Source organism: Mya arenaria, chromosome 13 (genome assembly GCF_026914265.1).
Source record: "Mya arenaria isolate MELC-2E11 chromosome 13, ASM2691426v1".
NCBI classification, from domain to species: Eukaryota; Metazoa; Mollusca; class Bivalvia; order Myida; family Myidae; genus Mya; species Mya arenaria.
This window is the reverse complement of record NC_069134.1, coordinates 58147943-58269838: the sequence shown is the minus strand read 5'-3', so window position 1 is coordinate 58269838 and position 121896 is coordinate 58147943. Positions and strand designations below refer to the sequence as shown.

Here is a 121896-nt window from a genome sequence, read left to right as displayed (position 1 = left end):
ATTTCGTATTTTTTCCATTAAAAAAGATGACTGGGTATGTCTACCAGGTAGTATTAATTCCTTATGCGTGATTGGCTAGTCGGTGTTATCACGTGCTATTACCGAGGTAGGTGTATAACTTCATTTTGTCACCCATTTAGAGTAAGCCGTTGTGGCTAAGTGGATACGACGCTGGACTGCACGGGTTCGAACCCGGTCTCTGACACAACTTATTTTTTTTACATTTTTGTATTTTTTTTTAACAATTATGATATCAAAGCATAACACATTCTATTATATAATTGTCCTGAGATTCAATACAGAAAAAAACATTTTTGGTGCCAATCTGGTGTACAGTCCCTTAAAGGTTTCACCTAGTGGAATTGTGTATGACCTTAGGTAGTCCATGCTCATATTTTTCAAGACAACATTAAGGCAAGTGTTTTAATAGAAAACTATTGAATATAAAGCCGGGATCTATTTGTTTCTCATATTTGACTTGGTGTCGTCATTTTTGACCTGAGGTGACCCCATTTTACTGATTTGTTGAAAACAACATAGAGTCAAGTATTTTGGCCATACCACTTAAGATGTATCCCAATTAAAGAATGTAAAACATGGACTAAGAAAGCATTGTTACTGGCATTAGCCAGGCTGCCTGCCAAGTCAGTAATTGTCTGCAGAAGTCATAAATCTACACTTTTTAATTGTAAAAGGGTCATAACTCTGAAATTGCTGAGGCGATTCACCAAACTTTCAAACTTGACCATGCACACAACACTGTCACACAGTTTTCGGCATGACTGGATAATAAAGCTATGTTGTTGTTTTCATCTGTGCATGCATGTTTTGGTAAAGGTGCATAATTCTGGAGTTTACTGTTATGCCAAGATATGCCAAGATTGCAACACCCATTTCCAAAAAATGCCATTATCCTTGTATAATGAATACTTATAATTAGATAATCAGTACTTAAGTTTTGGCCTAAACAAAAATAACCCCTCTATTTATAATTTAAAAAAGGGCCAGAACTCTGGAATTAATGCTCCGATTCACAATACATTTGAAACTAACCAAGGCGGATAAAAATGGGTATTTCTTGTGCTGCTGTCACGGACACCAAAGGTAATATTCATGTCTTCATAAAAATGATGACTCGTTGAGAAGCATAAAACAAACCTGCAAATTTGATTCTTTTTATTTCAATGATCAAACAAACAAATAAATAATATAACATAAGGCAATTTACAAAACAATCATGACATACATAATATACACATAATCTACTTATTTAACATGATTTGCGTAAAAAATATATACGCAATATTATATGAGAACAGGTTATTGCAATACTAAACACTTAATAAAGAAAATGTATGCATAGTTATTCATACTATATAACAAATGTATCTGAACTTGAGTTATCATGATATCTTTCATCAGATATTTCTTAAAATCTTAAAAGTTCCGCATGGGGAATTTCACTATCAGTGCCATGAAGTTGTTTAATTCTTTGTGATTTAAGGTACAAAACGCCCGTTCAGGGTTAGGCTTCGGTATTGGCAATTGATCATCATCCTTGTTAAAATAGATTATCGATTCAAAGTACCGGATCTCGATTAAAAAGAAATAAATCTTGGTTTGGTTTGGTTGTCTCCGTTATGACAACTTCAATGTGTCAATAAGTTCCGATACTCCTACTTTTTGACATTTCCGATAATTGATCTACTAAATTACCGTTTAATGATTTAAGGATATACTTACCATATAAGGATATACTTACCATATAAGGATATCCTTACCATATAAGGATATCCTTACCATATAAGGATATACTTACCATATAAGATCATTTATTTAGGGATTACCTACAATTACTGCCTAGTTACAAGCAATATATTTCATCATTGTGCTTTATTGTGAATATTTTGCGATTGCTAATTAAACTTAGCCATAATCTATAATTGACCTTCCACACAGCATAGTGCACATATATTTGTCATAAAAATATATCTTGAGTAACTTATTGACCCAGAGATACCAGAGATTGGACGTTTTCCACCTTCCCAGCCAATTAGCTTGGAAGTTCAAGAGTGTGAATACGAAGTAAATAAGATATTTCCATATGTACAAGGAAATCACATGGGCGTTTAGTGGACAAGCCTGTCAAGATATATGTGTTGCGGCCATATCATAACAAATTTTGACCTCCGATATGAATATATAAAGCGAGTGTTTAACATATAGTTAGCGAGGTTTTGGGGATGAGCTTTGAATGTTTGTAACATAATGATGTTATTTACGGTAAAATTAGCTTTGAATTAGATGGATATTTGTCTTCATAATAAATGTTTAGTAATTATTGTAGGGCATATTTGATCTGATTTGTCAATAAATGAGGAAGTGGTTGAAAGCCGACCTGATACAAATGTACAGTTTTTCATAAATAGTCATGTTAATTACTAAAACGTGTATGCTTTGGGTTGTTAAGCTGTCATAGTCATACTATTTAAAGTGAATCATTTTGGACGTAAAGACAGAGAGGGCTAGGAAGAGCCCTGTGGTCCTTAATGGACGGGAGTTAGGTTGTGGGGAGAGCTTAAATGTAAAGTGTGTATTTAGAACTGATTATTATACTTAGAAAGAACGTTGAACAATAAAGAAGGAACTAACATTCGAACAATTGTTGTTTAATAACCAAAAGACTTCCAACAAATTAAGTGAAAAGCGGTATTACGTGACATGCTACACTGTATTTCGAACTATATAATTATACCTAGAAAGATCGTTTTAAAATAAAGAATGAACATTTGAACAATTGTTGTTTAATAACCTAAATAGTTCTAACAAGTATAAGTGAACACTTCTAGAAAGTTTTCGGTTGTATCACGCTACACATGGTACATTATTTGTCAGTTCTTTTGATGGATACCTTGGAGGCTGGGTGTCCGGAGCGGTGCAACTGGTGTTTCGGTAATCTAATTAAGTTGGACATTTAGAAAGTTATCATAGTGTTACGCTAAAAATGTATTTCATATGCTCACAATTCAGTGTTTACAATTTCTAAGAAATACACTTTACCTTGACTTGAAATATCAACTGTTTGGCTCTCTTCAAACCAGGTACCCTCCAAACCAAGGCACAAGTGGTCTTAACGACAATAATATAATAATCAACCAGGACTTTGACATATAACTATTGACATCAAATATTTAGTTAATCAACAACAAATAAAGTATGAACGGCTGAAAACTGGTGAAGAATCCAAAATCATAAAATTGACCACTTGTCGCACATGCTGAGGGTGCCACATACTAGATCACAAGGACAAGTTGAAGACCCAAGCCGTCCGTTGGTACCTGACGAACAAATTCAAGCTCTCCCACCCAAGAAAGAAACTACAATGGCGGAAAGGGGACAAGAAGTAGCCAGGCAAGAAGAGGCAGACCCTGGACTGCAAGCCGGACCCTAAGGACCTGCCAGAACACAAGGTAGGCCTCCTTTTAAAGTGGAGTTAGTTGGGAAATATGATCCCACTATTGATGCTAAAACTTGGGTGGAAAGGTTCAAGTATTTTGGCCGTGTTTCTCAAACCGATCTGGCATCTCTCGCTAAATTTTTCGGCATGTATCTTGCAATAGGTACTCCTTTGATTGGTTTACGACATTTTCCGATGACATAAAAAATGATTTCAATCTATTAAAAACAAAATTTATACAACGTTTTGGTAAAAAAATAGACAAAGTTCAAACATTAGCTGATTTATTCCACATGAGACAAAGGTCAAAACAAACAGTTAGGGATTTTATTTATGAGGTGCATACAAAAGCACACACTGCCGACATTTCTCAAGAAAACATTTTAAGTGCAGTGAGTGGTGGATTACTACCATATATTAGGGCCGATTTAAAGCGTAATCCTCCACGAACACTTGAGGGATTAATTGAAACAGCAGAATTGTCTGAAAACGCATATGCAATTAATCCACCACAAATAAATTTCTCTGAACAAAGTCTTGCAGAAGTAGTCAAAAACGCATAAGGTAATGTCAATATGGCAGAACAGAAAGAACAAGTTGATATTTTGGCGGCAAATCAAGCAGAAATATGCTCAATAAACAAAGATTTCAAATAACTAGGCACCATACATCTTCATTTCATCCTCAGAGTAACTCAGATGTAAAAAGGGTTAATGGATTCTTAGGACAAGATCTTAGAACTCTGTGTATGGATAACCAAAACAATTGGGCAGAACTATACCAGCAATTATGCTAAATTTCAGGAACGCTGTTTCATCATCAACTGGGTTTACACCTTATCAAGTTTTGTTTGGTAGGCATACGAATTTGCCTATTGATATAGCTCTTATTCCTAAGGAAGACTTGCCTGTAAACGTCAAGGAATTTGTAGACAACTTGAATGAACAGCTGAAACTTATGAACTCTATCATAAATGCAAACAGATCTTGCCAGCAAATAAAACAAAAAGAATACCATGATAGGAAAGCAAAAGAACCATCTTATGTCAAAGGTCAACAGATCATGTTAAACAAGGAAAATGTCAAAGTAGGGCAATGTAGGAAATTGGCACCAAAATATGTAGGTCCATATGAAATTATTGAGTTAGGACCCAATTACACATACAAACTGAAACTAGTACACACGGGAAAAATTGTGAAATCATTGGTCAATGCTTCTCGTCTGAAGAAATACCACATCCCATTTGATCGGTATGCAGATGAAAACATTCAAAATGTTAGGGAAAATATTATAGGTCAGACTGGAGACCCTGAAATTGATGTCAGTGGTGATAGTCCAGATGATAATGTTTCTACAAACAAAGTAGAAAGAATACGAAGATATTCTCATCAAAATGGAAAGAAATGGTATAGGTTTAAGTTTGAAAACCTTGATAATTCGCACAACAAATGGCTTCTTGCGGATTTAGTCCCAGAAGAGATGCGCAATAACTTTCATTTTACATATACGTCTAAAAATAAAAGACGTAAAACGGAAGTATTTAAATAAAGAAAATGAACTGTTTTATTTTAAACAGTTATTTTATTTTTCAAACCATTTGCCTTTGGTTTGTTTATATCATATAATTTTTTACACATAATTATGATGTAAGTTCACTACATTAAGCATGGTATTAATTATTTAGTAATCAACTCCCAGAATAACTGAATAGGCAGACATAAAAATGTCATATTGTGTAGTTAATATCAGGTTTAAAAAATTTATTGACCAAACTTTTCATTGTTTATATTTTAAGTGTTGAGCAGGCTCATGAAATATAGTGCTATATGACGTCAAATAATGATATGTAAGCTCATAATTATTTTGAATATGGGTATTTTCTACTTGCAGGCTATATCCTGTTTTTCCTGACCTTATGTCTGCTGTGGCCAAATTCACATGGGCTGATGATTGAGACCAGACTAAATTATGGGACTATTTTTAAACCCATGCCTGATTTGTTTAGTTCTTCAGAACATTGGCAACACACTTTTGTCATTGATTTAAAAATACCAAACTTTCAACATGATGATCAACCAAAATGTAAATGTCCTGAAATTGCTGCTGTATCAAAGCATTTAAGTTCAGTTCATAATGATACAATGTTATACATTGATACGGTTACCAACAATATTTTGGATATGGTTCATGTTAGTGATAAACTACCCTCTCTCGTAGACGCAGTTTATTACCTTTTGTAGGAAAAATTGCATCAGGTCTTTTTGGTCGGTCAACATCATCAGATGTTCAGAAAATTGCAAACAATTTAAACGCTTTGCATAAAAATAACGATAAATTAGATGCATCTTTTAAACATCAAATTGATATAATGAGTTCATTTATGGCTACATCTAATGAAAGCTTCAATAATGCTATTACTGGTTTGAAAAATAATCATGACATGATTGTTCAAATGGAAAACTCTTTTGAGTCATTTTCAGATAATTTTGAAGAAAGACAGTCTTGGCTTTTTGCAAAAGTCATTGACCAATCTTACAACTATAACTTTATCAGGAATAACTATCAAGATTTAGGTTTTATTACAGACCCTTATTCACTGTATTTATGGGTAACACACAATCAGTTTTGTATCCCAATAGAAATAGGAGCGAGTCAGGTCCCATCTGCTCCGATGGAGTCAAATGAGGCAAAACCATTGCTATACCCAAAAATCAGCGATTAAAAAGAACCAAGCCCTATCCATCTACCATCTGTATAATTTTGTGCATTCATTTTAACATCAGACAATTTTCTAACCGATTACATTTTCTTTTATTAATCAGTGTCATTTTATTTTTCATATTATTATTTTTATTTTTTTTTCATCACAGCCAGTTTTAGCATCAAGCCATTTATAATGTTCTCCACACGAACAAGGAGGCCTAGGCTACACAACATTTTACTTTTATTATTCATGTCTTTGAAAGACATTGCATTTCATTTAACATTGTTATAGGAAATGTGCTTAGTGCTAACGGTATAAGGACATAGTTTCTTAGTCATATTTTTGTGACATTGTATTAATTACTATTCAACATGTTTATTGTTGATATTTTCAGATGGAAATATGTTTATTTCTTGATATGTGTAAACATACAAGGTTTCTGCATGAATTTGCTGAATCCACATTTTGCTATATTTGCTGATACAAAGTTTCCTTAATAAAATATTTACTTCTTTGGCTATAAATGTCTGATTGAGACAGAAAGAATTCACGAAATAGTAATGCCGGGCATATTTATTGTGCCTAGTGTCACGATTGACCATAAGGAAATTGTGCTCATTTGGCTGAGCCTTAGTATAAAAGACCTGGCCACTTTTGATCAGGGCGCCAGACCGGGAGAACCGCTCAATTCGCGTCACGGGCGTTCTTGATACCAGAAATACGGAAACTATATTCGTATTTATATGTGATTTTTTATCACATGTAATCGAAGTAAAACTTTACTTAAATAACTGAGGAGAATATATATCAACATAGAATAAATAAGTGTTAAACGAACACGGACTTGTCGAGTTATTGTATTCATAATAGAATAACTGGAAAGACTGACATAAATAATTGCGATCACGATTCTAAGAACTTGGGGATATTCTTTTAATGTGGTCATAGAACGAGAGAGGGCCACATATGTAAATATGTACACAATTCTTATATTGTTATTCTTTTGCATTAACTCCCCTGCCTTGTAATTCATGTTACTATTACACATGCATTGTGAACTGTGTTCAATGCAGGAGCATTGTTTTACTCGGCTGGAGGATGTTTTCACAAGGTTATTTTTCATTTTTATTGTGTTAATGATTATCATCATTATTTCATTATATTCATATTCAATCTCATCATTTCATCATTCTATATTGTTTCATGTTTTCTCATTTTTTTAGGATTTTTATGTTGTTCACATTTTTAGATTTATATTTAACAGTATTTTATGTCCTATCTTATAGTTGTCACGTAACGTAGTTACGTATAAACACTTTAAAGTGTCACATAACATAAAAGTTACGTATGAAACACTTAAAGTAATAACAAAAATCAATAGTTTTCAAATTCAAATTCAAAGTTTATTTGTAACAAAAAGGAAATACTTCATCATGGTGATCAAATGTAGATTTACTTAGATGCTGACAGTTCGTGATAGCCGCTGGCTATTTGACCAATTAGCTTGACAGTTCATGACTGTAGAATACATCTTTTTGTATATAACAAGAAATTAAATATGCACACCTGTCACAAACTAGACGAAATCAGCAGTATATATGAAAGCATGTTACACAGTTAGTTTAGGTTAGGTTTTGGGCATGAACTAGACTTATAGCCCGTATGATACTTAAGAAGGTACATAACAAAATAAAGACTTAGAACATTTGAACAGTTGTTGGTTGTTTACTGAACGAACTATCACGAAAGTTAACTAGAACTTATAGCCCGTATGATACTTAAGAAGGTACATAACAAAATAAAGACTTAGAACATTTGAACAGTTGTTGGTTGTTTACTGAACGAACTATCACGAAAGTTAAGTGAGCGTTGGCATTACGCGACACGTAAAAGTTTGGTGCCGTGACCAGGATATTGTTATCAATTATATTAATCATCTATTTTCAGAAACAAGGATGAATTACCTTGTACTCTGGTACGCGATTGGCATGAGTGAAACTTTTGAGATATACGATAATGTCATATTTCAAAAACTTAAAGATATTTCAATTACTAAGTCACACTGGCAATTAGCACTGGTAATTGACACTAAGGTGTTTGCAAACTTTCTTGATCAAGTTGATCAGAGATTAATAAATTCTACCGAAATGGCTAATCAGGTTATTATGCATTTTAAGGAAAATGATAAGTATACTGATAAAGACGCATTTATTGAAACAATTAGGCACATTCAATTAGATTTGGGAAATGTACAGGACACTTACGCGGAAGTATTAAATAGCTATGCAGATTTACAAACTTTAGGACAACGATCTGAACGGTCTTTATTACCTTTGGGAGGCATATTCAAATTTCTATTCGGGGTAGGAGACGATTCCGACGTTCAAATCTGGGATCCTCTCCATAAAATTCTTACTAATGTCTCAAAAATTGACATGCCTGATGAATTGAAACAGATACACGAACTTCCCTTTAGAGCTTTAATGAATAAATTAATTTACTTACCTAATTCTGTCCTTGACGTATCCTCTGGGTGGCCACTATGGAAATTAATTACAATCATAGCAGCTGGTGTTCTGCTTGTCAGTGTGACCGTTCTCATTCTTTGTAAATATCATTCTGCCTTTCTCAAATGTATTCCTGACCGATCGCGTCCCAAACCACACCCACAATACAGTCAGGTGGTCTACAAGGCCAGTGAGGAATCTACTCTCGCCCAATCAGAGGCGAGGCCTGAAAAACCGGGTATCTGCAACCAATCAACGTCGGCTGCGAACCCGATGTCCGATCCATCAAAAGACTTTATCCCTGCTTGGATCGGATGGATTTAAACCCTGAGGGCCACAATTAAAATTGTTGACAGCCACCGGGACTTTTCTGTTTTTGAACTGTCAATAACGAGATCGACAACCCCGATACTGCAATCGTGATTGACATCATTGATGTTAATGATGGACTTGTACATAAGAATTGTGAACCTATTATCATCAATAACTGACAAACACAAGAACACGGTGCCCAATATAAACACACGCAGACGATGATTCTGCCCACACTCTCTTGCTGTACTTTACGCTTCCACAAACCTTCAACATCATGAACTCTGCACTTCCTCGATTTACCCTTCACTTCGTCGTACGTGAGCTTCTTGTCAGATGGCTGACGGCCTTCGTGGGCGCGGCTCTCCGGGCCACCCACTTGGATACAAAAGGCCACCTCCTGCCTGGATGCACACCACTGAACCTTAAGTTTGCCGACATTTATCGGACAGCCGTCCGACACTTACTCGGCTCCCATCATGCACAGATGGACTTCTTCACCGCAGTACATGAAGAAATTCACCGGGTAGCGACACAACGCCAGGTCCATGTCTGCGTTTGCTGCTGTGATGCCACAGTTTCTCGAAGATCGGTGAGAGCCCTCACCAGGAAACGGGCCGTGTTCCAAAGCGTTTGGACACGCGCCACTGCAAATCTCGACCTACCGCCTCAAGGACAAGCAGCTTCGCCCATCCTTCCAGTATTGCCGCTAACATGGACGTGTACCGGATGCTCAAGTGACCGACCCCGGTCACCTTCCACGAACAATATAGACTTCAACAGTGTCGATTAGAAACTAATTCGGTGTTTTTTATAAAGTGTGGACTTCATTCATTATTATTATTCCTGTTTCAGTGTATTGTGTTTGTTTATATTGATTACTTTTCATATTTGGTTTCGGGTGTTACTTATTTTGCATGTATTATTGTTTCTTCATAGTTCATATAAAAACCAAAACAAGACGATGATTCTGCCCACACTCTCTTGCTGTACTTTACGCTTCCACAAACCTTCAACATCATGAACTCTGCACTTCCTCGATTTACCCTTCACTTCGTCGTACGTGAGCTTCTTGTCAGATGGCTGACGGCCTTCGTGGGCGCGGCTCTCCGGGCCACCCACTTGGATACAGAAGGCCACCTCCTGCCTGGATGCACACCACTGAACCTTAAGTTTGCCGACATTTATCGGACAGCCGTCCGACACTTACTCGGCTCCCATCATGCACGGATGGACTTCTTCACCGCAGTACATGAAGAAATTCACCGGGTAGCGACACAACGCCAGGTCCATGTCTGCGTTTGCTGCTGTGATGCCACAGTTTCTCGAAGATCGGTGAGAGCCCTCACCAGGAAACGGGCCGTGTTCTAAAGCGTTTGGACACGCGCCACTGCAAATCTCGACCTACCGCCTCAAGGACCAGCAGCTTCGCCCATCCTTCCAGTATTGCCGCTAACATGGACGTGTACCGGATGCTCAAGTGACCGACCCCAGTCACCTTCCACGAACAATATAGACGTCAACAGTGTCGATTAGAAACTAATTCGGTGTTTTTTATAAAGTGTGGACTTCATTCATTATTATTATTCCTGTTTCAGTGTATTGTGTTTGTTTATATTGATTACTTTTCATATTTGGTTTCGGGTGTTACTTATTTTGCATGTATTATTGTTTCTTCATAGTTCATCTAAAAACCAAAACAAAACCGTACCTTCATATTCACTAAAAAAAAACTATTTATTTTTGTTCCGATCATCTACTTTATTATTAATCAAGTATAGTTGACGGGTTTTTATCAAGTTAAAAATACCAAAGAGTATTTCTCTCTCATCAAATGTCTCCATTAACAACATTTCTGTTGACACCTCATCATTAGCAAGTGTCATCATACTCACGAGCAATTCACTTTGACACCAATTAACCCTGCGGGTTTAAGTAATGATAGTTTCTCCGATCTTTACCGAAATAATTATCACCTATTTATGACAATTCCTAAAAATAAGATTAGGGCGAACAGTTGTTGGTTGTTTACTGAACGAACTATCACGAAAGTTAAGTGAGCGTTGGCATTACGCGACATAGATAAGTACTGTCAAGAAAATTGATTTTACAACTGAAAGGTCTTGACTGACCATCTGGTCTTGATAATATTACATTTGTACAAATATTTCATTACTGGTTCAGACAACTATTGTATAAAACTATTTAACATTTAGTGACAAGTTAATCCTTATTATGCAACAACGTCTGACTTTTCGAGTATATATCACTAGCGGATCCAGGGGGGCGCACCCGGCGCACGCCCCCCTAAAATTCCCGGAGCTTACATGTTCTTTGGTATGGAAACAATAAAATATACTATATTTTCCTATTTTTTCTTCGCTCGCTTCGCTCGCGTATCTTTATACAACATTGCCTTTTGAGATGTACTCGTACACAACACAGAGTGCACGCAATTTAAACGTTCCCGCCTTCCCTTACTGTAATAATTCGGCACAGTAATTTTGCCACAGCCAGACATGTTCGCACAAGAGGTCCAGCTCTGGAAACAGACCTGGAGGAACACGGAAAACAAGCCGTCGACTATTGTCGAAACATTGACAGAAACATGCCAACATATGTATCCCAACATATCGAAAGTGCTTACACTGTTGCTTTTAACTTCTGTGACATCAGCAGGAGTGGAACGGTCCAACTCGTCATTGAAATTCATCAAGAACCCGCACAGGAGTACCATGGGCCAGAGCCGGTTCAACGCTCTCATGCTACTCTTCATTCATAGGGACATAAAATTGGATATTGAGGAAATTGTGAACATCTACGCCAGGAAATATCCTAGGCGCATGTTACTGATAGATCCATTGTGCGAATAGATACACATAGATAGCTATGCACTTAGAATATGTTGAATAGTAAAAGTATCTGAACATGGGTTCACAATTATACATGTATCTTCCCTCGTTTTTCCCGCTTAACGAAAATATACAAATTATATAAGCCACTTAGTCGTCCTAATAGAAACCTCGTTATGATATTAGAACTATAGGTATGCCCCTGGATCTGCTAGTGCAACCTTTAGAGTGATTAAAAGTTACGCCCCCCCCAACCCAAAATCCTAGATCCGCCCCTGTATATTCTTGGTTTAAATACAGGCCATCAGACTTGAAATATCAACTGTTTGGCTCTCTTCAAACCAGGTACCCTCCAAACCAAGGCACAAGTGGTCTTAACGACAATAATATAATAATCAGCCAGGACTATGACATACAGTCAATTACAACAACAAATAAAGTCTGAACGGCTAAAAACTGGTGGAAATCCAAAAATCATCAAATTGACCACTTGTCGCACATGCTGAGGGTGCCACATACTAGATCACAAGGACAAGTTGAAGACCCAAGCCGTCCGTTGGTACCTGACAAACAAATTCAAGCTCTCCCACCCAAGAAAGAAACTACAATGGCGGAAAGGGGACAAGAAGTAGCCAGGCAAGAAGAGGCAGACCCTGGACTGCAAGACGGACCCGAAGGACCTGCCAGAACACAAGGTAGGCCTCCTTTAAAAGTGGAGTTAGTTGGGAAATATGATCCCACTATTGATGCTAAAACTTGGGTGGAAAGGTTCGAGTACTTTGGCCGTGTTACTCAAACCGATCTAGCATCTCTCGCCAAATTTTTCGGCATGTATCTTGCTATAGGTACTGCCTTTGATTGGTTTACGACATTGTCCGATGACATAAAAAATGATTTCAATATATTAAAAACAAAATTTATACAACGTTTTGGTAAAAAAATAGACAAAGTTCAAACATTAGCTGATTTATTCCACATGAGACAAAGGTCAAAACAAACAGTTAGGGATTTTATTTATGAGGTGCATACAAAAGCACACACTGCCGACATTTCTCAAGAAAACATTTTAAGTGCAGCGAGTGGTGGATTACTACCACATATTAGGGCCGATTTAAAGCGTAATCCTCCACGAACACTTGAGGGATTAATTGAAACAGCAGAATTGTCTGAAAACGCATATGCAATTAATCCACCTCAAATAAATTTCTCTGAACAAAGTCTTGCAGAAGTAGTCAAAAACGCAATAGGTAATGTCAATATGGCAGAACTGAAAGAACAAGTTGATATTTTGGCGGCAAATCAAGCAGAAATATGCTCAATAAACAAATACAATCAAAACAGTAATCATTTCTACAATAGAAACCAATTCAGATACCAAAACGCCACCTCACAACATAACATTTCAACTCATTTTAATCAGGACTCAAGGCACAAAAACTACAACAACTTCTCACCTGCAAACAACCAATCAGAATGTAGAGCATGTGGAAAGGCAAAACCTCATACTTTTTCACAGTGCTTTGCAAAAATCAAAGTTTGCCATTTTTGCGGCATTAAAGGCCACATTAATCCTGCCAGCTTGAAATTGAAGCAGCAAAATAGGAAATAGGGGTACTCGCCTGCCAGTGGTAAATGGGGGAACCACATGGATAGGCTAAAAATAAATAAACTACAGAACTTCTCTACAAAAGCAAACAAGATTAATCTTAAGCCTCAAAAGCAACAACACATTCAGAAAAAGGGGAAAATTGATTCAAACAATTCCATCTATAGCAAATGTGTCAAGCAAAACTTCTTTAAACAGTAATTCTATTGTTGTACAAATAAAAGATGAAGAGATTAAAACTCAAGTAGATTCAGGGAGTAGTTTATGTTGCATTATGATATCCCTCTTACAGAAGCTGTGTCCAGATCTGATATCATTCAATAAAAGCAAATATTCACATGTTAAAGGCATAAGTGGAAGAATGATAAAAGTTGATGGTACTGTAAAATTGACAATCACGATAGGAGATAAGGACTTTGAACATGATTTTCACATTTTTGATGATATTCATCACTCTTTAACCATTGGAATTGACTTTCTCCAAAAACATAAATGTACTCCGAACTTTTCAAAGTCACAATTTGAAACCATCACTGTTGATCGAATAATAGGTTTTCTCTCAACCTTTAAAATTGGTCTAGTAAGACTAACACAGTCTGTCAATATTGCTCCAATGTCTAGTGCCAGTTAGATAGCCAAAAATTGCTAATGGTGAGGTAGCACTTGTAGAACCAGTCAACTCTTTAACAGACAAGGAGATAGGATTAGCAAAATCTTTGATTAAATCAAAGCATGGTAGAACCATGTATAGAATTTTAAATCCTTTTCCATGTCAGAAATATGTTGAATCAGGTACTGTCATTGGCATATTGGTTCCAATTGATGAAACTTCAATTAGTGCTCCTTTTCAAGAGGATGACAGTAATGACAATCATGTCAGGTGCAATGACAATGTTGACAATATCACGTAACGTAGTTACATATAAACACTTTAAAGTGTCACGTAACATAAAAGTTACATATGAAACACTTTAAAGTAATAACAAAAATCAATAGTAGAATTCAAAGTTTATTTGTAACAAAAAGCAAATATTTCATCATAATTATCAAATGTAGATTTACTTAGCTTTTGACAGGTCGTGATAGCCGCTGGCTATTAGTCCAATTAGCTTGACAGTTCATGACTGTATTCGGTTATATTGGATAACATAGAGAAATGGCAGAACCAGATATTAGTAGAATTTTTCAAAATTTAGGGGAACAATTACAAATGTATCGGCTGTAGTAGGCACTCAGAGTATATCACAAGTAGTACCATATTTGGACGGGGATACCAAACAATTTAAATATTGGATAAAAAATACTGAAAAATACGGCGTTCTCATGGGTCTCGATCAGAGGCGAGGCCTGAAAAACTGGGTATCTGCAACCAATCAACGTCGGCTGCAACCCCACTGTTCGAAGCCATCAAAAGACTTTATCCCTGCTTGGATCGGATGGATTTAAACCCTGAGGGCCACAATTAAAATTGTTGACAGCCACCGGGACTTTTTGAAATGTCATTAAAAAGATCGTCATCTGACGATACCCAATAGTGATTGACATCATTGATGTTAATGATGGACTGAATAACTGACAAACACAAGAACACGGTTCCCAATATAAACACACGCAGACGACGATTCTGCCCACACTCTCTTACTGTACCTTATGCTACCAAAAACCTTCGAAACATCATGAATTCTTCACTACCAAGATTTAACCTGCACTTAACCTGCGCGGCTCTCAGGACCACCCACTTGGATACAGAAGGCCACCTCCTGCCGGGATGCACACAAATGGAACGGATGTTTGCCGACATTTATCGGACAGACGTCCGACACTTACTCGGCTCACATCATGCCCGGATGGACTTTTTCACGGAAATACATGAGGAAATTCCAACGCCAGGTCCATGTCTGCGTCTGCTGCTGCGAGGCCACAGTTTCTCGCAGGTCGGTGAGAGCCCTCACCAGGAAAACGGCCCTGTTCCAAAGCGTTTGGACACGTGCCACAGCGAATCTAGAACTGCCGTCCCAAGGACCCGCAGCTTCGCCCGTCCTTCTGGTCTTGCCGCTCACATGGACGTGCACCGGATGCTCGAGTGACCGCCCCCGGTCACCATCCACAAACAGTACCGTAGACGTCAACAGTGTCGACTAGGGACTAATTCAGTGACCTATTACAAAGTGTTGGCTTCATTTATGATTTTTATTTCTGTTTGAGTGTATTGTGTTTGTTTCTATTGATTATTTTTCATATTTGGTTTCGGGTATAACTTATTTGCATGTATTCTTGTTTTCTTCATTGTTCATATAAAAAACAAAACAAAAACCGTACCTTCATATTCACTAAAAAAAAAATGTACACCGGATGCTCGAGTGACCGCCCCAGGTCACCATCAACGGACATTAACTTCGACGTCAACAGTGTCGACTAGTGACTAATACAGTGTACTATTATAAAGTGTTGATTTCGCTTATTATTATTTATGTTTTGGTGTTTTTTTTTGTTTTTTTTCTCTTATTGTGTTTGTTTATATCGATTATTCTTCATATTTGGTTTCGGGTATTACTTATTCGCATATATTATTGCTTTTCTTCATTGTTCACACAAAAAACAAAAACCCGTACCTTCATATTCACTATTTTTTTGTTTCCGATCATCCGCTTTATCATTAATCAATTATAGTTGACGGGTTTTTATGGCAAGTTACAATACCAAAGAGTATTTCTCTCTGATCAGGAGTCTCCATTAACTCCATTCCTGTTGACACCTAATCATTAGCAAGAGTCATCATCCTCAAGAGTAATTAACTTTGACACCAATTAACCCTGCGGGTTTAAGTAATGATAGTTTCTCCGATCTTCACCAACAAGTAATTCTCACCTATTTATGACACTTTTTCGAATAAGATAAGGGTGGGAACGAACGCTTGTTAAATTAAATGGTGATTAAAAATTAAATTGTGATTAAAAGTATAACACAAGGGTTATTGGTGGCAAAAAAAAATACAAATATTTCCTCGGGTTTCAGATCTCAAAGTGAACTTGAATTAAAAGTATATTAAGTACCATCAAATAATTCCCATGATGAAATATTTCTTTTAAGAAAAATCGGACGAATGTCACGTAACGTAGTTACGTATAAAACACTTTAAGAAAGAACATAATAAAATAAAGACTTAAACACTGGAACAATTGATGGTTGTTAACTACCTGGGGTAACTACCACAAAAGTTAAGTGAACAGTAGCATTACGCTACAAGGAGAGGATCTTGAGCTGTACAGAACCGGTTTGGTGAGATGGTAAAAATCTGCATTATACTACAAGTATGCCTATTTCTCAACACCAGATTTATAGAAAAGACCTGCATGGTTTGTGCTTCAAAACAATTTTGTGTGCACACTAAGTATAGGTCAATCCATCCAGAAAAAATATGTCATATGCTCACTATTCAGTGTTTACAATTTCTAACAAATGCACTTATGTAGAGTCATACTAAACTCGGTAAGTACTTGTAAACATACAAGCGTTTTTGCATGAATTGGCTGAAGCGATAAAATCACAAAATTAGTCAAGCCAGACAAATTCATGTTCCTTGCAAGATAAAAAAGTGTCACGACTGACCATAAGAAAATTGTGCTCGTTTGGCTGAGCTGTAGTATATAATGTTTGGATAACCCGCTAGATACAAAGAACCATTTAACTGAACGGCATGGGGTTCGGGATACTGAAATACGGAATTGTATTCGTGGTATCATTATTATGAATTCTCTAAGAACTAATTTATACTTTTGTAATTGATGCAAATGTTTTCAACAATGAATAAATATAGTGTCAAAATACAAAGATCTATTCGTTGAGTTTATATATATATATATAGAATAACTGGATAAACTTTCTATAACAATACAATCATGAGCGTAAAGACTTGGTAAATTATGTGGTCGGAGAAATGAGAGGGCCTCATCATTCTACTATAAAAACAAGACACATTAATTAAATTCTGAGCATGTCTTGATGCTTATGATTATTCCATAATTGTATAGATATTTTTTTTTTATTTTTTTTTATTTATCTATTTTTTTCCTTTTAAGTTATGTTGGTTTTGAACACCAATTGACATAAATACCAACAATTTATGTTTATGATATCAAACCTAAGTTGTCAGGCTTATCAATAGTGTCAGACAGTCAATGCCAAGAGTTAATGACCTTCCTAAAATATGCCTTTTGCCTATGACAACTGGTGCCCATTTTAGTCATGGTAGTGTATTTCAGCTATGCCCAAGGTTCAACTTTTCAAGAGCAAAAGACACCGATGCTGACAACAAGGATATAAAGCCCATCATAATAGCTCAAATTCGACTCTACCACACGCCCAAAAAAGACAAAGGAGCTGATAATTCGTAAAACAATAAAACCCTTACAATATCAGTGTCCAAGTTTAAAAATATTACGGAACTGATATATAAACTATTTATTTCAGGTACCAGTTTGTATTCTTACATTTTCTTTTTGAGTAGTAAGAACTTAAAGAAAAACACAAGCTCGAACCTCGAACAAGCTAAAAAAAATCTGGGTTTCATAAAAAAAATTAAGGTTATACAAAGCTGTAGGGTAACATAAGGTTAATTGGTGTCCGTGACAAAGGATTGTGTTTTTTATGGAAACAAGATTTGTGAAAAGACAACAACAAAAACCAACATTAAGTATTGATCGTAAAAGCTGAGACACAAATGAGAGAGCCTGGATCTACAACGAACCTTTTTTCACAAGTTTGTAGAAAATCAACAACAAAAAGGAACGCAGGAGCTAGTGCGAACAACAACACAGAAACGAAAGAAGACTACGAGGAACCAAGGAAACATAGACTGTATTTGTATTTTTTCTTGGTATAAATTTAAAATTATATTTGATCAAATTATGTTCTTATTTATGCAGTGGCTGTTGTGACGCAGAACTGCAGAAAGACAAGGTGTTACACTTTTTCCCCCATTTTTTTGTAATTTCAAACTAAAAAATAGTTATAACAGAAGTTATAACATTAGTTTATATATACGAAGATATTACATTAACATCAAATATACACTTCATCTGAAATTTATACACATTTTTACTGTTCACGCTTATGGGTGTTAGAATGGACTGTTAAATTGTCACTTAGCATATCCGGAAGACGGACAGTCCATAACATTGTCGACAACTTTTGGCCTTTGATATTTAGTAGAAGGAAATAGGCTTAGGATAGCTCAGAATAAAAACAACCTAATTTTACATATTGAAACAGAGGATTTTGGCCTAAACTCTGACAAAAATTCCTTAAATTTTAGACGAAGTGAAACTCTGCCAGATAACTCAATATAGTTGTATTAAATTTTGTTATTTCTTCCTTCACATTTGATATGATTCTACAAGAAAAAAACAACTAACATTTAAATTGGATTGTTCATGCCACCATTGCCAAGGCGAGGAGTCCGCATTAGTCTAAGTAAAGGAGAGGACAATGATCGCGCACCTTTAGCTTATAGCAACGTACATGTATGCGGTGAGTGTTTTTAGCATACAGTTTGAGAATGAGATAAAAACATTACATTGCACTTAGAACTATACTATTATATTTAGAACGAAAATTTTAAATAAAGAATGAACATTGAAACAATTATTGGTTAATAACCGCAGGGTGGATTCTAACTTAAATATCCTATGTAAAGACAGTTAGAACACATTTGTTAGAACACATAAGAACAAAATATGTTCTGCTTGATTAAGAATGTACCATATTTTGAATAAGTATTGCAATAACCTGTCTCATTTCAAATAAAATATTGGCTTATGATCCTGTCATGTCTCAAAGATAAAGTTTTCAATGATATATAAATAGGAAGAGCAAAAGTAAAAGCTATTAAACTATCATAATTCAAATAATTTGAAAAATACACCAATTACTTTCAAATTGTTAAAACCCTTTCCAACAATAAATTAATCATTACATTATTTAACTTTTAGCTGCTTATAAATGTATACCTTAATACATAATATCAGTCAACACATTGTATATAAATAATTTGCAAGAAAATAAAGTGTCTTCCCTTAAATAGCCAGACTGAAATCACTGTAATCATTTTGTTTAATACCAGTAAACCATTCAAAAAAGGATAACCGCAGTGCTTTTACATAACAAAGCCTATTTGCTTTTGCAAAGGAGCACAAAATCTCTAATTTGCTTCATTTTAAAAAGAAAATTATTCCAGTTACGGACCATGCTGAACATTTCAGTTATGATCAAGGTAAATGTTTATGCACAATGAGGACGATGACGACACAGCCCAAAACAACGCCAACCCTATCACAATACCCAGTCTTTCTTTCTTTGAAAAACAGACGGGCTTAAACTAAATCACCTGATGGAAACTACAGTAATTTTTTAAAATGACCTGAAATCTGGCATGATTTTTAAAATATGGTAAGGGAAGACACTTATAATATACATCCTACTTAACTATGGGCCTGTCTTGCCAAGGAATGCACCATCATTTTTATAATCAATATTTTGTTAAGACTGACCACTACTGAAATTAAAGATGTTTGATTTGGAGTAAAAAAAATAGGTCTTTAGTTATTTTGGAAAAAAAAATCAACTAATAAAAAGATTTTTTTTAAAACGACGTGCTGCACAATCATTGGCAAAATGGCCCCTACACCAAAAAGCTTCCAATTATCACAGTTCAGGGGGGAAATGATTTTCTATTATATCTTACATTGCAATTCTGCCTTTACTAACACATGTTAGATATTTAACATATACAATAATATATCATGGTTTCTTGAGGACCTTCTATTAAGGTTTTGGCAACTTAAGCTCTATTCACAAATACCTTACTTGACGCTGGTGTGCTTGGTATTAAGTAAGTGATACCGTGGTTCTAGGGGAGTTGTGGTTCTAGGGAAGTCGAAAGTTTTAAGTTTTGCTGAATAGGATCTGGTAGACTGGTCTCAGAATAGGAATGGTTGAGAAGGTCGCAGAATAAGTTTTTGATGAGCCGGTCGCAGAATAGGGTCAGGTAAACTACATCTAGTTACCAGGATCACAAGCCAAGCTGAGCCATCGTCCAGAAAAGGAAGGCAATGGCCATCATCAAGCCAATGATGAGAATAAATGCACTGTATGAAGCTGAAATTGAATTAATCTTTTGTTATTTTTCAGTGATCTAAATTTGCCCAATGATAAAACATCAGTCTTCACCAAAATTGTCATTCATATTTGTGAAGTCATGAATTTTTGAGCAGAAAATAAATGATGTTCATTTTTGAATATTGTGTATTTTGCAATATTGTGTTTTATTAACAAAGGCACCAAAGTGTAATACAACACAAGTCTCGATACACATGAGCACATTGTCACATGTCACATGTCTGAGCCATTACCAAGGTTGTGGATTGTTCTACAACGATGGTTACTTATGACGTCAATGACACAAGGGCTATAACTATACCTTATTCTTTCTTTATTTATAATACACAGCCAAAATAAAAAGAATTCTATGAACCTTTTCGAGTATGTAGTTTTTACCCAAACCCTAACACTCACAACCATACAGTAATATTGATTTAATAATTTTGTTGTACAAATATATTTGTATACAATAAAGGCTCAATTAAGAGTCACTAACCTCTGGTGGGTTCTTGGTGCAACCTGATGGTGTTGTCAGCAGAAATACTAAGCAAATGGAAATCTTGGGTTCCTGTTACTTCTCTGGCATTTTCCGATGTTGGCATGAAGTCTAGCCCTGTCACAAATATACTGTGGGCCTCCTTTACATAATACAGCTTCTGCAATCAAAATTTGATGTCTTTTATAGTATTATTAACTCACATCTATAGAATAAAACAATGACAAGCATACATTAATAACTGACATAAGAAATGCTCTATAGATAAGCTTTGAACAGATCAGAACCCTTTAAATTCACATAATCTAAATTATGTTTTTTAAGATCAATTTTTTATGAGAAATCCACATTGGTTGTTCTGAAATAATCCATATGAATAATCCCATTTATTTCTATTATTTGATTATATATCCCTTTAAGAATTAAAATTCTGTTATTGTAAAGAAAAGATTATTTAAAGCTCTGTGCCACATCATTCCCCTCTTTTAATCTGCAAAATGATTTTTTTAAATCCTTTTTGCGAGTCAAAACAGGAACATTTTGTAATAGTAATATTCTCCAAAAAATGTTTAAGGTAAATCACATTATAAGTATAAGGTAAAACATTATGTATCAATTAAACACCTTCCTACATTGTTAAATCTTATTTTCACAAATATTAAAAAAAAAAAAGATTTTGAAATAAAATCAGTTTCGTAAAAAATAAATAAATGCTAGGCGATGTTCCCTTGGTCTTACCTGAAGACTGAATGCTATGTACACAGCGACACTGCCAGTTATCATACCAACACCAACATAGATACCATCTCGACTGGAAACAAGAAATAAAATAATTAGATGTCAGATCGCAAAACAACATACTTGAAATGTTGATTCAATGTTCATAAATTCTTTGATTCATAAGTTATCTCTTCTTTTGATAAATTGTAACTTTTATGCCATTTTCAGAATATATTTCTTAATGTAGGTTTCAAATAGTGACTCAACTCATCACAGAATTCTAATAAAAAAATATAATTCTCTCTTCAACCTGCATGACGCAATTTGCCACAGTACACCAGAAATAGAGCACTTTATATCCAAGAGGTCTAAAACAAATAAAGGTAGTGAATTGTAACACAAGCAGAGAGCACCAAAAACATCAGGCACATCTTACCATGTTTAAGTCCTGATATGAAGTGGCTTTTTATGTCTTGACAAGAATTTATATCATAAGAATTGTATGCATTAAGTTTGGTATTGTAGTAATTCACACCCTTAGGGGGTTTCAGTGTGAAACTTGACTTCACTTGAGACTTTTATCTTTTGTTAAACAATATGGGTTATGTCTTATCTTGATTAAATGATCAGATCATGCTATCAGGTAATTTACACACTAAAGGTGTTTTAGTGTGAATGCTGACTTCCTTTTAGAGATAATATCTTTTGTTAAACAATGTTATGCATGTCTTATCTTGATTAAGAGATCAAATTGTGCTTTAAGGTACTAGTAATTCACACCCTAAGGGTGTAACAGTGTGAATACTGACTTCCCTTGAGAAATCTTTTTTGTTAAACAAGATGGTGTCTGTCTTATCTTGATTAAGAGGTCATATTGAAGTTTAAGGTAAATCACACTCTAATAATGCTTTAGTGTGTATGCTGACTTCCCTTTAGACTTTTGTTACACTAACCATAACATAAAAATATGGTGATATACACACATGTATATCTATCTTCATTAAAAATAACTGAATGTGCTGTAATATATCAATTTAATTGATACAGGTGAGCTAAGAATTTGCACATATTTATCAAAACATTAACCTGAGACCTACAAGGGCCTGAGCTCTATTGGTGATCACATTTTAAGGGAAAGAATCAGTATAACTTATGTTTCACAAAAAGAAAGAACTAAACTTCAATGATACACAGCTCTCAGTATAAAGTTGTCTCCCTTATAAAGTACTTATACTATGTAGTATTTCAAGCAAAGAGAAATAACTATAACACAAACACAAAGTTAGCTCCCTTAAAAAATATAGCATTTCAAGCAGAGAAATAACTACACATACTCCAAATAATAAATCACTCTCAATACAAAGTTGTCTTCTATAAAACTATATTGGGCTTTTGAAGGGCCACAATCCAGTCATGCACAGGCATATTTGGCTGGTTAAAGAAAGGAACCGAGCTCTTATGATCCAACCAAAAACTTAATACTATATCGCATTCACAAGCAATTGTTTACAGACGAATGGTCCACAAGAATGATTTTTTTTTCTATTTTGGGATATATTGACAACCAGTTGAAAGGCTTTTGAAAAAGTAAAACAAAAACATTGTGTGACAAAATAAATGCTTTTTATATGTCGTTTTAACTGGTCCTTCTTGTTTTTCTTTTACTATTAGCTATATAACCAACTTAAATGAAACGAAATTCTATTTTATCTTACTAAGAATACCAAAATCTGTTTAATTTGGGAAACTTTCATGCAGCTCCTTGGGAAATTTAATCCTTTTATGGAATTGACAAGACCCTTTATTTTGACCACTTTTATAAAATTGAAAAATACTAAGATTCAATGAGCATTTGGGGGGGGGGGGGGGGGGGGGGGTAATATTATCTATTAATCAAGGTTGTTTGTAATCTTGTAATGAGAACTCAATCGTTTTATTCCTACCTGACAGCCATGGAAGACAGCACCTCTGTTCCAGCGTTCACAACCAATCGTGGCTTATAAGTCTCGCCATCCCACTGAGCAATGAAACAGGGATCAGGCTTTGATGAACGTTTTACTGGAATGTTGATTGTGTAGAGAGTATGGCCTTTTTCTGTGCTGCCCGCTTTAACTCCAAACCTGGAAACAATATAACAGATCTATATTTCGTCCAGCAATATCCTTTTAACTGAATTCATAGGGAGTCGGCAAATTGCCTCCCCCAATATACTAGTAAAGAATGTATGGAAAATCCATCTTCATTCTTTTTTACGAATAACATAAATGCTAAAAATACTAATATTTGATACCAAATCACTGTACCTGCATGCCCGGAACCTGTGTTCGCCCGTCTTGCCAGGCCACTCCATGTCAAGGTGGCGCTTGCCATCTTTCACGTTCCACACAGAGAAACTGCTGCCTCGAGATATGGTCACAACCTGATAGAAACAAATTTCAGCATATAAAAAAGGTTCCAGATGGAAAAATTGCAAGATGTGATGTATACCTTTTTTGAAATCTGATAGATACAAGTAACCATTTATTTGAGTTTCCAGATGGAAAAAAATGCCACCAGTGATTTTTCACCCCCTCAGGCTGGTACAAGATTTAGCTTATCCATTCTATCTCGGTTTCATTATTAAAATATTTATATATATATATATATATATAACACGCTATATAGAATTTTTTCTCAACATGGTTGGTACAAGTTTCAGCATTTAATTTATATTCATTTATAATACCCAGTATATCAATTTCATCCTTCTAATATCAATTTAAATTAATAAAATTAGGCATTAAAAGACAAAATAAATGTGGAATTTTGGTTTAAGATTAAATCTATTTAAATTATGATCATTGAAAATTATATTATATATTTTGCAAAACTCACTCAAAATATAAATAAATATAATTTTTATATATATCTTATATTTTTACATTTCAATAGCGCTAAAAATAAATGTTATAATTTTGTCTAAATTTACTTATAAAGAGCCTCCATTTCACCACGACCGTCCTTTTTCTTACATCCTATCACACCATATGTTTTGAGAAGTATGAATGTTACCCAGGGTTATCAATGTTATCCAATTCAGACACAAATGACAATGACAGGTGTGGGTGACACATCATCAATCCATTAATGCTGCACTTCAAAATTCTATTGCCCTAAGCTATGTTACACAACATTATACAGGTCATAATTCACAAATAATATACAAGCTGTTTCAATGAACAGATTTTTAAGTCTTTGTAGACACAGATTACAAGATAGATAATATATTGAAAATGAAATACAAGTGATATCCTTGGGGCCAACTTTATAGACCATTTCTCAAAGTCCCCTGGGTGGTCTGAATAGAGAGGTTTTACTGTATTATGTTTTGCTTTATTGACTTAATGATCACAACAAAAACATATGACATGTGTACAGTTAAAAAAATATTGGCTTTTAAAAAATTGACATTATTTCCCCAGATGAATAAGCACAAAATATTGCTTATATTTTTTATGTGTACACAAATCATTCACCTTTTAGTTTTGATCATTCGAGTCAAAGCTCAATGTTATAATGCATTACAATATTCTCTCTTCCTACTGGACAATTTTTAACTCTGAGAACCAAGCAACAACAAAATCTCTCGCATTAAAATTCTCATGTCATGACCTTAAAGTTGTCGCCTGAAATAACCTCCAAAAACTCAACTTACAACTCGCCCTTTTATTACCTTAAAACTCTTGCCTTGTAACCTTAAAATCTTATCTCATTAACCTTAATACTCTCACCTTATATTAACCTTAAATATCCTGCCTAACAACCTTAAAATTCTTGCCTTATAACCTTAAAACGCTGCCCTTATTACCTTGAAATTCTCGCCTTATTGCCTTTAAGCTCTCTTCTTATTACTTTAAAACTCTTACCTTATAACCTTAAAACTCTTACCTTATAACCTTAAAACTCACGCCATATTACCTTAAAACTCTAGCTTTCTACATTTCCTGCACAATTACCTAAATGCTCTTGAAGACCTTTACACATTCGCTTCATTACTTTCAAACGCTCGGCTACTTTAAAACTCTCATCATATTACCTTATCTCCCCTTGGTGAGAAGTCAAGGTCATCTATTTCAGATTTGTGAGCTGCTATATCATGTAGTTTACTGAGGTCCTCAGTCTGAAATAAAACACAAATTTCATTCATAAAACTGCATTCTCACAGATTTACCAATTTTACAACTTTTTTATTTTTTGTCTTAAAAAGAGCAAATTTTTGCACAAATATATGCAAGCCATTAATTTAAGATTGCTGACAAATAATCAGATCAAAGAATTTCATATTTCCATTTGAAAATTAATGTTTAATGGCCTGAACCATTTGTAACAGTTTAAGAAAAATGCATAAAAGATCAATTTTTGAACTGAAATATAAAATTCTGCGATATTATTTTTTGTCAGCAGTCATTTTTTACTGCTTTCCATGCATATTCGCAAAAATTGGCTAGTTCCAAGACAAATAATAAAAAAGTTGTCAAAACGTTCAATCTGTGAGAGTGCAGCTTTAAAAAATACTACGAAAAACTAGGAACGGTGGGAGAGCCTGCTTACCCTATCAAGGCAGATGAACTTAAATGTTCTTTGAATATAATGTAAAACTGAAGTTAATAATACCTTCCATATTCTAAGATGACCATCACCTCCACCAGTTGCTATTATGCTTCGGTCTGGACTAAACTGAACACACTTTTGAAATCCTCCATCACTTAAGAAGTCTGTTTTCACAGTTCGTAAACAACCTACATCGAATGTTACACGTTTTGTTTGATTAGAGTCAATGTTGGCACCACCGTTTGTTTCTTCCTTTGTGGATTTTCTTTTAACAGCTTCTGTGGAACTTCCAATATTTTGCACTGAAAGATAGAGAACATTTTTGGATAAAAATATGTGTACATATATCATTTCTCATTGAAAAAAAAAATCCAACAAAAAATATGTGGATGGTGTGAGTTCTACAACAACACTTCTCGGGGTTCACAGTGGTCGAAATTAGCACAAGCCCGCAAGCCCTGCACTGGTAAAATGTCTTTCGGGCTTGCTCAAATTTTGTATTTTATATAGCAGGGCTTGTTCAAAAATTTGATGCCAAGCAATAGTATAAGAATTCGGGCTTGTTCATCCACAAGTCTAATTTCGATGACTGGGTTCAGGAATTTATATTGTGGTGAATAAAACCTATGAACTTAACATATATCATAGGAAGTTATAAACATAACATATATTTAAATACAACAAAAGACAAATGTTAAAAAGACATAATACAGGGTACAATACAATAACCACGCCCGTGTAATGGAACATATAGAAATACAAATGTGTTTAATTATTTAAATATTATTTTAATACAAACTACTTATCTTTAACTTCTGTATGTAATGACTTAAAACAACAGTTTTGTGATAAGCCGTGTTATAATATTTAGCAAACTGAAAATTCTGTCAAACTTGGCAGTTTGATGTTCAAGTCTTGAATGATTGGAGGAAAATATAGCAGGTTTGTCTGGTGCAGTGAAGATATAAATATCGACCAATGAAATTAGTCTGGTGCAGTGAAGATATAAATACTGACCAATGAAATTGTAAATTAAATATATAAATTCTGTTTAAGACATCACCCCATACAGAACATTGTACATACATGAAGATTACATGGACTGAACAAATGACAATTACATGGACAGCACAAGTGACAAAACAAAATGGACTGCTGGGGTGGAGTTGACCTGTCTACAAATAATAGATCATGGTCATCAAAAATAGACTAAGGAATTTACAAACAAGAATCCTTGGGCTATTTATTTGTTTTAAAAGGGATCTGTTCATGGTTTGAAAAATGCACTTTTTATGGATTTTTTTTTGTATAATGTAATCATGAGTGGCAAATAATTAGGTGTGTTAAAACTAAGATACTGACAGCTTGAACCCTTCAGCAAATGTTAACATTTATATGCTCAATATTATCTTTGAAATCCACAATTTTATATATGCATTACTATCGCTAATTAACAAAAGACTGAATCATGATTGGTTGATTGACATTATCTTGTGATGCTTGCATTGTTTTTACTGAAGGTTTAAATTTCTGTCAGTTTAGTATGTGTCCCTGTGGAACAGTTGTTAAATATCAGTTTTCAGTTTTTTTCTTGACTGTAGCCTAGTTTGCTCCCCACTAAAACAAGGTGTTTTTTTTTAATATGCTTAAATTGTACTTTTTGTATAATTTCGCTAACCAAAGAATGAAAATAATTATATTGTAAGTGTTTTCAGATGCAAAACCGGGAAAATGTATTAGTGCAAAAACATGATGCAGTCCCTTTAAAAAACAAATCTGAGTTGTGGAGCAAGTGCCAATACTCACCTATTATTACATAGAATTAGTGAATTAGTGAATTAGAATGTTTTTATCTGATTATTATATTGACACTCGTATTCAAAATCAAAACAATACACATGTATAACAAACATAATTTTTTTGTATCAATAAACCTTAATCTCTTACCTAATAACGTCTTTATTGAAACTATTAATTTTTGATAATAAGATTGTATCTGTGTATTTAATAGCTGAAAACGCTCAAATATTTAATGATTGGTGAGTGCTTAAAGATTTACAGAGATAAACTAACATCTCATATAAAGATAGAAATACTGTTTTTTTCACCTTCCTTTCAAATTAAACAGTTTAAACAACCATTTTTTTAATGTTTCTTCATCTGTTTTGGTAAATTAAAACATTTGTATTAATTGTGGTATATCTTATTTGAGAGTAAGTGCATCTTGAAAGAGTGCCAAAATTTTACCCCACTTCCAAAGTCAAAATATTCTTTTTCCAAAATGTTACAAGAAAATTGCACCTTCAAAACAAGTTGAAAAATATCTAAGCCATAAATTGAACCCCAAAAATGTTTGTACAGAAAATGGATGTTTTCTAAGAAACCAATCTTTATTATATTATAATTCTCTGTTAATGTCATGGTCGAAATAAGCACAAGCCGGCAACACTAGTAAAATACATTCCTGGTTTGCTTAAATTCTTGTTTATATATAGCAGGGCTTGTTAAAAAACATAATGCCAAGCTGTGTAGAAAAGGGATTCCGAAATGTTCATCCAAAAAGAATAATTTTGATGACTGTTCTTAATACAGTTTTCAGCTGCTTAGACTGTATTTGGTCGTGATGATTTACTGTATATTTGATGTCAATATATACGTCTCAAGGCATGGCTGATTATTGAAGCAGGGTTCATACAGATCCTAGGTACCAGAATTCCATGATTTTTCCAAGACTTTTCAAAGATATTGCTTAGTTTTCCATGATACCATCTAAACACACGAAACTCAAAATTAGGACAATGAAATACAAAGTTTACTGGTATACTGACATTTAATTAGCAAAAGTTATTTATTGTAAAATAAGTGCTGTTTTTTATGTTTGGGACAAGTGGGTGAGGGAATACACATATCCGACTGGACAGTTTCCTCCCTTTTCATTACAACAGGTTTGAAATAAGATTTAAGAGGGGCACATGTTTTTGTGACAGTGTTTTATTATGGAGTGAAATACTTCCAACATGTTCTCCACCCTTCATGTGCGATTTAATAGCACCTTCACCCATATTTGACAGATCAATAAGTTTGTCACACACGTTACACAATGTTTTTCGATTATCGGGCTTAAATGGCTTCAACCAGTCCTTGTTATGTTCATTTGTGTCCCACTGAGAGCTGTATTGACAAAGTCCTTTTCTAGGACGCTTTTTTTACGCTATAAAAACTCGCAAAAGCACACCAAAAGAAAACGGAACCGGTGCAGTGGTAAAGTTTTAATGTTCGAATTGTACCCAAGCAGATTCGCACTCGATATAGAATTGAATAGTTCCTAGTGATGTAATGTTACAATTTGTCATTTAAGTTTGGATTATTAAGATTAAATTTTAACAGATTAATTGTTTTACGCACTTACAGACTTGTTCCAGAATACTTTTCAACTTTCCATGACGATTTTTTAATATTCCATGATTTCTCCCGGATAATATCCAAATAATCAAGATTCCATGATTTTTCCAGACAATCTTCGTTTTCAATGACTTTTCCAGATCTGTGCAAAACTTGTGAAGTATCTTGTTTAAGACCACTTGTGCTTTGTTTTTGAGGGTAGCTGGTTCAAAGAGAGCCAATCAGTTGATATTTCAAGTCTGATGGCTTGTATTAAAACCAAGTATATTTAAAGCCAGACGTTGTTGCATAATAAGGTTGTAACTTGTCACTAAATGTTAAACAGTTTAATACAATAATAATTCTGGACCGGTAATGAAATATTTGTACATAAGTAATTTTATCAAGGCCAGATGGTCAGTCAGACCTTTCAGTTGTAAAATCAATTTGCTTTGAGATTAAGAGTATTGAAATATTGGTTAAACCCAGACAGTACTTATCTAACTATAAGATTGGACATGAAAATACTGTTAAACAAAAATCTAAAAATGTGAAACAACACAAAATCCTAAAAACATGAGGCTGCTGAATATAAAATGATGAAATGATGAGATTGAATATGAATATAATGAAATAATGATGATAATCATTAACACAATAAAAATAAAAATAACTTTGTGAAACATTTAATGTTTGGTTTAATAAAATTCTATGACAAATTGGAATTTGGCCTAGTTTAAGAAATGTTAAATCAAGATATACAACCGATTTTGATTGAAAAAATATGACAAAGAATGATTGACATTTATAAACAGTCGTGCAATACAGATATTAATGAATCAAACAGATTAGAAACATATCGCGGGTATAACAAGAACTTGCCTTTAAACTTTAAGGGGCACAATATACATTGATGAAAAAAGGTATTGATGTTCATTTTTTAAATTTTTTATCACTAAAGTCAAAGGAGCAGGGTTTCCGCCAGCCCTTTATGGCTTGACGGGCCCGACATGCCTTCCACTGGCAAGGCTAATTACCGACATGCGTTAATTATGCCAACATGCAACGGTTGACTGACAGCCAGAAGGCGTGTCAGGACTATTACGGCATTTGTATCAGCCATTCAGGATCGACGACAGCATGAAGGCGTGTCGGTGAGGTTCAACAGTGCAATTAATCAAACTCCTCCTATTCTTAATCAAAATGGGAATGTGTGAAAAACACCACTGTCGTAATTGCGACCTTCATCCCTATAATCATCTATGAACGCAAAGTAAACAATAAGTGTTAATTGATTTCGGTAATATAAATCATGTGTCGTTTTATTTTGTTTCTTAATCCAGAGTCTGTTTGTTAACCAATTATTAAATTATAATTGAGAACCGTGTTAAGATATCTGTGTTATTATAAACAAGGATTATGCTATGTCGTCGTATGTAATTGAGTCGCGTTCCCGTCTTTAGTTTAAAAGTGTAAAGTTATGTTTTGTGTTGCTTATTATTAAACTTTTATTATTTTATCGTTCTTTTAATTTATTTAGAAAAAAGATAAATAAATCTGAAAATACACATTACATTCCCATTAAGTTATTATTTAGCCGACCCGGCTTTGAAAATATTAGCTGTTGCAGCTTTAAATACGAATACACCCACGAGCAGTCGCTTTGCTCCGGGCTCTTTTGTGTTCCAGCATGCAGCGTGCTTTACACGTTTTGCTGTGACGTCAATGGTGTCAATATTAATAATACCCGCACTAAACGAAACACGAGTCGATCGATATCGTCTATATTGTATTGTCGGAAAACTTGAGAAATACCAATAATTAATGAAGAGAAACCATTAAACCTTTTCACAAATATTTTGAATGTTAATCGGACTTGAGTTGGTAATTCTAAATCATAGGAACATAACTGTAAACTTGTTTAAAATGCAGGAAATTGCACCATTTTGGATACGAAAAAAAAATCGACGTAGGGAGAAGACACCCCTCCCAAACCCTCTCCAACCCTCCCCTTCCGACATGCCTTATGCAATTCCTGGCGGAAACCCTGAAGGAGTTAAACATTATAATGCATTAAAAAATACAAAAATAAGCATCAACCTATAAATTATAATATTTTATTGTTTTTTATTTGTTTTGATCATTCAAGTCAAATAAGATAAACATATAACGCATTAATTTTTTTTTTTAATAATGCATCAACCTATAATGTGCACCTTGAAGTAGAAATATTTCCCAATTAGAAATGCCCTGACCACTATTCCAACCTGGTAGGAAAAATAACCTGGTGAATTACCTGTTTTAGCAGGGGAGACAACCTTATATTTCATGGAGAAGAGATGACACTCGTCGTCCATGCCAGCAGCGAACAAGTGGTTTCTGCCATCATAGACTGTAGCCCCATTCATTGGAGCCTGGGAGCCCACATCATGTGCACACACACTGCTCGCCTGGTAACCAGTCTCAGTCCCACGTAACTCATAGATCTCCTAAACAGATCACAGGAATTTTCATAACTATTCATTTCAAAATTAAAATCATACAGGGCAGAATGGAAAAAGATTATATTTATCAGAAGTTTGCAAGGCATGATACAATAAGGCCAAAATAAATTAAAATGGTTTGGTTAGGGTTACATTCGTTTCAAAAACAGGTAGGGTAGGAAGTCCTTTTTTATTTTTGTTTTTTTTTTATTAGGCTTTATATCCTTTCCGCTACCATAGCCGCCTAATGCAGACCCTAAATTCGGGTGTCCCCATTACCTCTATCATTCACCGGCGAACTACCACAGCAGTGTAAACCGTACTCAAATATTTGGCTTCTGATTACCGCTATCGTACAGCGTGGGAATACCGCTTATTTTTATAATCTTGTACATGTTTTGCTAAAAGCAGAGACTTAAATCTCCCGATTAAAATGCGTTAGCAATTAGGTAAAATGTTTATCAATTTTGAAACAGTACAAATTTATAACACAATTAAAGAAATTAATTACAAACATTATATAGTATATAAAATTATATAACATAACACCCTTATAAATCAAGTTTGCATTTCACGAATTAGTGACGTATACATTATCCCTAATAAGGTAATGTTCTAGTGAAAATGTACATTTTTCCTTTTACTTAAACCCTTTAATAGACACATTAATACAATAAAATGCATTTTATTTGTTTTATTATGTAACGGCAATTAAAATATTCACTTATTAATAAATATGACATATCGGCATAACTACGCTCTGGTTGACTTCGGAAAAATACAAAACTCTCATTAATACTCTACGGATATGATGAATTTTGAACAAATGTAGGAATAACCGTAGACGTGTGTTGTAGTAATTTGATTGAAGACAATCATCAGTAGGTAAACGCACATGCAAAACAGCGCAATGGTAATCCTGTGATATGTAGGTTGTGGTAATTTTCATCTTCGGTATTGGCTACTTTTTATTGTTTATAAAACTACTATAGGCGAGTTTTGTAGATAGGAATTACTTCTTTGAACAATGTGTTAAGTACATAAAGGATAATATTATGCATTAATACAATCTGGTAGTTCTAGCACAAACATTTCAGGTATATGTATTTCAAAATTGCCGGAGACGTTTAATGTTATGATCAATCTTAGAATTATACCACGTGTGCATGCATAGATACACTATGGCAGTTTTAACTTTTGTAGTAACTCGATATTTATGTCTGTTGTTTTCCTCATAAATACGCTACGGCTTGTATTTGATATTTCTAAAACAGCAATTTTGTACTACAGTACTTAGTAGAAAAAGGTTTTCCAAAATATTTCAAAAGTACAATGCTTAAAAAGATGTTTTTAAGGCAACGTTGCGAAATGTTTTTATTATTTCAATCATATCATGCACGTGTGTGCTTGAATCGGAGTAAATTGAAAAAATCCACATAAATACTCTCTGGAATGCCAAGTGTGACTAAACTATGTATGTATAAATACGCTATTTTAGCCGTGCTTAATTTTAATGCAGACATCACATTATCACAGTTTTCCAGGCACGTGTCATTCTATGTAAACTTCAGTAATAAAACAGAAAGTGAAACTTATGATTTAAGAAGTGGTGTAACAATGTTTGTGTCTCTAGTTCATTGTTGTTTGTGTCCTTGACGTGTACCCCTTAACAGGGAGTATTTTTTACTGTTCGACTAATGGGCTTGTCCCTGTAGTTTTCATTATATTATACATATTTTTGTTTATTTTAGTATTTACACATGCATAGAGCGATTAAAAAGCAATATGTTTTTTTTTATCAAATAAATCAGAAAGGAATTAAAATAACAATTCTCTATCATGATATTTTACACACATGTTCATTCATTTCCTACATAAATGTATACTTATAGGACTAAAATCCAAATACGGATTCATAATTCATTCATATATCAAGGTTATAAAATGTATCGATCATTTATTTACATCATATGAACTTGAGGAAAACATAGGGATAAAATCAAACATGACGAAAATCAATAATGATAATAAATTTTCTCCTATCAACAAAGAACACATGTACATAATTATATAATAGAAAAACATAGACCAAAACATAAATCAAAATATTTGACTGTAACTATTATATTGCTAGAAATATCGCATGATTTGTCACGGGAAACAACACCAGTATAATCACAGCATGTGATTAACGAAACGGCAACAGAGTCTAGTGGAGTTTCTGGTGTAATGCAATAGCATCGGTCTGTAAAAAGAAATCACATATTGATGAATATTTGTTATAAAGACACATTGTTAGCGACAATTGCATTGTATATGTGTAATTTCGAAAAATTTGTCCTCATTTTAAGCATGAAATGTTTAATTCTGTAAAAAAACATTAAAACAAACATTATTCGTCCCTTCAGGAACAAAAGGTTAACACCTGAACAACATTTTGTTATGATTATTTCATCAATACTATATTGAATATTTATTTTAATACATGATTGATCTAAACGGCGCTTACTTGTACTAGACTCTGAAATTTAAGATGTGCCATTAAACAGTAGAAATAATTTAATGTATGCATTTTCATGAACTTCAGAGGCCGTTCATTGTTTCGATTTAAGGGTTATTTCAAAATGCAATTATATAAAAAAACATATATTATTGAAAATGTTTTACATACATGAGTTGTTGTTTTCCGTTCCTCTGTGTTTCTGGAGCCATAGTCTTGTTGGACTTGACCTCCATTTGGCCTTTCCTAGAGGTAATGTCACGATACGAAATAAAACATTCCCTTAAATAAAATAATATTTCATTTGAGTTTTATTTTATAAACATTAGAATTATACTTGTGCAAGCTGACTCTGCACTGCACATCGCCAAAGAGGTCAGGTTAAAAAATGTCACTTGATTGTTTGGATTTCCTTATACGTGTGCTTTTCCCGCCGATAAGTTGTTCTGCAACCTAAAAACAGAAACATAAAACATTAAACAGCTGATTGATTTTAAAAGATGTTGTTCATGTTTCATTTGGGTGGTACATGCAAGGATCAATATGTTACTTAACCTGATTATGATTACTATTTAACATTCTACAGCATGTTTGTAATATACTGTAAAAAAGTATTACCATTCTCTCAAACAGCTTATAGGTAGCCGGAGGGTTGACGCTTTATACATGATGAATCACAAGCTAGATGTCCACGGCAAACCACACACATTAGGTCCACAAATAAGCACTTTGCGTTGGTACACTGTAAATGCTGACTGTCTACAACACCTATGCCCTTTTTGAATTAAAAAATAACTTTGATGCATGTTTTTTTCCCACTTTCCTTTTGTATTTACTTCTTCGATCGGCTATTTATTATAGTATAGGATTGAAACATGTCATCGGGTTGCACACATGTTTTGATTATTCCCATGCAGTGGACATAAGCTTCCGGTCCGAAATATTTCATGCCATGTGTTCCCCTCTGCTGAGCATCCTAACTTTGCCATCTCTTTTCGTGGACTGATTTTGCGATTGACCAATTGATATGTTCTTCCGGTGTTTAATGCGTGACACGACTGTATAGATTTTTTTCCAAACGCCAGAGGAACTGATGTTTTAAACTTGTCGGCAAATACAACATAATCATCCTGTGATGTTTTCTCTTCAGTTCTCTACAACTGTTTGAGTCAACCTTACTTTTATCTTTCGACTTAAGTACGCCTGGTAATTCCTGAGATACCCCATGACACACGGAGCACCAACGATTCTTGAATGGTGACCGTGACATTTGATCATTGCTTCATCGACAGATATGTATTGATGCACGTTGTATTAATTCATGCTCCTTTCCCATACAACTTTCACAACAGGGGTCACTGTGGTTCCAATGTAACCTTGATGCGACCTTGTGATATTTGTCCGGTTGGTTTATTGTCTATTGCAGTGGTTTTCATGGCAACTGTGACAGCTACTTTTTAATAGATATTCTGTTGATATATTGATATATTTGCAGTCACTATTGGTTTCCATGATAACTTTATAGCGACCACGTATTAGATGTCCGGTTGGATTTATAAGAAAGTTATAGCATATATTTCAACAGTTTTAAAAGGAAGCGTAACTAGTGTTAAATGACATTCAAAAGGCAACGTCGCCTTTGAAATGGGTTGTGTTATGTTGATTACGTATTATGTTTATACAGGAAATACCGTTGCGTAGTTTTGCATACTTCTAGATTCAAGAACGCTACCAAAGTGCAATTAAGTGACTGATTTAGTAACATGAAATGTCTACCTTATCAAGTTAACACACAGTCCGTAAAACAAATATCACAGTAATACCACTGCGCAGTTTTGCTCATTTCTTAAATTTAACAGTGATACCACAGCGTACTTCTGATACAAGAGGAAAAGCTTAAGCATGCTGTTTTATTAAAGCAAATTTACAAAAGCCAGAAGCGAATAATGTTGAATGGCGATTTTTAAAGAAATACCGTTGCTTATTTTTGCGTGGTTATTATATTTGAAAGAAATACCGTAGTGTAGTAACTGTTTCTAAGACAAAGTACCATAGCGTATTAATGCTGTTTTTAAAATTCACAATCCTTCTTATTTCAATGAAAAACGTACCACAAATTTGTGGAAAATGTGCATTTTGCGGCTTTGGAACTGGACGTACCTACTTTTTCGGTACGTTTCAGTCGTCTACAGTATGCCTACAGTAAAACAGTAGCGGTAACCAGCACCCTTGAAAAATTGGTCTGCATTAGGCGGCTACGGTAGCGCGTCGATGTACGGTAGCGGTATTCGAAAGGATATAAGAATTATTGTCATCATTGGAGAATGGTGTTAAAGTAATCTTCTGTATAAAGCTTTAAAGGTTATAAACAACATGTTAAAACAAACACTTAAAAAAATTGACTTTTGAAACGGTAGGATCTGCGCCAATTTCATAGAAAAGGTCAGGTAACCTGAACCAAATGTAATTTTTTTAGGCCCAGCGGGGAATGGACAATGCAGCCCATCCACAATATGGTCCAGAATGGTGGATCATCAAGCCCAGATTAAAAGAACAAATGGACTTCATGTAGGTCGAATAACCATAAGACCAAGATTCAAAGCTGAGACAGACTAAAATGAAATACCAGACTGGCCATGATTAGATGATCATAGTATTCTGACTGGAATTCAAGTCCATTCTTAGTATTTATTCTAGGCATAGCGCTGCCAACGGCTGCCAACGCAGGAGTCCCATTATGCCTAATGTGCTTTTTACATGAAGTTGCATCAATTGTCTCAAGCATTAAAGAAGTGACATAGATAATCAATAACCAGCATGTGAAATATATTAGAGGTGTCTATCTTAGACCTTGATAAGCATTGATTACTGGTAAGGTGCTCAAATGCTTATTATTTATGCCTAGCAGATTGATCAATGTGGCATGGATACCATTTATACAATCTTATTACTGGCTGAATTAATCACTTGAACAGCCTACAGCTTTACTCTCAATGATTTAAAAGCTCATTTTAGAAATGTTAAAATTGCTCTAGCAAACATTGAAATTAGACTTTTGGATGAACAAGCCCGATTTCATATACTATTGCTTGGCATCAAATTTTTGAACAAGCCCTGCTATATAAAATTCAGAATTTCGGCAAGCCCAGAAGACATTTTACCAGTGCAGGGCTTGCAGGTTTGTGTAAATTTTCGACCATTGCTCTACGCAACCTGCATTCAAGATTTTGAAATATCATTAAATGAACGTGGTATATTGTTACGCAACCTGCATTCAAGATTTTGAAATATCATTAAATGAACATGGTATATTGTATCTCAAAATAGACGGAATTTTCATCAATTCAATATCTTGAGATTATTTTTTTTAAATCTCCAACAGTCATTAAGAGTCAACAATGCCATAACTGCTATATAGTCATTGCTTACTTTTGGGCATATTCTAGGGAAGAGATAAAAGAAAAGAACATAAACAATGCCATTGTCTTATGTCATTGTACACAGTGTACGAAATTCGGATTTGAATCCACTAGCCCATTCTGGCTACCAGATAGGAAATTTTACTAGCCCGAAACCAATTTCACTAGCCCAAACTTAAACACTATAAAGTATCACACATTCTGAATAATTTTTGGAAGTTTGAATACGATTCCACAACGATTCTGATTATCTTATCAAGCACACTCATACAGTTTCAATAAATGTTCCCCAATCTGAACAATGTGTCAATGATAAATTGTAGTCATACCGTATAACAGTGTAGTCATTAAAAGGTTAGTAACTAAAGTTTTCCAAAAGGTAATAAAAAGACATATTATTTTCTGAACATATCATTTATTTATTGGACAGAATTATGCATGTACTATTAGTTCTGATATCCAATGCATCCTTGTCAAATCCGATATGCACCAGCGTTTGTGCAATGACATTTTTCTCTTTTCAACTTTCAGTTTCACTTTCAAGTTTCGGAAGTTACTAAACAACAAAATATATCGATGTTTATATTGCCAACATTTCTATAATTGTTCTTTAAAATAAATGGCAAAGCAATTCAAAGGTATAAAAAAGAACCTTACTGTACTGTACACTGACAAAGAGTTAACTATGTCCGACAGTTCTCCTTTCACTTTGATTAAATTTGTCAGGAAGTAAACAGGCACCTGACATTTAAGACAACTTTTGTAGAATGATTATTTTCTGTTCGCTTTAAAAACTTTAATATTATTTTTTATTTTAGCTAATAAAAAATATATATTTCTAAACGAAATAAATAAGATATCATTGTTGAAATTGCTATTTTAGCATTGTTGATTTTCGTGGTTGTCGAAAACTGCCGACATTATCCGTTAATTTACATAATGGGCAGAGTTATTGATGTCATACAGTTTGAGTGCTTCTAATAGACACAGTTACTGGTTAGAAACTGATCGATAATTACTTGTCATTTCGGGCGTAAATTAATTTTAACATGTCTTTATAGTTATTGATTAAATAAACAATCATTCTGCACATGGCTTGAGCCCTGAATCACAGAGCAATTAGCTTTTTTATCATCGTAATTTCGTGAATTTCGGCGAATCTGACTTCGCTGCTGTCAAGGCGACTAAGTCGCTCCAGTCGCATTGAAGGATGCATTCTTAAATAACAAGGCCTTGCGAATAAAAAACATGATGCATTACGCATTGTTTAAGTGACATGTTGTTGTTTTTTAATCCCATTTAAGGAAAAAACCGGTAGCCCGGTCGGGCAAGTTTCTGTGGAAAATTGGTAGCCCCAGCTGAAATTTGGTAGCCTCGGGCTATCGAGCTACCGCGAATTTCGAACACTGTTGTACATTTGCTGTTGTTGGATTTTGACATAGTTGCTTTGCTTTACAAAACAAATGGTACTAGGATACAGAGAATATCTGTTTAACTGTAAAAAAAATCAAAATATGTTGGCCGAATTAGAATGGATGATTGAAATGTAATTTTCCAGGTATTCACCATGCAATATTACGAAGGTAAAACACAAGAAGGTATTAACTTATATAGTCTTCTGATTTCCTTGAGATTTTTCCAGAATGATAATAACAATTAAATGTTTTCAAGACAAAACAGACCCTGTGACATTATCTTGATTTGTCCCATTTTATTTTTCCATTGCAATCAAATATACCTTTTCAGGAGAAACACTGGCCCTTTCGAAGACTCCAAAAGGGCAGTGTGTTTCTACTGAAAAAGGTGCCTCAAGTGCTCAGGAAATTTATAAACACTTACAATATGGCAAAGACTGTTGTACAGTACACTCAACGAGTTAGACCCACTTGATGTTTCCCTCTGCGGATTTTCACTATCGCGGCCAACAAAATGAATTTATCGACTGTCCGCTTTCCTTGGAGTTTGAATTTAAGGCACTTTGAGGGTTATCAGTCGACCGAAGAATTATGAATGTAACGTTCCTCAGATGGGTTATGAATATGAGGTCATGGTTCAAATGTTGGCTGTTGGGAGGATTTTAGCGCAGTGGTCGAAATTAGCACAAGCCCTCAAGCCCTGCAGTGGTAAAATGTATTTCGGGCTTGCTCAAATTCTGAATTTTATATAGCACGGCTTGTTACAAAATTTGATGCCAAGCATAAGTATAAGCATTCGGCCTTGTTCATCCAAAAGTCTAATTTCAATGACTGTTAGAGAGGGAAAGTTTTACCCTCGAAGAAAATCCACGATCAAAGTGGGTCTTACTGGTTGAGTGTACAATACCTTACAGCTCAGATAGGTAGTCTAAAATAATAGACGTGTTATACGGGATTCTTCCAATCCCTAACGTCTAAACGGGAATGTGCAAAAAAACGGGGGTGTTTGAAAAAAATATTGAAATTGTTTTAAGTGAAGTATTTTATGGTTGAAATTGATCATAAAAAGTTATATTCATATTTTACCATGTAAGTGAAATGTTATTTTGCACTTAACAAGCATATAGTGCATTAAAACAAGTTGTTTACGGTACCTTTCCAATAAAACGAAAGTTGACTGACACAGAAAACAATTATGCGAAGGGGAACAACTCTATAAAATCGTAATAACTCGGCCTCCTCCGACAAAGCCTCGAGATAGACCTCGTTGCACAATCGTAACCACTCGGCCATGGCCGAAATGTTCCGAGCGATTTAAAACTGTGCCCTGAAGCCTTGCAGATGCCCTTCATGTATATATCGTTATGTTTTGACAGAATGAAATGAAGAAAAGCCGTCAAACTCATAGTTATAAGTTGGATATTTATTTTTTGTGTACGGAACTAATATAAAATAACATTATCTGGTAATATTTCTTGTTTTTATGATATTTTATAGACGCTATATGCTTTAACCCGGAATCCTGATCGGAACAACTACCAACTTTTGATACTAAACAATTTGTACGTGATGGATTTGCCATATCAAAAATCTAAAAAAATCCGTCAACGTACAATTATTTGGACTACTCAGATAGGTGGATCAGTAACCCAAACATACTTTGGCCAATTTAGGACCCATTCACAATCTAAATGACTCAACCTTTTACACCATATTGGGCTACAAATAAACAACCCTTAACTAACAATAAAATCAAAACTTTACAATTAAAACTAGTTTATATATGTTTAAACAGTGTCAAATGCTTCCTTATCAAGTTATTCTCTTGAAATTTCTTATCATTTAAGATTTTTTTGCTTTGTTTCTTTATTTGAAATTTACTGTAATAAACTCAAAATTTTAGGCATTTTGTTGCCTTTTCCCCCAATTCTCCAGGGCCTGTCCCCTTCACGACAAGATGGGGAAAAACTGTCTCAATACGTCAAAAACGTCAAAATAAAATCGAGCACCGCAAAAATATGTCACTTGTCAGTTTGCCTCTTCAAAACTGCTGTTATATAGAAAATATTCGAGAAAATGATACGTACTATAGCATTGGAAACACCAGTTTTTGCCTGCCCTCCTCCGCCAGCAACTAAAAAATGGCGTTCGTCCAAAGATTTAACAGAATACATAGGAAAATTCGACTTCGCGATAACTGAACCCCGTTCTGGAGCCATGTTGGCAATTTATAGATGCTTGGTTGTTGACAAAAGGCCTGTTGAACCGGTTTGATTTAAAGCGATCCGGATTAAACTGTACACTCGAATTGTTGTTGCAATAAACTGTGTGCTTCCAAAACAAATACAAAATGCTTTATAATAGAATAATCATTTATCAAAAAAAATTGGAACTCTAAAAAGCTACTGTAAAAGCTTTAAGGTTTGGCCGGGACCAATCCTACTCCCAGGTTTTGGTAAGATTCTTTGTTTATATTCAAGAATGAAAAATATGCTTGTATTTTATAACAACAGAGGCACATTTGATGAGGTCAGTGTCTACAGACCAATAGGTACCGAGTTTGAATCCCCCTTTAACTAACAATTTTGCAGGGCTAAAATTAATGAAATAATTTTAATTGCGGAAACTAGCTCATTGAGAGTTCTTTTTGTTTCATATACTCTACTTAGAGTAAAGATTCGTTTATCAGTTTCTATTGATTGATTTTTATTATTGATTGATCAATATTAATTACTTCAATAACTACTTTTAACCCATCTTCGGATACCCGAGGCTGACCTCTTCTGTTACTCTTCATTTATCAATCTGACGATGCTGTTTACCAATCAAAGTATTAAAATGTACAATAGGCTAATGATAACCTGTGTGCAACTTAAAGTTTTTTTAATAAATGGTGTTGTTTTTTCTCATATCTTTTCTTTGTGATATTTTTATTAATATAACTAATTTCATTTCTATATGTCGTATAAGTATGTAAAACTTAAGGCGTATAAGTATGTACAACTTAAGGAAGTACCTCAAAATAAAGTATACTGGCACCATGTTAAATCATGGAAGGAATATTAACAAGTCTAGAATCCTTTTACATGTATAATATTCTTAAACTTGTTAACCTTTTTGTGAACTTGTAAATTCACGAATATTTTACATGTTTCGAACACAATATTGGGCGACTGTTTGACGATGTATCTCTCTATGCTTATTTTATAAAACATTGCCTATTTATAAAGATGCACGTGCTGCGTGGATGATTCAGCGGCCAATATGATTACTAATCAAAACGGCCGCTGAATCAACCACGCATTTTTACAAGCCAATATATATATATATATATATATATATATATATATATATATATATATATATATATATATATATATATATATATATATATATATATAGTCGATACTGTTTAGTTATAAGAAATAAAGATTGATTGTGAAATATATCTTATGAATGAAATTGGCAGTCTCTTTCTTTAAAGCTTCACTCTCACAGATTTTTACAACTTTTAAAAAAATTATAATTTGTCTTGGAAAGAGCAATTTTGGCGTTTATATCTGCTAACCAATGATATAAGATTGTTCACAAAAAAATCAGATCGTAGATTTTCATATTTCGGTTCGAAAATGAATGTTTTATGGCTTAAACCGTCACTAACGGTTCAAGAAAAATGCATATAAAACATCAATGTTTGAACTTAAATATAAAAATCTGCGATCTATTTTGTTGTCAGCAAACTTCTATCCACTGGTTTTCATGGATTTTCGCAAACATTTCCAAGTTCCAATAGAAAATAGAAAAAATAAAAAAAGTTGTCAAAACGTTCAATCTGTGAGAGTGCAGCTTTAAACACTTTCGAGACATTAACACACTACATAAAATTAACCACCCACAGTTTACATATGTATGAGGATAAAAACTCAATTATTTATTCAAAATTTTATTTAATTTCTTCACATAATATCACAGACTTAAAATCCATAATTCATAGATCCGTGAAAATGTTAACAAATCATTCTGTGAATCATGTTATGCGGTGAAGGGATGTAATCGCTGCGTAAATAGTGACAATAATCGTTAGGTAGTGTGTAACTTTTAATCGATTAAAAATAAATTCATAGTGTAAACCCCGTGCAATTTCCTTTTCCGGTAGACATTAGCCATGGACAAATTACAGCCTATCAAACTTGCAAAAGTAATATAATGTGTTGATATTTGTGAAATATATCAAATTAACATGATAAAGAATATTTTTTATAATTATTGTTAACATAGTTTCCACACGTATCTCCATTATCATGTACCATTCAAGGTTTGTAACAAGAATTCGCGACCTGTCAAATTGTATGAAAATGGTTTTTAAAGAAATAAATTTATCATCGTTGAATCAACAAACCTTTCAAAAGAACTTAAGTCAACGTTTGAATCGAGTTCTTGGCATCTAAGAAAGACTCCTTTTTTTCATACATTGGAAGTGGTGCAATAATATTTTTGTGTAAATAAGGTAGTGTAAGTACATCTTGATGGTAAAGTGCGCCCGTTGCTTGTCTACATCTCGCAACACCATAACAAAAGCACGTTGCTCTAACCAAGTGAGCTCACTGGGCAGCTCTTGCTCTCTTGCATGTTACTTCTGACACCATGAAAGTAAACATGGTAGAACATGTGTACCTGGTGCGCGGCTCTAATGCATGACTGCCAGCACATTAGCATGGCGCTCTTACCAACTTACTTAACTGAGTGGTTAGTTCTTACCCACACACACTAAGGAACAGAACTCAAAACTAAAGTCGTGGCTTCCTTTGACTCCTTTTATATCCAGAGACGCTTTATTTGGCAGCCTATACATCCCTGCTATGCATTGAGTAAAAGCATTTGGTGCAAATGCTTGATGTTTGGTTACCCATTTGCAATGAGTGCAGTGCCTTGCAACAGGTATTAAAACAAAACTGTTTTACAGGTATTAAAACAAAACTGTTTTTAAAGGTCAACGCTCACCATAATGAATGTATGGCTGGAAGCATTTCAACTAATGCACCAGTCAATTGTAACTATGGCCTCCCACGTCCGGGGTATAGCGTGGACTTTGACTTGGTCCAGCCAAGCACAGGGAAAATCCCCGACAAACCACCGCATTCACCTGGCACTGCAGGGCCACCGGGAAGGTAAAACACAGCCCATTTCCCTGGCTATCCGTGGACCTGGGGGGGGGGGGGGGGGCGGCATGGTTTCAATTGACTGGTGCATAAGCAGAGGAGCTTTGAAAGCTGGGACTTGATTAAAACTTGCCTGAAATAAAACTTCCCTTATCTTTTTCAGGTTGTGAAGGTTCTTGGCAGAACAGGGTCACAGGGACAGTGTACACAGGTAATTTCATTGAGCGCCAGCAGGAACCATGATATATTTGGCCATTTTAGCAGAAAAATACAAGATAGTCAAATGAAACATGAATTACACAACCAGGGTTAATATGCAGATGTAATGCAAGGCCCATTTTTGTGTCGCCTGAAAAGACGACATATAGGGGTTACTTTTGTCGGCGGCGTCCGCGTCCCATTTTCGCTTGTCCGGGGTATATCTCCTAAACTTTTAGTGGTACCAACTTGAAACTTCATATGTAGATAGACCTAATTGAGGGCAAGTGCAGTGCACAAGAACTGTTACTCTTGCTTCCATATTTTTAGAGTTATTGCCCTTTGTTATTTTTCATGCTTAAAGTTTTGTCCGGGGTATACCTTGTAGAATATAAGAGTTATCAACTTGAAACTTCATATGTAGATAGATCTCATGGTGGGCAAGTGCAGTGCACAATAACAGTAACTCTTGCTTTCTTAGTTTTCAATTATTGCCCTTTGTTAATTTTCATGCTTAAAGTTTTGTCCGGGGCATATCTTGAAGAATATAAGAGGTATCAACTTGAAACTTCATAGCTAGATATATCTCATTGAGGGCAAGTGCAGTGCACAATAACAGTATCTCTTGCTTTCTTAGTTTTAAAGTTATTGCCCTTTGTTAATTTTCATGCTTAAAGTTTTGTCCGGGGCATATCTTGAAGAATATAAGAGGTATCGACTTGAAACTTCATAGCTAGATAGATCTCATTGAGGGCAAGTGCAGTGCACAAGAACCGTTGCTGCCATATTTTTAGAGTTATTGCCCTTTGTTAATTTTCTTGCTTAGGTTTTGTCCGTGGCATATCTCGTAAACTATAGGAGGTTTCAACAGGAAACTTATTCCGTAGGTATATCTGATTGAGGGTTCAAATGCCACCTACACTTGAAAGTTAAATGGCAACATCATTGTCTATAAATGAATAAAATACCAATCTAACAGCTATAATGTCGACAGTAAATAATTCATCAGGCGACACATCCGACTCGCGGAGTTCTAGTACTAATTACAAGTAGAGTAATCACTGTAATGCCTGTTTCCGACCGTGATGCAATAGCCGAGTGTTTGCTCTGTCTTATGTGTTCTAGATAACAATTGACGAGTAAAGTTTGGGCACTTAAAACTTTTAAGCCAGTTTTGATTTCTGCCCAAATCACTCTAAAAATGTATACCTTTTTTTAAAACTTTGAGTCGATCCACCAGCCTGCATTTAACCTCGGCCATTACTTACAATCTTTGAGATATTCAAATGAAGCATGGTTCACATGTTGCCAGGGATATAATGCAGATGTACAGCAAGGTACATTTTAATAATCATTGATTTTTGCCCATTGAGACTGAGGAACAACAGCTGAGTGTCTGCGTCACTCTTGTTTTATATTTCAATTTACTTAACAGTTTAGAAGATTCAGTGGGCAATTTTCACTATCAAGTCAGATTTGTGCATTTTGAATTCAGCCAAATTCACAAACCAAACATGTATACTTTTTTCTATAAAACTTAGACTCCGACTTCACATTTCTAATATTATCAGGATATTTTAACTTAGATGAGTTTGAAATCAATCTTAGGCACTTATAATTTTTCAAACCCAGGATCCTAAATAACAATCAGCATGGGCATTCCAATCTTGCAATATATATGATTTCTTTACAAATGAACCATTCTTTCCCATTTTCACAATTCTATGGACTCCAGCCCCATTCACAAGAAATGAAAACATAACGGCGAGCTTATGTGGCTAAAAAAGAGAGCGAAATCGGGCTATTTTTGGTGTATTAATTAATGAAAGGTTTGATTTTGATGGACTCACATGCAATCGACGGTTGGTGATGCTATCTATAAAAAAACAACCACCAATTTTGTATACCTGGTATACTGTAGAATATACTAATCACCATATATCTATACTCTTGGTGCACGACACACGAAAAGATTTGTGGGTGCATTATGACATTTTGGGAATGGTCAACTACTGAACCTAATAATGGTGTCACCAACCTGTCTACAGATCAAAACAAGAGTACCATTACCCTCTTGAAGATGTGTTCAACATTCTCCAATAATGATAAAATGTTAAAGTTTCTTAATTGTCAAGCTATAAATTTGTTGTTAAATTAATGTTAACATTGTCTTAGGTGCGTGTGGAGTTCCTCGATGACAGCAACCGCTCCATCATCCGAAACGTGAAGGGCCCCGTAAGAGAGGGAGATATCCTCACACTGCTCGAGTCTGAGAGAGAAGCCCGCAGGTTACGCTAGCAGGCTTGTGCGGGTATGTCATATCACAGATAATTCAATAATGATTAAAAGTTTTGTTATTTACAAATGATCACTTATTATTTATGTGGTTCAAATATTTATTAATAGTTAATTAAAATATTTAATTGTTAATTTGGCAATTGTGATACTGAAGATAGAATTACTGAATTTAATTGCTAATATTTTATCTAAATCCTTTCACTGCTTAAACGATTTAAAAATGAAAATTTAATGACGATAGTTACAAAAATATGTGTATGTGTTTAATTGCAGGTTGCTGGCTGTTTGTTGGGCGGCAATGGAAGCTTGAAATGACTTGTATCAAGGCCAATAAATAGCTGTCAACCTTTTAATTTTGTTTTTCACTTTGACTTGATTAGTGCTATTATTTCCATTTGAAGCTCGAGTTGGTTTTTTGAAGTCAATTAGTCGAGGTATTGTGATGGCCTTGGTGTCAGTGTACATCAAATTTAGCAGGCAGTGTCAAACTGAATCTCACAATTTAAAATGTGGAATTATTTTTAGTTTTCAAAATGGCTTCCTGTGAATTTTCAGGGATCAACTTTGTGTCTGGGCCAGAACTTTGTTAATATTCATGGGAATTTAATCTATTTTCAATCAAATTTTTAAAGAATTACAAATGTGTCACACATAAAATCTATTCTCTGTATCTATTCTCTTGTCTCATAACCCTTTTTTGGCAAATAATTAGAGAAGGGTTTATCTAGAACCACACCATTATACCCCGACCACAAAGTATATAGGAATTGCAATATCATCTTGGGACAATTCTACTGTTGCAAAGTGCTGTGCAATAGAAGATTGTTATGCACATATATTAATTTAATACTTGGTTTTCTTCTCTCGATGCCTCCATACTTTTGGGGTATTGACAATATCATACAAATTGACTAGGTTGAGAAGTGCTGTGAAAAAAAAATCATTACTTTGTGTATTGGTCTGTTGTAGGACTTGCTAGCCATACACAGCCTTGTCTTAGAAATGAATGCACTATTGATGTTATGCTCCTCAGAAGCAATCAAAGGAAAAAGTCAATTAAGGGCCATAATTTGTATTTTAGGTAGATATGGAGTTATGAAACTTAATTGTGTGATGGCAATGAACAACTTTTTCTGATACTTAAGTGCCCTCAAACTAACAAAAGTCGATCAAGGGCCATGATTTGTATTGAGGATAATATATTTTAGTTGTGTACCTTAATGGTATGATGGCCATGAACAACTGTTAAGTATGGTGTTCATTACACAGAGGTTATTAGAGAGCTTGAGTTAAAACCCAAACTTGCCCTAAAAGTCGATCAAGGACTGTGTTTTGCATTAAAGATAACATAGAGTTACGTTACATAATTGTATGATTTCTGTCAATAATTGTGTAGTTTGAAGTGAACTGAATAAAGGGTAGAGGAGTAAGATATAATAATCCCAATTTGTACTAAAACTTTAAACTTTCTACATCTATCAAATGCCATAGTTAGTTTTTAGGACAATATGACCTAATTGTGAGATGGCCTTGGACATCTGTGTGAAGTTGTCCAACTTGCCTTAAAAATTTAACCCGTCAAAAGATGCAATTAAATTTTAACTTAAGTTCTCAAATCAAACGGGGGATGGGGGGGGGGGGCATCACCTGTATTCATGATGATACGGAATTATGGAACCTAAATGTGTAATGTCCTGAAAAACTGGAGTTTGAGGTGAATTGTATAAAAAGTTTTTGGAGTTACCAAATTTTATGAGAAAGCCCACTTCCCCTAAAACTTGAACCAGATGCTTAGGTGAATGGTATAGCCCTCCTCATCTTCGAGGAGGCGACCTTAAAACTGATATGCTTCTAAACAAGAGCAACGCCTGTTCAGTGTTGGTGCTGAAAGCTCGTCTGATTTTATCAGTTCACGGTTTATTTATTTCATATTGTACATTTGATAGTGAACAGGTATTCCGAAGTTTGAAAGTGAGAGCTTTGATAGTTTGCATGTAAGTGACCCAAGCACAAAACTTAAAAAAATCAGACTAGCTAAAAAGTCCAAAAATACTAAAATATCCTCAAGCCTCCCCCTACCCTTTCAAATGTGTGACTCAAAAACCTGTTTGATATATTGAATTTGGTTATCCAATTATTGCCTGTGAACAAATTTGAAATCAATCCAACAAAAATTGAAGAACCTATGTCTAATTCTCAAAATCCATCAAAGTTCATGTTTTTTACCCAAAAAACCAAGTGAGACTTGATCAATGTGAAGAAGGGTATTAGATGAACAAATTCCACAAGTTTTCAAGTGATAGCTTTGATAGTTTCCATGTAAGTGATGACAATAGCTCGTCATTTTTTTTTCAAAATCAGACTAGCTAAAAATTAAATGAAAAGTTCATGCCTCAATTCACAGATTTATGTTAAAGTCCTTATTTGAAGTCTTCTCTCCAAAAAAGGGCATTAAAGGAGCATACATCACTCCCAGCGATACTTCTTTTACAAGAAGATGGTTTTGTGGGTATTAATCACATCAAGTGATAACACTGATAATTGACGAGGAAAGAATAACAAAAGAAAAGTATATTTCATCAGTTTATTCTGAGAACATTCTAACAAGCATTTCATGTTAATTAAATGGCGGCAAGTTTCAACACCGAATGTGCGAATTAATTTGCACATCAGTGAAAATTGCCAATATACAAAGCCTGAACATCTAAATTTTGACATCTCATATTTTTCTAATACTAGAACATGCAAATATCACCATTAGATCACAAAAAATTAAAAAATAACACAACATCAAATAATTCGAATTTGACCATCTGAAATTAAAACTTCCATTGCATATTCAAATATAACAATTGAATCAATTTTACAAGAATAGAAAAGAAAAATTGATCTAATTAAACTCTTGTACTAAATTATCTTCACATGCATGTCATCTAACTAGTTGAGCAAAAATCATTTTACAGCAAAGCTTGTTAACCATTAATTTGTTTTGTATTACTCGGTGTTTAATCTCTTAAAATTTCATTTTTTCATTAATTTTGACTTCTTGTAAACCATCATTATTTTAGACTTATATTTCTCACCAATTTGTCAAAGCCCTATATTTTTCTAACATATATTTAAACTTTTGAAGGGACTTAATCACAGTTTAAAGTGCAAGACAAAATATTAAAAAATTCTGGTTCTACTTTTTCTATTTTGCCAAAAGCATTAGGTAATAAGGTTGTTACAAATTGATTTATTTCAAAATTGGATTAACAAAAAAGTTTAAAAAAGAATCGACCAGTTGCTGTTTATAAAAGTAAGTAAAAATAGCTCAAATTTAAAAAAAAGTTTAAATATAATTGTTTTAAGCATCAAATCTGAGAGCGAGAATCGTTAAACATAAGCTGTGTCATCTTTATATCAAAAAAAGTTAAGCAAGAAATCCCACCTTCAGCCATTCAAATTTGGTTTTCAATCGTTAGCTATAAAAATCTACATGCTAGAACCTATAATTTTACCCTGGATGTTAGTCACTAAACTAGAGTCTGATTAAAAATAATATTGCTATGATGCAACAATAGATGCAGGGATGCTTATTTTCCTCTTCAGCATATTTCCTCTTTTGACCACAAATCTATAAAATCCAAATTCTTGCATTTTATCTAATCTAAATGAAAGTTCATTTTTCGTATTTAATGCCAAAGGGAAAATCCTGTTATGCAATGGTTTCCTCTTTTTTATACAAATTTTCTTCGGCACCCCCAGGGGTGTGAACATATTAGGAGTTCTTAAGTTCTAGATCAATCTTAAAATTGGGATAAAGAGTTTTTAACCAATTGTAATCATTATTTTTGCTTGGACATTTTTATATCAAAAACTGTAGGAAGTACTTAAAAATGAATATACAATTGAAACCTGTTGCCTTGATACACCATAGACTGAATAAAAAAATTCAAGCCTCGCAAAAATCGAGCAAAGCGGGCAATATTACATAAAGTTAAAAACATCAGTCCTTAAAAACAAGATCAAGCCAAAGAGGAATTGGAGCCAAGGGGTTTCGACTGGACCTGAATTTTAAATAATTTCAATCTTAGCCCCTCGACTCTGCTTTCAGCATGAACCCTCATACTCGCAGTCCCCTGTCTATTTTTCAGGATTGACAATAATTAAATGTAAGTACCCCCGGTGTCCATATTCAAATATTTTGAGTCAGAAAAAGCAGAATTTGAATTTGGTTGTAAGAATGCTTTTACAGGAGAAAATATGGTCAAAATTGCTGTATCTGTTACAAATAATCTTTTCTATGATCAAGCACACTTCTTTTGTCATAATAATCACATTGTGAATATTTTGAAGCATAAAAAAAACAGTTTCTAACCCCGTGTCTCAAACTCAATAAGTTTGTAAATATGGGTCGAGAAATAGTTGCGCAAATGACATCAATTATAATGCAGTTGGATGTCAAAAGCATAATTAAAGTTCGAAGGCGAAGCATATACAACTTTGCATTTAAAATAAATATGAACACATCTATAAATCTTGAGAAATACAACAAAATACTACTTCTAACTTGAAAAAAAAAATTGCAAACCAGTCAAAATGTTGACATAGAAATTCATAAATGGCAAACCAGTTCAATTTTATACATAGTTTAACAAGTGCATATTTAAGGAATGTGCATATTTTATTTGCATGACAAATTTATTGTCTTCTAAATGAAACTATAGCAATACTTATTTTCAGCAGATGCGATAATTGTAAACATTTAATACTATAATTAATTACATAACATTAAAGATGGAGTAATAATTATAAGTAAGTTTTTAATTATTATCATTATTATATTTGTAATTATATAATTTTTGCATATTTATATTTATACAACTCATTACATATAACAAGATAATTGTAAGAAACTGTTGATGTAGTATTTGGCGCTTTAAACTATCATAAGTATTTATGGTACAGTCGAACCCAGTTGGCATGGCGAATATACCTCGAGCCTCGGAAAATTTGAGTCAAGCGGGAATGCTTACATTCAATATAAACAAATCGGTCCTTTACATCCCGTTTGAGCCAACGAGAACTTCGAGCCAACTGAGTTTGAGCAAACAAGGTTCGACTGTATTAACAGAATAACACATCCATGATCTTTCAATATGATTCCATGTTTACTAGTTGACCGAAATTGATAACAAAATGCCAGGCTCGTTTTCACAAAATGCCAGGCTCGTTTTTATCAGTTTTAGAAAACTCTTCTAAAAACTTCCGTATTGAATGACCATGCGTGTAATATCATGCACTGAATAAAATCATGAGATTCTTTATCTGTATAAATATGGTGGACTCAATTTACATGAACAAGTTTAGATACAATTGTGTATTCTTTTAAACACGTTTCATAAAGCACTAGAACATAAAAATCAACTACCGTATATTGATATATAAAAAATATATATTCAATCTGTGTGATGTTGGCATAGATAAATCCTGTGGAGGTCAAAGTGATGATTTCAATTTTTAGGACCTTGCACCTTATAAGCAGGAAATTATAACTATTTCTACAAATTTCCATATAAGCTGCTTGATTTTACACATTACTATACAATTGTTTGTTTTGCCAATCTGTTGGTTAACATATTGTTTTCATTGCAAAGGTGAAAACCTCAACAGAAATCGTTTCTGCAGACGACGTCACATACAGTCGAACGTCTTTATGTTTCAACTATGTGTCTAGACACCAAAATTGTCTGGGTTAAAAAGAAATAAACAACATTTTGACAAAACCACAAACAATAAATTAATTACTTCAATGTTTTTTAAGTATATTAAATTGTATTATAAATATTATCACAGACAAACATGATATCACAATATATATAATCATTTCAGTGACTATTCAATTTAAAACAGGGTTCACAGAACTGCAGCTTCTGTCAGCCAATGCTCGTGAACTATTACAAATCTAAAAGTTATTAGACTTGGAACACTGAATTTTATTATTAATATCCTTGTAGCTGAGAATTGTGTCAAAAAGACGCTAATTTTCTTTCAAGCATCATTTGACCCACAAAAAGATTTTAGCACATGGTTTAAGGATGACTTTGACAAACTCTGACAAACAGACTTCCAGTGACTAGGTGGTGGGTTGCTGAACAGTTCTACAACAAAACTGTATGAAACAATGTTTGGTAAGAGCGCTGGCTCTTCATCTTGCTTCGGGTCATTGCTTAAGAAAGATTAGGGCTCTGACAAAGTACTGTCTGGGATTGTGTACGCTCTTAAGTTTAAGCAAATCACCACTGGCAGAGGGAGGCTCCTATGTCTGTCATGTCAATTTCAATCGTTAATAACACAAATATTGTAAAAGTGTGTTACAAGATTTTTTTTTTAAATTTCTAGACTTTGTATTTCAAACCTAATGACTTAGGGTCAAATTTGTGATAGTTCTTAAACATTGAAACTGCAGACTCACTGTGGATTATACCATAGGTGGCAGAATCAGACAGGGATTGCAAAAAATAATGATATAACAATTATATATTAATATTAGGAATATTATTATACACAGGTACAAGATCGCTTAGGATGGGAGTTTAAACTTTAAATAGCTTATAATTATGCAGAGGTTCTTTGTTTGTATGACATTTGCATTAAAAAATAGTAAAAAACAAAAGAAAAAACCATTAATTTTAATGCATTATAATGATAAATTCATTTGACTTTTATGACTAAAACAAACAAAACAAAACTGTTTACAGATGAAGCAATAATTAGCCTGTATAATTTGGTGTTTTCAATTAAGTGGGTCATAAATTCCTATTACAAAAAGCGCCAAAAAAATATATTTTTCAAAATCTGTGATACCTATCCCAGTCCGATACCAACACCTATGGTTTCTATTGCATAATAGACTTCCATCGTGTTTTTTACACCAGGCAAGATGCAATGAAAATGTCATTGTTAAAATTACAAGAATATTTATTTCAATGCAGAGTAACAAAAAACTGATTAAGTTTTAGAACACATAATTCAAAGATGTACATGTATGTTATGAAATTCTTATATTTTTACTGTAACTCAAAATTGGTAATTTGAAATGAATATTATATAATACTTGACTGGTAAAGAAAGGAAGATAAATGCAAAGTTACCTCCCTTGCATCAAAACTACAGAAAAATAACAACATGATATATAAGACAGTTTAGCACAAACTTAAAATGTTTCATATAATTTCCCTCAAATACTGTATCTTGTTACACAAACAGCATAGACATACAGAAGCACTGCCCTAGGTGCAGGCTGGTTGTCCGATTTAGGTCTTTGTGAAATAGCTTACATCTGGACAACCACACATGTTTAACATGAAGATAATCTTCCATCACACAAGACATCAAACGAGTGATGAAAACAGCTCACAATAGTTTTACAATGAAGAGAATTTTCACTATACAAGCGGAGACGAAATGATGAAATCAAAGTTTGTGGCTTTCAGCCTACGTTCCCGAGGAGGTCAGACTGTATGTGCTTGGTTGGGTTGAAATTCCCGGAAACTGAGAAGGAGACACTCATCAGCGGGCGGCGCCGAGGCGGAGCTGACCCAGAGTAAACGTCAGTGTGACTGGTGGACGTTATGTCTGCTGGATTTCTGAAATGTAACGGAAGATGTGAAAGATGCACTTATCGAGTAAAATATGAATATTGATAACACTTTCAATATATCACTCAAGAACATCATTCGAATGTGAGATTCTCATTATATATAAAAATACATTTATATAAAAAATATAAAATAATAAATGTTTATTTCTTTTTTGAAAATGGAGAATTTCAGAGGCTATTTTGGGGGGAAAAACAGGGTCTGGCCTTTGGGAAGAAGTCATATTTATGTATCAGCTACAGCAAAGAAGGATCGAAAGGCACTCTGTGGTCAAGTTTAAAAATGGTTTGTAAAATCTTACTATAAACTTTTTTTTGTAAATCAGGGTACACTAGAAAATAACTGTCCTAAAATGTCTTATCAAACAGACCATTCTAAACTTCTACAATGAACACATACTTGGATGACATAGTTCACAAAAAGTAGTCCACACATATTCTCTTGAACTCTTGGCAATCTCTTATATTTTCATGTATATTATAACAATTGTTAAAAAGATTTTGTTGATTTCAGAGTTGTAAGATCATATTTTATTTTAAAAGTGTCATAGAAAAACATTTTTCAAAAGCAAATGTTGACAAAATTGACAGATTTGAAAGTGAGGTACTAAGTTTTAATCCACGGTAACTTACTTAAATTGATTTTAAATGTAGTTCTTAAAGTATACTCCATTGTTTGCAGTAACTTGAAATTTTCACTGCAGTTATTTCACAGATAAAACTCCATATATCACCGAAAAGCATGAAAAAAATAGTGACAATCAGTATGCACTGCAAGATAGCACAAAAGTGTTTTTTTCAGGTATTGACCTCATTAAAGTTATAAATTTTCAAAATTGATGACAAATCTTCTGAACTAATTTGTTCTTTGCTCATTTCACTTAAGTGCTTAACTTTCAACAGCCTCAATATTTAACAATTGAAGATCAGTTTGTGATTTTTTAATAAAATTTAAATAAATGACTTATTATTAATTAACTTTTTCCAACATTTTTCTCAATGATAAACATTAACTAGAATAAAAAATTAATGCAAAATGGCAAGGTAACAAAAGAACTAAGAAATTTTGCCTCACTATCTGATAATCCAAACATGAAGATCTAATTTCTCAGGTCTACAAAAATTCAAAAACACAAGGTTACTACTACCAGATATTCAAAAATATATGCCATTCAAAGCTTACTAACTTTAGAACCATTTTTATGACTAGTGATAGTCACATAACTTATCATAAATTAAAAGTTGCAGCTAGGAGGTGCTATTTTTGCAAAACTGCAAATTAATGAGAATGATTGTTCAGTTTTTGAGTTTAAAGGGCTAGACAACACCAGATGGTCCAAAAATTGGCAAATTCAGTATTTCCTCAAAACAAGCCTGGAATTGTCAATGTGAGTTAGTAGGAGGCCGATCATACATCATTTTACTTGAACAAAATAATTAACGCAACATGATGCAACAATCACATACTGCGATTTACATGGTAGCGACCCCAGTAAATTTCTAATTGGAAAAATGCGCAAAAACTGCAAAGGATGCATGTGTCGTATTACGGTAAGCGATTTTTTTTCTTGCAATTGTATCATCTGGTGTCTAGTTCCTATAAGACATTTCAGATTCATGTACTTTTTATCATTTCATTTGGTGCATTACAAAGACAAACAACTGAGAATCATCTAGATAAGGTGTAAATTATGTCCAAAAAATATAATATTATATCTAATATTTTCTACGCAAATATCTAAGAATAGATCTACGCGATTAAAGAAACTTTATGTGAGTATTAAATTATGTATGCAAATAAACAAAATTGTGTCCTTTTTTTAATTTATGCCCTTTAATACAAAGTCTATTCTACTGTTCAACTTACACTAAAATGTTGTGAAGATATTTTTGGGGCTGCAAAATGCAAGCAAATCTTTACTATTTTTCGAGAAGTTTCGGCATATATGTCAACAGATACATGTTTGGAAAAGTTAAATCAGGACCTTTTAACGTATTACCATCAATAATATGCATTGCATCTAATTCTACTCTACACATACCTTTGAATGTCATTGAGATTAATACTTTGTTACATTTTTACTGCTTCAGAAACTCCTGCCTCAAGAACAAACACTATTATAACAGTTATTGACTTTGTTTTGCGCTATTAAAACTGCACTCTCACAAAATGACTGTTTTAACTTTTCTTTTTTTGTGTCAGAATCAGCTGATTTTGGCACCAATACCTTCATATTTAATTCGAACACATAAGAACAGATCTTAAAGTGTAAGTCACACTTTTTGCCATAAAACATCCATTTTCGAACATAGATATGAACAATAGCAATCTGATCTTTCTCATCTCTTGGTTTCGAGACATTTGCGCAAAAAGTGTATTCCAAGACAAAAAAAATAGTTGTCAAAATTGTCAGTCTGTAAAAGTAAGCTTTAAAGCATTAACTCAGCATTAGCCAGCACAACCTGGCTGCCAATTTAATTGTTTAATTAACCAAACATAATTACTTAAAGAGTTGGGGTAAATGTCCCTTTACTAGCCAGCACACAAGCACAAACCACTGAATATACTACTTTCTAGATACAATTAATAAATAAATGGAACTTAATTATAATTGGCAATCATTTTTGTAAGAAGCTTTTTAATTGGCTGGATCAAAATCCATCCAGCAATCCCAATGGCAGAGACATCAGCATAAAGTCTAAGCTATATTATATTAAACAGCATCTTGCTTGTTCTACCGTGTCGCTTTCACAATTTCATGTCTGAAAATTTAAATTGGGTTACACACGTTTTAGTAAAAGACTTCAAATGTTTAACACACACAAACAAGTTATTAAGATGTATGGGAAAAACATTTGCATTACAATGCATAAGCGAAACTCGACATAAATTGCATACTTAATATGGTAAACAAGTGTGATGGGGGACAGAAACTGATTTTAGAGGGCTGTATCACAGAAGCATAATTTTTTCTGATATTTTAGTTGGGCATGCAGAAAATCGGAGAAAATCGCCCATTTTGGCCAACACAATGCACGCACTGAAAGTGACTTCTGTGGCTGGCGGGCCAATGGTACATTTATCACCAAGATCAAACAACTTTTAGGTTTCTCCTGCTCCTGCCTGGTCTCCTTTGCAAGCAGAGATAAAACATGCCTGCGTTTCCCGGTCCTTTTGGCTGTACCTCAAAGAGCAGCCCAGCAAGGAGGGCAGGGAAAATTTGCACCTTATCTGATCGGTAATCTTTATAATATCTTGAAATTATTGAAAAATGTATAAAAGAAATGGTCAAATTTTAAGTCTATAAATTATTTTTATTATTAAACAAATAAATAAGTTTCTGAATTTTATTTGAAAAAAATACAAACTTGGCATAAATTCTTCTTTCAAATTACACAGTTAAAAAATGGTCCAATTTTAAGAACTTTTGCTTCTGTAATTTACGACCCAAGAGCACATAAACAATGTCTGCATTCAAGTACATTGTATCACAGGAAGTAAAAACACAGACATAGACTCCCCTTGCTACAATCATAAAATCGCATGCAAAGCTGGCAACAGACTTAAACTTGGCTTATCATCAATAAATGAATAGAAATTTTCAATCAAATGTATAACAACGTATTAGAAAACAGTTCATTTTTCCAACCGAAGATAAACATCAGATTTATTGTAAAATATCGCCCAAGTTCGGATGTTGTTTTTTTCCAACTCTCTCATGCCAAAACTAACTAAATCTATAATTCTTCTTATCTGATAAACTCTCATATTTCTTGCAGAACAATCTCAGCTACTTCGTTCTAATCCGTTCTCCTCATTTAGAGCTAACTTGATCCTACCAACATGCAAGGAAAGTCTGTACAGTCTAGTTACAGACGTGACATAACACAAGCCACAATAATATATGATAAAACATATCGTTAACATAACAAACCCAACTCCCACCATGTTAAAAACCTTCATCATAAACGTAAATGTCCTATAAAAAGCGCAGGTATGTATCTTTTTTTTGGTGAAAACCATGCATGCTAAATAAGAAGCTTTTTTCCCCATTCATAAAACTATTTAAAATATGCTAAATACCAGTCAATCACCATGATCAGTCATTTTTAGAGTCAAAAATATAAAATACCGATGACGTTTGTCACAATAACCGAAAAGTGTTCAATGAAACATTTTTGTTTTAGTTTACATCTGAGGTTAGCCATGTCACAGAATCAGAAAATAAACCTAGAAAAAGACCCCTGGCGCATTTATTTTGGCATGTGCGTTTAATAAGACATTTACGGCAAGTTATTGAAGTACAAAATTGTTCATCATTGTCAATCCCGTTACGTTATTCGGTTTACACTACATTGATACAGTGGGAAAATTGACTGACAATCTCGTTTCATGAATATTTATGAGGTAGGGAAGAAAACTCTTCCTGTCATGAAATTGCATGTTACAATTTAATACTCTTAAACTTAGAGGATTAATAATGATGCCACTCAGGGGTTTTGTTATTAAACATAGAATAGAACACAAGCTGAAATTTCATTGGCTAAGATTCTGAAGGGGTCCCCATTTAGGACCAGTGAAACTGCCTCATAAATTATTCATGATAAATGAGATTTTCCAATTGAAATGTCGTTCGGTACCAAATGAAGCAATGCACAAAAGTGTACCGGGGGGGTATCTGACAATGAATATTGTTATAATTATATTAGTGTGGCTTGTTTATAGGTTGTGACAAATCGGACAGGAAATCAGCCGCTGTTACCTATGCTCACTTGAACTCGCCCAGAACTATTGTACTGAAAACAATATAACGCCATTAGGTATCAAACAATATATTCCCAGCCTTTTTTGTCAGTACTGAATAAAAATATTTTGATTTAAATGTGAACTCTATTGCTGACGGTTCCATGTATCTGCTGAAAGGAATAACATGACAGTGAATTAAGATCAAATGACCGAAAAAAGAGATGATTAAACATAATTTGTTTATTGTTGTTGATGTTGTTGACAGCATTTTTAATTGGTTTAAATAACTTAATTTAATTAAACTTTAACCAATGAAAAGTCTGTTAAAGTTTAATCCATGGTAATGATGGGTAGAAGGCATGCATTGTCAAACTGGTTATGGCTCCATGCATTTTCAAAAAAGGTTCCACATATGGGGCTCAAACTCTTTGGGTAATATTTCATGCTTTACTACCTATATTCACTCCATTGACAATCTTGGGGAAGAAATGACTAGACATGGATAAGGATTTAATTCTCGAGCAGGTAAGGTCCAACTGTAAGAAAGCAAAACCAGCATTAATCGAAGAAAGAAAATCACAGGTTCTGATTGAGCTAATACTGAAAAAAGGGTCTTAGAATTGTCATAAATTCTAGTCTAGTTCTTAATATTGTTATATCATCATAATGGATAAGTTTCATGACTAAAAGTATGCACAAATAGTATATTCACTTTGTGGTGCAGAAATATGGGGACATAAAGACACATCATCACCAAGCAAATTCATACAAATGTTCCAAAATTAAATAAAGTTTCATATACAACAATCAAGATAAATTTATCTAGACTACCCTTCTCATGTTTGTTATTCTCAATACATGTATCATGACATTGATTATTTTATTGTTTTACTTACTTATTAATCAAAAGATAATTTTCCTAAGAGTATGTTAATAAAATATATATTTGTTAATGTCAAAATATAATTGTCATATCCATAAAAGCAAATAAAACAAATTATGATGCAAATTAATTGTAAACCAAGCCATATACATTGTGTTCAGTGCTTGCTAAAGAACTTAACTGTGATTACGAAGAGAAAATTGCCAGTGTCAAAATGTTATAGGTTTGCAATAAATAAAGCAGACGTCATAACTCATCTATTGTGATTTGTTCATAAAAACGCGGCATTACTCAACAGTTATCATAGCCAGAGTGAAAGACCTTGGTACATATAAGCATATGGATGCTGGCAACATGTGTACTATGTTTCATACGGATATCTTGTCATGCTTTTGAGTAATGCCCAAAGTTGAACTTCTTGCACTTGTGACGACGACACCAGAGCTATCACATACACATACATATACCTCAGCTTTTTTCTGGGACAAACAGGCAAGTTAATTAATGAATGTTATGTTACTAACCCCTATAATAAACAATTAAATATGACCTAGTAAAGAATGATAAAAAAAACTGATTCCACAGCTTTATTAGGTGTTAACAAGTTATTTACTTATTATGCAGGGCAAGAAGCTGGACTTTTACATTAGTTTAAGAGAAAAGAATTTTGTTTTGATTGGACTGCAAAACTAGTTGGCATGTTCACTGAGGCATATCTGTGGATAAGAATAAGAAATATATTTTATACTGAGCCAGAACTTAGCTGCAATTTCTACCCATCCTCACCTATTATACCAAGAAGAGTCATGACATTTCAAACTTCATTTACGAAAGAAATCAGAAAAGCAAATCAAGAAAGAAAAGGTGACTGAGATGTGATGATTTACCGATATGCATCTCTCCATGGCAACACGGTGCTCACCTAACTACCTGTAGGGAAACTGTTGAAGCGATGTCGCCTGGTCACGACTTGGTGCGATATGACAAGTTCTGAGAATATCATGTATGTCTTAGTTGGGATTATAAAAGTTTACACTAAACACATTCTGGAATGAGATCCTTTGGAAGTAAAAAATGAACCCAAAGTATGAAATCAGCTGTCTCTGTTTGATCGAGACAGTCATTGAAAGTATTTTATGAGAAGTGAAACGCCCCCTGGCATTCGCTTAAGAAGGATTCCATTTTCAAGATTCATGAACACATATTCACTGATCCGTAAGGACTGCAAAACAAACAAGAGCGCCACAGAGCAAACACTTACGCTCATCATTTTTCAGTTGACCAAGATACTCAACTCAAAAGTTATTAAAGGAAGAGTTATTTACCTTATGTATGTGAGCTTATTGTCTCTGGCAACCTGTATCCCAAGTTTCATTCAGATATCTTTATTTATTTTTTTTACTTGTGGCCGAGGTTAAAACCTTAAACCTTTGCAAAACGATAACACCAAGGCTATAACTTTTTTCGTCTAAACACATTTGACTACATAATAACTACACTGTGAATGAAAAACTAGTCTGTGTGTATTCCTACACCATATAATAATTATATAAGCTTGTGAAACTGATATACATCAGGAGCAGTATTCATAAAACTTCTTAAGTCATTTCTTAACTTGAGTCCCTTTCTTAATTTTAGTATCTCTTTAGTCATATGAAATAAAAAATAAAGAATTTCCAAAATTCATTATTTTCATTGACCTTATTGAAAAAAACATACTTCGATGTTAAAAGCACTTGAACCTTTCTTTTAATTTGACTATGAAAATTTTAAGAAATTGACTTAAGTTAGGAAATGACTTATGTTTTATGTTTTTATGAATACCGCCCGAGGCTCAGATTTGTTTCTTGAGTGATTCTATTGAATATGGAGTAAATCTTAGCATCAAATATTGCATGCTAATACAAAACTGTCAGCGGCCGTATTCAATAAACCTCTTGGATTGATCTTAATTTGATGAATTAAATCTGAGTGTTTTCATTGGACAATAAAAATACTTGACCATCACATGGAATGAAAGCTTTGATGCATGAAAAGAATTAGAATATACTGAATACGGCCATTTTATCCTAACTATGATCTAACTATGTTATAATAACTATGAGTCTATGCTCTAATATATCCATTTACTCTGCCTTGCTTGATGCAAATTGTATGATGTTTAATGTCACTGCAAAAATTTGCTAATTGAAAATATATTTCATGCCCGTTTGCACATTTTTTTCTCTCCAATATCTGAGGATTGAACCAAATCATTTCAAATTTATGTATAATAATAAATGAAAAAAAGTCATCAAAATTTGTCTTTGAAATGAAAAAGCCTATATTCTTACAATAGAGCTTGGTATCAAAAGAAAAACAAGCCTTGCTTTATAACATCCAGAATTTCAGCAAGCCTAGATAGGATTTAACCGTTGTAGGGCTTGCAGGCTAAATGGGGTAATTTCGACAACTTGAAAAACATTCACATTGACAGGAAAACATTGCGCTCTTTGATGAAGCAAGACAGAGTTGTTCATAATGATTATGGGCCCATCTCATCAACGATTGTGCATCAAATGCCAGTATGACCTCTTTTATGATGTTTGGTCATAAAATTAATGAAGCTGAAGAAATTTTGCTTCTGTTAACAAGTAAATGACAGACAATTTTGCTTTAATAGTATGAAAAAATATTTTGCTTGCTTTATTTATCTGGATCCCATTTGATAGAGATTTACTATACAAGATCTTGTGTACATGAAAACATCATAAAACAGAAATACTGCACTCTCGTTGATAAGAGTTACCCATAATGAGAGTGAATTAGGCCACAATTAAAAAATACTTTGTTTGATCTTTCCAGACCCATGTACTTAGGGAGGTATGGTTTGTTTTTTAATTTTGTGGGTTTTGAATTCCAAACCCAAAAATTCCTTATGAAAAACAAAAAATACATATGACCACCAATGCGGCCAAATAAAAGCTTTCAGGTGGAGGGTATTTATTTGAGGCCGGCCGGTAAGGCCAGACATACTATTTATTAACTGCGGCCTTAAACTAGACTAAGATAATGATGAAGACATGTCTTGAAAGCATAGCAGATGCAAAATAGTACTTACTTTGACCTTAGGAGCCCGCTGCGGGCTTTGACCGGGGCTGAGCGCTGGAAACCCTGATCGGCAAGCGTGGCCGTTCTGGCCAGCAATTCGTCAAATTGCTTTCTCGGTAGGCCTAAAATACACAAGAAACATGATTGTTATTAATTTTAAACTAGAGTTTACAAAAAATATTAGTCACGTAGTGTTCTATCTAAAATAAGAATAGTGGCTGTAATTATGATTTATGATTATAAACTATCGCTTATAATAAAGACTCTATTATTAGTTTAAATGAATGTAGTTATTGCTGTAAATATTCATAGCTTAAAAATAACTACTTTATCAAATAAATTCTAAATGTTATTATATTAATAATTATACATTATATTTTATGAAATCTACATAATAAAATTATACATTTTTAAAAAATATATGATTTATTACATTTAACACTTCTAAAGCTAGGGAAATAGTTATTATATGTTTCTACTTTAGCAAAAAAACTAGTGTGCCGATTAAATTAAAATAATATTTGAAATTTTAAACAGACTTATTTTGATCATTCTAATTACACTACATGTTTTGTAATTCTAAAACACACATAGTTTACCTGAACATTCTAAAACTTGAATAAAAAAGAAACGCATCAGAAACTTTCAAATATAATGAGAAAAAACTGTTGTTTAACCAAAATCAAACAACTGAAAGGCAAGCATGCATGTTTTATGAGGAAAAAAAGAAACAACAATTATAAATTTTCATTAAAAACAACTGCCATCAATGGAAACTTTTTTTTTAAATAGTTTATTACATTGTGTGAATATTTGAGTATGATTTTTTTTTTTGAAAGTTTTAAACTGAAGATTCCATTTTTAATATAAAAGGCATGATATTTTTGTAAGATCAATGTATTTCCATTGATAAAAGTGACCAACACAAGATGGTAGAAAAAGATAAGTTTTCCTAAGAGATGCATTATAAATATAGGTGACATTTGTGTACCATTGCAATGCTAACGAAAAAAAAACACATGCACTTCATTCAATGCTAAAAATGGGTATATATAAATGTGTGCATTTATTTATAAATGTTAAAGGGCTGTATTAAGGATGGGTAAAGTGTTATATTTGTTTTGATGTGATACCCAGATACTACCCAGGTACTGGTAAAGTGATATATTTGAATTGATGTGATACCCAGGTACTACCCAGGTACTGGTAAAGTGATATATTTGAATTGATGTGATACCCAGGTACTACCCAGGTACTGGTAAAGTGATATATTTGAATTGATGTGATACCCAGGTACTACCCAGGTACTGGTAAAGTGATATATTTGAATTGATGTGATACCCAGGTACTGGGAAAGAAATATTTTTGTATTGATGTGATATCAAGGTACTGGTCAAGTGATATATCTGTATAGATGTGATACCCAGGTACTGGTTAAGTGATATATCTGTATAGATGTGATACCCAGGTACTGGTAAAGTGATATCCTTGTATTGATAGGATACCCAGGTACTGGAAAAGTGATATATTTAAATTGATGTGATACCAAGGTACTGGTAAAGAAATATATTTGAATTGATGTGATACCCAGGTACTGGTAAAGTGATACATTTAAATTGATGTGATACCAAGGTACTGGTAAAGTGATATATTTGAATTGATGCGATACCCAAAACTGTGTAAGTGATATATTTGAATTGATGTTATACCTAGGTACTGGAGAAGTGATTTATTTGTATTGATGTGATACCCAGGTATTGGAGAAGTTATGTATTTGTATAGATGGGGTACCCATGTACTGGTTAAGTGTTATATGTGTATAGATGTGATACCCAGGTACTAGAAAAGTAATATTTTTGTATTGATGTGGAAAGTATTATTTTTAAATCAATGTGATACCAAGGTACTTGAAAAGTGATAGATTTCAATTGATGTGATACCAAGGTACTGGAAAAGTAATATATTTGAATTGATGTGATACCCAGATAATGGTAAAGTGATATATTTAAATTGATGTGATACCAAGGTATTGGTAAAGTGACAAATTTGAATTGATGTGATACCCAGGTACTGGGAAAGAAATATTTTTGTATTGATGTGATACCAAAGTACTCGTTAAGTGATTTATTTGAATTGATGTGATACCAAGGTACTTGTTAATTGATATATCTGTATAGATGTGATACCCAGGTACTAGAAAAGTGATATTTTTGTATTGATGTGATACCAAGGTACTGGTAAAGTGATATATTTAAAATGATGTGATACCAAGGTACTGGTAAAGTGATATATTTGAATTGATGTGATACCCAGGTACTGAGTAAGTGATCTATTTGAATTGATGTGATACCCAGGTACTGGAAAAGTGATATATTTGTATATATTTGTATTGATATGATACCCAGGTACTGGGTAAGTGATATATTTGAATTGATGTGATACCCAGGTATTGGAGAAGTTATGTATTTGTATAGATGTGATACCTATGTACTGGAAAAGTGATACATTTGTATTAATGTGATACCTAGGTACTAGTTAAGTGATGTATTTGAATTGATGTGATACCCAGGTACTGGTAAAGTGTTATATGTGTATAGATGTGATACCCAGGTACTAGAAAAGTAATATTTTTGTATTGATGTGATACCCAGGTTCTGGAAAGTAATATATGTGATACCAAGGTACTTGAAAAGTAATAGATTTCAATTGATGTGATACCAAGGCACTGGAAAAGTAATATATTTGAATTGATGTGATACCCAGATACTGGTAAAGTGATATATTTAAATTGATGTGATACCAAAGTATTGGTAAAGTGACATATTTGAATTGATGTGATACCCAGGTACTGGGAAAGAAATAATTTTGTATTGATGTGATACCAAAGTACTTGTTAAGTGATTTATTTGAATTGATGTGATACCAAGGTACTTGTTAAGTGATATATCTGTATAGATGTGATACCCAGGTACTAGAAACGTGATATTTTTGTATTGATGTGATACCAAGGTACTGGAAAAGTAATATATTTGAATTGATGTGATACCAAGGTACTGGTTAAGTGATATATTTGAAATGATGTGATACCAAGGTACTGGTTAAGTGATATATTTTAATTGATGTGATACCAAGGTACTGGTTAAGTGATATATTTGAAATGATGTGATACCAAGGTACTGGTTAAGTGATATATTTTAATTGATGTGATACCAAGGTACTGGTTAAGTGATATATTTTAATTGATGTGATACCAAGGTACTGGTTAAGTGATATATTTGAAATGATGTGATACCAAGGTACTGGTTAAGTGATATATTTGAAATGATGTGATACCAAGGTACTGGTTAAGTGATTAGTTTTAATTGATGTGATACCAAGGTACTGGTTAAGTGATATATTTTAATTGATGTGATACCAAGGTACTGGTTAAGTGATATATTTGAAATGATGTGATACCAAGGTACTGGTTAAGTGATATATTTGAAATGATGTGATACCAAGGTACTGGTTAAGTGATATATTTTAATTGATGTGATACCAAGGTACTGGTTAAGTGATATATTTGAAATGATGTGATACCAAGGTACTGGTTAAGTGATATATTTGAAATGATGTGATACCAAGGTACTGGTTAAGTGATATATTTTAATTGATGTGATACCAAGGTACTGTTTAAGTGATATATTTGAAATGATGTGATACCAAGGTACTGGTTAAGTGATATATTTGAATTGATGTGATACCAAGGTACTGGTTAAGTGATATATTTGAAATGATGTGATACCAAGGTACTGGTTAAGTGATATATTTTGATTGATGTGATACCAATGTACAGGCACAGTTCTATATTAGGATTGATGTGATACAGGAAAAGTCTAAGGGTCTTGTTTTGGAACTCTTCTAACTTGTGAGGCTTGAAGAACTAATCCAAACCTGGCCTCCTTTAGGTTGCTGTATCTATTCTGTTCCATCCAAATCTATATTCTTTTCTAAAATCTTTTTTACTAATCTAACATATCTTATTATTAATTGTTTGTGACAGGCAATAATAATATTGTGAATAATTAATGTTGTGTCAGCAAAACCTAACATATGCACATACATAAAACAAAACCAGTGTGAAAACTGTCATACTTTGACAGTATCAAAAGCTTAAAAACGATTTGGCTCCTAAAACTGTATGTTATAATTTCTCAGTAAATTTGTAGTACAATATTTTTTTAAACTGATAAAAGTAAATTAAATTCATGCTTATTATATGTCATTTAAAGCTTATTCTGTAACATAATTCAAATCAACAAAACTAACGAGGGAAAAGCAGCAACAAATGGTATGTCAAAATTGGTCACACAATACATAATGTGCCTTGCTTTGGTAAAAACCATTGGGCCAATTGTTCAAAACTTTGTTAAAGTTAACAACAGATTAACAACATAGTTACAAACATTTTGAAATAAAATCTTATGATTTTAGCATTAGAGATATAGTAAATAAAACAATTACGGCTGAAAAAGTTGTCTTGAATCTTGTGATGACAAGTGTATCCATGACACTTTCCGCACAGAAAATATTTAAAAGTTAACTTTGTTAAATTGAACAACGTTGTAAACTTTCACAAAGTTCTTAACAATCGGCCTTTCTATTGATGTTTTGAAATCTGCCACAAAGCTACTGGCATGTCGAAACTCAGGGTTATTATAGTGTCTTTTCCTACCATCCTGTGTTAGTTATATCACCTGCTTTCACCAACCTTTAATTATATTCTCTGAAAATAACAACCAATCAAAACCATCGTTAGGATAATCTCTAAACAAATTGCAATAGCATTAGAATATTCTCTAAACCAAATGAAACATCATTAGGGATAATCTCTGAACACTGAAAAATTGTGTTGGCAGCCCAGAAGTCCAGAAATGTGTTTCATGCATGAAGGGTTGAGTAATTGGAAAATAAAAAAGGTCATCTACATTTCGTTGACACAAATGATTTATTTGTTTAATTAATTATTCTGGCTAATTGGTTCAATAACAGCTATACATGAACTGTCACATTAACCAAATTAAAGTAAAATAACAAATTTGCTATTGCAAAATTGTGGGTACTTTTTTACAATTTCCACAGTTTTGTCATAAAAACACTACCAGTAGTCGAAGCATAATGGTATAAATAAAGCTTTGGTCATATGACTAAATCCATCAGATAAGAGCACCATCAGTAGATTTCATCGCTTGTCAATTTTTCTCAGCTATCAAGGGGCATTACTTTGTAATATAAGTGATGGCTAAAGGTTTAAGTTTTTGCATAACTCAGATCTTAAGATGACAAAAGGAGGCTATGCCAATATTTTGAACTATAAAAAAAAAATGAAATAAGAGTTATGCCAGTCGACTTAAAGTGCTGAATTGTAGAAGACCTTTTTCTGTTCCAAAATGGAAAGGAAAAATTGATGGGGCTAGGGGCCAACACGCATGCTGATTACTTTTGGCGATCATGGCAGAAGCTAAAACAAATAAAATGCTAACATGCAATTTCTATCTGTGCAAGGCAATATGTATAACAAAAGGCATAATGGTCCCACCATATAAAAAGCAGCAAAATGGACAAAAGCAAAAAATATCTGAATCCAAGCTATAAAATATCTGAATCCAAAACTAATAAATATCTGATTCAAAGCCAATAAATATCTGAAGTCAAAGGTAATTTAAGAGTTTATGAATAAACTTTCATGCAGAAAAGAACTACTCTCCAGCCATAACTGATCAATAGTTTGTTTGACAATTAATGATCCGACAACCCCCCCCCCCCCCCCCATATCCCTGATCTGAATTTTTGCTAAGTCTCTCCAGTGGTCATGTCATTGTTTTAACCCAATTTTCATCAAAAACCTGTTCATAGTTGTAGCAGATGCAAACACTAAAGTACCTCAGGGATAAAACCATCCAGCTTGTATTATGATCTTGACCTTGGGATTGGCACATTTCTAGCATGAGTTTACAAAATGCCAGGGTAAATAAAACATATGACCAAACGTTTTATAAAAACCTTGAGTGGATGTAACAGACGCAGACACAAATGTACACTAAGAATCAAACCATCCAGGTAGAATTGTGACCTTGGCATTGGTATTAGCACATTTCTAGAATGGGTTTGCAAATAGCCAGGATAAATAGAACTTGTGACCAAAGTTTCATCAATAACCTTTCATGAGTGTAGATGGTATGATACAGACACAAACGTACTCCAGTGATCATTAAAACAATCAACCTAATATTGTGACCCTTACCTTGGGATTGGCACATTTCTTGCAAAAAAACAAAACAAAAAACATGTGACCAAATGTTTCATCAAAAACCTTTAATGAATGAAGCAGATATGAGGCAGACCTGAATGTACATGAATGTACCTTGTATAGTGACCTTAACCATGCCAATTCCATCAATTGCCTGATGAGCAAAACATGTGACCCAATTTTATTCAATAATTTTTAATTTCACACAAAATTAATGCAGGTACCCATGGCTTGATACTGTGACCTTGACCTTGCTCAACTCACACAAAGGCAGATGAGTAAAACATCCATGTTTATTTGTTTAATAGGTGTATGTGATGATTGAGCAGACATGAACATGTTATAAGCAGGAAGTCAGCGATGGTCAACAAATAGCAATCCTATTTCCAACCTTCACACTTGGTGGCGGTGAAGAATAAAAGCTGCCATTTCCCCAAATGTCAAATTTATATAAAAATATTATCTGTAATGTACAAAAATCTGATACAAGGGGTCTTCAAATCGTTACCATGGTTCCATACTGCAAAATGTTATTGTCAAAATATTACGTTGTAGTATTACTAAAAACATGCAAAAAATATGAGAATATGTAACCTCCCTTCACCATAATATTTGTAGTCAAATACAAGAATAACACAACAGTAAATATTATATATACATCAATATAAAGTATAGTATTTGATATAAGCATATGAGGGTATTGTGCAAAACCTTTTTCCCTGATTTATAGTAATGATTACAGTTTTGAAGAAAAATTTGAACGGATATTTGAATATTCTTTGCAGTATAGAAGGTTACGAAAGATCTACAAAAATACAGTTTACTAAACTATATCGCATTCCACTGAGTACGACCCCTCAGATATGAGGGCTTAGAAGCGTGGAAAATTCACCTGACGTCTCGGAGGGGCGCTGCAAGCGCGCTTAGCACGATTTGGATGTAGAAGTGGAGACGGACGTATAATCAAGAGGTCTAAACGTAAATAGAACCACAGAAAAAACGATGACTGACAGTGTGTATATACGCATCTACCACATTCATGCATATCTATCGACAAATAAAAATAATGGGAGGCTAATTTCATAGCTAATTTGGGAAATACTATAAGTGTATAGTATAAAGTTTACCTAAAAGTATAATAATAATAATAATACAGTCAAACAGTTGTGAAATCAAAGTAAGCAGATAATTTTTAAATTATGATTATAATATGACTAAGCGGAATTGTTTTTTTGTGTTTATGTTTTTCTGTTGTTTTTTTAAAGCTCAACAAAACCAACTTAAAATAAACCTCATTTTACAATTTGAAAAAAACATAATAATTAAAACTAAAAAATTTATAACATGATTTCACAATTGTTACTTTTTTATACATAGAACTTGGCTACAACTATTTAATCGGCCTTACCATTTTACAATGTGCTTCAAATACACATGAATACAGATATTTATTATGCAAAACCAAAATAACAAAGCATGTAATAAATATACACATTCATGCATAGAAAAAAATCTTGTCAACCAATTTTTTTAACAAATCTTTATATAGTTTTATGGACTGTTATCTTTTAATACAATAAAACAAGTCACATTTTATACCATGCATTAATTCAGTAAATTCATCACTCAAATCAGAACTTTTAAATCTACTATAACACCAAGTTCAATAAAAATGACACACCATCATACATGCTGTTTATAAATAATGTGAGAATCAAAAATTGTTTCAAAACTTAAAAAAAAACATTCAGATCAAAATAATAAAATATTACTTATTAAAAACAATAAAACCGGGCTGGTTATTCCTCCAAATCTAAAATATTACCTCGTAGGCCTGTAAACAGCATATAACTGAATGAAACGATCAAACACAAAAAATGCAAACCACTTTAAAGTAAGAGAAACAAGAGAGCCGCAAAGTAAATGTCAACATTTGCATGTTATTATAATCGAAAAAGGGGCATAACTCAAAAATTATTCAAGCCAGAGTTATGGGTCTTTCTGTACATGAAATTATATTGTCTGTAGCAACATGTGTAACAAATTTCATTTGAATGTTTTCAATGAAGTTCTTTTATCTACATGAGAGGTAAATAGGACTACAATAGATGAAAAAGGGGGCATAACTCAACAATTATTCATGCCAGATTTGTGGGCCTTCCTAAACATGAGCTTATTGTCTCTGGCAACATGTGTATCAAATTTCATGTGAATATCTGTAATGCGTTGTTGTTTTTTATCAACATGACATGTAAATAGGATTATGACGGCCTTTGATACATTACCTTCTTTATCTAACAGAAGAATATATCGAATCTAAGACCTGACACGTGTGATTGTTTGTCCAGGGTTATCATGTTAAGTAAATCTTGCCATTTGTTAAAAAGTTATAATTATGAATATCAGCTTTGGCATCATGTCAGTTATGGCCAAATGTAATATTTCTGCAACCAAAGTAAAGACATTGGGCCAATTGCTCATAACTTTGTTAAAATTAGCAACAATGTTAGAATCATTGTTCAAATATTTACTTCTCTTGAAACAAATTGAACAACCTTGCGATTTGTAGAATTTTTAACAAGGTTTGAAACACCAGCTTTAGATGTACGTGATTTATCTAAATATATGAGCATGTTTCTAAGAAGTTTATCTTTTAAAGTTCACAACGATGCTGTGAACAACATTGATAACTTTCACAAAGTTCTGAATAATCCGCCCATTGTCTATAATGGTGCCAACAACAAGGTTGTAATAATAACCAGACTTGAAAAAACAAACAGGCAAACTAAAAAATGTTTATACTATACATGTATCTATGTTATAACAAATAACAATAACACCCTACTATACAGTTATTTCATAATCATTTTCTTAAAATTGTGAGTATTTTCTGACTAATGGTTATTTTTCACTGCAAATTTACATTTGGTACTTGTTACATGGTGCCTTTACATGTTTGTAGTAAATAACGCACACAAGCAAATGATTAGCCTTTAAAGAGAATGGTGGAAATAAATTGTAAGCCAAAGTAAACTATTAAGTTCGACACAGAAATTGTAAGCCAAAAATGCGCTATTAAGTTGGACACAGAAATTGTAAGTTGGGGACAGAAATTGTAAGCCAAAAATGCACTATTAAGTTGGACACAGAAATTGTAAGTTGGGTACAAAAATTGTAAGCCAAATTATTCTATTAAGTTGGATATAGGAATTGTAAGTTGGGGACAGAAATTGTAAGCGAAACTATACTATTAAGTTGAACACAGAAATCGTAAGCCAAAATACACTATTAAGTTGTAGACATTAAGTTTTGGTTGCAGCGGGATTTAAAAGTGCACCTACAGTGTCAATTTTACCAGTTTTACACATTCAATATACGATAATCAAAATATAATATTGATAAAGAGTCGTACCAAATAAGCTTATTAATAAAATAACTTCAAAGACGTTTATTTTTAGTCTTGTAAATAACGGACATTTAGTAATGGTTAAAGATTGTTAGCATTGATTTACGTAAATAAATGGTTTGATTCGACATATGCACAGTCGCATAAGCATTTATTTTGTGTAAGAACGTACAAACAATCTTTAAGTTTTTTAGTGGTCTACATTATATTTTCTAAACTACCCATTAACTTGGCCAGCCACTGTTAATATCTACTGCTTCACCTGATTAAAATCAATAAAGGCTGGACGCTGATTTACTGAAATAAATGTAATACTGCCTTCTCATTGGACAAAATATTATACTGACCACTAAATTTTTCATACAACATGAAGCGGATGTCATTGACCGTTTCTTGTTTCTTTAGCCAAAATTATGGGTTTTCAACTAATCTTCGTATTGTCATTGTAATGTCACGCCAATAATCATAGAAATGACTTTAACAATACATAAATTGAGCTGTTCTGCTAAATTCATTGATCTATTGTTTTTATTAATGAAAGTAGCATCGCGGATTTTGGTATATTCAATATAAGATATTGTAAATCTGGTAAAAATGACTGCGCATCTGTTTATGATTTACTCAACTATGCCACAGTCAAGTTAAAACAAGTTGAAGTTACTTATTATTCAGTCAAAAATGCAATAAATATAATTTCACTCACTGAAAATTTTCAAATCTCATTTGAACGTCCTTGACTATGGCTAACTTTGTTAGTAAATTTAATTAGAATCCTTCGTTAAAAAGAAAAGAATTTAGTAGCATATATACATCTAGATGCTTCATTTCAAAATTCATCAAAAAGATAAAACATAAATTGAAAGCAATAATCTTTTTTTAACCATAGCAATAATTGTTGATAAATCACAGACAGATGCCCAAAAGGCAGTGAAATTTTGGGTATATCGTTCACTAAAAATCCCAAAACTTATACCCGCGCCGAATGGCCATAAACTCTCGGTAAGACACTTTTTTCTTCAGATAAAACAAAGAAAAATGATAATTTTGTTTGTTTTGAAATTGTAATTTCATATAATTTTGTAACAAAACCATAAAAATTAATGTTAAGTGGATTATTGTTTAGAGGCTGTTACGTTAATCTAATAAATTTTTAATAATAAAGAAAAAAATAATGTATGCATTACGCCAAAACATTTAGAGATAAAAATTAAAACAATAAGTAGTTCAGAACTTTGTTAATGTTAACAACATTGTTTAACAATATGGTTGTTAACTTTAAGCAGTGAAATATGTTATTGTTTATTGATCTATTTGAAATAAATTAGCATAGCTGAAACAGTTCTGTAACAAGTACTTAAGATAACAAGAGTGTGCATGAAACTCTAAAGAGTAATAAAGATTTAAAAGTTAACAACAATTCCGTTTACAAACATTGTTAACTTTAACAAAATTCTGAACAATCGGCTCAATATGTGTTTGTGTGACTTTATATATTATTCAGCCAAAATATTAAAATATAATGAAGCAACAGTCATGCTTAATTGGTCAGCCTTTTCAAACACACATAATAATTATATACATGTATATTTTTAACCCAGAGGCAAAGCACACTTGATACAACTTTAAACAAACGAAACATGTACAAACATTTGACATGTTCATTGTCAAAGACTACACTCATTCTGCCAAATTTTCTCCCCAATGCATTATTCCACTTTACTTGAATGTCAAAAAAATCTTATCCAATTAAGGCCACAATTCAAAAGATAATTTGTGAGTCCTTATCCGACCCACATATGAAGGAATGGGTCGATAGATTAAATTGACCGTAACTTTGCTAAAACGCTTATTGACAGTTTAGTGTATGAACTGATCTCATGACATTCAAGTTGTTTGAAAAAACATTCTGAACTTCATTAAACTGGGATAGCATTATGCCCTAATTCAAAACTCGGAAATTCACAATTCATGATTGTTGCTTTTAGTCTTTAGTCTTTCATGTAAAATGATGTAAGGCTTGTTTAAAGAAAATTCTATTTTTGAACAATTTTGGGACCATCTGGTGTCTTAGGTCCCTCTAACTCATTTGACTTTAGTGATAAAAACAAATAAAAAATATAAGCTGTTATCTATGGGTTTTTTTTAATTAATAGCTAAGTTGCCACAAATTCCCTAGTTAAAAAAGAGCCTCAATAACGCTTACGCTTTTTCTTTTTTTTATCATTAACAGAGACACGAGTTAAACATGATAATGCATTAAAAAACAAATGGGACATCAACCTATATTGTGTGCTTTTACTTCAATAATGAAAAACTATAAAATATTTTGGGTCGCAATTATTTATGTGTGTTGGTTAGCTTAGACCAAGAAAACCATTTATTAATTTTGGCCTTATGTCTGAAATTTTGATAGATCAATTATTCAAAGCTGACAATCATTGTCCACTTACAGAATACAGAAGACTTGGAGAAGCATGTGTTTGCTATACAAGTAAACTGATATAAAAAGATTCAGCTTTAATAATAACAAATTCAAATGAAATAATTCTGTTACGTCATTTGAATCAGCATCTTCAGCAATCCTGTTAATTTATTTGATCTACACTATATTAGTACCGTACTGTGGGAATATTGACCAACACAATCATGTTTTCTCCTTTTCAAATGATTTTGCATGTTTCAATTTCATACTCTTCAACTTAGAAGATTAACCACGCCATCATACATGTGTTTTGTTAACTACCTCACTAATTATTCATAATTACGAGAATTACCTAGCAAGATGTCTCTCTGTACTCAATGAAGGAGGGCATAATATTGCATTGGGGTTAACCAACAATTTTATAAGAGTAGTCGATCATGAAAATGAAAGCATGATATAAAGTTTGTTTCGGCAAAGTCCTTTGTAAATAAATTCAATGTTAATTAAATACGTACTATCATATAACTTTCTATGTTAACTAACGTTGCACCATGATTTAACTCGACATTTACAGTAATGTAGAATAAGGCAGGTAAAGAAAAGATGGCTAATGATGTTTTTTTGCGAGTGGGTGGGGTAAATGCCTACCTGGCATCATGTAGCCGGGTATTGTCCCTGTCCGTCCACTCGGGTCCCGAACTGGCGGTAAATCTCCTCCAGCCTCACCTACTGTAGAAATACATAACATTATGCAATGTCACTTTTAAATTTCATTTGAATATCTTAAACTTAACTAAATTTCATTTGAATATATACCTTAAACTTTTTTTCAGCTATGGCCAAGAGTGATGGCCAATGGACACCAAGGCTATCACTATACCTTGACTTCATCTTATTTCAATGAGAGACAAATGTTTTAAATGAAAACTAAAATGATCTTTGAACAAGTGAGTCAACATGTTTACAAGTACAAATACAGTCTGATTACTGAAATGCTTTTTATTGACCAAGGATCTATTTTGCGATTGTTGAGGTAAAATTCAAGGTCTAAAATTTAGGACACCATTATCTATTTTCATAAAACAATGGTTAATTAAAAAAATCCCTAGCATTCCCTAAAATTTAAATTTGTGACCGAATTCCTCAACAAAAACATTTTATATTTTTTACCAACACAAAATCACACAATCTAAATACCACAATAATTACCGCGATAATCGTCAAGAAATGTTTCTCCTCGTCTCAGCACCTCCATTCGTTTTTGTTTCTGTGTTTCCTTATTCGCGTGCCAATTCTTCAGAAACTGTTTGGCTGTCTCGCTAATCTGTTTGCCGTCAAGTGTGTCTACAAAATGTTTCAATCGATTCCATGATAAACTTGCAAATTAATGTACAATTTAAATGAGAAAATGTCTAATTATATGAATAATTTTGAATCTTTAGCAGGTAAGCTGTAAACAGTATGAAGGAGAAAGTAAAAAAACAACAGTACTGTATACAAAAAATATATATAAACAAGAGCCGTCGTAAGAGAGCGCGCTCGACTTCGCCGCTTTGACTTAGAAGTGAATACAATAACAATGAAATATTACCAAGTTTGGTCTATTTTTGTGAAACCTAACTAAAAATATTCAATACATAAGGTGACTTTGATGCTGCCCTCCCACCACCCAAAAATGACACAAGTCATTCAAATAACTTGATTTCCCATTATGGAAATGTGGTAAAGAATATAAAAATATGCCTTTCAAAAGAAATTAAAATAAAATTTAAAAAAATAATAATAAAATAAATTCAATGGCCATATAGTATAGCCCTCCTTGTTTTCCCTTGGTAAAAAACTGGTTAAGAATGTAAAAATGTGCCTGTCAAAAGAAATTTAAAAAAAAAAAAAAACATATTCAAGGGACATAATTTGTATTTAGGGTTGAAATGGAGTTATGTTTCTTGTTGTAAGATGGTCGTAAATAATTTTGAATTTTATTAAGTGCATTGAATAAAAGGTATAGAAGTTTTTTTTATTAAAATCCCAACTTGCCCTTAACTTTTACTTGCCTAAAACTTTAACCTAAGTCAATCAGGGGTCATAACTTGTATTAAGGATATGGAGTTATGTAACTTTATTGGGTGATGGTCCTGAACAATTGTGTGAAGTATTAAGTCAATTAAATAAAGGGTATAGAAGTTATTAATAAATTTCCCAACATGCCCTAAAACCTTAACCTTAGTCTAATAGTCAATCAAGGGCCATAATTTGTATAAAAGATAATATGGAGTTATCTAACCTCATAATGTGATGGCTCTGAACAACTGTGTGAAGTATTAAGTCAATTGAATGAATGGTATTGGAGTTTTAAGTGAAAATCCCAACTTGCCCTAAAACTTTAACCTATCAATCAGGGGCCATAACTTGTATTAAGGATAATATGGAGTTATGTAACCTCATTGTGTGATGGTCCTGAACGACTGTGTGAAGTATTAAGTCAATTGAACAAAGGGTATAGAAGTTATTTATAAATATCCCAACATGTCCTAAAACTTAAACCTGAGTTTCATAGTCAATCAGGGGCCATAATCTATGTAAAGAATAATATGGAGTTATCTAACCTCATCATGTGATGGCTCTGAACAACTGTGTGAAGTATTAACTCAATTGAATGAAAGGTATTGGAGTTTTAAGTGAAAATCCCAACTTGCCCTAAAACTTTAACCTGCCCTAAAACTTTAACCTAAGACAATCAGGGGCCATAACTGGTATTAAGGATAATATGGAGCTATGTTACCTCATTGTGTGATGGTCCTGAACGACTGTGTGAAGTATTAAGTAAATTGAACAAAGGGTATAGAAGTTATTTATAAATATCCCAACCTGCCCTAAAACTTTAACCTGAGTTTCATAGTCAATCAGGGGCCATAATCTGTGTAAAGAATAATATGGAGTTATCTAACCTCATCATGTGATGGCCCTGAACAACTGTGTGAAGTATTAACTCAATTGAATGAAAGGTATTGGAGTTTTAAGTGAAAATCCCAACTTGCCCTAAAACTTTAACCTGCCCTAAAACTTTAACCTAAGACAATCAGGGGCCATAACTGGTATTAAGGATAATATGGAGTTATGTAACCTCATTGTGTGATGGTCCTGAACAACTGTGTGAAGTATTAAGTCAATTGAACAAAGGGTATAGAAGTTATTTATAAATATCCCAACCTGCCCTAAAACTTTAACCTGAGTTTCATAGTCAATCAGGGGCCATAATCTGTGTAAAGAATAATATGGAGTTATCTAACCTCATCATGTGATGGCCCTGAACAACTGTGTGAAGTATTAACTCAATTGAATGAAAGGTATTGGACTTATAAGAGAAAATCCCAACTTTAACCGGACGCCGACGCCGGGGCGAGTAGTATAGCCCACCTATTCTTCGAATAGTCAAGCTAAAAATCTTTGTTTTTACTTTCTTTAAAGGGTAAAGATCTAATCTTTGGTTTTATCATATCTTTTAGTTATTACAACAGAACACAATTTGTAATATCTAAACATCTGAAAATCTATACCACACCTTGATTTTTTCTTCATATTATAAAATAATGGATATAATATCATCTTTTCTTAAAGCTACACTCTCACAGATTTACCATTTTTACAACTTTTTATATTTCTTTGTCTTGAAACATCTTGACATGAACCAATTTCTGCCTAAATATCTAGACACCAGTGATAGAAGACTGATGACAAAATATCAGATGGCAATTTTTGATATATTCTAAAAGTGTTACTTAAACATAAAAACAACAATTTTCAATGTAAATAATAAACACTGCAGCATGATATTTTGTCAGCCGTCTAGTATGCGCAATTTACTCAAAATTGGCTCATTCAAAGACAAAAAATGAAAAAGATGTCAAAAAAGTAAATCTGTGAGAGTGCAGCTTTATAAAGCCTGTATAAAAAATAGAATTAGAATTTAGAAGAAACAAAGGCCAAATTTACAGATCTTGCACGGACACTTCACAGGAAGGGAAGCTTGATTTCAATTTTTGATGTCCCCTTAGGATCACTGGCAAATAAAATTAGTGTTGACCCCTGTATCATACCAAGAGACTTTAAAAACAGTGACTTATAGACACTTAAATGTGGGAATTTACTTAAAGGTTTCACTCTTCTTCCCAAAAAGACAAACCCAAATTAAAACAATTGTGTTAATTTACCGAAAAGAATGAATTAATTTCAAAAACAATGATTCTTATGAAGGATACAATATTTTATATGAAAGAAAGGTGCAGAAGAGATGATAGTTAATCACTGTAAATCTTTAAGGACTCACCAGTTATTTAATATTTGTACCTTTTCAGCTAGTAAATACACGATTACCATCTTGTTATCAGTAATTAATATTTTCCATAAATTTATGTATTATTTAGTTAGTAGTTAAAGGTCTCTTACTCAAAATTTATGTTTTTTTTAAACTTGTGTATGTATTGATTTTAAATACTAGTGTCACTTTAAAATAAGGTGAACATACCCAGCTGCTTCGCCATCACTATGACTCGATCTCGATACTTGGCCTTGTGACACAGAGGGTTTCCCATTAAATCCAATCTTGTTAACCAATACCACTGTCCAAACACATGTGCTAGCTCTTTCATATCGTTTAAGTTGTTGTCTATTGCAATAAAATGTGAGAGCTGTCTTAAACACTCTAAGTCTCTGATACTGTCTAGATTATTTCCACTGATATTAAGCATTTTTAGTGATCCCTGAAACAGAAAGATATGTATATCATTGACATTCTATGATGTTTAATGCATATTGCGATAATCGAATCGAATTGCACCAACCATTTCGATTTTCAATTGGACAACAATTCCGAAGATAATAATATATTTGGAATACATTCTTTATACATAGTATTATCATGATTAATTAAATCTGGAATCAGTAAGTGTGATACTAAAGTCATGTACTTTGGAACAGTTAGTAAATTTCTTTAACTTTATACTGTCTTTATAAATTTAACAAATGAACATAACAACTTAACACAAGAAACATAATAATGGCACATCAGTTGCAAAATGATGCACACCACATCAAGTACATGTAAGTGTAACGGCATTACAAACAGATACGTAATTACTGGAATAACATAAGCAACATCGATTCAACAACCACAATCGATTGTTGACGACATAACATTGTCAGCTATGATTTATCGATTGCACTCTCTAATCGTTTCATCAATACATATTGCTATCATCAAAAAACTAACTCAAGAGAATCTTTGTACTATTTGGTAACTTAAAGAATGATATACGTATGGAACGCTCAATCAAGAATCAAGATTTTAAAAAAGTAATAACCCTGGAATATCATCCTCAGTAACCAGGATATTCATCATGTTTAAATCAATATACAGTGAAACTGCGTTCCTTCGAACAAGCGGTCGGTCGAGAACCGGCGTTCCCTCGAGGTCGGAGCTTGGTCCCAAACTTTTTCCTTCTATTTTCATATAAAATATACCCACGCTGCCTCGAAACCTAATTATGTTGAGCAGTCGAGCAATATCCTCGGTCCCAAGTACCCAAATCGTGCACAAAACCTTATGGCTCCCTCGAGGTCATAATTTCACACTTTTTCCTGAACGCGTGTTCCGAAATAAACAAACAATAGCCAGGTGTTAAAATTTTCGCAAGTTGTAAAATTTACAATGACAGTTGAAAGGCAATTTGATAAGGTGTGAAAAACCGTTTATCACTGTTAATGCATGACCGATATTAGTTGATATGGGCATTTGAGATGATAATTATGAGAAGTTAATGACGAGAAGTTAATTGTGAGAAATTTAGATGAGTAATAAAAACATGATTAAAACACTACCATATCGATCCAACATATCTGAAAAGAATTCCTTCTTGTCACTTTGCTTTGCAATATGGCAAATGATAAAGAACTTAGGTTCTTTGAATTCACTGCTGATGCTGACCGTGATCTTCAGATGCTCTGTACGCTGTCACGTCACATTACGATTGAACAGTTCCGCGAAACTGACAAGATGCGCCAATCAACAATCATTGATTTTGCGAAACTTAAATCTGACTAATGCCACAATATGTACTGTCATTCAAATGTTGCTTGTTACGAAAATGTGCTTTTTTGTTAAAATAAACATTTCTATTTATTCATTATTGTTTGTTTTTTTCTTTTGCGTTTTACATTTAGTTTATGACAGCCTTTGAACATATTAGCGATTTCCACAACGCAACACATAATCGGTGTCTTAGTAAACAGTCTGTTTGACGACTTCAAACTTAAAATACAATGAAAGATATTTCATATCAAACTGGAAAATTGAAAATCGGATCGCTCGAAACATCGGTTCCCTCGAGGTATTGGCTCGGTCCCTGGCGACCTCGAGCGATCGCAGTTTTACTGTAATACTATTAAGTAGAGTAAACACAATAAAAACATGTGTTCTAATGATTAATTTATAAAACCTGGGAAAATCAGAAAATTGATAAATATTCCAGACAACTCACAGATATGGCTTTTAAAGAACGTGGGTCAAAGAGAAGTTTTTCGCCCGGCGGTAGAGACTGGTTTTCCAGATGAAGCTCTTGTAGTTTCTCCAGCTTCTCCAGCCCTTCTACAACTGTTATACTGTTCCCACCCAGGTACCTAGAAAAGCAAGTTAAGTAAATATAGCGATTAAATGAAACAATGATCAAGAACAAATGAAAATTGATACTACCATTATACAGTTCCTGCCCATATACCTAGTACTGCTAGAAAGGCAGGTAATGTAAATATAGCAATAAAACGATGATCCAGTAATTTAAAATATAAGTGCCATCTGAAACGCTGAGAAAAGCACAGGGCAAACACCAAAATTATCTGCCAATTTCAAGAAAAAGGACATATTAAGATAGCTGCTTAAGTTTTAATTTAAGTTGTTTGCATGCAAATACACAAAAAATAAAAGGTGGAAATAAAAGTTCTTTCCTTATTTACTAAACTAACAAATAAAACTCTTTGCTCAAAATCTTGCATGTTATTTAAATTTTAATTTCATATAACTGCAACAACTCACAATTTTGTAAGTCTGTGAAGGTGTTGTAGACCCTCTACTCGACTGATATGATTATTCTGTAGATACAGCATTGTCAGAAACTGGTTGTGGTGGAGGGCTGGGATCGACGTCAGCTGGTTGTCATACAGATAAAGGACGGACAGGTTCCTACACATTGACATGTCTTCTCCCTGTAATTTTTTTAAACAGACCAGTTAATTATTACTTAAGAGCAAAGTTTCTTATATATGGTTCAAATTATTTCCGAAAATTATAATGATGTATTACTAGTACTTTATTACAATCTTAAAATTATCATTTAGTTTAACAAATCAATACACACTTCAGAAATACAACTTCAAAGCCTTCAATAAAGCAAATCACATAAAATATGACTGATGATCAATATAAAGATCTCGATCCTCAATTGTAACAGATTGTTGCACAGTTGTAAAAATGGAAGTCAAGGGATAAGAAATAATATGAATACTTTTTTTCGACCATCTCTTTTTGCCAAAATAAGATGTCATAAAAGAAACAGTAAAAACACTCACAACTTCGTCAATGCACTTGTTCTCTAGATAAAGATGAGTAAGCCTCTTCAAGTAATGGTTCATCGTTTCATCTCTCTTTTTCTTTGTGTACCCCGAGGTTCCCCTCGCTATCAAATCAATTGTCAGCTTCACCATTCTGAAAATAAGAATGCACGTTCAAATAGAAAAATGGGAAGCAGGTTTTTTGGCTTAGCAGAAGGCTTATATAAATGATATTGTACTCAGCAACTTAATGCTGCTCCAGGTGAAAATCTAAGATATCAACATTTTGCCTGTACATTTTACAACGATATGCCCTGTCAGGAGCTCACACATTTGACTGGCCAGAACACTTGCATAGTGTTCTATCAATATCAGGTAATTAGATCCCAATTGAAAGATTGAGATGATCAGATCACCTGAAAAGTAAATCCTGGGATGAAAAGTGCACTCCAACCCACAAGAAGGGCTCCCACCCACAATTGTTAGAACATTAGCATGGGGCTCTAACCAACAGAGCTAACCAGGTTTATATCAACACACAATACTTCCACACCCCTTGAACCTTTTAGTCCGATCCAGGCACTCTAGGGTTTAATTTCTGACATCAATGAAGTTAACCTGGGTGGAAAAGTGCACCCAGTGTGGGGCTCAAACCAACAACTACTGGAAAACTAGAATGGCATTGTTACCAACTGTGCTAACCAGATGGCTAGTTCTTACCCATACACACACTACACTTGTTCCATAACCAGATTTTTAAACTTTGAAGCACAAGAAAAATGCAAGATATAGAATTTTAGAATAGAATGGTGCGACAACAATGTCAATGGCGCAAAGCACTTTTCCCCATTTTTCCTTTATGGTTGCAACGGATCCCCGAATGGAGACTGACAGCCTGGACTTAGATGATCATCATATCCAAAGATAATCAGAACAGCCTTATACCTGGACAAGTGTTAACTCTATAGCATCTATAGTGTCTTAAATTTACAGGCAGAAATGCCACAGCGTTAGACACTTCAAACTCATAAATTTCAGTTTTGACAGGTAATATCTTTCAGTTTTTGTTGGAACTTGGATATTGCAGATAAACATTATGTGCATTTCATTTTGATTATAAATGTGTAAATACTGAAAATACACTTACTTATTGCATTCACTTTCAAAATAAATGCAAACTTCTCAGTAAATCTTGTTTACCCATGACCGACTAGCATCTGCCGGAAATAACGATGCCAAAAAAGTAGATCTTCAAATAGTTCCTTTGATTGAATACTTTGATGATAAAACACTGAATATGTAATTGAATATTACTTCTTTAATAAATATTCATTAAGTAAGCTATAACGTCCTTTGCTGACTAAATGGTGTAAACAAAGTTTTGCACAGCGTGCAATAATACATGCTAATTTTCACACAACACGTGCGAAGTTGCTAGGGAAAACAAAACGGTGTGCCGAAGATTTAACCAAGGAAAATCAATCCTAAAGGTTACAGACGACTATATTTATAATGTAGCTAATAAAACTGTTTATGAGGTCACCTCCAGAATCCCGCTTAATTTTGAACTGAAGTCCGAAATACTATCTTTATTATCGACGCTGCCAGTTTTCTGGATTTTTCATATATTAATCAGTTATAACACATGCATAGTAAGTCTAAATTATACAGTACATGTATATCAGGCATGGTAGGTGTCCAAAATAATTTTATTTACATGCTTAGTTTAAGGAAGGTTTGACATGAAAATTCACTGCTGTGCATTAATTCCTTAATTGTTTATTGCTCCCGTGTCACAAGATTTTTCAAGATTCAACACATTTATTAAGTAATTTGAACACAATCGTATTCCTCATTACATGATCAAAATATAATTCAATTATAGATATATACAATGACAATACAATAGGTTTGAATGTGAGACACGACAGATATAATATGATCACTATTAATAATCAGTATTTTGCACATTAGATATGTACTAAATAGTGTTAAAATTGACATAGAGGATGAAAAAACAAGCGTTAAGCAAAATATTTAAATTCTATTTGTCACGAAGAGTGGCATATCATATAACAATCAGGTACTTTGTAAACAATCAAATTTTAGGAAGAAATATTATAAGCATATATATAAATCAAGTAGAGTTATATTCTGAACGTAAGCCTTACCTAGGTGATAGTGGTTACGAAACAATATTTACAATGTCATGACGTCGTTCGAATCCGTTAGAAATAAATTTGCACAAATTAAGTTGAATGGTATGGTTCCTGTTTTGCATAAGTTCAATGAATTTAATCATGCTAGGCCTAACAAAGTATTTTCGTTTTAAATGTAGTCTACGTAAATCAGTAAATACCTTACAAACACAAACAAAGTGAAACTCATCTTCAATATCGCCACTATTACATATGGTGCAATAACGTTGATTATGAGGAATTCTATTGTTGCCATAACGCCCAGTTTCAATACGTAAATGATGAGACCAAAGTCGCAATCTAGTAAAAGGAATTCGATATTTAGAAGCAAATCTATCGAGATACTCAGCACGTTCGAAAGATATTTTAAAATGTTTATAAGTACACAAAACGGGGCTGTAACTAATAGCGTTGTACCAAGATTGTTTAAACAGATCAATAAGTCGTTCCCTATAAACTAAATAAAAAGATTTCATATCGACACAGCTGGGATTATTCCAAACATTTGAAAAACCAGCTGAGTCCAGCAATATTTTTACATGACTAGCCCAATTGGACTTTCCTTTCATAGAGTCTGATACAAGATCATTATACATTGTGCGAACTATGATATTATTGTTATTGAGTGTTTAACACCAAAATTTTATAATTCTTGTATACCTTGTTATAAACAATGGAAATCTACCAAGTTCTCCATATACTGACATTGTTGATGTTGACTGTTTTACATGTAATCATAATTTACAAAACTTAAGATGAACCCTTTCCAAACCCCCAAATTTCACACCCATAATTTAAAACTGGTGATACAAATGCGTCAAATAATTGACATATCGTACTTGATTTTAGAGGCTTGTTTTTGAATTTTGAAAGAAGGACATTAAGAGCCTTTAAGCCTTTCCCCGCTAGTGTTGTTTGGTTCAGTATAAAACTTCCGGTAGAGTTAAAAACAGTCCCAAGGTAATTAAAGTTGTCAACAGCTTCTAAGTTATAGCCATTGTATGACCACTTTTCAGTATTTTTGATAGGGCCGAGTTTTCTAAACACAACAATCTTACTTTTATCAGGGTTTACTCCCAAAAGACTTCTGGAAGTATTTCTCCAAGAAAAAGTCGCCGATGGGAGAAAACATTAGCATGACGGACTTTTATAAATACTTTAAATCTCTATCAGAAGAAACTGAACACGGTCATAATGCTGCCGTGATAGAAGAGGACGTGCCCCTTCCGCACGAGGAGTTAGACGTTGACGTCACGGTGGACGATGTTAAACGTGCAATGAAAACATTAAAACGAGGGAAAGCTGGTGGTCCTGATTTTCTTATCAATGAATATTTTATTGAAGCGGGCGACATTTTGATAGGTCATATAGTCGATTTGTTTAATCACATATTACACAGCGGAGTATTCCCTAAAGAATGGATGATCGGCATTATAGTACCAGTATTTAAAAAGGGGGTCCGAAATGACGTCAATAATTACAGAGGTATTACTATGATAAGTTGCTTCGCCAAGAATTTTACATCTGTTATTAACCACCGTTTGTCTGTTAACTGTGAGAAGTACAATATTATCACCGATGCACAATTTGGGTTCAGGAAAAACATGTCTACTGTAGATGCCATTTTTTATTTGAATGGACTTATTGAGCACTATTTACAGAACGGTAAAAGACTATATTGCTCATTCATAGATATGCGGAAGGCCTTTGACAGTATCCAAAGAAACGCCCTGTGGCACAAACTGAAAACTTTAGGCATTTCTGGAAAAGTTCTGAACATTGCTAAAGCCATGTACGAATCGGTACGGAGACAGGTGAAGCACTGTGGAAACTTCTCCGATTTTATGGACCTAAAATTCGGCCTCGCTCAAGGAGAAGTATGTCTTTCGATATTTTATTCACTCTACGTAGAAAACCTAGAAATTTACCTTGCATCTAGGTTCGAAAGCGGATTATCGTTAAACGACATTTCCCTTATACTGCTATTATACGCCGATGATATGGCCCTCCTTGCGGAGACCCCCGACGATCTTCAGAACAGGTTAAATCAACTACACGAATATTGCTCTAGCTGGGGGCTAAGTGTCAATACAGACAAAACAAAAATAATAGTTTTTAAGCGGAGGTAGAAAATTAAACAATGAACAATGGTTTTATGAAGGTGTTGAATTAGATGTTGTAAACGAATTTAACTACCTAGGTAGCGTGTTTAGTGCAAATGGTACATTCAGTACGAATCAAAGCACCGTGGCAAGTAAAGGATTAAGAGCCATGAACACATTGTTATTAAAAACAAAACACTTAACTTTTAGTCCTAAGGTTTGTTGTGAGCTCTTTGACTCATTTGTAGCGTCAATTTTAAACTATGCATGTGAAATATGGGGTCATGTTAAATCTAAGGAGATCGAACGCATACATTTGAAGTTTTGTAAACGCATTTTAGGTGTTAAATTATCGTGTAGCAATGCCGCTATTTATGGAGAATTGCAACGATACCCATTGTATATAAACAGATTTTCCAGAATTATAAAGTATTGGTTGGAAGTGGTTAAGAGTAAAAATTGTGTTATAAATGCTATATATAACTGTTTGTTACAAGACTGTATCGATGGTAAATCAAATTGGTTATCAAAAATTAAAGAATTATTATGCAGATATGGATATGCATACGTGTGGGAAGATCCCCAGTCTATTAATTGCAATCATTTAATTGTGCAATTTAAACAAACCATGATCGACAATTTCATGCAGGAATGACATAGGGATTTAGAAAATAACATCGTTTTATCCTTATTGTATAAACATATGAAATTAAACTTTGAGTACGAGCAATATTTGGACGTCATTAGGAATTCAGAAAAGAGACGTTTAGTCGTTCAGATGAGAACTTCTACACATCGGTTAAGAATAAAACCGGAAGATACGGGGGACGAAATCGTATTGAAAGACTTGAACGTGTATGCCAAGTGTGCAACTCAAATAACATTGAAGATGAGTTCCATTTTTTGTTTAAATGTGCACCTTATGAAGAGCTTAGACGAAGACACATTAAAACTTTTTATTGGAGAAATCCAAATGTTTTTAAAATGTGTTTACTGCTTAATTCTAAAAGAAGAAACGAACTTAATAATCTTGCCACCTATATAAGAGATGCATATCGAATTAGAAATAACGTATTAAACATCACTTTGTTAATATGTAGCAACTCATACTCTTGTTTTGCTTATTGTTTAACATTTGTATCGATCTTTTTTGTATATCTTTATGATGAGAAACCGTAATGGTTTAAATCGAATAAATTCTGTTCTGTTCTGTTCTAATCCCCATTTTTTACAATATGAATCTAACAAATTTAAGCTATTTTGCAAGCCTTCGGGGGAATGTCCCATTATTACCAGATCATCTGCAAATAACATAAGTGTAAAAGATATCTCTTCTAAAGTTATACCAGAATTAACACTGTCCAGTAAAAACAACTCTAGATCTTCTAAAAATAGAGAAAATAATATCGGGGACATAATTTCTCCTTGCTTTAAGCCTTTGGAACATTCAAAGAAGTCAGAAAATGTGCTACAGTTTCTTACACGTGCTTTTACCTTGGAATACATATCTCGTATGATTTTTAAAATTTTGCCACGTACACCTAGGTTATATAATTTCAACCATAGACCATTTCTATAAATACTGTCAAATGCCTTCTTAAAATCTATAAATGCACATGCTAAACGCTTATTTTCATTCAAAAATTTACTTATGGCAGCATTCAATACAAAGATAGCATCTACAGTTGAGCGTCCTCTCCTAAAACCAAATTGGGCATCGCTTATGACGTCGTGATTTTCAGCCCACTTTGTAATGCGTTTATTTATAATTCTTGTAAAGATTTTAGAAATACAGCTAACTAGCGTTATACCTCTTTGTAATTGTTAACATCAAGAGGATCGTTTTTTTTAAATAAAGGAACTAGAACACCTTCCATACATTGGTCAGGAAAAAAAACCGTACGAAGAATACCGTTGAAAATGTCGACTAAATGAGACGACAAAACGTCGATAGTAGCAATGAAATACTCATTTATTACTCATTTATTAACTTATCACCAGCAAAAGCTTTATTTTTCTTTAGATCTTTAATTATTGTTTCAATTTCCCTTGCGGTAATTGGAAAGTCAAGTTCCTCAAAAATGCAATCATCACTATCGAAGTTATGATTATTACAAAACTGTTCCGCGTTATCATTCGATGCGGTCGGCATGTTTTCATTTAACGTCGAAAAATATCGAAATGCCTCCAAAAATCCTTAGGTTTACAATGTTTTAGCTTCTCAATTTCTTTTATTTTATCTATTTCACATCGCCCTTTCTTCTTTTTAATAAGGCGCTTATAGTAAGTTTTAGTATCGCAAAATTCTTGCCTATTATTATCATTTTTAGAACTATTATATTTATTTAGAGCTCCTATATACAAGCATTTAGCATTAAGACATTCTTCATCGAACCAATCAGCCTTTTTACAAATACCTCGGTCAACATAAGGCTTATCAGTTATAACAGTAGTTTTGGAGAACAAGGGCTCTGCTACTGAGTTAATAACATCGGTAAATTTCGATATACAATCATTAACATCATCCCGACTATTTAAAGACGCAGCAATAGTAATCGAATTAAAAGTTGGTAATTTCGCAATAATATTGCGCAGAAAAGTTTCACAAAGCTCATTATTCCAACGAATGCTTGATTTAACATATTTCTGGGGGCTATGTACTAAACTATCCCTTAATGGTATACTAAAGTAGATTGGGGCGTGATCAGACCATTCGTTGAAAGAACCAATTGTAAAATTCCGGGCTGGGTTGAAATCATTTTCATTTAACAGTAAATAGTCAATGACACTAGCGCCTGTAGAACATACATATGTGAAATCCCCAATATTAAAATCGTGGCCTATTCTACCGTTGGCAATACGCATCGAGCATGCTTTGCATAAACAGTTTGATCCCATGACCGTTACAAGTATTATCTTGTGAACGGCGATCAATGGGCAAATCTGGGCAATACTCGTCATCATCAATACTATCAACGGTTCTATCGCACTCAATATAATCTTTATACCCAGATACTATTAAGAAAATCTTAGTATGGCTAAGTTTTTCTCTCTACTGCAAACTGATAATAAATCACTTCTTGTTAAATTAGCAATTTTTTGACTAAAAACCTTTGAAATAAGAAAGAACAATGCCTAATGGTTTTATTCATAAATTGTCACCAAAAACTAGACGAGCTGTATAGGTCTTTGTATTTTCTTTGTACCTTTGTACATGTTTGTTTGTTTTGTTTCCTGTTGTTGTTTTATCACACATGATGTATCTCCAATCTATTGGTATTAGGTTCCTTTATAAACCGCAATACTGCTTCTATTTTCATGTCTTATTCGATTTCTTTCCACAATTTTCAAGGTTTATGTGTTAAAGAATATATTTAACATTCTCACTTCCATATCAACCATCATGCACGCTGATTTGTGTGTAACTTGGTTGATGTTTTCCTTTTTTTCTTTCCATTTTTGAGTAATTTCTGAAAAATCTGTCAATGATGCAAAACTCATTTAAAATGTGTTATACATGAAACTTTATATATTTTGATTGTTTATGTGTGTGTGTGTGTATTCTATATTTATGTTTATATTTGTGTAATGTGACGATGAGCTGTATATGCTTAAGTCAAAAATAAATTTTCTGTTCTGTTCTGTATAATCCCTTCTTTTCCCGTTTCCTACCCTAGCATTCCAATCGCCAATTAACATATTTTTACCAAGTAATTGAAAAATACTTATATCATTTTGTACAATATCAAACATATCTTCATTTATGAGATTATATGCTGGTGATCCTTCGACCCATATATACACACCCGCTAGAAAAATATCTGAATCGAAATTAAAATATGATTTACTTATTTTTAACAACACTATCGAAATGATTTTTAACGATAGTAATGCCCTTCGATATGTTATTTCGAATATAAACAACAACTCCCCCGCTATTTCTTTTTGCTCGGCGATTTTGAAATTTCCTAAACAAATTGTAACATTTATAACCATTTAACTCAAACTTCGAGTTTTTGTTCCCCCACGATTCAAAGAGAAATATTATATCATGTTCACAAATTTTGTCAATAAAATCACTTTCATTCAATTTATTACTAGACAAGCCATTAATATTCCATGACAGTATGGAGAGTCCAGCCTCGGCGCACCGCTAGTTGGTGCGGGATGCAGTTCCGGTAGGCGTCTGGGAGTCACTAGCCGTTGTAGGACCTATGTTCCTACAGTGTTGAGCCGGAGGTACGTCTGTGACACCTGGACGTCCACTTCCGGTCGCGCCGGCGCTCGATTTCAGGGTAGCGTCACCGTTAGTTACGGGTTTGCCGTCTACGTATTAAGTGTCATAAGACAACCAAGCACGTTTCCCTAGGCGCTTTCAAAGAACTACTCTTCTATATAGCCGAAACATTGTCCTCTCTTCTTTTTAAGCCATACCTTTAGATCAATTTGAGTTTTAAAAAATACCAATCCAAATAGTATGGTATGATTCGGAAACATGACCACTCGATTTCGTGAACCACGAGGCGAAGTAGCGGAAAAAAATTATTTATCTACAATTTTTAGCAATACTTACGGGGAATTAACTATTTTAGGGTAATTGAGCATCTTAAAAGGTGTTTGTACCATTCGTTTTAATTGTATAAGGTTCTTAATAATTTACTTCGATATTACATAAAAATCGTGTTAAAAGTTTTATCAGATCTCTGTTGCACTCTACCAATTATTTCACACATAAATTACTGCCTTTGCCGCCTAAGTTGTTTAAAAAAATGTTCAAGATATTTTGATATATCTGTTTAATAAAAATAAGTGCTCCAGCTAGCACGATTTTTAGACCGATACGCCCCAGCCCTTTTTCTAATCGCCCTGCTTCCTTTTTAGGTAGTGCATTTTTCACAATTGCACTATTATCGCCTTCTGTCCCGTTAATAGATACTTATTTCTTTTGTATTATCGGATTTATCACCAAAGAACAACGGCTCTGTAATCCACTGTCATAAATGAAACATACTCCTGATAGAATTGGTTCCGCTAGGTGTTTTGAGCACGTGCCAACACCATGCTGCCCCTTTGAGGGCCAGTTTTCTGTCGGCGAATTTACTCTAGGTTAATGCGGGGGGGGGGGGGGTTAAAATGTGACGTGCTGCCCTTTCATCTTCCCACGTGCCTTGCCATATGACAGCTTATTGTGTATTTGTGTAATGAGCAGACGACTTGTGTTTCCATAATCCGTAATCTCCTTAATCGATAATTGAGTAGTGTAACAGCCAATTATTGGAACACCAACAGTAGGCGGAGCTATTGAACGTCAGCCAATCAGAATGTACGCTGAGAACTCTGAAATACCGTGAAATGCGATAGCAAAGCGAAGGGATGATGAAAAATGTTGTCAAGCACTAATAAACTGTTGAAAACAATTGATAAGTGTTTTGTTCAAACCAGACAAAATAAATAAATAAAACATTGTTGCTTTTGAAGCAGACAGTCACTGCAGATTTGTAAACATTGACAAAGTACCACTAAGACAATTGAAAACACCACCTATGAAAATATGTTTGATAGTTTATTTATGATATGTTCATGCTGAAAATTGCTTTAATAACCAGAATTAAAAATGTTTTTGTAGCGGTTACATAATCATGTCTTCGATCATCACTAGCGGATGTAGCGGACCTAAAATCGTCCTAGTGTACTTTTTATGTACAATAAATGAATATTGGAAAAAAGAATACGCTCAAAATGCACAATTTGGAATTGAATTGTCAAAAAAAATCTTTGAGGAAATTTGGTGGTCGAGTTCGTGAGGTCGTGCATTGTGCATGTGTATATTATTCATTTACATGTACACAATCCATCCATGAATGCTTGACATTCCCGCACAAACAAACCTTGTATCCCAATACCACAGGCTAAGCCGCAGTACTCATTTTAGCAGATGGTATTTTAACAAACTATACATACACTGTTTGAGTACATGTAATATCTCTAATCTGTATAAAGTATAGACTAAACCCGCTTTCAAACAATAGCATTACACTATCAAAGTTCCGCTTTCTGCATAACGTCTCATTTGTATGACTTTATTGCTTTTAAAACAAAACCATGAGTCGGACACATAATACAAACCTGCCTTAATTATTTGGCTCAGATTTCATATTAAAGGCACATACACTGTTTTAAGCTGCGTATTTAAGAATGTATTTCTTATTTTATATATGAACGCTCGGCCGCGATTTTGCAAATCCAAAAGCGCGCTAACGCTTCTTGTTTGATTTTTAAGCGCACGAACAATGAGAGTCAGTCCTTATGTTTACACTTCCCCATTTTCATTACTTCTTTTTGTGTGATAATAATAATTTTGGTTTGATGATTTTCGCGTTTATTAAGAAAATTATTGATATTTTTTTTTATATTCGTGTTTTTTATATGCATGACCCTGGGCGAGTATTCAATATTGGTTTTAATTGGATCTAACAACGATATAGCTAATCGGATAACGGTTATTATAAACTGACCAATAGAATGAATGAAGTCAATGATGTATGACCGACCATAAGATTAACTTAATTTGAATATTGAATACCACCTCGGTTGTTTCTTGCGAAACTTCGCCTACAGGGGAAAGGTCGACCCCTTCATGCAAAATAAACGACAATTTTATTGTACAGAAAATCAAAGGCAAATGTAAATATTAGTTCATACATGTGTTTACGAATAAAAGAAGATATAGATTACTGGCTGAATTAGACCTATTGAACACTTCTTATTAAAAGTTTGACTTATAACGAAACATACCGACAAAATGGAAAACTTTGTTTACACGACGTACAAATCATGCAAAAAAAATTGAATGCTAACAACTTTCACTCAAATGTTAACAAATTATTTCCAAATTACAAATTTCATAAAAGATTCTGCAATAAACTGTCATCGTGGTGAAGTGGATACGGGACCGTCTGCAGACTGATAGCCAATCATAAAAACTCGGCCATCTCCGGCAAGCTTCGAGATAGGCAATGACCGAGGTATTCCGGTTCACTGATAGCTACTCGTTTTGATCCCTGTTGCCGACTTTTAGTTTTTGTTTTAACTTTCATTTTTATTACAATTAATTAAATTAATATCATTTTACAAGTTTTCACATTAATTAGTTATAAAAAGACACCACCCACCCATTCATATATTCGAGATTTGATTTAATCAAATTTACAGATAATGGGTCTTTAAATCATTCGCAAGATATCTAAATCATTTAAATAAATGGAGGAAATAAAGAAACCAAACGGTAACCAGCTTTTATTTATTATAAGTATCTGTTTTTAAGTAAATGTGCAAACAGACAAACCATCTTAAACAACATGTTTAAAGACAATTAGCATTTTAAAAGTAGTTTCGTACTATGCTATAAATTTGATAGTCTGGTAGGTTTTCATGATTTGCAGAGAAAAAAAATGTTATGAATTGTAATCAAATCAACGAGTAGTGTACATGCAAACTTCTTAAGCTATAAAATTTTGTATTACATTGATTTTCTTTATCATGCCTGTCAGTATTTTGTCACTGTACCCGGTGGTAAAATTGCCTGAATTTGGTATTTTCCGTCATGCTGTTTACTATATTGCCTGTATATGTTATTACATATCTGTTGTAACGATATGTTACCTTGACAAAATAAAAAGTGAATGTGTGTGAATAAATGATAAAATAACACATATTACAGATTACCGGCTGCTTCTGGTAGGCAGAACAGGGGCGGGGAAAAGCTCGACCGGAAACACAATCCTCGGACGGACGGCCTTCGCCTCATCAGCGGGCCTGGGATCGGTCACAGCGAAAGTGACGTCAGCAGAGGGGGAAGTGGATGGCCGTAGAGTAGTTGTGGTCGACACCCCGGGATTTTTCGACACCGGGAGCGGAAACAAGCTCCTGTCGACGCAGCTTGTGCGCATGTACGCGGCGCTTGCTCCCGGTTTTCATGCGCTTATTTACGTCATGTCGCCTGAAAGATTTACAAGAGAGTGCATTAAAACGAAAAATTTGTTCTTTAAAGTGTTTGGTCCCAGTGTCGCTCGATTTACGATTATAGTATTGACGGGAAAAGACAAAACAGACGCAGAAAACATCTCACTGCAAGATTTAGTCTCCAGTGGAAACGCAGAATTTCATGCGTTCCTACAACAATGTGGTGGTCGTATATTTGCTTTAAACAACAAAGCCTCGGAAAATGAAAGGGCATTTCAAGTTTCTGAACTTTTTAAAATAATCACGGAGATCCAGAAGATGTCTGGAGGTCACTATTTCACAAATCTCCAGTGTCAAACAATGAAATTGTACCGGCGACTGGGTCTCCTTCGCGGTGAACAAAATGTCAATAAGGCGCGCCAGTGTCTCTTCCGGCGGATATCGGACAGGTATGGCGTCGAAGAACAGAGCGTCTGGGGTCCCCAGAGTGCTGAGAACCGGAAGTTAACGGTAACCATGAAGCTTCTGGAGAACCGCGAGTTCAATGACCTGCACGTGACAGAAGCAGACGACAGTGAAAATCTAGACGATACGGTAGCGACGGCTGGTGGAAAACCATCGGACGATGAAATAGAGGAACTGAGGAATCCTACGTACTTTGAAAAATTGGTGGCGTTTTTCTCAAGACTATTCGGAACGTTTTTCAAATCAATAGACGTTACGGACTAACAGCAATATGTCAAGCATTAATTATATATTGAATAATGTTTCAACGTATTATGATATAAAATATGTATCATGAAATTGTGAATAAACGGAATAATATTCAGTAAATGTATGTATAACGTCACCTGAGATTAAACATCGATTTCCATTGCATATATGTTTGTGTGGGTCGGGTACAGTAAAGGCGGACACCCTGATACCATTTAAATACAAGGTCCACGACAAAAACAACAGTCATAATGCTTAATGATTTTGTGTGTGTGTTGTCTTGTCGTCTGCTGTTTGTTGAAGTGAGGTGGTTTTTATCTCAATGTATCTTTTCCTATATATTGTTCACAACGCTGTGACGGTGAAATCGCATGAATGGCATTAAGTCTTTTCTATAGTAGTATGTAACCATGATCGATTAAAAATCAAGTGCGCGATAGTTCATAGACCAAAAACTTCAGAAGATATTTAAACTTAACGAGATTCTTTAGCTTTATTATTCAGTTTTTGCCATTTAAGAAAAATCATGGCTCTACAAGCCTCTGACAGTAAGTTCTTTTTGTTTTGGATTTTCAAGACACAAGAAAAATTCATAAATAATATCTACACTTAATTTCCGGATACACATTTTCGGACTATTCATTTTTAAAAGCAGATTGTAAAGGATCTGGTGGGGATGTAACCATTGGCCGCTGACTTTGGAGAATAAGATGCACAGTCTTCTGCATTACGCTAAGGTGTACTGTCAGACAAATAATGTATCAGTGCGTGTGCCGCTAATTAACATTTCAGAAAGAGCGGTGACTAATTCGGAGTTCAATTTGCTTGACCTTTGAAATGAAGGCTAACAGGCAGCATGAGTCATTTGTGTTGGTAGCAATATGTAACAGACTGTACAAATATGCTTTATATGCTATACATTGGAAATCGAACTAATGGACCCTCGGACTCAATATGCTTAAGGACACGGTCTAGCTCAAAATGAGACTGCTGCCGCTACAATGACACAAAACACAGTTATACAGTCTAGCACTTAAGTTTTTCTGTCTGAACAGAACTCATTACCCAGTTTTAATACATTGCAAAGTTCCATGAAACTTGCCAAAGTTTTGACTTGTATCATGTCAGATAAAAAAGTTTCATCTGCATTAAATAAATGGTTGTTCATCCAACAGGTGTTAAAAAATGTAAAAGTATGTTTTCAGGAGTGTTCCGGTTTATAGTACTGTTTTTCAACTGCCTGCTCACGTTTGGCTCCTACTTCTGCTTCGATATGCCAAGTGTACTCCAGGATACGTTCACCAACCCGGTATGTACAAATAGTTTTAGGGTCTTATGAAATATTAAGTTTTGAGGCATAAATATATCATTCAACAGACTGTTTCTTGCATATGCATATATAATGTATTTTATATTTTGTCTCAAAACTATATTTTTATGAAATTAGTGATTTATAAGGTCATAATTATAGAAATTGATCAGTTACCCATTGGAACTAGTTTTGACAATTCAATGATTTGGATTTCACCCATTAACAGTTTTGAGAGTTAGTTTAAATGTTATTTATTTTATGAAAATGTCTTAAGCAACATATATTATACAGCTATCATCGTACGGATTGAGGAGATAGCTGAAAGCTAATATATTTACCTCTCTTCTTTTCTGAATGTTGCAATGAATAGTATTTACAGTTAATTAACAGAATTTATCAAATTGAAATTGTGAATTACGCTTCATTTCATTCTCATGGTAAATATTTTAGCTTATGGCAGTAATAAAATGTTTAAGAAATAGTAATTGACTGGTACATGTAGATTGGAGAGAATAGGGAAGAAAATTGTGAACATACAATAAATAAAAAATGAGAGTATACATGTAAGTGTGTGAACTGGCCTGTACTGAAGATAGCCTGTTCCATTAGTGTTTTGCATCCAAAACAAATCTTTCACAAATATTGATTGGAGTAAAAATTGCTTAATTGATCTAAGATGTTATATTCTTTTTTAGCTTAAATATTACCATGTTACTCATGTCTGTATTATTGCTTCCAGGTTCACCAGAACTGCACAGATGGGAATAAGACCATGAACATCACTCCCCACTGCAATGTGACGTGTGACGACTGTCTTGAGATGTCTCCGGACAACTACAACCTGCTCTATGCCATATATGCCTGGACGTAAATACCCTTCCCTTACAGCTATTTTCAAGATAAAGTGCTGTTTGTTGCAATTTTCTGTATTCACGTAAATACATTTTTAGGAAATGCTTTACACAATCTATGACTGAATTTAAATATCCTTCTCTTAATAACAGCTATATATTAACTATTAGTTATTATTGTAGTGAGCTCATTAAGTTTAAACTATGAACAGTGCTTCAATGTTTTGATGACTTGATATGAGCACCATTTTGTACAAATAAAGTAGAGTTTTTGATTTATCTAAAACAGAGAAAACTCTCTGAATTTGTCAGTTACAAAACTGGTAGCTGTTTTTTATTGACAAATGTCACCACACAAATGAAGCAACTTCTGTCCAGAAAGCTAATTTGAGTTTCAATACACACACACTCTTATTAGATAAAAGTTTAACTGTGAGGAAGAACAAAGCTTCTACCAATGTTCTCCAGTGAAACATAATACTGTGATCATATTAATAATTTCTTCAGTTACAGTTTTGAGAACTATGCAAATAGAGTTTAATTTACCTCCGTTTTTTTCAGAAATGCTGTTGTTGTGATTGGCGCTGGGTTCCTTATAGACAAACTAGGGAACAGAAGTAAGTTCCACCTGCTTACCAGAGAGGTAATGCCATGAAAGGACAGGGTGCAGGACCCTTCTTACAACTATTACTGTTTAGAACCCCCCCCCCCCCCCCCCCCCCCCCCGATTATATTCAAAGATAGAACTGCACATTGAATTTGCAGACATATGAGCAGACTGTGCAGTGAAGTGCACCCTGTCTATGATACAAGTCAACACACACACGCTGCAAACACTGTATCATTACATGTTCTGATAAATGTGCATCTGCTCAAGTCATCTTAGGCCCCTGCACATTAATTTTGAAATGAAAGGAGTGTTAATGCAGGTACTGCTAAAAGGCTGGATCACTGTTCTTTTGACAAATGTGATTTTGCAGCAGGATAAAATAAATCCTGCTGACCCATGTTGACACCCATTTAGACCCAGATGACTGGCATATTCACACTGGTCCTGAATAACAACCTTAAAACTATTCTGAGTCTCCTGAAGATAGATGGTAGCCAAAACCTTACCCCCTTTTTTGGTCTAAGGTCAAGATAATGGTCAACAGAGTTGTGAAAACTGTGTCCATACAAGAACTGTTTTAAGATCCAGTAATATGTGCCTGACCAGTATATGACCTTGATTGTTTTTAGAATAAAAGTATCAAATATAAAGGCCATTGCCATTATCACTGCATGTCACCTTAAAACACCTTAAAGCACGAATTGCAGTCAATTAAAGTTTTTGCACCACACAAGGTGTAGATCGGATAATGTGTGTACATACATCTCTTGTTTTACAGTTGGGCTTTTTCTGTTCTCCTTCCTATGTGTGTTGGGCTCGTCCACATTTGCGGCTGGGGCGATGTTAAAGGGCACATCAGCAATGTTGCCTGTCATGTTGCTGGGTCGACTGTTGTTTGGCTCTGGAAATGGCTCCCTAACAAGTGAGTTGTCTGATTGATTGGTGTAACGTTGATTTGTTGACCTTGTTAGGCCTAAAAAAAAAACAGGTTTATTTCTGGTTACCTGACTAGCCCTATTTCTTTAGCATGGACTTAAATATTACCAAAATGAACCACATGCAAAAGCAATGTGACATCTGATACATGTTATTAAAAAAATATTTTACTTTATTCACCACTAGAATTTTTCAGCACCAGATGGTGCATTAGTTCTTTGTTCAATATGTCAACAAACACTGCTCTTTTGACTATAATTTAAACATACCCTATCCCACAATTTTGTTTTGGGAATGATATCAGAAACAAATCTTTTTGAGCATAACAATCTACATTCACTTGTATGCTCTGTATTAAATATGCAAAATAAAAAGATCAGTTTGAAAAATAAAAGTTTCTGTACTTTTCAAACCCTTTGAAGACAATAACTTTGAGATATTCTTAAAAATTGATGTTTGTAATATTGCAAGGTAAAATATTAATTTAATGCTCCATCATTATCTTGGTTTAACATGCATTATTAGTTTTTAAACATATGGGTGCTTTTCAAAATAATGAGGCTTTTTCTTTTATCTCTCCTTACTTTTATTCCTTTCACTTTTGGAAAGTGCATTACCTTGGTTTAACATGCATTACTAGTTTTGAAACATATATATATACTTGTCAAGGCATGATTTTGCTGAACATAAACACTTATCACAATTGAATTGACATTCAAAATATAAATATCTCCCTCAGCAATTGAGGATAAAATTAAAATTGGAGCCTGCTTTTTTTCTCATACGCCATTTGATACATGTATTACTTGAGTACTCTCACCTTTGACCATATCATGATGTGTTCCAGTTGTACAGAACAGACTGACAGCGTACTGGTTCCGGAACAAGGAGCTTGCCCTGGCTTTCGGTATCACGCTGGCGTTCTCTCGTCTCGGCAGTGTGCTCAACTTCTTCCTCACTCAGAACTTTGAGGCGACTTACGGACTCAACTGGACGCTATGGGGAGGTGGGTGTTGTTAATACCAATCGGCCTAACAAAATTCTTATAAGGCCTTAGTGTAATATATTTTGTCGATCAGTCTTATATTGCCTGTTAAAATAGAAAATAAAGACACCATTAAAACATTTTTAGTATTTGATCACATATTTTTATGAACTCCTTGACACATTATATATCTTGACAAAATCAGTGAAACAAAGTATTAAGTAAAATAATTCTAGTGGATTACTGAAGGTAAAGGAAAATGGCTTGAAAATCCTCCATATTTTCGAAGTATTTTTTTAACCCAGACTTGATATTAATTGCTAGTGTTTTAATCTAAAATCAGTGATAATTTAACTTGTTTACATTTAATAAAAATATTTTCTTCACTTTAAGCAATGTATTTATTATCCCCCGCTGAATCGAAGGTTTCGGAAGGGGGATATTGTTTTGGCGTTGTCTGTCCGTCCGTCCTTCCATCCGTCCGGAACCATATCTTTGTAGGCATTTATCAGAAAATGTTCAAACTTGGTCAGAATGTTCCCCTTGATCAAATCTTGACCACTTGTAAAAGTGGGTTTAATGGGGTCAAAAACTAGGTCAAATCTTTGGAACAAACTAGAGGCATTATACATGGTCAAACATTCATGAAACTTTATCAAAATGTTTTCCTTGATGACCTCTTGGACATATATAAAACTGAGTCACATATGATCAAAAATTAGGTCACTAGGTCAAATCTTTAGGTTTGATTGGTCAGATTATGTTTAAACTTGGTCAGGATGTACCCCTTGATGAAAGATGGACCGCTTGTAAAAGTGAGTCACATGGGGTCAAAAACTAGGTCACTAGCTCAAATCTTAGAAAAATCTTTTGAACACATTAGAGGCATTATGTATGGTATAATATTCATGAAACGTGATCAGAATGTTTTCCTTGATGAACTTTTTGACATATTTAAAACTGGGTCACATGTGAATTTTTTTTAGAAAACTGGGTCACATGTGATAAAAATAAGGTCACTAGGTCAAATCTTACAAAAATCTAAATACAAAACTTTTATTTAAAATAATTCCAAACAAACTCAAACTTATATCCACCGTTCAAAACGGTCCATTTCTCTGCAGCCATATTACAATACATGTGAATATATTGTAATATTCCACTTTTCATTTCCAATCCATGAACTTTGCCTAATCAGGCGGGGGATATCATTCAACGAATTTGCTTGTTTATTTTATATTTAACAAATTACTAGGTTGCAAACTATATTTGACTTCATTTTATATTAAGAATTTGAAATTATTGATCTTAAGTAAAAAAGAAAGTAACTATAATAATAATTATTAATGATACATTTTAAATGGGGGTTTCACAACCCTGATAAGATGTTTTATAACGCTTTCCATATTGGGTAAGTGTGTAATTTTTAATACCTATGTAGACTCTTGGAACTGAAATATATTAAAAATTGGGATTTGCAGGTGCAATGTTGTGTGGTCTGGGTTTTACATCGGCCTGCATCGTCAGTTTCCTTGACATCTGGGGCGTGAAACAGCTCGGAGATGCGGACAGTCTCAAGATTGAATCAAAGAAGCTGGTGAGATTGTTATTAATGTCTTGTTTATAGTTATTATTATACCCTGTCAAACCGAAGGATTTGGGAGTGGGATATTGTTTTGGCTTTGTCAATCCATCTGTCCTTAAGTCTGTACCATTTATTCCTGTCCATTCCTTAATAGGTATTGGTCAGATGATGTTCAAACTTGGTAGAAAAGTTCCCCTTAGTTTTTTTGCTTTACTTAACCATTAAATCGACACTAGCTGGGTTCTGATTATGTAATTCTTGTTTCAAAATGTCTTTAAATGAGCCAGCATGCAGAAACAAACTGCCGAACAAACTCATTTAATAAAACCACTTAAGGTATTAGCCGCGTAATACACACTTTTATAAAAGCTTTAACCGACAACATAGTTATAATCATGGTACACTATGGGACTTTTATTCAAAGTTTGAAGATTTTTTACCGTGAATTAAAAAAGTTATTTATGTTTCATTACACCCACCCCCAAACTCCAAGGGCTATAAAGAGCGACAAGTAAATATTTTGTCTATATTTGATTTTTTTCGCATTATCAGAGATAATGAAATAAACACAACAGTTTCTGCTAAAATAATACTTCAGTTAACAGAAAACTAAAGTTCAAACGAACAAATTATTGATACACATGGAAAAAAATCATTTTGATTGATCTTGTGAGTCTTCGGAACAGAGCAGTATTTCGATGTTTGAAAATATATAGCAGTTTTACAAAATTCATAAAAAATAGTTAAATATAAGGCAAATTGCTGAAATCATTTTAAATATTATCTATGATGTCTATTGAACAACTTAGAAGACAATTTATGATAGTTTACCGTCCAGTTTTGAAGAAAATATACATAATGTCATGTAACCATACATTTTTATAGCTAATAAAATGCTTAAAATCAACCTTTTTCTTGTAAACATTTATAAAGCTTAAATGGACTTATTCATAAAATGTACTTTTTTTAAATAAATGAATTTAATTATGATACTAACTCAGAAATAGAGTTTAAAACAATGAGTGTACTTTTAAACTAAAATATGTAAAGAAACAAGAACACTAAGTGGGCGGTAATGCCCCTCCAAAAATGTCAGAGTGAAAGTTCTCAACTAATGTCTTTTTAATATTATAACATGTAAACACTCTCTGTGGGTAATTTGATGTCTATCTGTCTTATTTTGTCATTGGATTAAACATTAAGATTTTTTCACAATAATTCTTCACTCTTCAACATTTGAAGTTTCGTCTGTTCCCATGCGTTTGTACTTGCAGTGTGAGCACAGATGATAACTACTCAATTCTGAGTCAATGCTGATTTGGTTTTCATGCCCCTTCAGGTACTTTACCCATCCAGAATGTTTAGTGCTGTAAAGGAAAAAAGGTGTACTTCAAAAGTCTTTCTAACTCATAAGTATAGATACCTATACTGCCATACATATAAACAATAAAATATAAACAGTTTAGTATTTATCGACATTATTTTGAAAAAAACAACAACAAAAAACAAGCTGATACATACATCATCATCATCATCATCATCATCATCATCATCATCATCATCATCATCATCATCATCATCATCACCACCACCACCACCACCACCATCACCATCACCACCACCACCATCATCACCACCACCACCACCACAACCAACCCACCACTTGATTATTGAATACAGTCGGTTTATAAAAACAAAAACCAAGTCAAATATGTTTTATATGAAATACTCACATCATCTTTGTCAGATGAGACTGCCTTGTGCATAGACATGGCTGTCAAATCTATCTCAAGGATCCAACATAGTATTTAATGCAGGCTTGAATTCTTCATAACCCAGTGTTGGTGACTTAGTAATATTCAGTCATTTCCCTGCCTGAAAGAAATTAGACTTCTGATTATCAACCAACAGAAACTACCACCATAAAATACAAATGCACAAGTATTATACAGTCTGCACTAATATCTGTTTTAGCCAAGAGTAAGGGTTGGAAGGTACAAATATGTAGTTGTTGTGCATATGGTTGATAATGATTCACGACTGTCTGGGGTTTTAACGAGACCTACACCAAGCAAATGAATGTCGCTAGTGTCCAAGCAGTTGTGGCTTCAAGCCCCAAACCACGTACAACTTTTTCTCACATGTTAATTTTGAAAACATGCATTTTGTAAACAAATAACGTGTATGTACATGTATTATGGTATGTTAGAAATAGGTCACGTACCAAAACACATCATTTTTAAACACAATTTTAAGTCTGATATTTTTCTAAGATATAACAATCAAATTAAAGATTACATACTCATATCTTATACATAAATAATGTACATAAGTACATATAAAAATATGTAACATGTACATGAGTACATGTAAAAATATGAACACGCTGTCTTAACATTTAGCTAACAAAAATGATTTAAGAATTCCAAAGATAAATTAAAAAACAAACATTTTTGAACACATCAACGTACAAAACTGCTCAAGGATACTTACATTCATAGCCCTTTGATACGAATATCTGAATATCCCAGTTCCATGCTGATTGTTGACAGTTCGTTTTTTCAACAGAAAATCTTCTCATTCGCGTATAATTCACTTATAATCCATGTTTTACTGTAATGACTCAAGTTGTTAGATGTATCGTAATAAACTGTCAGCGTGCACTTTAAGTGTTTATTTATTTTAAACGTATATTCATGAGAAATACTTCACAGATTTTCCAAATACTATAATGTAGAAATTCCATTATTGACCTATGAATAGTGGGGAAATACCTTCTGTTTCTAAAAATAGCAACATCCGGTACAGGCCGAATACGCCCGATGTTCATCGCGATCTGTTACGGCGAGTGGCGATATATGTCGATGTTACCCGATGTTTCCCGAGTTTTATTACATGGCTAATACCTTAAGGAATAAATGGCACTTTCCTAAGAAATTTTCCAAGTGATTAAAACAGTTTTCATTGACGGTACATGAATGTCAACACATTCATATACATCAAATTTTCAAAAAACTTGCCATGGAGGTTTACCATGCTGAGGGGTAGTCTCACAGTTTCCACATATTGTTCAACATCATGTTATTGCATGGAAGAGCATTATGTCTCTGTCAAAGGCTCTTCTATTGGTCTTGTCATGTTGCAATTTGGTATCTAGTTTTTCTTTAGTGGCTGCCAGACTTTGGCATATTTCAAAGAATGGTAGCCTGGGAAATAGCAGAAAGATTCTGTCTAGACTACTGTCCAAACAGTCCAATACATATATTTCTTGGTGACCTTTCATCTATAGCATGAAATACACATGCATGTTTGGATTCATAATTGCCACATGGTTTTCATAACATCGCTGTGTTGACAAAAAAATGACACATCCAGTTGGTTTGTGTACTGTAGTTATTATAGAGAGTGACAAACTAATGACACATCCAGATTGTTTTGTTTACTGTTGTTATTATAGAGAGTGACGGACATTCGCTACTTCTCGCTGTCCTACTGGCTGCTGGCTTTGACAATCATGTTCTTCTACAATGGCGTCTTCCCATTTGTAGCGGACTCCAGGTATGTTATTATTACATGCATTTATTTGTAAATGGACAGGTTAAATAAAAGAGGGAAGTAAATATTTTTTGTGCCATCGTGAACTCTCTTTGGAGTTATAGATACCAGTATATTGTAAGCAGATAAATTTTCGAGCAGAATTCAGTGTTCAAACAATATGCTCTTTACAGGTCTTCGTGGCTTGTATCTTCACATTTTTTAGCTTCTAGTATCAGTTACACATTAATATAATGCATAATCAATCAATGTTTGCTGTTGGAATTTGAAACAATTTGAAACAGACTTCGATCATAGCTACAACACAGTTTACTAGCAATACTAATGTCATTTTGGAATTCCTTTGTTCCTAGAAATTAACAATGATGCTATAAAAATGAAAGCAAATAACTTAAAATTTCTTCTTTACAGAGATTTTTTTTTTCCCTCTAACATAACTTGCAGTGGAATTTATTTATTTTTTAGAAATTGATAATAGTTATTTTTGGGAAAAAGTGTCTTTTTACATTGGAAATCAGACCAAATTTCGGCCACAAATTAGCCAGTGTATTATTTATCAAGGGGTGAAGTGTTAAATGGGGAAGCCTCTTTACTAAGAAGTCGGGGTTTAAGGCCAGGAGGATGTTTTCACGGACACCAGTACTGGCTGTGACTGACTCTAGAGGGGTTCATCACTATTAAGGGCTATTCCATTTAAACAAATAACCCCCAGGGGGAAGGTACTTTTGAATAATACCTGCCCCCTACAGAAGCAATTAAACCATTTTGGGGTCCAAATTTGTGAAAAAAGACATCCACCCATATACTAAGAAAATAATTGCCTTCCCCCTGTGGGTTATATGTTATACTGGAATAGCCCTAAGTTTAAATGATTCCATTTCAGCAAGTTTATCCACACAAAGTATCATATAAAGGACACGACATCGGCGTATATATCTGGTGCTGTATACGATGTATCCATGGTTCTCTCCCCCTTCCTTGGAGGACTTATTGTGAGTTTTGTCCATACCTGGCAGTATAAAGTAGTGAATTTAGGAAGTTGTCTGGAATATTGGCATTGGCTGAAAATCATAGTAAACTATAAATGACATGAATGATTAATTTAATGACTATGTTTCTACGTAAGGAAACTTTATGAAAGGCATATTTCTTTCAACATTTACAAATAACAGAAACACTCTATTAGCATGGGTACTAGTGTTTGAAAATCGGACCCCATTTGCTATCGATAATCGAATCGAATCGGACCAAGTATTTCGATTTACTCTCGGACAATAATCGAAAGTTCATAATATCAGTAAGGAACACATTCTTTATACATAGTATCATCATTTAAATGGTTAAACCTGGATTTAATACGCGTGATGCTATAGTCATGCTTTTTGCAACAGTAAGTAAATTTCCATAATCTTTTTCAAAGCCTTTAATAACTTAACGAAAAAAAATAACAACACAACACAAACTTAATAATTGCATATCAATTGCAAAATGATGCAAACCGCATCAATTAAGTTATCTTAGCACTTCATCCATGTAAAAGCATATAAAATATTTGTAAACCACCTTGACATGTAACAGCCTGTTATATTTAAAATTTCATTAGAATATCTTAATTTCATAAAACTTTCACAAAAAAGTAATTTAGTCGATTATAAACGTTGCCAAACAAGGTTTTAAAAACAGATTAGATTGAGCCGGGATCCACGGTATTTGCAGGTCGGACCAGAACCGCTACACTATATAGAGACAGGTTATTGAAGAAGGTTTTATAAAAAAATGTAAACAGTTAAAACATATTTGTAATAATGGGAGAGGTGGTAAGTTTTTAAGCAAAAGTGTTTACATTCATGGCATTGTTGAGAGAGACCTCCGTTGTTAAAATTCACTCAACCAGAAATTACCTAAAAGACAAATTGACATTTACTCGAATTTTACAACAACAAAAAACACATTGTAACCGGAAGTAACATTAGCGACGTCGATTTTGGACAACCACTATCGATTGTCGCCGACATACCATTGTCAGCGACGATTAGTCGATTGTACTCGATAATCGTTTCATCACTAATCGGTACGGTTAAGAATGTTACCTGAATTACAATTATTTATTACTGGTATTATCATTATTATTTACATTTTACATATTTAAGTCTGTTATTTGAAGGTGATGTAAATATCATTTTAAATTTACACAGGTACATTAATTGCTTATCGCTGGATTATTATCAAAGCAAAATCTCGAAACATTATGTTTGTATGCTCTGTTTTTAGGATGTAGTTGGTAAGCGTGGCTACTTAGCGCTGGGTTGTGCGGTGGTCACTATTCCTGTGTTTGGGCTGCTGGCGTTCACGAATGTGTATCCACTGGTAGCTACACTTTGGCTGGGAATCACCTACAGCTTTGCTGCAGTAAGTCATGACCTTGTTTTGAATATATCTTGCTTTGTTTGTAAGAGAGAAACAATTATAAGCTCAGCTTTGTTTTTATTTATTTCAATGTTTCATGTATATAATAGTATTATTATAGTATAACACTTAATTTAGGATTCTGATGTATGATATATATGTTGTATAAAATATGTTTAAACTAGTTTGTAAGAGGAGGGAGCAACAAATTAACATGTGATGTGATGCATAACGATTTTGAGAGGGGGGATGTTAGTTTAATTATATGTTCGTAAGTACAGGTGATAGGAGATAAAACTTTAACAAAAACAATTCTGTAGTTGTATGAATTTATGATATTCATTATGGGATATTATAAATTCTGCTTTGTGACACCAAAATCTTTGGTCGCTCTCATCAAATGTCAAGGTCACCTCTCTCTGGTGAAATTTAAGTTCAATAAATCCTTGTTTGAAATTTAGGACAAAAATCACATGTTCTAAGAATTTGAGTGCCATATTTGCTTTTTCTATCTTTCTTTTCAATGAAATAAAACATGAGCTGATCATATTACCTGCCTTTTTGTAGGCTAGTATGTGGCCGTCGATCCCCCTGGTAGTTAGCCAGGCCACAATCGGTACAGCAATGGGACTGACCACTTCCATCCAGATGATCGGAATAGGTATTTCAAACCTCGTCGTCGGCCAGATCCTTGGCAAGGAGAAGGACTCTGATGATCCGTATGTTATGATGAATTTTACTATAGATAACATGCTGGCCCAGATAATATGCAGTGTGATAGTGAAAATATTGGGGAAGAAAACTCTTACTCAAGTGAACCATGTTTAGTACATTGGGAAAAAAATGAAACTGAAACAATTTATTCCAAGTCCATTTAAAGCTGCACTCTCACAGATTTACCGTTGTGACAACTTTTTAGCTCACCTGAACTATTGTGATCGCCCTGTGTCCGTCGTAGTCGTCTGTCGTCGTCAACAATTCGACTGTAAACACTCTAGAAAATACAATTTGGGCACAATCTGAATGAAACTTGGTTATAATGTTGCCCTCAATAAAATCTTGGTTGAGTTCGATATTGGGTTATCTGGGGTTAAAAACTAGGTCACCAGGTCAAATTAAAGGAAAAGCTTGTTAACTCTATAGAGGTCACATTTATGACTGTATCTGCAGGAAACTTGGTCAGAATGTTAATATTTATAATCTGTAGGTCAAATTCGAATCTGGGTCATGTGCAGTCAAAAACTAGGTCACCAGGTCAAATTGAAGGAAAAGCTTGTTAACATTCTTGGTCACATTTATGACTGTATCTTCATGAAAGTTGGTCAGAATGTTTATATTAATAATCTTTAAATCAAGTTTAAATCTGGGTCATGTGTGGTCAAAAACTAGGTAACCAGGTCAAATCATAGAAAATGCTTGTTAGCACTCTAGAGGTCACATTTATGACTGTATGTTCATGAAACTTAGTCAGAATGTATATATTGATTAGCTCTAGGCCAAGTTCGAATCTTGGTCATGTGCGGTCAAATCTAGGTCATCAGGTCAAATTTAAGGAAAAGCTTGTTAACAATCTAGAGGTCACATTTATAACTGTATCTTCATGAAAGTTGGTCAGAATGTTTATACAAACAAAGACAAGTATGCATCCTTTCTAAGGTAGCAGACCACCAGACTGACATTTCAAATTCTCTAAAACTGTAATACCATCAACTATAATATTTAACATGTAGCATTGAAAACTAAATTGTTTAATTAAGTCCCCTCCCGTTGCACTTTCCATCGCCCTGAAAAACACTTATTCCCTCCCCCTGTCACAATTGCCCTCGCCCTGTAAACACTTATTACACACTTGAATTCAGTCAGGTGAGCGATACAGGGCCTTCAGGGCCCTCTTGTTTTATTTTTTGTCTTTGAATTAGAATTTTTTTGCGTAACTATCTGCAAACCAGTGATATAAGACTGCTGACAAAAGATCATATCAGATTTTTGTCAGTAGTCTTGTATGACTGGTTTACATACATTTTTGCATAAAATGGCTCATTTCAAGACAAGATAAAAAAGTTGTCAAAAGGTTCAATCTGTGAGAGTGCAGCATTAAGAGTAAATTCAATGTTATTTGCGAAGTTTGAGTATTTTAAAAGAACTGTGTATTTTATTGGTCAATTCACTGAATGCAATCACTTAGTAGTGCCGATATGTAATATTAGGATAAGTAATATATTGCTTATGAATCCTGATATATTGTTGTTGTATTTTTAAACCAGAGCAAAACAGACGGAGACTTTACACCGCTGGAAGTTTGTGATGATCTTCCTGCTGGGGAACACGCTGGCTTGTGTCGTCACAGCGCTCTTTCTAAACATCAACGACAGGAGAAAGGTACATACCTAAATTCAATTAGGCTTACAAATTATGGATTAAAAACATCAAAATTCTTACACTTAAATTGGCTTTAGAAATTAGAAATGTATCAGGCAATTAAAGGAGCTAGACACCAGATGGTTATAAAATCGGTACATACAGTATTTCCTCAACACAAGCCTAAAATTGTCATTACGAGCTTTGCAACCAATCATCCAATATTTTACAAGATTATAAGAATATATACACATCATCATGTCGACTCAGATTTTTAGCCTTTGCATAAAGCATTTCATACAGCTTGTGGAAGATCTGACCTGTGGTAAATTCATAAATACAGTACATTGTTGAAGAGGGCCATAAGAAGTTGAAGTATGAAAATAAAGTGATGTTTAAAAATATTGACATTCTTCTGGTTAATAAAAAGCTTATTTTAAGTTGGACAAGAAGATTGAAGAAGTTTCAACAATTACACTCCTATTAGTGATTCATTATGTATTTATATATTAATACAAATATCATATAATATTTCTAATCTGCTTCAGCATATCCCATGGGTTCTGAGCCAAACTTTGAGAGTTCCCGGCTTTTCTTTTTGGACATTACACTCTAAAAGGCATCTTTAAGAATATTACCATACATTGTATATGTAATAAATGTGTCCTTCTTTATATATAGTCTATGTAAAATTACATACAGGTGCAGAAATACCAATTATATACTCATTTAATGTTAAAATTTGAAGCTGACGACAAAGCAAAATAACACCCCCAAGTGCAAATTCTAAAACTGTGATATCTCTTGTGATGTGCTTGATATGCAAACATGCTTTAAAATATTAACAGGAACTGTACTTTTGATGAAATCTTGCAATGGCAATGTTGTTACACATACGAAAACAGAATCATTTGATGTCATTAGGTGAGCCATCATGCTCCAAATCATCAGATAAAAAACTTTATTAAGAAAAATCACCGCAGCGAAATAAAATTAAGCACATTAAGAGAAAATATTTTATTGATTTGTGTAACATATATGGTCAATATAATTAAAACCTCAAGATGCACTCTTACTCCCAAATAAGATTTAACACAATTAATTCAATTGTTTTAATATACTGAAAATGATGAATGCATGTCGAAAACAATGGTTCTTATGAAGAACACCGAGTTTAATTTGAAAAGATAGTAGATCACAGTAAATCTCTTAGCATTCACCACTCATTTAATATTTTTTTGCGTTTTCAGCTATTAAATACATGGTAACAATTTTGTTATCATTAATATATAAAAACATTTAACCAAGAGTCCAAGATTTATGTTTGTTATACATGTGTATGGATTGATTTTCAATAACAGTGTCACTTTAAATGTTTTGTGTACAATTCCTGGTATGTTTTGAACGGCCCCTAACATTATATTACAGATATAAATTTATAGAAACACACGGAAGAGAGACATATTTTTCTCTTTTTTAGGGTGGAATTTTGAACCTTAGTCGTCGGGAGAAGGCTGCAGCTATTGGCACAATAAATTCTGTAATCGCGTCCAGTAATGATGCCAGCAATAACTCTTCAGACTCCAGCGATGATGAGAGGGAACCGTTGATAAGGAAAAGGAATGCTATTAATTGATTAACTGGCATTATTGGACAGATATCAAAATGTTTTATTTGAATAAATGTTGTATAGTAAACTAGGATGCTGTAGTGGACGGTCCGTATTCACTTACGTCCTTCGTCTGAGTTTAAGACTCAGACTCAGAAAAGCAAAAATTTAATTTTGTTGATAAATGCTGCTACAGGAAAAGGTATTAAAAATATATCTACTGGTATGTGTTTCAAATAAAAAAAAATCAACAATCAGGCATCTTTTGTTAACATTAGTCATATTATGAATTTTTTTAACCATTAAAGAAATTCTGTTTTCTGAGCCAGGGTCTGAAACTCAGACCTAAGACATTAGTAAATACTCAGGAGTAATGCTGAAATCAGGATTGAAAACTTTTAATTTCAGACTATTGTACAGTTGTATTGATTGATTTTTTTATTGAATATTTGCATCAAAAACAGGAGGATGTACTTAGAAATTAATAAACATGACTTTGGAAACTATTTCAAAAGGGGTCTTAGCCCTTTAACCATAATTTTTGGCATTAACCTCTGATACTCGGACAACCCCCCCCTATTGTCTGGTATCAACAATTATCAGCTTTTAGAACCCCTGTGTACAGTAAAATACTTTTGCATTATTCTGATGACTTCTTAATGTAAATAATTAACATTGATTGACTTGCCAAAACCAATTTTGTGCCAAGTGATATAAAAAGGTTTGTGTAAATAATAAATAATAATTTGCCAAAATAGAAAATAATGTTATATTCATGATCATTATATTTAACCTTTATTGAATTAATTTTCTTTCTTTTTTCATTTTACTATAAAAAAAGAGCTTATTTATATGATTGGTGTTGTATAAAAATGCTTTTAGTTCTTCTAGTCTTTAACTGTTGCAATAAAAAATAATAGAGCATACAGTCGAAAGCCGTTATGTAAAACTCTTTTATATCTATTTTCTGTTATTGTCAACTGTTTTGTGGTTGAAAATTTAATCGTTCTATTTCTATATAAAAAGATCCACTTTTTTGTTATTTTATCTGGTAAAAATGTTCGCTATATCAAAGTCATTCTTTAGTCCCTGCTGTTGAATTTCACACATTTCCTTCATTTTTTATGTCATAATACAGGTCAAGCTGAAGGTGCAAAATTTTTATGACGGTTTGTTGTCATTTTTAGTATTTCGGTTGTGTTTAAGGTTCGTTATCTCGAAGTATTACCCAATATTTTGACATAATGGGTTTCGACTGTATACTGATTGCTTTTGGTTAGCTTTTGCGAATATTTCCTTAATAGCCACTGCTTTGCCGCAGTGAACCAATCAAAATATAAGTTATAAGAGCTTCTTGTTTCTTGAATACTAAATTTTGTCATCTGTTTGAAGGTGTACATTCTCAGCACCCCAGCGTATTCATACCACATATGATGCTGTGGGCAAATTGGCTCAAGAAACACATTTTCCGACGAACAAAATAGTGGATAAAAGAAAGAATGAATCTCCTTTGTGAAGAGCTTTTATTAAACTTGACAAAATATTTGATTTTCTGCCTTAAATGATTTTAAACCCATAATCTCATTGGGTCATTTGGAACTGAGATTTCATCCGTAACCTCTCGGCCATTTCTGTACTGCATGATGTGTGTCTCATGTGACCAATCAAGCGGCTGTATTTCACCTTATTTATTATTTATGAGTATGAGATTTTTAAGCTAATTTGCCTAGGATATCATGTAGGGTATAAATATGCTGAGATGGATGGTGTATACATGTAGCTGAAAGCTTGTATATATTTTATGTCGGTGCAATACTGTAAATATTATATTATTTTGCTGATTTTTGTTGTTGTCTCAAAATAGTGCATATGATATCATAAAAAGATGGAAGTAAAAACTTCTGTGACTTGATAACATTTTATTTTCACTTAAAAAGTTTTTATTAAATAACATGCTGTTCCGAGTTTTAATTCAAAAAGTATTTTTATTTTAGATAGATAAAATACGTATGTAGGTTAATGTGGTTGATATTTTTGAATGTGTGTGATATATTTAAATAAATGTGTGTGATATTTTTGAATGTGTGTGATATATTTATGAAAATGGGTGTGATATTTTTTAATGTGTGTGATATGTATTTAGGTTATGTGTGTGATATTTTTGAATGTATGAAATATATATTTAGGTTAAAGCGTGTGATTTTTTTGAAACCCACATTCATTTATTGCTTATGCAATTATTTATACATTCCAATTGCTTTTGTTTGTGTATAAATAAATTAATTAATTTAACTTTATTCGATGACAATTTTATTATCAAGGGGGGATTATCTAGTGCTGTATACAAACATGTTTAAATATCATATCATTTCTCACTTAGGTTAGATATATATTGCCGAGGGCAGAACGAATGACTTGTTTTAAAGTGGACCATAACCTTTCTGACAAGAATTTCAGGTAATCTTCAGTTATGTTATATACAAGCATTATTCCAACAGGAATTATCATTAGATTTTAAACAAGATCACACAGTTATATATACAAGTACAAGATATTTTGTGTGCATATCACAAAACACCATTGGTAGGAATTTCGACCTGGACATTTCATAACACGGTTGAATAATCAGGAATTATATCTGTATATTACACTCACAAATATACAGTTATTATCAATTCATCAACTGGATATCATATTGCCAAGGTAAATATACATGATATATCAATTGGATATCACATTATACAGTTCAGTATATGTGAAATTTCAACTGGATATCACACCATACAAACAGATATAAGAATCAACTTGATATCACACCATACAATTAGATATAGGAATATTCAACTGGATATCACACCATGCAATTAGTTATAGGAATTATCAACTTGATATTGCATCACACTATACATAAATATACAACAGTTTATAACTGGATATGACTTCACACAGTTAATTGAGTATCATCAAACCATTTACATTATAATCAAGGAAGTTGTAATGAGTTTTTTTGTAACAATCCTGGTTGTAATATTTTTTTTGCACATTCAGTGGATTGTATATTGCCATATATTTTGCCATATATTTTTGTTTTAAGATTATTTATATATGCACCTGTGAATATACTCCTGCTCTATACTGTACTTCGATAATCTTACTATGCATGTTGAGCAAATGAGATTAATTAATTGTGCGCTGTTATATATATGATTGATTGTTGTCATTGTAATTATACCCTTACCAAACAAAGGTCAATAACTCATGAAAGGGTTGATGAATTTAAATGATTTGTGCTACACATGTTTAACAGCTTAAGATCGACTTTTGGTACAAACTACTAATTTTGATCCATTTCAATTCAGAATTTGCCAAAAAATACAGCGTTGGAGTCCAGGACAATAACTCTTTAAAGGGTTGATAGATTTGAATAATATTTCGTACATTTTTTCAACCCCATAAAATACAAGCCAAGTTTGACTTTGGTTATGATCCAATATATTTTATGTTATGTCTTCTTTTCAACTTTGAATTTGCACACAATAAACAACAGCATCTGGACAATATTAAACTCCTGAAAGTGGTTGACGAATTCAAACAATTTCAACACCATAAAATACAGTGCAAAGTTCAGTTTCTTAAATATGCCCAGGTCTAATTTAAAGGCTCTGTTAATGGGTGTGCTGAGAAGGTTATAATTATACTGTTTATATAATTAATTCCATGTAATAATTGCAAATTTGTGACTGGTGTAAAGGCATACTGCTCTGTGATATTTTTGAATATATTGTTCAATGCTGATTAAATGAATGCTTGTGTCTTTATATAAAAGCTATGAAATGCTTTGATTGTATTGCTATAATGTTACAAAGGAATTCCTATTATATAAACCAATGAAATATTTGATTTATTTTTTATTGCATTTACTTTTAGTGGTAATGTTTATGAAAGATAGAAAATGATGAGAATACAATCCTGTAGTATGGACATGTGTTTGCTTTACATGGGCAGTGAATGTGTTTATTGTGCAATAACTTATGGTACTAGTGGAAAAAACAGGGCAGGGGTGGATGTGTAATTCCTTTATACTCGCATCTGGGCAAGGCCAATTCGGCAAGTACTCCAATATGATTGTTAGTCATATTAGGTTTTTGGAGCACAGTGAACAGACTTTAACATGCACCAGTGTATAACACTGTCACAAGGGGACCCCCATTAAACGTCCTTCCTGGAAGACCACTAGTGTTTCTTAAGTGATGCTGTGGGGAATCAAACCTGCGACCCCTGGATTGACAGACAAGTGTTGTTACTACTCGACCATTGATCCGCCACTACAACTGGAGTGGTATCCAATTTTCAGCTTAAGTTAATCATATGGTCATGAGTCATTGATTTCATTCATTTTATTGATCAGTTATTAATAACCGATTAGCTTCATCGTTCCTAGATCCACTTATAAAGACTTATATTGAATATCAGCCCAGGGCATTGACTGAAAGATTGCCTAAATGGTTCCTTTGTAAACAATGAACATTTGGTACAAATCACTTGTTAAACCAGTTATGGTAAAAAGCCGTGTCATTTGTAACGAATCACATCCACGAAGCCCACTACACACGCTCTACCCACTAGCCAGAACACCTTGGATCGGTTTAGCCATGAACAATTTATAGTGGTGTGTAACCGGCTTGTCCAATCGAGCGCACCTTCTCAATGGCGGCGCCCATGAGTAACGGAAATCAACACATAGTTTCTTCGCCAGATTCATTTCCCGTGCGGACCAAACAGGTATGTATCTTTTTGGAATTAAAATGAATGATTGTCTTTTCACCGAATATTACATTGCTGTCCTAAACGTTTCGTGATTTTACACCTTTCCCTTCGGCTTCCACTGCCACTTGCAGACGAGTTTTGCTCAAACCACAGGCAATCGTCTGCTCCTTGGGCATCGAACGAACAGTATTTAACTTCAGAGGTCGACACTATTTTAGAAATATGTCTAAGCATGGCCATATTAAAAGAAAGTTTGCTGTTGTCTGCTAAACTATTAAAATCCCTGCCAAATGCACCTGCACCCCATAGTCCACCTAATTGGCCGTCAACGAGTCTTTTGACGATTTTGTTTTACTATGGCAGACTCGTGACGTCCACCATCCCAGCAAAAAGTAGTGAACTGCCCTTGCGCAGAGAATTCTGGCGGCCACAATTTTGAAATAATCTCCGTTATAAATTCAAATTTCTACGAAAATATTATTGCCTGCTATTAAACACATAATTATTCATGTCATTATGTCAAAAAAAGAAGTTTAGATATCATAAAATATATACATGTGTCTATTGTTTATCAAGTATTCCGAAATCTGTAAATCAGGGACAAATCTGACGGGTTGTGTACATGTACAACGGTATTCGTTACCCAGAATATATTTATGTGAAAAAAACGACTCTATTGACAAATTAAATCCAGTTTAAATCACTGTCGGGTATATTTTAAACAATTTTGTTGTTACTTTTCAACAGCGATGCATAATACTACTATATATTCTTTCCCCAGTGTTAAATGGTTGAGATTTGTTAAATAATTTTATTTTTTTTATATTTTTTAAATTAGTTTGTAGACAAAATTATTACCAAGTTCAAAAACAAGGAAAATTCTGTAGATTTAAAAGTTTTCTGAGAAAAGGAATCATGAAGAACATGAAAAAACCCCAAGTGTAGTATATTTTGTTCTTGAGTTTGTTACCTTTAAAATGATGTAAAGTACATGTTCATGTGCATCATGTTCATTTACTATTTTGAAAATTGAACAGTAAATACATGTACCGGTGTTTATTTTTCAGTGTGCTGTAGAGATAAACAATCATAAAACAGAGCTGCTGTGTTCACAGTTTGGGGACAGGACTTTCCTTGTAGTCACACAGTACAACAAAGTTGGAACACTTGTGAGTATTGTCTCTTTAAATTAAGTGTTACTAGTTTACTGTTAGTCCAATATTATGCCAAATGTTATTGTAATCTTATCAGAGTAGTAATTGTACCTCAAGGCTTCTTCCTAGAATTATTGACAGGCATTGATAAATACATTCACTTGCATTTGCGAGTGAATATTGAGGTCGGGCAAGTAAATATTCAATAACTACTCGTCATCCCGGGCGAGTAATATTCTTCAGATTGAAACATCCATTTTATTTTTTGAAAACAAAATTATTGTGGAATCGAATGTAAAAACAGTCAAACTGAAACTGGAAATATGACGTCATGATGGGCCAGTATAATTTTTTATCGAATGCACATGAACTTGGATGCAGTTTAATCGATTATATTTTGAAGATGAATCATCAGGGAATCAAAGAAATCATATTATTAATTATTATCAATTGAATTATAAAATGATTACTAAATTAATTAAAAGTATGTTTTTAATAAGCTTTTATCCATAAAGAAAACATAAAATCTTTAGGGGATGGATGTCTTATTTCTCGCTGAGATGATATATTTGGCCGCTATTTTTTTCCAAAAAGTAAAACTTGAATTTCTTTTTTCTTTTAGGAAAATATGTTTTAGCATTGGAATTAAATTCCCATTTCAGCCCCAAATTTGTTAGAAAGCCCCAAACAGAGAATTGAAATACTATTTCCTGCATCGAATGAGTGTGACGTTGTAGTGAACCAATATTGTTAATGTGGTTCTGTAACTCATACAGCAAAAACTTGAAAGTTGTAATGGGGGATATATACAAGATTCATTTGTTCAGTCCATCTGTTTGTAGATATAACATGTGCATGTTTCATCTCCAAAACCTCGAACCAGATCAAAATGAAACTTCATAGGAGTGATTTAATATCCTTTGCACAGCTATAGTGTAATAAAATGTTTGCATTTTTCTCTTCTTGTATCAGGGACATTCTTAGCAGGAAAAAATATATTAAGCCTTGTAGTGCATTCCGCTCAGGCTATTTTTTACAGAGTTATGACCCTTTGTTTTCAATTGCAGGTATCGGTCACTAATGCCCGAGTGACAGATGCCACTGGTGCTACAGCGTCCATGCCTAACATTGATGTTCTCATGGGAAATGACCAGGTTGATACATGGAATTGATTGTTTTTGTGCATTACATATTTTTTATATTTATATTATACATTTATAAGCGGGACTTATATTTATACCCCCCAAAACAAAGTTTGGGGGGGGTATACTGGAATCGGGTTGTCCGTCTGTCTGTCTGTCCGTCCGTTTTTTTTTTGTCCGGGATTCATCTTTGTCGTTATTGAACAAATCTTTTTCAAACTTTCAGATATTAATGGCCATGATGTAAACTTGCGCCTCTGTGAAATTGGTACGGGTCACATGACCCTGACCAGAGTTATCTCCCCTTGATGTGTTAAAGTAGGCAAAATAAGCCCTGTCCGGGATTCATCTTTGTTATTATTCAACAAATCTTTATCAAACTTTCAGAAATTAATGGCCATGATGTAAACTTGCGCCTCTGTGAAATTGGTACGGGTCACATGACCCTGACCAGAGTTATCTCCCCTTGATGTGTTAAAGTAGGCAAAATAAGCCCTGTCCGGGATTCATCTTTGTTATTATTCAACAAATCTTTATCAAACTTTCAGAAATTAATGGCCATGTTGTAAACTTTCGCCTCTGTGAATTTGGTACAGGTCACATGACCCTGACTGGAGTTATCTCCCCTTGATGTGTTAAAGTAGGCAAAATAAGCCCTGTCCGGGATTCATCTTTGTTATTATTCAACAAATCTTTATCAAACTTTCAGAAATTAATGGCCATGTTGTAAACTTTCGCCTCTGTGAATTTGGTACAGGTCACATGACCCTGACTGGAGTTATCTCCCCTTGTAGGCAAAATTAGCTTTGTCCGGCCTAACTCCAGGGCAAACAACCTAGACATGGAGGGGTGGGGGGTATTCGTTAGCCTATGGCTTACAGTTCTAGTTAATTTTGTTATGCCCACATTAAATGTACAAAATCTTCGAAAATAGCAAGAAAAGTTAAATATCATTTAATTGGTTTTACCACCTATGCAGAAACTGGTTGGGTGCAAATTTTGTTCATCTGCCATTATGATGTACTTATTAGGATGATCAGGCTATACTTTGATTTAAGTTATTATAAAAATTGCATAATTATAAAAATTGCATAGATTTTGTGTCAGAATAGGAATAGCGTTAGCTTAAATTTATTTGAAGACAATTATTATCCATAGTATGGTATCAGTTTAAAAATAAATTTATGTAGAACTCAGTGTTCGACACTAACGGGGTCCCGGGATCCCGAGGACACCAATTTTTCGGGAGGGACACCTGAACTTCGAAGTCTGGTATTCCGTCGGGACACTTAAATTTTGACCGATAAAAGCTTAATATCAATAAATAAATTGCGTTTCATTTATTTATTACCTTAATTTGGGTCCCCCTAAATTTCTTAAAAGTGCATGTAAAAATGATATTATTAATAATACATTGAACACAAAACAAAAGTATGGCTGAATTTTTTACTACTATAAGTTACGTCATAAATCTATAAATACACAGGTCATTTCACAGTGCACACGCGGGTTAACACTTCTATTTTGTTGTTTACATTATCAACAAGGTCAGAGATGACAGACTTTTATTATTGGTACAATTATTATGTTAAATTAGTTTGCTTATGTGTCAGAAATGCCCAAAAATGATGCCAACACTACTAACGTTGATGCATTAATGATGCAACCATCAAGTTGTTACAGTAACATTTACGGCACAAATACCAGAATCCTACTATTCCACATTCTTTGTTTTATGCTTTGATCAATACAACATAGAAATAAAATTCCCAAAGTTTTATTAATGCAATCAATGTATAAAATTTTACGACATTTTGGCGCGAAAAATTAGCATACACAATTTTTCGGTCGTCTGCTCTTTTAGTATACACTTCACCTGTTGGGCAGTCTGATTGATTGATCAGCAGCTCTACTAAATATAAACTTGTGTTTTCACAAGGCAAATGTAATATTCCAACTGTTTCTTAATCAAAAGCACTGACATATGACAAGACCCTGAACCATGACGTATTTTTTGCGTATTTTCCGAAAATCTAAAAATAGTACCAACCATCAAGTTTTTGTTTACATTGTATCCATCTTTCTTGTTGACTGAAAACAAAAGGGACTTGGACATTCTACCGCTTTTGAACCCAATCTACTGACTAGGAGACCCAAATCTTCCTCTTGCCAGTCTTGCCATTGCCAGAGGATTATATGTCTGACATTGCGCTACTAACTTTTCATTGAACACATGTATAATATGGTGTTTAAAATACACTGTATTTGCATGTTAAATTTAATATTAAAACTGGTTAAGTAATGAAAAAAA

General features: G+C 33.6%; 5 protein-coding genes and 1 long non-coding RNA gene across 28 annotated transcripts in view; 4 read left to right on the top strand and 2 right to left on the bottom strand.

Moving 5' to 3' along the window:
- Positions 1-1161: 1161 nt before the first annotated feature.
- Positions 1162-41819, bottom strand: LOC128213828 (prolactin regulatory element-binding protein-like). Its single transcript, XM_052919887.1, has 9 exons — positions 41688-41819; positions 32080-32272; positions 26466-26704; positions 25888-25971; positions 24116-24231; positions 23756-23932; positions 21831-21903; positions 21093-21252; positions 1162-20593 (listed from the first exon to the last, which is right to left on the bottom strand). Exons 1-9 carry the CDS (start codon positions 41817-41819, stop codon positions 20508-20510), a joined length of 1260 nt encoding a protein of 419 aa, XP_052775847.1. The 3' UTR covers positions 1162-20507.
- A 1896-nt stretch (positions 41820-43715) lies between these two features.
- LOC128214641 (uncharacterized) lies at positions 43716-47225 on the top strand. Its single transcript, XR_008257951.1, has 3 exons — positions 43716-43798; positions 44923-44970; positions 47133-47225. It is a non-coding gene; the product is annotated as an uncharacterized LOC128214641 (long non-coding RNA).
- Positions 47226-49835: 2610 nt separating this feature from the next.
- Positions 49836-84724, bottom strand: LOC128215578 (protein phosphatase 1 regulatory subunit 42-like). Of its 23 annotated transcripts, none has more exons than XM_052922266.1 (11): positions 84487-84724; positions 83358-83493; positions 82825-82994; positions 82274-82412; positions 80263-80497; positions 76947-77081; positions 76386-76466; positions 68371-68385; positions 63631-63742; positions 57640-57663; positions 49836-54889 (listed from the first exon to the last, which is right to left on the bottom strand). In XM_052922266.1, exons 2-11 carry the CDS (start codon positions 83490-83492, stop codon positions 54733-54735), a joined length of 1203 nt encoding a protein of 400 aa, XP_052778226.1. In that variant the 5' UTR covers position 83493; positions 84487-84724; the 3' UTR covers positions 49836-54732. The 23 variants fall into 23 exon arrangements, with proteins under 23 accessions (XP_052778226.1, XP_052778227.1, XP_052778231.1 ...); XM_052922267.1 differs by having other exon boundaries at positions 76386-76463; XM_052922275.1 differs by lacking the exon at positions 57640-57663 and adding an exon at positions 61418-61520 and having other exon boundaries at positions 54769-54889.
- A 12000-nt stretch (positions 84725-96724) lies between these two features.
- Positions 96725-116419, top strand: LOC128212929 (major facilitator superfamily domain-containing protein 1-like). Its single transcript, XM_052918334.1, has 13 exons — positions 96725-96863; positions 97521-97624; positions 98367-98494; positions 99040-99095; positions 99867-100010; positions 100872-101030; positions 102491-102606; positions 106052-106152; positions 107033-107141; positions 108421-108558; positions 109123-109274; positions 110820-110934; positions 112394-116419. The coding sequence occupies exons 1-13, from the start codon at positions 96842-96844 to the stop codon at positions 112547-112549; spliced, it is 1500 nt and encodes a 499-aa protein (XP_052774294.1). The 5' UTR covers positions 96725-96841; the 3' UTR covers positions 112550-116419.
- Positions 116420-117172: 753 nt separating this feature from the next.
- Positions 117173-121896, top strand: part of LOC128214538 (uncharacterized) — a 6397-nt gene continuing 1673 nt past the window's right edge. The window contains exons 1-3 of the mRNA XM_052921044.1: positions 117173-117304; positions 118357-118458; positions 119511-119597. The gene's annotated coding sequence lies outside the window, so the exon portion shown is untranslated. The remainder of the gene's footprint in view (positions 117305-118356; positions 118459-119510; positions 119598-121896) is intronic.
- LOC128215426 (proteasome assembly chaperone 3-like) overlaps positions 117230-121896 on the top strand; it is a 5264-nt gene continuing 597 nt past the window's right edge. The window contains exons 1-3 of the mRNA XM_052922110.1: positions 117230-117304; positions 118357-118458; positions 119511-119597. Of these exons, the coding sequence (XP_052778070.1) occupies positions 117230-117304; positions 118357-118458; positions 119511-119597 (264 nt within the window). The remainder of the gene's footprint in view (positions 117305-118356; positions 118459-119510; positions 119598-121896) is intronic.

What these genes read in the sequence shown, in the direction of transcription:
- LOC128213828 (XM_052919887.1), bottom strand. Translation starts at nt 41,819, where the DNA reads ATGGCTCCAGAACGGGGTTCAGTTATCGCGAAGTCGAATTTTCCTATG. An exon ending in GTCATCTTAGAATATGGAAG is followed by an intron (nt 25,972 to 26,465) that starts GTATTATTAACT and finishes GTTTTATTTCAG; the next exon opens with ACTGAGGACCTCAGTAAACT. An exon ending in ACATAGCATTCAGTCTTCAG is followed by an intron (nt 21,253 to 21,830) that starts GTAAGACCAAGG and finishes TTTTGATTGCAG; the next exon opens with AAGCTGTATTATGTAAAGGA.
- LOC128212929 (XM_052918334.1), top strand. Translation starts at nt 96,842, where the DNA reads ATGGCTCTACAAGCCTCTGACA. An exon ending in CAACTGGACGCTATGGGGAG is followed by an intron (nt 101,031 to 102,490) that starts GTGGGTGTTGTT and finishes TGGGATTTGCAG; the next exon opens with GTGCAATGTTGTGTGGTCTG. An exon ending in GAGAAGGACTCTGATGATCC is followed by an intron (nt 109,275 to 110,819) that starts GTATGTTATGAT and finishes TTTTTAAACCAG; the next exon opens with AGCAAAACAGACGGAGACTT.
- LOC128215578 (XM_052922266.1), bottom strand. Translation starts at nt 83,492, where the DNA reads ATGGTGAAGCTGACAATTGATTTGATAGCGAGGGGAACCTCGGGGTAC. An exon ending in CTTCACAGACTTACAAAATT is followed by an intron (nt 82,413 to 82,824) that starts GTGAGTTGTTGC and finishes TTGCTTTTCTAG; the next exon opens with GTACCTGGGTGGGAACAGTA. An exon ending in AGCGGGCTCCTAAGGTCAAA is followed by an intron (nt 57,664 to 63,630) that starts GTAAGTACTATT and finishes TTAAATTTTCAG; the next exon opens with ACATGAAATTGTGAAAGCGA.